Consider the following 120,038-nt stretch of genomic DNA (forward strand, 5'->3'; position numbering starts at 1 on the left):
TTCCTTAGTTGTTACCGAATATCCTTTTCCATTCTGGGAGGGCCTTGACAGTTATCTAAATTAGAGAAGTGTTGGTCTAGTGTTTTGTAGAATGTCTGTCAGAAGTAGGCTGTTTTTTTTTTTTCTTTCTCATGATTAGACTGAGGTTGTAAGTTTGGGAAAGAAGATACTTACAGATATTTTAATTACTAAGAGTTAAGGGATTGCCCAATGGCAATTCAGATATTTTTCTGGCATAAGGAAAAGCCTTTTGCTTGAAGCAACATGGTCTACAACACTAATCTCACAGTTGGGAAAGTGCTGCAAATCCAAAAAGAAAGTCTGTTTTCCCAATAAGCTTAAATAAGCTCAACATGCCCAGGCCACAGGCCTGGACACCAACTTTCTGAAGACATTATTATTATTATTGTTGTTATTATTATTATCTTTAGTTGTACAAAAGGATTCCAATTTGACATATTATCTTTCTGTAGACACAACTCCCGTGGACAAAAATATTTCTATTCTTACTGGGTGCCAGAGGATCATGGTTCAATGCTACTCAGGAGACTGAGATCTGAGGATCATGGTTCAAAGCTAGCCAGTTAAATCCATGAGACTATTCTCTCCAATTAACCACAAAAAAAAAGCTGGAGTGGAGCTGTGGTTCAAGTGGTATGCAATAAAGCTCAATGACAGTGCCCACGCCCTGAGTTCAAGCCCCAGGGCCAGCAAATAAACACATAAAAAGAAAAAGATAAAGAAAAAAAAACTGTACCTAGCATAATGCACATGTTTTATATACAGTTTTGTTTTTACACTTGAAGAAAATGTGTTGGTGTACATGTATTTAGTTACTCAATAACTCTATAATCCCATTGTTATCTTTGTAATGATTCAGTATATAGAAATATTATTTAAGACTTATCTGTTCATTATATATTTTATCACAGTTAATCTTGTTTATTGTGTCACTGTTCTCTTGTATTAATGAGGAAACCAAGGCTTAGGGAAGTTAAATAACTTGCCTAAGGAAACACAGATACAATCAGGACTTGAACTCAAGGCTAGGAATAGCTGGCTTTGAAGTCTTAGCTCTTGATCACTCAGTTAACTATCTTTGGGTTAAGTTTATTTCAAAGTGCCTTCTACGAGAGCAAGAACCATGTTCTTTACTTGTTAAGGTTTCACAATGAATTTCCATATAAGAAAATGTGCCGTGGAAATAAGAAAGAGGAGGATGTATGATTCTTGCTCACTACCATTATGAAAAGTAAAAGATCAAATAGCCTCATCAAAGTGACCCACAGTCCACAGTCCAATAATAAGACAAGGGCACACCAACTGCTTAGCAGCCCTGTTCCCTGGAGCTTCACTGACGGTGGCTTGGCTCTCCTCATTCTAAAATATAGAGTATTTTTGAAAATTAAGGTGTCATAAGGCCAACAAACTAACCAAGAGACATCGCCACCATCAAGATGGTTGTTTACTTACCATTCTCAAGAAAGAGGCCCTGCCACACTGTAGACTACTGACCCTCCTGGGTCAGTCAGGAGGTGGTGGGAAGGGAGGAGCTCTGTCAAGAGCTGAGACTGTGACACCAAGACAGTGCAGGAGACTAGCAGGACATGTTGAGTTAGGACTCTAAATTTGTTTTTGAAGGAGTTCAGCGACAAGAGCTTCCATCTGCCCAAGAGGGTGCATCCATCACATAGAAAGGTTAGTGTCCCTCAAACATTACAGAGCAGAGTTAGAACTCTTTTCCTCAAACCCATTTCATTAACACACAACATTTTACACTCTTGTGTTCATTTTGCACTGTGTATTTATATGTATATACACATACACACACATACACACATACAGTAATAGCATTAATGGGAGCTCAGCACCAGATAGCATTCATTATCTCCCTAAAACCCACCCCCAAGGCCCCTGATCACAAAAGTTGACTTTTAGTGGGTCCAAGGTGATGTGACCTTTTTGTTAGTTTTTCCCTCAAAAGTTAAAAATATACTAAGACAACATAACACCTAGAGCTGTTTATTTTGACCTCCCTCCCAGCTTCTAAATACCAGAAGCAAGATTTTCAAATCCACAAGAACTGTTAACTCCCAGAAATGTTTGCTTCAGAGTCATGGCAAAAATCAAACACCTCATTCATAAAAGTTCCAGCAAATACTTTATTCTCCTCATTCATGTCTAGAATGGTTAGAAGCCAAACCTTCAGCAATAAACGTTACTGTTTTTTACAGGAAAGACAAAGTTGAAAGAGGATATTATTGTCTGTTAACTGAATATCTGGACAGTTTTTCCTCTGGTAAACTCCACAAGCTTGAATAAATTAGGCACAGTGACGATAGAAATAAAAGAAGTAATCTGTGAAGAATATTCCGGCAAAGAAAGGATCTGTTGAGCAGTCCGCTAAGTCCTGGGAGAACAAGGAGAAAAGAGAGAAGAGGATAACAAAAATAATATTAACTATTATGAAAGTGTTTCATTTGGTTTATGTATTTAGTGGTCAGTTTTTTACTTACTGAAAGAAAAGAAAATAAAACAAGCTTACTGGTGCTGCTACACGGAAATGGAACACGCTATCAGAGAACGGGGCTACAGGGAGACTCCAAATGTGCTGGTATCCCTAAATAATGAATGAGAGAGATGCATCTCATAGCCACATTTTACACTCATTTGGAGGAACGAGAAGCTCAGGAAGCATTCCCTTGATGACTATAGAAAGGCAATCTGTGACAAGCGCCTTGATAGCTGTTGCTAGAACCATCTATCTGCAAGCTTCCAAAGGAAGATGCTGAGCCAAGTCCTGTAACCAGGGTCAGCAAGCCCAAGGAAACACTGACATCAGGCTCAACGCACCCCCCTCTCCCAGTAGGGAACAATCCTAAAATTAACTTTCACTAGATCAGGGACACAATGTGAAGAAGATAGAAAGCCTTACCTGGGTCATCTCCTGGGAGACTTCCCCATGGCTGTGGACCCTCTCTGTTTCCCGTTTACTATGGAAACATATATTCCCAAGGGTGAATTTGCACTGGAAGACTATCAATGGCTCTGTGGTGCTTCAAGAGACAAAGGAAAGAGAGGACAAATGGGAAAGCAGTTACCAGCTCCTATAAGGCTACATTGGATAAGAAGAGGGAAATCCTTCCAACATTCACAAATGGCATTTTATTAGCTAATGTTCAATGATGCCAATAGGCTAGGTCACATCTCGTTACTACAGAAAGAAACCTGCCTTCAGAAGACTCCTGAATAGCCTGTGACGATGGCAATCATCTTACATCAGATGTTTTATATTTTTATATATCTCTCTCCTTGTCACTCACTGGCAGCTGGATTTGTACTTATCTGAAGATTTGTAGATTCTGCAAACTCCTGGTTCATGTAGATAGCATTTGAAATACTAAGCACAGAAACATAAGTAGGGCTTTACAAATGAGTCCCATTAAATTATTAGTTTTTCAACTTATCAGAATGGAAGACTTGCAAGAAATGATTGTTCGTCTCTAAAGGTCAACTCATACATCATCACTAAAAGCATGAGATCCATCCTTCTATACAAATGTAGAATTTACAGTAGTCCTCTCTTATTCATGGAGATACAGCACATTCATATATATATATATATATATATATATATATTCATGCATATATGTATCTATACCTATATGTGCATATATACATATGTATATTTACTGGGGTCTCATATACATATATATATATATATATATATATATATATATGAATATACTCTTTTTCTTATACATATGTACCAGTATACATATGATGAAACTTAAACTTATAAACTAGGCTCAGTAGAAAAGTGATGATAATAACAATATAAAATATGACCATTATAGCAGCACATGGATAACACAGTCATGGATAGTGGAATTGAAGCAAATGACTCTGGGGGAAAGTGGAGTATTGTTACACATATGTTTTTTTGTCCGTCCTGGGGCTTGAACTCAGGGCCTGGACTCTGTCCCTGAGCTTCTTTTGCTCAAGGCTAGCACTATGCCACTTGAGCCACAGCGCCACTTCCACACATGTTATTTTTTAATCACTCTTTGAAAAGGGGCCCATCAACCAAGAGGCTTGAGTTAGTAACTGAATGTGGTCTTCTGTCTCTTCAAGGGATTTGGCATGTAATCTTATATCCTTCTACTGAAAGCTAGGAATGAAAAAGGAAATACCATCCCAAGTTACTCAGGGAATGCTAAAGAACAGTAAATTTGACTCTCCTGAATAGTACCTTTAGATTTCTCTCTGCTTTGAACTGTGGTTATTTCTGAGTCAGGAAACATTAGATGCTTGAAAGAAACCTTTCCAAGGCAAGCAGTTGGGTTGAATGTCATTACCTTCTTCTACAAAGTCAGTTGATGAGAGAAGAATATAAAGTCTGGGTGAAATGGAGGAGATGAGGGGGAGGGAATGATAGAAAAGTAGTGATAGATATTGATCTATTACTCTTGATCTCAGAGTAGGGGGAGAGTGACCAGGACAGGCGGGAAATAGAGGGGACCATGGAAGAGGAAAGAAGGGAAGGGGAAGAGTAGAGACTAGCCTCAAAAGACATGAAATAAACCCCTCTGTCTTCACAGTGAATAACTCATTGCATAGTTTTTTAGTAAAATGTTATGAAGTGCCATCATGATTTAAAATATGAGAAAATAAGCCAGGTGTGGTGGCATATACTCAGGAGGCAAAGGCAGGAAGATTAAGAGCCAGTCTGAGTTACATACTGAGACTCTATCTCAAAACACCAGGCCATGGAAATGTTGCTTGCTTAACTAGCACTTACCTCCTATACACAAATCCAATTCAATCCCCAACACCTCAAGTGGAAAAATATATGAGATAAGAATAGGTTGATGTTTTGTGATATGGAAGGAAAGGTAGATATAATGAAAGTTACCACTTATTTAGTGTCTACTATGGGTCAGGAAGAACTATGTCTTTACATCTATGGGAAGAGACAGAACAGCCATGGCTGGAAAGATGGACTGTATTTGAAGCCCAGCCCATCACTTACTAGCCATGAAATTTAAAACATCTCTTAATCTCCCTATAGCCAAGTATTACATCTGTAAAGCATAAACGAGGAAACAAGATCTTGGAAGTGTTGTTGTGAGGATAATATAGCCCAGTACTAGCATATCTGTCAAATTCTCTGTGTTCAGCAAGTGGTAGTCATTAATTTCACCAATCATTACAACAATTTACACAGTAGCTCAGAGAAAATAAGTGGCTTTTTCCAGGATCATACCGTTAGTGACAGAGACACAATTTGAACTTTGGTCTTTTTACTCTCAAACTCGGGCCCCTTTTTTACTTTGATTTGTTTGGTTATTTTCCCCCAGGGCAAATGGAAGATACTTACATTTACATTTGTTACCACCATGTCACCAAACTCGGCAGCCCTCACACCCAGGGGCTGGCTACATGTTGTGACTCACAAAGGAACTAGTCTAGGGAGTCTGTACCTTGTGATAAGTCATCCTCTTCACCAATGTGAGGGTGTAGTGGAGCCCTCCTGTTTCCTGGAGGAACCCAGTCCCCATTCTGAAAACATCTCCTGAGCTGGCCACCTCCCCACCCACCATTAGTGAACACAGATGAATAGATTCTTATCTCCTACCTTACTGACCAAATTGTGAGGTAGGGTCAGACTTGCTGTTCAACTAATGATAAAACCAGAGTTACTTCTTACAGTTATACACTTACTTGATTTCCAGAGAGAGTTTGACATTGGTGGGTGTGTTCTTATTAACTGGAATGTTATAATTATAATATCCAGGCCTAATTGGAGAAGAAAATAAAACCACAAATCAAAACATGCAGGAAAGGCTTCAAAAGGCTTTTTCCATTATGCATACATAAACTAGGAAATATTATATGAATAAATAATAGATACAAAGCATTGAGATTAGCCTTTTGTAGGTTTTTGTTAGTGGTGCTTTTCAGAAATAATGATGGAAAGTCAAGGCTGAGACCAAACATATAAAACTAAGCAGACAGGAAATGATTTCAGCTCTCCTTATAGATACACAGATTTCAGAATCTCACAACTCCTCTGATAAGACTGGAAATAATGCCAACTTTTCTATGATAATTTACTTCCTTTTCAACAACACTAACACGACTGCATACCTTTAGAACCTGAGTCTGCTATAATGACAATAGCCCTGGTTATCATCTAGTGATGGAAAAAAATTGTAAAGCAGACTTGCTTATCCTTCAGACCCCATTTTAAGAAAGAGAGTCAAGGAAAAAGAAGATTCCTATATTGATTCCTATAATGAAAATCGCCAGCAAAACGGCATGTCTGTATTGAATACAAGTTCTCTTATGACAGATCACCCCATAGATTGTATGGAAAAACAACTTAAAATCAAGTAAGTAGGAAAAGGGGCTGTTTTAGCTTCTCTTTAATTTTAAACTCAATTGTTAGAAATGTGAAAGCAAAAATACAAGAATTGAAAGAAATGACATTTCATAGTGTATAAAAATATCAAAACAAAACAACACATTGTATATCTGGAATGCATACATTTTTACTTGTCAAAAAAAAGAACTAGAAGAAAACAAACTAAAGAAAAAAGATTAGAGTGTGGACTTATGTACCAAGTTCAAAACTGTTATTGCATTGAATGGATATATTAAAAATACATATGTACAAAGATTTGCCTTGGGGTAGCATTGCTTTATTTGGCTGGGAAGCCTGGATAAGTAGAATTCATTTCCTATTATGTGCTTTCCAATATCTGCAGGCTTCACAGCCACCCAGCTCAGTTGATAGCACCCCATCTTATGAATCAGAAATGCATATGTGAGGAGAGTAATCATTTTGTCTGAGTCCCTCGAATTGAGCCTGAATCCTCTCATTACTTTTCACAATGACCTCCTACCATATTAATTTGTGTCTGTCTTTGATACTTACTAGATGAATAATCTTAAGCAAACTTTTTCAAGCTCACTAAACACTAAAAAAAGGAATAAAGAATACCAACCTCTTAGGGTGTTTATGAGAATTCAATGTGATAATATATAACATCATCATAAGCAAATCACAAAACACTATACAAGTTATTTGTATAACTCAGAACCATCAATTTTCCTAAGTTCTACCTGGAAAAGAAAGGAGGCTGGAAAGGCAATGGATTTGTGGCATCAGTTCAAAATACAGATGTTGCCTTTACCTATCAGCCAGCCAATGAACATTTATCAAATGCAAATGAATTCCTTGTTCATAATATCTACAACTTACATTGTGCTTCCTGGACCAATCTATCCCATGCTTCCAGACATAGCATTTCCTGAGACAGGTGGCTTCTGCACTATCTAGATTGTCTTTTCTCCTGAGAAAGCTTAGCTAAGCTGTGTTTTCAGCACTTAAATGATATCCCTGTTATTAAAATATTATAAATATCAGGTCACTCATAATGAGGGGCCCTCAGTACCTAGGTTTTTTCTCTATAAAATTCTGAACTTATGGTGAATGTTGCCTCAGAGAATCAGTCACAGAGCTCCTCCCCTGGCTTTACACTTTGCACTTAGCCATTAAACCAGGAGACTAGAATCACTGGGGTTGTGGTGTGTTGACATTTATTAATACCAACCATTTTATTATTCCCCACAGCCACTGCATAAGCAACATGTTTTCACTTCAGGAACAATGTCAGCACACATTGACTTCACCATGTGGCTTTAGTTTTTGTTCTAGTCTCTCTGAACCTAGAGTTCACAGTAAATTCCACTGGTATCACGGGGAAGCTTACCCACCCACACTGAAGCATTCTACTGCAATACCGACGGTCTATTATTTGCTGGATTTCCATAATCTGAATAGAACTGATGGTCGTATCAATCCCTGAATTAAGAAAAAAATAGAGAAAAGTAAATTCTTGTGAGAGGTAAACTCTTGTGAGAGGTAAGAGGGTAGAATTCCCAAATAGCCCCCATATAGCTGAGAGAAAAATATGTTTCCTACATGAATAGATTCCATTTTCAAATGGAAAAGGGAGTAGGGGTCAAGGATGTTTCGTTTTGTTTTTGTTATAGTAAAATTTAAGAATGCTAGTGAAAAAAAATCCAGGCTCCCAATAAATAGCCCCATAACATCCAAAAGAAGTTCTGCACCATGGAAGTCCTACTAAGTGAAAATTTACTGAAAATAACGAGGGCTCCACATGAAATGCACTCTACTTCAGAAAGTGGGAGAAAAATGAGGGAGGCAGTAACAAGTTCAGCAAGAAATGTACTCACTACCTTACTTATGCAACTGTAACCCCTCTGTCCATCACCTTAACAATAAAATTTTTAAAAATTAAAAAAAAGACAGGGATATCAAATAAATTATTAAAAATCCATGGAGCTCCACCACAACTCTTCTGGCATCAAGTGACAATTTCCAATGCTTCATTAATAGTCAGGCTGGCACTGTTTACGTAAAACATCACCCCGTGGATATGACATGGAGGTGGGGGGCAGCCTTTGCTCCTGTCTCCCACTCCAGTGATGCTTTTACAGCTGTGAGTCTGCTTGACCCCACAAAGGCAAAACGAATGTCACTGAATGTCAACTTACAGTCACTCTTCCAGTCAGGGCTGATGAGCATATCTCTTGTCAGAACGGATTTGCTTTTGTTTCCTGCGAGTAAAAACATCTGTCAGTCTTAAGAGCTTGTTCAGAATGAGGGAAATCCAGCCATCCTTTTTGTCTCTTCCCTTTCTCGCTCCTACCTTTCACCTGCCCAGTCCTGAAAATCTTAGAGATTTAATTTGTTCTTGCAAACCTCTAAGAAGCCGTCTATTGTAGGATGTATTGCCTGTCCTCAATTATACACTTAGTCCGAAAGCCCTGATTCTCAGGACGTGATTGTACTTGGAAATAGGGTCTTTAAAGAAGTTCTTAGCATGGTTGCTAACCCAATCTGACAACTGTCCTTATAAGCGCAGGAGACTGGCATGTGTAGGGAAATACCAGGGACCGCCAGGCACAGAGGAAAGTCATGTGAGAAGACAGCAAGGAGGTAGTCATGTGCAGACAAAGGAGAGAGGTCTCTGAAGAAACCAGATGTGCTGTCACCGAGAACATGGACTTCCTGCCTCCAGAACTGTGGGGAAGTGAACACACTTGGCACCCTGTCAGTGCTATTCTGTTACAGCACCAGAGAAGGTCCTGCAGCAAACAGCAATCTCTATGGTATATTACACAACAGCTAGGGTGGCCACCAGTCAGTGATCTGTCACTAGATTGCAGGATATATTACCTCTGGATTGTCACTTAAATTTGCATGAACTTTTGCCCTTTCTTGACCATTTCTGAATCCATTGTAACTCCTGACATATAAAATCCTGCTCATGTTATAAAAGCCATTTTTCTCCAATTAATGAAAAGCTAATGGTAGTTTTATTTCTCCTCTAACTTCTGAATAAGTAATGTTGCTAATTGCTAATTAGATTTATTTGATCTGGGTTCTTTATTATGCACTTTAGTGTTACTATCTGAGGAGCTTATGCTAATGTAAAATTTGAAAGTAGGTGATCAGAGAATCTGTGTGTGAATAGCTCCAGTTGCAGGGGATTTACAACTCCTGGGAGAGCCCATTCTTCTGCTTGGTGGCGCTACCTGACTCCCATTCACGGAGCCTTCCTCTTTACCCCTTTATCATAATTCCACATGGTTCAGAAGAACATAGTTTAAAGGCAACTGCTCTGCCTAACCCAATCCTGGTGTATACGTGGTTCATGATTTCATTTTTTCTTTTTCTTCCTCTCTCTCTCTTTTTTTTTTTGAGTGAAGGCAAAGATCATTACAAATTCAACATTCAGAAAACAGGAAGGGGAAAGAAACGGTATCATGCAGGTTGGAATTAGACTTGTGAAGTAGAAAAATGCTCATTTCTCTTCGCTTATTTTTACTGTCATCTTCCTCCCCAGGGAGGAAGCTCATACAGTAAAAGTGTTTGGGGCTTTATAAGCTGTTAGCTTATTACTCTGTATCCCACTGAGAGCTTTTCTAAGCTTTATTTTTTTTAATTTCCTTCATTTTCTTTTTTACTTTTATTTCTTCCTTTTTAATTGGTCTTTAATGCTTCAGAAGTATCTAGTTGAAAGTATCATTGTGTGGTTTTCTCTTCTTCCATGCTTAGAAGCCCCAGGGTTCTAGGGCCGTAGACAGAGGAAGGACATGGGAGCCATGGAGGAGAGAGACTGTAGGCTGTGAGAAATAGCCCAGCATGGGTGAGGGATATCCTCTAACTATAGGTTAGGAGGAGGATATGGGAGAAACTTTCTAGAACCACAGTAGACACAATCTGCATCTTCTAGATTTGTCCCAGATACATGTCCAAACAAAGAGTGGCAGGGTGGTAGGTGGGAAGAAACCTCAGATAGAGAAGAAGCATGGTATCCAGATTCCCATTTTAACTAACTAGCAACTCAACTGGGAAATTATCAGTTGCCTTTTGGGGGGTGGTATGTTTTTGCTTTTTGTTGGTTGTGGGACTTGAACTTGGGGCCTGGGCCCTGTCCTAAGCTCTTTTGCTCATGCTAGCACTCTATTACCTTGAGCCACAGTGTTACATAATTGGAGATAGCCTGGGCTGGCTTTGAACTGTGATCTTCAGATCCCAGCCTCCTGTGTAACTCAGATTACAGGCGTGAGTTTAACTGACACATATTGATTGTATATATTTACAGGGTGCAGTGTGATATTTCAATAGAGGTATACAATATATAATCATCTAATCAGGACAATTTGTAGATCCATAATCTTAAACATTTATCATTTCTTTGTGGTAGGAACAACTAAAATTCTCTCTAGCTATTTTGAAATAGACAAGTAAATACGGTCAACTACAGTTACCCTACTGTTATAAGACATTAGAAGTTAATCTATTTTTTGCTTTGCAGCCAGAACCAAGGTGATATAAAGTCCTGTGATATGATATAAAGAAGTTCTGTGAGTGTTCCAATGAGGCCCTTCACACAGTGAAAAACTGCAAATGGAGTTACCTAATCAGGAAGTTCAGTGCGAAGAAATGGAAGATGGGCTCTGATCACCAAGTCACTTTAGCATAAGAGAGAAGGTATGGTGTGTCACAGGATAAGCTGAACCTATTACTAACAGCCTCCCTGATTCAGAGTGGCTGTGGAAGAAGGTACTCTGGCTGTATAGAAGTTCACTGACTTGGCATATGGTTCGAAGGGGGACATGTGTTTGTGTAACCTCCTGAAAATACAGCTTTTGTTATGTTCCTGTTTGTAAGTTCATTAGAATGAAGTGGTTTTCTTCCAAAAACTTAAAAACAAAGAAAGAAAGAAGTTATCCCTTTTATACAACAGGACATTTGAAGTAGGATCCTGGCCAGGCTCATACCTGTAATCCTAGCTACTCAAGAGGCTGAGATCTGAGGATCACGATTCAAAGCCAGCCCAGGCAGGAAAATCTGTGAGACGCTTATCTTCAATTAACCGTCAGAAAACCTGAAGTGGCATTGTGGCTTTAAGTAGTAGAGTGCTAACCTTGAGAGAAAAAGCTCAGGGACAGTGCACAGGCCCTGAGTTCAAGCCCCACCACTGACAAAAAATAAAATAAAATAAAATAAAGAAATAAAAAAATAAAAAACAAAGTAGGATCCCGTACCTCTATTTTATAAGGTCAGCTGTTATAAATCAGGCTTTCCTGTTCTGAGGCCTTTGAAACCCTGGGAAGTTGCCTAAATGGTTAGTGACGTTGTCTGTGGACATAAAAAGTAAGACATCTCCCATAGATTTATGCAATTTTTCAAATACATAGATTAGTAAAAATAATTGGAGGTCAGGTATGGTGGCTCATGACTGTAATCTCAGCTACTTGGAAAGCAGAGATAGCAGGATCCCAGTCTGAACCCAGCTCAAGGAAAAAAAAAAAAAATCCAGGCATGGAGGTATACATCTGTCATCCTAGCTACACAGGAGTCATAGAAAGATCCCAGTGCTGAGGCCAGCCCAGGCCAAAAGCAAGAGGCCCTACCTGAAAAATAACGAAAGCCAAAAAAAAAGGGCTGGGCACATGAATCATATGGTAGAGTGCCTGCCTTCCTGAGTTCCAGTACTGTGAAAAAAATAAGTGCTATTAGTTAAAAGGGTAATAGCATTTCCAGTTAGTTTTCCTTTCTGTTTTGCTCAATCAAATCATCCTAAAAGTATGTGAATGATGAATTCTCAGGATGCCATGAGGGTAGTTGTCTTTGGACAGTGTACAACTCGAAATCCCAAAAGTGAATCAAACATGTAAATCCTTTCTATTTTTCTCCAGTTGAAAGAAGGAAGAACAGCTCCCCTTCCCCTCCCCCGCCCCACTCCCAACACATTGAGGAGACTAGAACAGAAAAGCTGCTGCTGGCTGTGTCTGGGGAGGATGAGCGATAGTTGGGCACCAGGGAAACAGGTATTCCTCCTTCAACAATTTCCATGGATATGGGCACACGCCGTGGACAAGAAGTGAGATGTTATACTGAGGTAAAGGCACTTCCACGGCTGATGTAGAAATGCGTTTTTGTATGGAATCTCCATCAGCTGGATGGCCCAGCACCTGTGTGTGTATGTATGCATGCGAGTGTATGTGTACATGTGTCTTCTGTGTGTCTGTATCTTGTATGTGTGCGCATGCACACACCAGTACTATCATTTGAACTTGGGACCCTGAACTCTGGCCCCAACTTTTGTACCCAGAGCTGGTGCCTTATCACTTGAGCCATGCTTTCAGCTCAGCTTTTTGCTGATTAACCAGAGATAGTCTTACAGACTTTTTTTTTTGCCCTTGCTGGCCCTCTTGGTCTCAGCCTCCTGAGTAGCTAAGATTACAGACGCAGCCTATAATTACAGGCCAGTCCCAGAGCCCTCTTTTGATCCATGTTTAATATGTATACAGTGAGTCAGAAATAAATCTTTGCCACATGAAGCCCTTGTTACTTGAGAGCTGTTGTTTCAACAACAGTGTCAATAAATAAAAAATATTAATATGTATTGCCAGTGTTAGCATAACCATTCATATGATTTTAGACATGGATTACTGTGTATATAACAGATTTCTAAAAACATGAACTCAGCATACACTTCGAGGAATTATATTTGACCTAGTGGGATAATTACACTTGTAACCCTTGATCAACTTTCTAAAATTTTCAAACATGAAAACTCTGCTATTTGAAAGACAACTGTGCATATGTGTGTGTGTGTGTGTGTGAGAGAGAGAGAGAGGGGGCGGGAGAGGAGAGAGAGAATGTGTAAGGAAAAGGAAGAGGGTTTTCTGAAAATAGAATGCCAACCTTGTATTTTTACTGACTTAAGCTTATCCTGAAATCTAGAGTTTCTAACGTCTCCAATATTTGCTCTAGTTGTTTGGGCAAAGGATCCAAATCCCACACTATTTTTTTTTTAGTTCTAAATAAGTCAAAAAAGCAACCCACAAGTGTGTAATTATTTCACTTGTGCTACGATTACCATCTTTGTTGGCCATCAACAATAAGAGTCTTTCACTTGGTCAAGAAAAAAAAAAATAAGGACTTGAATCATCCAACATTTCATTCCTATGCAGGGAACTGGATACTATAGTTTACTGCCAGTTTGTATACTTGTATTTTTATAGATTTTTGCCAGCCCAAATTAGAAGAATGGAACCGTTTTCTGGAGTCATTGACAAGACCATCCAAGTAGCTATAGACCAGGTGGATAGTTCCGTTTCCAAGTTCTGGCTGTTGATCTTTGAACAACACTCACCTGACCATTGCTTCGGATGGGTGTCCTTCTCCTCCTCAGGTTGTCTTTGCCTAGTCGTCAGAAAGCCTCTTGTCATGCCCCAGATGGGGCAGCAGTAAGTCTCCTGACAGGGCAGGATCTCACAGAAAGTTATTTCAGGCACTTGTAGTGAGGTCTGTGTGGTAGCCAAGGATGAGAGAGGTGCTGCAAGGCATGCGCAGAATAGAGGGAGGTTAAGGGGAAAGGCTGATTTCTTCTGTTGACACTTTCCCTAGGAGCACAGGCTAAGCTGTAAGGGTGCAGAATACCTTACCTGAGGGGGTGGTGGTGGGTGACAGGGTGGTCTCCTGAGAGCCTGTGATGTTACTGGAGGAGGAAAAGGAAATGGTTACTGAAAGAACCCCTCAAGGATCTTTCCCCCAAAAGGAATATGTGATCTGAACTCTCACCTTAGCGGGAGACTTGGGGCTTGTTGGTCTTGATCTTTTAAGCTAAGTATGTAAAGGGAGACTATTGTCAAGGCACTGTTAGAAGAGAGAAAGAAAGAAAACAAAACATATTATGTGGCAGATTTGTTTCCAGATTTAACTCACACCATCAGCTGGCTAAAGATGTATTCTCCCACAAGGGGCCACACAGATAGGAAGGGTGGGGGAGGGGAGGTTTGCTCACAGGGAAACCAGCAACACCATGGAAACCAGCACAGTTAGGCTTTTCTGCCCTAGTAAGAAGCAGCCCTGGGCTTCCTGCACTCAGGCTCCTGGGGTGCTCCACATGGATGGAGTTTTCCACAGAGAAGCCCCCTGGCCCTTGGCAGGCAAACACTAATGGAAGATTACAAGAGGAAGCATGTAAACAGCTGGAAGCAGCCCTCTGCTCCCCACAGGATAGAACCAGGGCAAAGCTCACATCCCCTTGGCACAGGTCGCCTGGACAGTCACACCAGGAGATGAAAGGAGGCAGAGGTTTAATCAGCTGTGGATGCCAAGCCCTTTGGTTACTCCTGACAGCTACCGGCTGACTGTCTTTTCAGAGGACAATTCACAACACTATACAGAGAAAGGAAACAAGTGCCATCACGTACTCATTTCCAGACTATCTGACTGCCAAATAATCTGTGTCTCCATCTCTAATTATCAGAATTTATACATCTGAATGGAAACTTTCCTTAAAGATTCGAGGATTGGGAGAGCTGATTGTAACAATGCATTCAAACACTTACTGCTGGCTTTTGGAGTGTCTTTAGAACTTTCCCTTAAGCCACACCAGAGAATCTTCTGATGATTTTACAGCCTCATTGAGTGCTTTGTTTGAAACATGGTCACCTGACAATTGCACCTTGGCTGCCTGGCTCCACACCTTATTCTCCCCACTGAAGGCCTCATTATTCTGTTCCCCATCAAGGTGAGGAATTTATTATGATATAATATACATGAAGGTACCACCCCTTTGAATTCCACTGATAATGCGTAAATTCCTAAAGTGTTCTTAGCAAATAGCTAGTGACTGCCCAGCAGGCTCAGCCCTGCCTGGGAAAAACCCTGCTGAGCCCCGAAGATGCACCAGTCAGAATCTGTAGTGTTGCCCTGGTAACTGTTTGCTGTGGTCCAGTCTCCCTTCCTTTGTTCTCTCAGATCCGTCAGTTTCCTTAGCCCTATTACTAAGCTCTAAGTCCTTTATCTGATTTGCCTTTGGCATCTGCCTCAGTGCACAGCCCAGAGGACTTCAAGGACCAAAGAATAAGATGAACATTTGCTTTCTGCCTGAGTAATAAACTCTCCTTTTGATTCCCCTCAGGTATGCCAGAGGCTAGCAAGAAGATAATAAGCCTAGTAGTTCCAATTTAGGGCCTTCACAGTCAACAATATTGATAGGATCTGGTAAAACATGTTTGGAAAACACTGTTGTCTTCACCTGAACAGATTTGTTATCAGCTCTCCATATTAGGCTAGGAATCTATGTCTCTGGAGAACGTGAAATATGACAGGTAAAGGTGGGTTCATCTTTCCTGTATTGGGAGTCCCAGCAGGGGAGGACAAGTACTCAGAACAGTGAATGAGAAAAGTACAAAAGCTCCTGATGGGAATACTCGGTGCAGCGGTCAAGTTTGTGCAGTAAGACTCAGGGTTCAATCTTTCCAGCACTAAAATAAATGGAGGAAATGCTAAGGGTGAGAGAAGGGTCCAGAGGGCCCTTCCTCATCCTCTGTAGCTGGAAAGTTGGTTGAGATCAAGGAGGAGGAAGCCCCTTGGCACCCTCACTGACTTTGCATGATTGTCTTCCCTAAGAAAAGGTCCTGCTGCCAATCCCACACTCACAAAGCATTTTCTTTCACCTTGTAAATAGACTAAACCTAAGAAAGGAGTATTCATAGGTCCAGAGGACACAGGCAAGATGATCAGGGGCCAAAGGGCAGGAAGGAGGCCATCACAGCAGCAGGATCCTGGAGGCCAGAGGCCTGAGCCCTGCATTCTAACAAAGGACCCCTCCCACTTCCCAGCAGAGGAACAGTGATCAAGAGCGGCACTGTTCGCTTAGCAAATACTGTCATCCTTGATTTAATGTCTCAGAAGATTTGACTGCAAAGTCACCATGTTAGATGCATTCTCCTACATTTGGTGTCCCTTTTGGTATGAAGTCTTCACTGCAGAATGCAGAGGAATCCTAATAAATATGAGTGGCCAAGAAGAGTGGATTATACTTGATTTCCTACTCACTCCTTCCCCCAAGTAGACAGGAAGGGCAAAAGAAGAGCTTGAGGAAATTATTTGCAAAGCCAAGAGAAACACACACACACACACACACACACACACACACACACACACACACACACACACCTATCTAAAACCTATCTAAAAATAATCAATACAAAAAAGGGTTGGTACCCTGGCTCAAGTGCTAGGCCCAGCAAGCACGAGACCCTGAGTCCAAACAAACAGAAGCTCTTTGAATGGGAACAGGGCTCCAGTGGCAGAGAGATTCTCTAGCATATAAGAGGCCCTGGGTTCAATCCCCAATCTTTAAACAAAAAAACAACTTTCTCCTGTCACAATGACAACAAAATGAGCTACCAAAGGTAAAAGCCTGGTTTAAAGAGCTGCTGTCTTCTAAATAAATGGAAGGTCAGTCCCCAGTTCATACACAAGAAAAAGAAAACGTGGAGAGGGTAGGGAAACTCGACATACGACACTGATAGCGTTCAAGTTTTTCTTACCAAAATGTCATCACAGCAATTAGACTTATGACCAAGGTCTGGAAAACCCAGTTAGGACACAGCAGTCTTTTTCCTGAAAAATAAACCTACAGAAAGGTTCATTAATGAACAATGATACATGGGCACATTAGATGTGCAAAGGAAGCCTAAAATCCTGCTCCCCGCAGGAGCCTCCCTATCTCCCTTGGGATGGCTCTTAGCTTGCCCCAATTTACATCTGTCTCCTCTCCCGCTTCTAAAAGCAAGGCTCCTCAGAAGCCTCCCCAAGTCTCTAGCTTTCCTTGATATTCCAGCCACTACAATCCTTCCTTTCCCTGACACACTGAAGGACAACTGCCATGCCATTGACTTGCCACTTGTTCTTAGTTTTCTGCGAGAAAACAACTTGTGAGATGAGACACTGTCAGAATCCAGGTGTCTGCCTTAATAGAAAATTACGGAAAATCAAAAGTTCTCCCAGAAGTAGAGGAGTAAAGTCCAATGGGAGAATCTGCATCATGACAAACCATGGGAAAGATTGTTGTGCATAAAATACTGTTAAGAACCCCTTTACAACCCCTTCTCTAATGCTTCCACCTGTTTATAAGGACAGCCCTGGACATCTTGTATTCTTACATACATCCAACAAATACTTACAGGATGCTACTAGGTAAAATGCTATAAGGGACATGGAAATTAATAATTCTGTCTCAGTTAATGTGACAAACCTTTAGGGCTAAAATATATTGGTGTAACACCAGTATATATCCAAGAAGTATAGAATAAGCAGCTGTGAAACTGGTAGGGAATCGAGCTAAGGTTCTCTGAATATCTAAATAAGGAGCTCTTGGTCCAGAACCAGTGGTTTACAGCTGTAATCCTAGCTACTCAGGAGGCTAAAACCTGAGGAATACAGTTCAACATCAGCCCAGGCAAATAAATCAGTTTGAAGTCAGCCTAGGCAGAAAATCTGAAGGACTCTTATCTCCAATTAACCAGCAAAAACCTGGAAGTAATGGCATGCCTCAAGAGATGGCCATGAATGGAAAAAGCCAAACAAGAATGCAGGGCCCTGAGTACCCAGTCCTAGCAAATTAAAAAAAAAGAAAAGAAAATCTAGTTTCCCACCATACAGTGGGGGTATTTTGTTTGCTTCCTTGTAGGGAGATTGAATAGAATCATTTTTTTTTTATTGGAAGGTATCAGAGAGTGGTAGTAATTAAGAAATAGCTTAAAATTGGTGTTTAGTTATAGTTTTTTAGGCTTGTTATCTGATTGAGGAATATATCTTCTATGTAAGATGGTAGATTGATCACATATAAGTCGTTAACAAGGACACAAAATCTGGGGGGCTGTTGTAACTGAGCCATGCATGTGAGCTGCTGATGAAGCCATTCTAAATACCAAGGGGTCAATGGTTTGTACCATTCCTGTTTCACTGGAACTGATGTGCTGAGAAGTATATTTTACAGGAAGGCACTCAGTGAAATTTGTTAGAGCACTTGGACTTAAATAGTGCTTTGCTTAGAATCAGTGCTTCCCCATCCAATCTGCTATTGAATTATTTAAAATTGCCATGGTTTTGTTCAAGAAGCCCTTGACCAAACTCATAAGGGGTCTGGAGTTGAACTTAAAACTGAGTTCTGAACAAATCATCTAAATGTTATTGTTCTTCCTTTTTCTCATCATTAAAATGGGAATAATAATATAATACCTGCTTACATTTCAGAGTTATTAGGTGAGTCCAGCTAATAGTACAATGGCTGTCCCATTCAGACATGCAAAAGGATTACTATGGAACCTATTAAAAACCTAACTGCTCCAAAAGATTGTTTCCATAGGTTTCACTTGACATAGAGTAAATGATCTCACCTCTGAGAGGAAGTAATGAAAAGTGTTTAGCCATGCCTACTCCTTCCCCTCTTCCCTTCTCCTCCATCTACCCTAAATTGTAGCTTTAACTTGAGGGCTTCCTACCTCATCCCATATATACAGAGCAGCAACCAGGAACCAACCATCTTCTTGGAGATGAAGAAAGAGAGGGAAAAACTGGGTGAACAGGACATCAAAAGACCTCAATCTTCCTCTAGACCCTGTCTTGGCCAGCATTGGGAGCAGCATAGAAATCAAAAGAGTTCCCAGGCCAGCTTCTTACCATCTGGGAAGGCTCATCAATTGCTCACAGCAGCCATTTTTCTCAGTAACACCCCTTACACACCTAGTCTGAGAGTACCACTCCCCACCCACACTTGAAGAACACAGGACACTCAGAGTTGGTGGCGGCAGGCAAGGGAAAGTCAGCTTCACAGAAAAATCTGAGCTATCCTTCCAAGACTGCATAGAGGGAAGAATACTACCATTGCTTATCAGACTCCCTGGACAATTTTACTACACACCAGAGTAGGAGACCCACTAAAATGATAGGTTTGAAAATATTAACAAAAATGAACATATATCCAGCACCTACTGTGCTCCCTACACTCTTTTGAGTTATTCATACACACTAGACTGTAAATCTTGACTCTCATCCTCAACAACCCATTTTCAAGAGAGTAAAATTAAGCCACAGGAAGGCTAACTTCGTTACCCAAGACCTATAGCTAATAAGTCACCAAGCCAAGATTGGAACTGAAAATTTTTTGTCTCCACAATCTGTGCTCTTAAACACAATGACATGCTGCCTCATTTTTTTTTTCTGTCTGGCAAAAAAAGTAGGATACACAGTGCAACTTAGATATTATTAATTATTTCTAGGATTAACATTAGCATTAACATTATTAACATTAGCGTTATTAGCATTATCCTAGAGGTCTTAATGGCTTATCAAATGTTTGGGCCATGTTTCCAGCCTTGTCTTCACCATCCTCCTTTACAAACACCAACCTAACTCTTCAATAAAGCCACTTCCAGCTCCCAGGCTTTTGTTTATGCCATTCCATCCAAAACCTCCTCCCCAGACCCATGGCTGTTTGACCATATGCACTGTGCCTTTAAGGCCAGGCTCCCAGAAATGCTGCAGCTCTCTGAGCCTTTGCAGTATTTAGCACATCATATCTAACTGTTTTTTGTATTCTGTGCCTTTCAACTTTCTTAGAAGAGATCACATCTGACTTAACTTTGCCGCCAAATAGCTTCTTACAAGCATTGAAGGGGTGTTCTTTAATGCCCCAACTCCAACTCCACACACACACACACACACACACACACACACACACACACACACACACACATACCCACACACACACAAGAAACTGTGCCATCTAATGTTTTCAATTTTCACTGTGAGCCTTCAGGAATATCTTCAGACAGGCTCTCCATTTCTGTATTCATCTTGCAAATATTTCTTGAGTGCCTACTATGTGCTATTCCCTAGGAAAACAGCATGGCCTGCTCTCGTGGACTATACATTCTATTTAATATTCTGAAATAACTACAAAATAAACAGACTAACTGGGTAAGGTTGCAGATGACTAAAATGCATTTATTTAGGCTGATGAGAATACAACTTCCATTCCCTCCAAACTATTTCAATTCGGTTAGTACAAAGAGCACCTTTCCCATTCTGTGATCTTAGTGTTTTGTGTTTATTGAACAATATGTTCTAGGCTCTGTGCATTATGGGAAGAAGAAGCATTTGAGGAGAAATCCAGGGCGTTGTGGGGAGAAGTGGCATGATGGACCACATGATGTCTTCCGTGTGTTATATCCACCACTTTTTATCACTATCTACCTAAGTGAGAAGGCCTACCTCTCCCTCATCACCCATCCCTGACATCCCTAAGGATAGCTTCAACTTCATAAATGATTAGGCTTCACATTTGATTGGAAATATCCTTCTTGACATAAATTATCTTTTTTCATGAATGAAACCATCAGATTTTTATCTTTGCAGGTAGGTGAATATTGAAACTTCCATTTGCATATTTAGGGATAAATATCAAAGGAAATAGAGCGATTAGAGGATTAACTGCAGCACAGTTGGTATCTTCTGAATGATAAGTAAGGCATCAGATCAGGTGAAACTTATTCGTGGAACTTGCCGCACAAGCCATCTGACTGTGAGCACTACTGGGTTTACCTGAAGGGACAATGCAATCATAAAAACACTAGGGTATTTCTGACATGAACATGTTCTGGATTCTTTTCTCTAAACATTTGCTATTTTAGAAACAGTTAATACTCCTTAAAGGACTAATGAAGTGCATTAGGATGGAAATTAGGGAAAACCTAATTATCAGTCAATAAATGGTAGGAAAATTGTTGATCAGTTTCTCTAAGGATTTTTTTGTTTTGTTTTGTATAGAAAGCACAACGTTGGTTCATTATAAATTTAAATCTATTTACCTTGTTGTTTTTTTTGGAAATGGCCCTTCTTGGAGAAGATGTGCTAACAGCTCTGCTAAATTTGCTTAAAAAGAGAGAAAAATTGATTAACTATTCAAATGACGCTGTAGGAATTATATGACAAAGGCCCAGGCTGTCATAAACACAGCAGCATGATTTTCTTTTATAAAACAGTGATAATTTGAAGAGGAAAAAAAATACTAAAGCAATTGTAAGTTCTTTTATTTTGGGGGGAAAAACATTTACTAACCATAAATGAATGCATTAAACATTACATTGCTCTTTTCCTCAGAAACTGACCAAAGAAATGTACATTTACTTTCTTAATAAAAACCAAAAAATAAAATTATTTTTCCCCAGAGGAATGAACTTGGCTTTCTAAACTTAGAAATGATCATTTTTCAAAGCCATTCTTTTGCTAAAATACAGCAGCTCTATAACACTGCTATTGGACAGATGGTTCATATTTTATTATGTTTTATTATATTTATTATCACCCAAGGGAATGTGTCCTAAAACATGCCAAGAGAAGAATAGGGACCTTAATCTCATACAGTAATGATTGCTGCTTGATGGAAAAGACCAGTTGGTTTGATCTGGTAATGAAACAAGCCCACTCTTTTCCCAGATACCTATATAATTGGTAGACATACCTGATTGAACTTGCTCCACTAGCTGAGGACTTCCAGCTACTGAGGCTCTTTAGCCTGGCCAACTTCTTGTTCCATATTTCTAACTCTTCTATTCTTTCTTCAAGGTTGTTGGTTAGTTTACAGAGCTGCTTTACTGCCCCTACATTTTCCATGAAGATCTGGTCCTAAAAAGGAAAGTAATATAAGCTGCATACTGACACAGTTTGAAGCGGCCAGGGAACTGTCCATTGTCCATTCAAAGATAGGGGAGTATACCATTCCTGAACATACACATAACTGACAATGGTTATATACCCACAACTTCAAGGTCACACAGGACAAATCTGGAAAAGTTCAGAACTTAAAGGATTGTTGTTAAACTGCTAGCTGTATGGTAAAACTGCTTCGGTTCAATTTGCAATAAAATGGAAATAAGTCCTTGTAATCCAAGAGAGAATAGAGTTGAAGGCAGTTCCATGTTCAGATTCCAAAGATTTATTTTCCATCAGCATTATGTTATATTTAGGCTCATAAAAAGGAAGTCAGAACAGATTTCTGAATGATGATTTGTGTGTACATCACTAAATTCCTGTTAAGAAGTAACTTCAGCTTTCCTTGATAAGATATGCATCAAATTGCTCAGGTGAAAGAGAAAGGAATGAAGACCCCAATTTAGCTGGAATGGTAGTGCACACATGTAATCCCACACTTGGGATGTTCAGGCAAGAGGGTCATGAGTCAAGAATAGTCTGTCCCAAAACAAACAGAGGAGCAAAAACCCAAAAGAAAAACAAAGAAACTATAAAGGCTTTTCTCTGCATAGAGAAAATGTGGAGCCTCTCGTAAAATGTTATAAGCTTCTTTGGTTTAAGTTTCTTCATTCACAAATAAGAAGATATAAGAAAACAATAATAATAAAATAAAGGGGAGAAAAATAAATAAATGAAATGGAGGATAATTGTTGAGATATTAAGTTCTGCTTTAACATACCATGAGCAATATATCATTTACAACTATATTTTAACCTAACTCCCAAGACAAATTTTAAAAACCAAAAGACAATCCCTTTCGTTCAAAGAAAGTCACTGACAGGTCAGAAAGAAAGAGAAAGGAACTCACCAGCCAGAGCCCCCAGGCCACGGCCTGCCTTCTTCACCTACACACTTCAGCTGTCATATGGACAGGGGCCTCCCTTTCTCTCTAAGCAATAACAACAATAACCACAACGACTGGGAAGCTCTTATGAGTTCACACCCTTACCCCATGACCTCTCCTACTTTTCTTCTCTCTTGTGGAAGTCCAAAATCCTACAGCACTCTCTGACTTTCACAGAGGTCAGTCCACTGGTGTGCACTCACGAGCCTGAGGCCAGTGACTCAAGAATGGGGTTGGATGGTCAAAAGCTGGGGGCTGTATGTCTTTGAGATAACTCACTGTGCAAACTGAAGCTGAAGGGTTTCAGGACCTGGAGAGCAATCACTCAAAAAGGAATCAGTCATACATACACATGTATGAAAATATCCTTATGAAAACCCATTGTTTTGGTACAATTAAGATTCTCCAATAGTAAGTGGAGGGTGAAAGGAATCAAAAGCTAAACATTAAGTTTAAAGTTCAGTTTATGCAATTAAAGGCGAATGTGTCCTGTGAACCACAAGAAGACTCTCAATTTCCCATAGAAGCCCCATAAGGGGAGTGGGAAGAAATGCCCACATCCCAGAGCCTGTGTCTGATAGAAATGCTTTCCTTGAGGTCAGTTCAATCCCCATCTACCCAGAGCCTTCCAAGAGACCACCAGTCAGTCAGTAGGCAATTTACTCTTTTTCATTGAACTCAAAATATGTTCAGTTTTGTCCCTGGGCCCTTTGCCAAGGGTTATATGGCCTGTCTCCCTACAACAATGGAAAATACGTGGAGTAAAGGCACTCTGTTGATTATCTGTGTATCTCATCAAGTTGAGGGACATGCCTTATCATGGGAAGTGAATTGAAGAAGACTGGATTCCCAGCGGAGAAAAGTAGAAAGCTTTATTTACTATTTGAGAGGGGAAAAGAATGGGGGGAGGGGCTGATCTCTCGTGCTTTAAGAAAACCTTTTAAAAGTGACATCCCTTATTTCCTTAAAAAGTCAAAATTTTTATATTTTTCCTGAAGCCTTACCAGATATTCTTCAAAAGCTATCCAAAAAACCCCAAACAAAACCAAAAACCATGAATTGACAGAAACCACTATGAGGTAGAATTTAGCACTACCTATCAAAACACATTTTTTTTTTAATTTTTTTGACTCAGTAACCAAACACATTTAAAAAATTTATCCCATGGATCCCATGAAAGGTAAGGGGGAAGAAAAAGACTGAAATCAACCCAAATGTCCATCAAGAATGGACTTTATGGGCTGGGAATGTGGCTTAGTTGTAGAATGCTTGCCTAGCATGCATGAAGCCCTGGGTTTGATTCTTCAGTACCACATACACAGAAAAAGCCAGAAGTGGCACTGTAGCTCAATTGGTAGAGTGCTAGTCTTGAGCAAAAGAAGCTCAGGGAGGGTACTCAGGCCCTGAGTTCAAGCCCCATAACCACCAAAAAAAAAAAAAAAAAAAAAGTTTTTTAAAAAAAGAATGGACTTGCCAATAAATCACCTTACACTCACATAGCAGCACACTATACAACATCTAAAGGCATGGAGCAAAGGTTACAGTACAGCATAAGAGCGTGTATATACCATGATCCCCTTAGTCTAAGAGAAGACTAAAAAATGCATAGAAAAATTTCAGCTAAATCAAAACTTACATTTTTACATATGCTGTAAGGAAGAATAAGAGAAAATGAGATAGATAAAAGCCAGGATCTCTGAATATATTTTGTTTTATAAATTTTCCTCTAAAATAATATGAGTATTTTAAATAATTATAAAACATAATTAAATCAAAAAATTTCCATAAATAAATAGCAAAAGCAAACAAATTACCCTAATTTAGTACTGAGTTTCTGGGTTTGGCCTTACAGAAAGAAACAGCAAAAAAAAAATCTTAACATTTTAATGACTATATTATCAGTAAGGATGATATACACATGATTTCTGTGACACACATTTATACTTGGATAAGACAAATAGTTGCTTTAGAAATCATGAATTTTTGTACTTAAGAAAAGAGCTATAGATATAAAAACATTAAGTAAAATCAAAAGAAAACTAAATTGAAACTAGAAATATTACTATAAATTTCTGGTGTATTTGACTTTTTAAAAGAAAAAAGTACTGTTATGCCCATTGAAAAGGATTAACAAGGTAATTTCTAACTTACTAACAATGAGCACCTTCACTGTATACTAAAAACTATTCCACTGAAAGGAACCAGGGCTCTTTGGAGAATTAGTAATTCCTGGAACAGTTTGAAGAGAGCCTGAAACACCTAACAACCTGAGAAACCAGAGAGCTATCATAGAGGACTGTGGTTATGTCAAAATAACTCTAGAGCCAACTGAAAGAGCTACCTTGGCCCAAAGATAGATCAAAGTAGTAATACTGCAATAGATCAAAGAAATGACTGTATTTTGAGAACATGCAGAGTTCTATTCAATTTTTAAAAAATATTTTAATGGGCTGGGGAACAGGGTGCATGCTGGTGGTCCCAGCTACTCAGGAGGCAAAAGTAAGATTGTGGTTTAAGGCCATCTTAGACAAAGTTGGCATATGATCCTATCTGAAAAAACAAAACTAAAGCCAAAAGGACTAGGGTTTGGCACAAGTTGTAGCATACAAAGCCATGAGTTCATCCTCCAAACAGTGTGTGTGTGTGTGTGTGTGTGTGTGTGTGTGTGTGTGTGTGTGTGTGTGTGTGTGGTATGTATTTGGAGGATATTAGAAATTTAGCTCATTTTGTGAAAATTTGTAAATAAAAGAACCAATGAAGCTTTACATTGCTTTTCCTTAATATCAGTTCATATTTGATGAAGGAAAATTGTTTATTTTAGAAGAACTCCAGAGAATAAAGAAGAAATGATGGAGGATCATGATTTTCTTCCCCTAATAAAACAATAAATGTAGGCAGTAATTCCCAATAGCTGTGAAAACCATATGCACCATTTTCCACAAGAGCCCTTTTAGCCCTGACTCATGAGAAGCAAGCCATGGTTGCAAATGTCCGGTTACTTATCAATAATGATGAAAAGCAGACTTTACTTTCTTCTACTCAAACTATCCAACACCGTATGTCTTTTCATAGGTCTAATAGACAAGGAGATAATTTCCCATGTAAGAGGAAATAAAGATGGGGAAGAAATTTACTGCTAACCTCCTGATTAAAATTTTGGCCTGCCATCACTTTACGGATCCAGTGGAAAATTACCAAAAACATAAATTTCCAGGACATATGATAGGGATTAACTCTTGATTTCTGTCCTCTACCATCATCAGGTCAATATGAATGTGCTCAAGAGTATAATCTAGAATTTTCTGAAAATGGCCTTTTCTACACCAGTAATAGAGAAGGGTTTGAATTATCATAAAATACCTGAGGAATTTTTTTCTCAACACTCACATCCAGGCCTCAGGGAAAGGGTTGGACTCATTAGAGCTGACATGAGAATACACTGTGTCCTAGGGTATTTTGAAAAGTATTTTCATTTGATGTTTATCTTTTCCTATGAACAATTTTGTAACCGAACTTCACTGAATTAATCAGCTCGGTGCAGATATTACCAGTTTTAACCAGCGCCCACTACCTCAACTGAAACAACATTCCTTTACAGTAGTGATGGGAAACAGAATGATTACACTGACATTCACCCTCAAAAGGGAAAGGAGCAACTGCTTCAAATCACACAAAAATCTTTTACGCACTGTGGGAAACACTTGTTTTTTATTCAGTGTATGTATTGACCACACGAGTGTTTTTTTTTTCTGAACAAACACGGTGGGGCCGTTTGGCAAGTGTGTATACATATGACAACTACACAGGCATTTGTGAAAGCAGAGCTATTAGCTGGTGTGCAGTGGGTTCTTCATCGAAAGCTTATCTTTCACCTTTGCCCCCTTCACACTCTATCCTCTAATCATATTGAACATTTGCTGAACATTGTATACATCCTCCAGTCTCTAGGATGCTGCTCCTCTACTACTTGTTCTCTCCTCCTCCAAACTGCCCTAAACGTGGTGTCATATTTACCTATGTAATAAACACCTAGAGAAGGGGATCGAAAGTCAGAGCCTACCTCTCACACAGACAATGCTTTAGCAGAACTCAGTACATAGTTGATGATCAAAAGAAAGAATATCCTCACTGTAGTGGTTTATGTCAGGAAGCACTGAGAAGCCAAAGTATTGCTCTCTAGTGAGATGAAGAAAGTGGCCAACTTCTGCTTCATTTTTTAGTCTGATGTTTCTTTCAGCGAAGCAAAAATTATAATAAATAAAATCCAGTTTTCCTTCCCATTAGGAAATACACATGAAAATGTGGGTGAATTAACAAACACTGGTGCTTATCATCTTCAGTATAATGGTTAGTGATTTGATTGTACCAGGCTATTGCACTCCATTCCAATTAGATCCCTTCCCTGTGGCAGGGTATTGGCTTGGGAGACAGATAAAAAACTCTTCAGTCTAAAGCTTTGCCTCGAGGAAATCCAGAGTCTGTTTCTGCTACTTTGGGACCTTGAAGGTCTTCAGATAACTGAGGCACAGCCAGGCAGGCAGTGGAGTTAATGTCTCTTCTTTTTGGAACTATAACTTTTCTACTTAAAAACAGTGGATGAGGGTAACTAACCCTCATCACAAAAGAAGTTGAAACAGGCCCCTTTTTTTTTTCTTTCCCAGTAAGAGTCACAGACTGGAAGTCCTCTCCTTATGGTAAATGATGCATTCAGTGTTACATGGACTGATTATTTATCATCAAATCATGGGAATAAAATAACCTGCAATTAGCTATGGTAAAAACAATTGCCAAAGGGAGAGAAACTGTTTAGCTAGTGGGTATGTGTGGCAATTGTTTAGGCTTTGCATAAACACAGCTTTAGATCCTCATCCAAGAGTTTGCTCACCAGACTGACATGGATTTAGAGAATAGAATCCAAACCAGGAAAACCAGGGCTATTGGGATGATGTGATAGCTCTGGCTGCCTGTGGAATTTTCAATAGGTCCCTGGAGGAGAGGCTCCCCTCATAGGCATCTCTCTCTTGCGAAGAGCACTTGTGTGCTCATTTCCGAGGATGCCACATTATCAGTCAACCTTAGCCTTATATGGCAAGAGCATGAACTGGGTACAACTGTTTAAAATTCCGTACATTATTGTGCCTTGATTTTGCCTTAAAAATCTTGTTGTTGTTTTTTTTTGTTACTTTTGTTTAAGTGCAATTTTCTGTGGAAAGTGCTTCAGTCCTTAGAAGCAAGGTTCCAGGTGAACTGACACATGCTCAGTATATTGTAATTCTTTGGTGTATTGGACTCTCAGAGTGACCAGTGAGCTCCTTTGCAGGCCAGTGAAGCTGCCTATTTAGTACCTGACACCTTCTTCCCCAAGATAACTTTTAACATTGCCTCATGAGAAATGAGCAATGGCTGCAAATGTCTAGTTACTCATGAATAAAGATGAAAAGCAGACTCTAACTTAATCTTCTCAAACTTCCACCACCATAAGTCTTTCACAAGGTCCAATAGACAAGGAGGTAATTAATTTCCCTCAATACCCACCAATACCTGGCATTATCAGACAGTAAAATTTGCAGTTCTTGCTGAGTTAAAGTAGGACTATATCATTTTAATTTTGCCTTTTCTTGATTCATAAAGTTGTGCATCTCTTTCTTATGTTAGCTACTTAGTTTCCTTTACTGTGAATTGTTTGTCTAATGCTCCATTGTTTTACCTTTTTCAGAATAATAATGAAAACTTTCACTTGGCTCTATTATTTTATTCTTTCCAAATGCACTCCAAAATAAAACTAATATGCTAAACATGTAGCAATAGCTGTAGATGGTGACATTATTTTCTATTCAGTTATTGGCTTCCTTCCTAGTGCTAATTACAACTTTAAGCTTTATTTGTGGTTTATAATTGTTACTATTGGTCAGTCCCCTATTAGGCAATCGTGGCAGAAGCAAATGTGTTTACTTTATTTGTTTTGTCTTCTCTTATTATTTAGGAGAATGTTTAGCACATCATAAGTGATTGACCAAAAAAATGGATTCCATTCCTTAATTTAACAAATCCATTTTTAAATAAAGGCAACAAATGTGAATGTTAAAGCTATAAAGAAGGAGAAGGAGAAGAAGTAAGGAAGAGGAGGAGGAGGAAGAGGAGGAGGAGGAAGAGGAGGAGGAAAAAGAGAAGAAGGAGAAGAAGCTGCTGCTGCTACCTTCTGGTCAGACTTGACTTGACCCATAGGCATTGTATCTGTGACCTCCATCCCATAATCTCTCTCTCAATATCTTCATCATGACTGCAGCTTCCTTTCTTCTCACAACACCTCTTTCAAGTTTCACACTCCGAGTCACTTCTTTTTGAACATGTTCATCGACTATTCAGTTGATACCACAAAGTCAACACTAAACTTATCTTTTCCCTAGAAAATCACTTTTCTTCCAACATCCTTATGTGAGTAGAACCAGATCGCTTCTCTTCACTGAGATTTGGAAACCCAGGTATTTCTGCTCAGCCCTGTCTAAATCATATCAGATGCTGTATAATCAGCACAAGGATTAAGCGAGTATATTCTCTAAACTCCAGAATCTCATATCTCATGGAGGAGACACAAATAGAAAAAAATGCAATAGGAGAAACACTCTAGAAGATGTATCTCCACAAGCCTAAGTACGGAGATAGGATCATCTTAGATCTCATTAATTCATCCTACCAATCTTTGCTGAATTCCTACAGTTCTCTAAGCCTTGAGGTAAAGGCCACAATAAAATGCAATTTTGAAAAACATAAATTTCTTCTCTCACACAACTACTTGGGGAGACTGGCAACAAACAAGTGGGTAAATAAACAGCTAATTATAGTCAAAAACAACTTTCCAAGCTGCTATGTATAGCACAGAGGCCCAGTTGAGAGGGTTGGGTGTTGTCTGCTGCAAAAAGACCAGATTTTTGTATCAGTGCGAAGGACCTTGGCTCCTAGCAGTAATCCTAAACTTTATAAACAGCATGAGCCTTAGTGTCACAGGGATTATTTCAGATTGGTGGTTGGGAAGGCCTTGCATTGAGATTTTAGGGCAGAAGATATTCAAAGGCACAGCTCTGAGATAAGAATAAAAGAGAGAGAAGGGCTGGTGTGGGAAAGGCTTGCAAACAAGAAGTGCCTGGTGCTGGGGTAAGGGAGGCCACAGAAGCCTGGGAGGGAAGAAGGTCAGCTATTGGGAAACAGAAACACCTGTCTTTTGAAAGAAAATAAAGGAATGCTCAGTGCAGAGTGATGAGAAGTGGCAAAGGCCAAGTTAAAGACACAGCATGTACAGACACATGGCATTCTGGAAAGGTCCAGCTTCTTTAAGAAAAAAAAGAAAAGGAAAGAAAAGGTCATTGTTCAATGTGGCTTTGCCTGAAAGTGTTACGGGCTTGAGGGGACAGGGGTAAGTGTCTGGAATGAAGTTAGGAAGACCAGATGCAATCTATGGCATGGAGGTTCATAATGGAGCCAATGAAGATCCAAAATGAGAAAAAGACATCATATGATCAGAGATGTTTTTTCTCTAAGTTCTGTGTGTTCAGTTGATTAGCTTATTTGGCTTTGTTTTATGTTGGGGGGGGGGGTGTCAGTATGGGGGTTTGAACTCAAGGCTTTGACCTTGCTAGGTGGTGCTCTTTACTTGAATCACACTCTAGTTCAGGGCCATGACCAGTGTGGAATAATTGATACCAAATGTCTCAACAGCTCAGTGAAGAATTCTGTTTAATGTCACATTTCCTGGAAAGGTTTCAGCCTGTGATGATACCACAGGAGAAGCTAGCAGGAGACACCTATACAGTGATGAATTACCTTATCAACCATGAGGAAGTTCTCCACCTTCTCTCCATTTTCACAGGTGACTTCACCCATCTCTCTTACGGCTCTGGGTAGGATTTCTTGTACTTCCTGGGCAATCATTCCTATACACAAAACACCCCAACAGGTTTAATCAGGAAAAGGCCTCCAAAGAGAAAATTCTCACAGGAATTCCTCCTCCAGAATGAAACGTTGACTGCCACAGGACAGACATCTTTGGAAATAGATGCTCTTTCTTTATATATGTAGTTTTTTTTTAATTTTTTATTGTAAAGATACTATACAGAGGGTTACAGTTACATGAGTACAGTAATGAGTACACTTCCTATTGAGCATTGTTACCCCCTCCATTGTTTTCCCCCTACTATCCCTTCCCCGAGGTTCTTTTTTTTTTTTTTTAATTGTGATCAAGTGATTACATAATTTCCCGAATTTCACAGTATTGTGGAATAATGATGCTCATTTAAAGTCACAAGCTCATTCTAACTTTCCTGGAGCAAATTGTCTATCACAGTCTATAACATATAACAGTATACACATATACACCATACATGTGATCAGCAGCATGGGGATATTTAGTAGTGGTTCGACCAGATGAGTGGAAGTTCTTTGTTTCTTAAGTCCTGTTAATTTTGTCGTATCACCTAACATTTTGGATTTAACATCCACTTATCAGGGAGACCATGTACCATTTGTCTCTTTGCTCTTGGCTTACCTCGCTCAACATGATTTCTTCTAACTCCATCCATTTCCCTGCAATTGCCATTATTTTGTCATTTCTAATGGCTGCATAATATTCCATTGTGTATAGATACCACAATTTTTGGATCCATTCATCTGTGGTGGGGCATCTAGGTTGTTTCCATATCCTGGCTATTGTGAACAGTGCTGCAATAAACATGGAGGTGCACGTGTCCTTGTATATTGGTTCCTGTTGTTCAGGGTAGATGCCTAGAAGTGGTATGACTGGGTCGTAAGGGAGGTCAATCTTTAGCTTTCTAAGGACCCTCCAGACTGCTTTCCAAAGTGGTTGTATAAGTGTACATTCCCACCAGCAGTGTAATAGGGTTCCTCTTTCTCCACATCCCCTCCAGCATTTGTCGTTGGCTGATTTGTGGATGTGGGACATTCTGACTGGGGTGAGGTGGTATCTCAGGGTTGTCTTTATTTGCATTTCCTTCACCACCAGGGATGATGAACATTTCCTCATGTGTTTCTTTGCCATTTTTATTTCTTCATCTGAGAAGTCCCTCTTTAGTTCCCTTGCCTATTTAGTAATTGGTTTGTTAGGTTTGGGAGGGATTAGTTTCTTGAGTTCCCTGTATATACTGGATGTTAACCCCTTGTCTGATACATGGCTGGTAAATATTTTTTCCCAATAAGTTGGTTGTCTTTCTGGCTTGGTTGCGATAGATTTAGCTGTGCAGAAGCTTTTTATTTTAAGGTAGTCCCATTTGTCGAGTCTCTCCCCAATTTGTTGTGACCCTGGGACTCTATTCGGAAAGTTCCTTCCTGTGCCTATTAGTTCAAGTGTCTCTCCTACTCTGTCCTGCAGTAGTTTCAGAGATTCAGGTTTAATGTTAAGGTCTTTAATCCATTTTGAGTTGATGTTGGTGCATGGTGATAGGCTGGGGTCCACTTTTAGTTTTCTGCATGTGGCCGCCCAGTTTTCCCAGCACCAGTGGTTGAAGAGGCTGTGTTTCTTCCACTGTATGTCTTTGGCTCCTTTGTCGAATATCAGCTGGTTGTAGGCCTGTGGATTTATTTCTGGATCTTCTATTCTATTCCATTGGTCTTTGGGTCTGTTTTTGTGCCAGTACCATGCTGTCTTTGTTATTATAGCTCTGTAGTAGAGTTTGAAGTTCGGCATGGATATCCCTCCCATGTTGTCTTTATTCCCTAGAATTGTTTTGGCTATTCTAGGTCTTTTGTTGTTCTATATGAATTTTTGGACTGTTTTCTGTATTTCAGTGATGTACGTCATTGGGATTTTAATAGGAATTGCATTGAATTTGTATATTAATTTTGGCAGTATTACCAAATAGATGCTCTTTTTTTAAAAAATCTACAATGCATTTGAAGAAAAAGCTTTTGAACCAAAAAACACTACAGGATTAAAAGCAGAAACACTGTGTTCTAGAGGAGAAAGAGGGGAGAATACATTGGAGAATTCAATGTATATCCTACAAAACTATGAAAGGTGTGGGTTGGGAGTGATGGGTGAGAATGTCAAAAGAGTTGACATTGCTCAAGATACACTGTATTCATATACTGTTTTGTCAAATAGCAACTCCTTTGTAAAACTAGTTTAAAAAGCCCGATATCAGTGGGTCATGCTTGTAATCCTAGCTACTCAGGAGGCTGAGATGTGAGGCTCATGGTCTGAAGCCAGCCTGGGAAGAAAATTCTCATGAGATAGTTACCTCCAATTAATCACACAAAAACCAGAAGTAGTGCTACAGCTCTAGGTGTAGAACACTAGCTTCGAGCATAAAGAGATTCAGGGACAGCACCCAAGCCCTGAGTTCAAGCCCCACAACCAAACCAAAACAAACCAACCAAAAAAACCTACTTAAAGATAATAAAAATAAAAAAGTAAAAAAGACTCTACCAAATGTCAAAAAAAATAGTAAAAACCTTAACTTGATTTTCTTTATTTTCCTATAGAAGGCTATTGACCCTAAAACTTCCTTCCTTTTAGGATTCCCTGTACTGGAGAACAAGCATCATTCTGCTGGTTCTATTTCTCTTACCTAGACCCACCTACCCTTCCACCTCTGTTTCCATCCTGCCATCCTGTCCAGTGCTGCCATCACACAGGTAAAGCTGCCACTGGCCCCCCAAAACTGATCTCAAATGGCAAGAGGATGCTCAGTAAAAGAAAGCATACATTAACAGACTCCCAAGATTTGGAGGGCAGGGGTGAGGGTCTTAAGTAAAGAGGGTCTAGAAATTCTTAAACCTGTCCAGTTCTAGTAACTATGGGTTTCATTGAGGATGCATTAGAGCAACACAGTTTTCTTAAATGCTAGAGCACACAACTTCAAAATAAATAAGGAAGTCAAACTTTAGTAGCTGACAATAGAAAATCAAAAAGGGAATTTATGTGTTACCTGTTTGATGGGCAGTGTTTATTCCCACTGCAGATGCAAATTCAGGTTTGTAATCATATTCAACAATCCTCATCTGGGCTATTCTTCTCAATTGTTCATTTGTGTCAACCTAGTTTAATTTAAAAAGAGAGATTTCACCCATCTAGATATTTGCTGTTCAAAGCAATGTTCAGAGAGACCCTAAGAGATTAGGACACTGACAATAAAACTGCTCCTTCTTTTTTCCTTTTTGCTTTTCTTTTCTCTTCGCTTCTTTTCTTTACATTTTTTTTTTTTTTTTGGTCAGTCATAGGGCTAGAACTCTGGGCCTGGGTGCTGTCTCCCTGAGCTCTTCAGCTGAAGGCAAACACTCTACCACTTGAACCACAGCACCACTTCTGGTTTTCTGGTAATTAATTGGAGATAAGAGTCTCACAGACCTTCCTGCCCAGGCTGGCTTTGAACCGTGATCCTCAGATCTCAGCCTCTGAGTAGCATGAGCTACCACCAGTGCTCGGCTTTTACTTTCTTTTTTAATGTACTGGGGTTTAAACTCAGGGCTGCACACTTTCTAGAAAGATGCTCTACAATTTGAGTCACATCTCCAACCCTTTATGACTCTAATTTCTTTTTTTACATAGGATCTCACTTTTTCCCCCAGGAAAACTGGACAGTGATCTTCTTATTTGCCCTTCCCACAGTAACTAGAATGACTGGTGGGCCCAGAGATGGAACTTCAGGAGCTTTTTTGCATAGGCTAGCTCCAAAGTGAGATCCTTCCAATCTCAGTCACCTAAGTAAAAGGATTACAGGCATGAGCTGCTGGCACCCAGCAGTTCAGGTTTTTTTTCTAGCTAAAGAGAGAATTGTTTTATTTTTTAGAGGACCCAAAGTTTCATGGTTAGGGACCTCTATCCACTGACTAATAAATGGTCTCAGAGTTTCTGTGTCTAAATTACATGGCCAAAGCTCTGGCAACCACCATAAATTTGCTTCCTGAGAAACAAAGTTCCTCACTTTAGAGAGAAACAATAGCTGTTCAGGAACCCACAGCATCATTTTCAAATGAGTCTACAGGTTCAGGGCAAAGTTTGTATTTATGCATTTAAAAATGCAGTGCTAAGCTGGGCACCAGAAGTGGCACTGTGATTCAAAGTTATGGAATGCTAGCTTTGAGGGATAAAGCTCAGAGTCAAAGCCCCATGAAAAAAGTGGGCGGGGGGGGGGGAAGGAAGGAAGGAAGGAAGGAAGGAAGGAAGGAAGGAAGGAAGGAAGGAAGGAAGGAAGGAAGGAAGGAAGGAAGGGAGGGAGGAAGGAAGGGAGGGAGGGAGGAAGGGAGGAAGGGAGGGAGGGAGGGAGGGAGGGAGGGAGGGAGGGAGGGAGGGAAGAAGGAAGAATGATGCTTAGTTCAAGGACCAGTCTTTAAGTGTCAATGAGTCTTTTATTTTTAAAGTGCTTGTGGACATATTGCTGGAGAAATTTTCTTGGAATAGATTGTAAGCTTAATTATCTAACTACTAATCTCTTAGGACCTAGACCTCTGTCTTTGCTAGAAAGCTACCTCCCTGCAGGTCTAGTTGATGGAGGCATCTTTCTCTGAGATCCCTGCTCTTGTGCCTAGCATTGTCCCCAACTGTCACTATAAAGCTCTCAACAAGAACAAAAATCCACCTACTCTTCCCAGGAAAATGATAACAATCAAAACAATAGACTGAATTTTCCCTAAACCTAAATTTGTTTGAACTACAGCTTTTCCAGAGGCTGAGATTGAGAATATTGTGGTTTAAGCCCAGCCCAGGCAAAAAAGTTAGTGAGATTCCAATAAAACACTGGGCTCAGTGGCATATGTGTCTGTCCACTCTGCCAATGCAGGAAGCGTATGTAGGAGGATCTCTGTATAATTTGGTCCAAGCAAGAAGTGACACCTATGTGAAAATAGGAAAAGCAACAAGAGCTGAGGATGCAACTCAGAGAGTATAGTAAATCCAAGATCTGGGAGTCAAACCCAGTACCACATAAATGAATGAATGAATGAATGAATGGCTCATTCCTGAGGCTAACATTTGTGTCCTTTTCATTGCTGGGTCTGCATAGTGTCTACCAGACTGTGACAAGGGAATGAAAGAATGCAGGTTGTGAAATGGCAGAACAACTCCTCAAGGAACTAAGCAAGACTCAGTCAGCAGCCAAGACTAGCCTGGCACTACCCAGGGTCCTATCCAGTTTCTCACCCTGAGACTTCTGAAGTTGTTCTTCCTCCCCTTTATCTCCCTGGTTTCTGCACAACCTACATGAGCCCCAACCAGAAGACCAAATGGATGCAGATTCAGGTCCTGCCCTCCAAGTGGAGAGAAGAGGAGTTGTGTTTCCTGCAGGCTACCCATGCCTTAAAGAGAGAAAATGCCCCTGTGTTTCTAAGTGGATTCTTGACTGCATTTTCTCCCCAAACACTGTTAAATATAGTAAGTACATTCTCTAGTTCTATTACCACAGTACTTATTGTGGTTTGGACACAATTCTCCAAAGGCTCAAGTATCAGGGCTTGGTCCAGCTGGTGGATGCAACCATTGAGAAGGGATAGATCATGAGAAGACCAACCTCATCAATGGACTTATCCTCAGAGATTAGTAGTTTAGTGCCATTGCTGGGAGTTAGTGGATGATCTGCCTGGTTGAAGGACATAGATCACTTGGGGGTATGCCTTTGAAGGGCAACTTTCCCTGGCCCCTTCCTTTCTGTTTCCAGGGTGTCATGAAGTAAGCAGTTCTGTACCACCATGATGTCTGCCATGATGTTTCTGCTATGTCTCAGGCCTAAAAGCAGTGGAGCCAGCAGACCATGGACTGAAACTGGGATCCAAAATAAATTTTTCCACCAGGTGTTCATGGCTCACACCTGTAGTCCTAAGCACCTATGGGGTTGAAATCTGGAGGATTGTGATTTGAGACTAGTCTCCACATTAAAGCCTGAGGATTTTATCTCCAAAGTAATCACCAAAAATCCCTTGACGGGGTGAAATGAATATAAAAATTTCCCTATTCACAGGCAGCAAAACAGAAGGAAGCATCAAGCATCTCTACCATCGTAGCTACTGGACTCAGGATAAACCACCAGCCTTCTAACTCTAGTCAGATTCTCTTTATTCCATAAGGCTGCTATAAAGCGGAAGGGGATAAAAGAATTTCACATTAAGAGCCTGATTGGGGTGACATTTTATTTCTATGGAGAAGGTCTCCTAGAAGGAAACAGAGAAGTTCCAGGGGAAGCTTATTTACGAGAATTTATTTCTTCAAAGTAAGGCAAAATTCAGAAGACCTGGAGCAGTAGCAGGCAAGGCTGAGAGAGTGGGCTCTGCTTGCTCTAGCCTCCTGACATCAGGGAGACTTGGCAGGGTGGGGTGGGATCCTTTTCAAGGGTATCTTTGAACTGGTGTGCTCTGAAATGCAGACGGATTCTCTCTCAGAAAGTCAAAGGCTCAGTATCTAGGGCTAATATTTGGAAATGGATGTGAGAACTTTCAAGTCCCGAATTCCCATTCTGCTAGTGGAGGAGCTACTTAGCTCCTCCAAGGCAAGCTGTGGCTTTGCAAGCACTAGAAAACTCGACAGTTACAACGGTCCTTTGGAATCCTCTCAGCAGAGAAGGACATTCCTTGGCTGGTTCAGAAAAGCCAGTGGAGATTTGCACTGAGAAAGGAATGCAGGCTGGAGGAAGGGCCAATGATTAACAGATTAGGTCTCCTGTTAGCTAAAAGAATAAAGGAAGAAGAGGAGGCAGTGATGGATGGTTAAACACACAATGGCCTCAAAAATGCTTCCTGGAGAAAGAGGGGAAGTGGTGGAAGAGCATTGAAGAGCTGGAACCAGGAAGTGAGCTGGCCATGGGACCAGAATCCTCACCCCTAATCAGATCTGAATGCATAGCAGCTGTGGCTTTCCCGGATGATTTGGTACTGTTGTCCCAACTGGTTAAAAAACCAAAATGACACAGGAGGGTCAGGCAGACAGGCACATTTCCATCTTAGAGATGAAGATCTAGACTTCAGCCAGAGTAAGCATTTTGTATAGGGTCACTGTGCACAGAGGAGCCCCAAATAAAGAAGTGGTTTCCTGATAGCTAGGCCTGATTTTGATTTCAACCTGGTAACTGTCTCTCCACAAAGGGTAAGGTCTTTGACCAGAACCTAGAAGGCCAGAGGACTGGTGGAGTAATGCTGAGTCGCAAAGATTATTCATGAAGAAGACAATGGGCCAGCTGGTCCAGGGCCAAGGTCCCTGGGAGAAGAGGCTGGAGAGTTCCCAGGAGAAATACAATGAGCAGCTGGATAAGTAGAGGAATGCAGAGGAAGAAGCAGGCTTGGGCAGCCTGGCTGCAAGCACCTATGGGAAATCACCCTGAGACTTTGCTATGAGTGAAGCTGCCACCACCCACTGTGCTTAACAGGTAAATCCCTTCTCTGAGGGTAGAAAATGCTTTGCAGAGATGCCCAACAGCTCCAACGGTCATCATTTGTAAGTAGGGTGTCTGTCATATACCAACAAGAGACATAGAAAGCAGCCCAATCTAAACCATGTCAGAGGCCAGGAGCCCCCAGGCGACCCCCAAGCTCACCTCCTGGATATTCTGCTTCACCCGGCTGTCAGAGGGATGCATGATTGTCCCCATCACTTTCATGTTGCCACAGACAACCAATGCTTCATCCGGTGCATCTGTGTTTATCCCTACTCGACCATGACAGACAACAGATTCTGGAACTTGTCCTCGCTGCCATAATGCATCACTGTCATTTTCAAACTGCCCTGGGTTAGAGGCCTGGAAGAATACATAAACATATTGCAATTAAAGTTACAGTAGCAGGAATAGGTGATCGGCAGGGTTCAGAGCAAAGGAAAACAGACTGTTTTCTCACACCGGATTCCAGTGCTGGGTAGGATATCCTACCATGTCTGAATAATTCTACTGCTGCCAATAAAAGGTGCTCTCTCTGCTGTGGTTTAAGACGCCCAATCGTTGTTGTATTGCTCTGGTATTGAGAATGTGTTTGATTCTACCAGGTGGATGATACAGAAGCGAAAGAAACTAAAAATAATTCTCTTCTCAGGATGATGATAATAACAACAACAATGATAATCATGATAATTTAATTCAAAACAGTGCATCAGGAAATGTTCTTTTTTAAAGCTCTGATAAATAACATCTTGCCTTAATTTACAGTTTAAAGTCCCTTATAGTTTCAGAGCCCTCATTTTTATGATTTCAAATGCAGTTGGTAAACAAATGAAAATAGAAATATATTTAATATACCCTCAATGATTTCCCTAAACACAGACAACACTAAAGGAATACTAACAATAGCCATGTTTTGTGTGCTAATTCACACCATAATTCTATGATGTAGGTTATCTGCTATCTTCATTTTATTGACATGACATTCTGAAATGATAAAGAAATTCCCCAGAACACATGGCTAGTACATTCTAGAGGTAGAACTGTATTTTCTCTGAGAGTTAAGTAATGACTCTAACTTTGCCTGCTTAATGGTGTTGCCTAGCCCAGGCAGAGCAGTCTTCAAAAACTACTAAGCTGGTTGAAGTTCTGAAAGTTATTCTCTTCAATATGATTCTTTGCCAAAGAACTTCCCACTGTTCTACCTTCCTTCCTCCCTGCTTCCCTTGTATCTGCTAAAGATCTTTACATTGAGAAGTCTAAATCTCTGAGTCCTCACCGCAAAGTTAATATGCTTTTAAAATGAGGGCATATTCTTCTAAATGTGATTTTTGTATTTGTGTCACAAATCCAGACACAGCTGAGATTCTTTGCTTAATAGTCAGCATGAAGCCAGGACCTTAGTGGCTCACGCCTGTAATCCTAGCTACTCAGGAGGCTGAGATCTGAGGATCATGGTTTGAAGCCAGCCAGGGCAAAAAAGTCTGAGAGACTCTTATCTCCAATTAACTACTTAGAAAAGCCAGAAGTGGCACTGTGGCTCAAGTGGTAGAGTGCTAATCTTGAGCACAAAGAGGCTTAGGGAAAGTGCCTACCACTCTTGAGTTCAAGCCCTAGGACAGGCAAAAAAAAAAAAAAAGGCACTAATACAGTGACTTCACTTTTTGCCTTCCAACTGGTTTATGAGAAAGATGCTGTGTGCTCAACATCGGGTCCCTCTGAAGACCAGTCACAAAGGAAGGGCTTGGGAGTCCCAGGCACTGGGTAGAGGGATAATCACTGCTGTCTGTATCCTCTCTTGGTATTGTTTGAATGTTTGGTCATACTCTATATACATATTGCACATTTAAAGATAATTAAAAGAAGTTATAAAGCTCAGTTCTGACCCTAGTTTCAGTTAAGGAATTTTCCAGATGGGCCCGGTAGCACACATCTATAATCTCAGCTTCCCAAGAAGTGTGAACTGGGAGGATAGTATTTCAAGGCTAGACCCGAAAAAGTTAGTAAGAGTCCAACCTCACCCCCACCTCTGCCTCCATTTCCACAAATAAGCTGAAGCTAGGCATTGTGGTACCTGTTATGGTCCTATATATGCAGAGGGTAATAGGTAGGAGGATCTCAGTCTAAGGATGGACCTGTGTGGAGTGGAGGAAGATCCTATCTTAAAAAACAACTAAAGCAAAAATAAATAAATACATTCACATGTTTAACTTCCTATTTTATTCCTACCTGTCTGAACTCCAAGACACTTAAAGAGTAAACCAGCTCAACCACCGACAAAAGCAGTGTAAGAATTTCACCTGAACAAAGACCTGTGTGCAAGATTCCTCAAGCACACTAGGAAGAAATGGCAAATTGGCTTTGACTCAAGTTCTTTTATGGTGAGCAATCAACAAAATGCAAAAGTATGGCATAGAAAACATTTATATATTTTTCTCTATGCCAAAACATAATGAGCCACTTCAGGAACACAAAATCAGACAGTGATGGATTCTTTCCGTTAATACGCTTTGGGATAATTATATGTTGGTAACTTGATACTGGAAAAGCAGATATAAGACTTATTTTTTTTAACAGTTGCAACATTTTCACTTGACTTGTAGCAGACAAAAATCTCAAATCCCTAAAATATGTTTCAAATTGTTCTAAAAATAGATAGTGGCCCCTTAGTGAGGGGCTCTCATCAGGAATAGGAGATATTATTGTAAGATCTAGAAACATATTTTCCCTTCCCTAGAACCCACAACCTTTCTAAGTCAAAGTAGATGGCAGTGGACCTTTTTCCAGAATTATGAATTTGTACTCACGTGTTGCCCAACGGTGGTTGATGGATTTCAAATGCCAAATTATTTTTTACATAGTCTCTGATGCACTTTTATTACTTGTCTCATAGCCTCAAACATATATGGAAGAACTGAACATCCTAGTCTTGTCTATGACACCCACCGAGTGACTGTGTGGCCTTAGAGAAGCCATTAGCCTCTCTGTGCCAGTATCCTTCTCTGAAGAATAAAGACAAACACATCTTCTTTATCTATCGTTAAGGGTTATTGTGGGATCAATTGTATATGTATGTCTTGGAAAACATTCATGCTCTCCTGGCTCCCGTAGTGACTGCTTAACCTGTAGTAATTTAACCTGCTCTCCAGCAACACACCTGCAGGAGTTCACAACTCCTGGAGGCTCTGTTCAGCAATGCAAACAGCGCCCCCTGCAGGGCACTTGGAATAGGACACAGCATCAATAGTCATTTGAGACCTACTCTACACCAACCATTTGTTTGCTTTGCTATTGCTTGTGGTTTTACAGCACAGCCAAAGAGCGGGTAGGAAAGCTTCAAGTCAGGAAGGCACCTCTTGGGAAATTAATTTCTGCTTCTTTTGAAAGAGTTACTAAAAATGAGGGGAGTCTGGAGATGCTGTCCGTGAGTGCTATTCAAAGTGTGGTCCGCAGATTGGTGCATGAGCATATGCCAGGAACTTGCTAGAAATGAAAATTTTCCACATAGTTGACCTATTACATCGAAAACTCTGAATGTGTACTAGGTATCTGTTTATGCAGGTTCTCCAGGGTGCTCTGATGATAATACTTGAGACCTACTTGCTCTTTCAACTATGGCAGGGGTAACTCATCACCTGCTCTGTCGGGCTCTAACTATTAGCTGAAATCAACAATCAAATTATTTTAGGTAAATAAAAATTCATCTGACTTCCAGAAAGAGAGGTGGGGGGGGTTATTGATCTAAAATAGGCAAGAGCCAATGAAAATGAACTGGTACCTAGAACAACCCCACTCTCTCCCCACCTTTGACATCTTTCTGTTGTTGTTGTTGTTTGTTTTGCTTTGTTTTGGGTCCGGTTGTGGGGCCAGAACTCTGGGCCTGGGCGCTGTCCCTCAGCTCTTCAGCTCAAGGCTAGCACTCTACCACTTGAGCCACAGCACCACTTCTGGCTTTTTTCTTTTTGCTTATGTGGTGCCGAGGAATGGAACCCAGGGCCTCATGCATGCAAGGCAAGCGCTCTACCACTGAGCCACCTTCCCAGCCCACACACCTTTGACATCTTTACAGATACTATAAAGACTGTGACTGTTGTCTTCCCTCCACCAGGTGTTGGATTCCTACCACAGTGTGGGTTGCAGAGGGGTAAATGAGGAAATTAGTGGATGTGCCATTTCTATTCTTCTGAGAAAGAAACCAGAATAATGTATTTATATTGACAATAAGGAAATCCCACAGTGTCTTAGAAAAAGGTAGACAAAGGTATAATCATCCCACTTGTGTTCAACACAGTCCTCCAAACCAGGTTTAATGAAATGTTTCAGATGGAAGTTGCAGCCCAGCCATTCCAAGGAGAATCCACTGGAAAAGTCCACTGGGGAACATTCTCCAAAACAGAGACCTGGGAAATAAATCTGTTCTTTGGTATAAGTCTTAATTTTCATGAAATTGGTCAATTCCCACCACAGGAGCATACAGGATACATACAGGAACATACTATATTTCCAATGTGGTTTGGATTGACAGCCTACATGACAATTACTAGCTCTGCCCACCATTCTCTTCCTGGAGAATTCTGACACACTTGGGGTCTTGCCCAGAAGACCTGGATGTCATCTAAGTGCAACTTTCAAGCAATCACTCAGACCAAATACTAATGTGTTTCTCAGCACCAATTAGAGAATTGGTTCTCAGTCCACAAAATAAATTTGGAATGCCGAGTGCCATTTGCAGCTCTGTATTTAATGTAGTCGGGACTTGCTGTGTCTTTAATTATTCAATTTTTCTTCCTGCCTTTTACTCTAGAGCTCAAACTAAGGGGATGAGGATACGCCTGAAGAGACCACAATCGGCTGGTGGTAGAATGTAGGCTTATCTGCCCTCTCCCTAACCCTATGTGTACCCTGCACCTGAACAGCCTCCAGAATATCAGGGATAGGAAATACATGCTGTGATCACAGCTTAAGATCAGCTTTTTTTTTCTTTCTTGGTTGGCATGTTAGCTACACAGAAAAGTCTTTCACCTCTGTGTTTCTGTTGGAGGCTGAAAGGTTTCTGTTAGTATCCTCATTATTTTCATCATTGTGTCTAGGGAAACCATGGTTCCCAGTACATTTACAGAACAAGTATTCCCTTGACTAAAAAATAATAGCTAGGAGAAACCCAGCCATTCTGTAATATAAGTGTGTGCATGCATGCATCCTCATGCCAGCACTGGGGTTTGAACTTAGGGTCTAGATGGTGTCCCTGGGAATTTTTTGCTCAAGGCCAGCACTCTACCACTTGAGTCCAGCTCAATTTCTGGCTTTTTGCTGATTGGAGATAAGAGTCATGCCCCTGGCCCCTCTCCAGTGGCCCCTCTCACCCTATAACCCTAGCTACTTGGGAGGCTGAGATCTGAGGACAGCAGTTCAAAGCTAGCTGGGGTGGGAAAGTTTGTGAGACTCAAACACCAAAAAGACCAGAGGTATAGGTGTGGTTCAAGTGGTAGAGTGCCAGCCTTGAGCAAAAGAAGCTCATGGACAAGGCCTAAGCTCCAAGGACCCACACCAAAATAAATAAATAAATAAAATAAAACAAACAACAACAAAAACCCACTAAGAGATTCACAGACTTTCCTTCTAGGGGTGGAATTGAGGAGGCTAGAATTACAGGCATAAGCCAGCTACACCTGGCTATAAGCTTTAAAAAAAATGTTGTGACCAATAGGTCATCCAATCTATACCAAGTGTATTTAAGATTTTTCCTATTCAGACTGAATGTGAATCACAGAAACTTTTGCCTTCTTAAAAATTATGATCATACTTTGAATGCGAGATGGCACCAATTAACAGTGAGTTTTTAGTTACCAGCCACTGGAGAGCCCAGCTCCCTCCACCTGGTTGCTGTTCTGTGGACATGAGCAGCAGACCCAGCAGGCTATGCTGACTGCCTGCTGCAGATGGAGGAACCTTGTAGCACACAATGAGTCACGCACAAGCTACTCAGCTCAAGACAGCTCTGTCAGGAGATCTAGTCTATGCTAACTTAGACAAGAAACATACTATCCTTATGCCCTCCGGAAGAGAAGTCAGAAACAATAAAGTCCCTGTGAGGGATGAACAGGCACCTCTGTAGTTGCCTTGTAGCCGAGAGACAGGACCCTGCTTGCCTCTGCCTCAGAGGGGCCTCAATTTCCTGGATATGGGTGAGTGTGACTGGTCCTCACCTGGGATATTCGAACACATACATATTTTACCTCATTTCTATCACTGCTTCATCTCAAGTAAAATTGGGCGAGGTAACTGAGGGGCTTTCACCAATAGGTGCCTTATTATTTTTAATTGACTACAAGAATTACAGAGGACCCTTTGTTTCAAAACAGCTTGAGACAGGCAAGGAGAGACATCACTTCCTCGAAGTAATCAGGCCTTACAGTTAGCAGCTGCCAAGGTGGGTCTGCCCATGGCGAATGACTTTCCCCGATTGAAGTATGCACATCCTCTCTTCAAAGCCCTGTGGCACCATAGCCCCTCCCATTGCTGCCAGGCTGGTATTACCTCATGCCTCTGGCATTCCCAAGGGTGCCCAGATTCAAACAGCTGCAACTGCAGCTGCCAAAGTTTTATGTTCTTGTGGCTGCCAAGGCTCCTGTCCACAGCTGCAACCATTCTGCCATTTGCTGAGCCATTGCTAGGTGCTAGGCATTAGCCCAGATGCCCTGGGGTCATGACCAGGCACTTTGAGGTGTGGAAAAGCCTTCTTGGCACTTTCTTTGATCTGGGGCTTTTAGGTCAGAGAGAACTGAGTTGTCATCCAGCCTCTATTGTTTACCAGCTGTGTGATCACTAAAGAGTAACTTAAGCTCTTGGGCCTTCATTCCTCTGCCCATAAGGAATAGAATGAATAAATGATGTTCTGTAGATTGTCTAGCTCAGTGCCTAGAACATAGAGCAAAACGCTCAGTCATTTTGAGAGGACTATTCCTTTGTGTGGGGTTGTCTTGGGCATTGTAAGGTGTTGAACAGTATCCTGGGCACCTGCTGGATACTCATCATGATCACCAAAATTGTCTCCAGATTATTGCTAAGTGAGTCGTGAGGTACAAAATGGCCCCTGGTTGAGAGCCACTCTGTTAAAAACTAAAAATGATAGTTGCTGCTATTACCACCAATATCATCGATTAAAAACCAGCATAGTTCAAGTATGTCACTGGATATTTAAAGTCTTCCTACAGAGAGAAAAGCATGTGGGAAATCTAGGAAAATCAGAGAGGTGAGCTTACCCTTACAATGATCCTTTCAGAGATGTGGGCAGACAACAGATAGAACTGGTCTTGGTTAGCAGCATACAGTCCAATCACCAGCATGAAGTATCTAATGCAGAAACAGCAGACCAATGACAACATCAGGAAACACAGACGTGATTTGTGCAGTCAAGGGTCACCCAGAAACTAATCAACAGTGAATCAATCTAGACAAGCTGGCTTACATAAAAGAAATGCAAATCAAAACAACATTGAAATACCACTTCACCCCAGTTAGAATGGCTAGAATCAAGAAGTCTAATAACAACAGATGCTGGAGGGGATGTGGACAGAAGGGAACCTTACTGCATTGTTGGTGGGAGTGTAAACTTGTTCAACCACTTTGGAAAGCAGTATGGAGGTTCCTCAAAAGACTCCACATAGAGCTCCCCTATGACCCAGCAATCCCACTTTTGGGCATTTACCCAAATGATCACAGACAAGGCCACACTAAAGCTACCAGCACAACTATGTTTATTGCAGCATTATTTACCATAGCTAAGATATGGAACCAACCCAGATGCCCCTCAGTAGATGAATGGATCAAGAAAATGTGGTATATATACACAATGGAATTCTATGCCTCCATCAGAAAGAATGACATTGCCCCATTTGTTAGGAAATGGAAGGACTTGGAAAAAATTATATTAAGTGAAGTAAGCCAGGCCCAAAGAAACATAGGTCCCATGGTTTCCCTTATTTGCAACAACTAGTATATGTCTGAGTCAAGCAGAAAAGGTCAGATAAGTTGATGTTAGGGAAATGAACCCTAAGATATGTATTCAAATGTTTTTTTCTTTCATGGGATTGTTTCTAACATATTTATAAGATGATTTCTTTGTTGCTTTGTATGTCCCTCCCCCATGGTATAACCCCTGCTTTCACTGTATTTGATGTTGGTATAATTTGTGGAGGGGAAGGGAAAAACAAATCGTTAAAACAGGGATACAGGTAGACCCATTGCAACAATGAGATGTACAAGTCGTTATGTGGAAAAACGAAAGTTACAACTTTGGGGGGGGGGGGGAAGTGGGGAGGAGGATTCAGGGAAGGGGCGGGGGGTGGGGGAGGAAGGATGGGAAGGAATGGGAAGGGGAAACGAAGGAGGAGGCTACAATGCTTGATAAGAAATGTACTCATTATCTTGCCCATGTAATTGTAACCCCTCTGTACAGAATTTTCACAATAAAAAAAAAAAAGCTGGCTTATTTAAACAGTGCCTTTTCCCTTTCTGTTCTCGGTTGAATTTCCAGAGAAAAAGGAGAGCAATGGATTGATTCCACATTGTCCTGGTTACCCTTTTTGCCCAGTTGGAGGTGTTTGTGAACTATTTTGTAGCCCCAAAGCAGCAGGAAAGAAGCCTCCTTACAGATAGTAGGGAGGGGGGAGGGGGAGCTTAGGTTCAGCCCACCTGTGCATACAGAGTCAGGTTTCACCCCACTGCATTCCTGGGTACCAGTCCAACAGGAAGCCACCAGAGATCCCTAGTTCCAGAGCCACCCAAGCCCTGGGGTGCCCTGGGCATTTACAAGGGCACCCAGCAGGTACTGCCTTATTCTCACCCTACCTTGCTCTGGTTCATGTATCCTGCATCCTTGACATCCTCAGACCTTAGCTTTGGGCCCCAAACTGAATTACCTCCTTCTTGCTATATTTCAGTTGCTTCTTCATGTACCAGCCACGAGACTATTTTTAAGATATAAATTTGTCCTATCAGAGAGACTTTTGTTTTTTGTTTTTTAAAAACTACATGACAAGTACTTTACCAATTTTCTTGGTACTATTATAAGGCCTGGCCCGGGGTCCAAACACTTGTCCTCATTAAGAGAAAATAACATCAAATATATGTTATTTATGAATTTATTTATAGTTATGGCTAAAGCTAGAGAGAGAGAAATTCTGTCTTCCCTTTGCCCACAGGAAGCAGGCATGTGAAGGTTTAGCTGCAGGTCTCCACTATGGTAACAAGGAGACAATCTTTCTTTTGATCAGTAAGGCTTTCTCCTGGCCCAAGGCTCTTGTACTAAGCCATGCTAACTCCCAAATGATATCTCCCATAGGGGATAATAATTCCTATCCCACCTCCCACTGCCATTACTTTAGGAATCTAGGTTTTCCAGTTCCTCAAATAAATCAGTAATAGGAATAATTGCTATTATTCTTGTTATAACCACCGAGGACTCAAAATGAGTCATGTGCTGAGCTAAGCTCTTTTCCTACACTATTAAGTTCCCAAAACAACCTTGGATAGAATATTGTTATTTCTCCCATTTTACAGGTTAGAAAATTAGTCTCAGGCCTAAAGGTAAGTTAGAAGCCTAAGTTCACCTAGCCTGAAAACAGCAGTATCACACCCCGCCCAACCCCTAAATCTGCATCCAGGGGTTCTCAAACAAACATGCAGAGGAATTAGCCAAAAAGCTTGTTAAAATACTAATTACTAAGCTCTACTTCCTGGGGTTTTAATTCACTAGGTCTTTGGTGCAGCCTGAGAATTTACATTTCTAATACACATCCAGGTCCTGCTGGTCCCAGAACCAGCAGCTTTCTCGTGGGAGAGCTCAGGTATAAATTATAAAGGCACATTTCTTTTAATTTCCTTTTTAATCAGAAACATTATGGCCCTGCTTCAGGACCAGCACATAGGTTTACGAAATGCAATCAGTCCTCAACCCAGGATGGCAATGAGACATGAATTTATCGGAATCATGAAGGGAATGGAGGCTGAGGAAGAGACTAGGTATGCCAAGAAGGAAGAACAAAGGAGAAAGACACCTGCTGATAAGTGAAGCACATAATTTCACTGAAAGAATCAGAGATGGGAGGAAAGTCCAGGAGGCCCCGTTTGCCAGCTGGAGGACAGGAGGATCAGGGGCATTGCAGAGGCCACTTTCCAGTCAGACAGAGCATCTGACTACCCTGTCTTCACATTGACACCAATACCTCTGGTCAGGATTTGGTTTCCCTTTCTTTCTCATGTTGTTTGCTGTGGTTTCGCTGAAGTGTAACCGGCCCAGCGTTACTTTGTTGACTTGGTCAGCCACTAGGTCAATTCTAAAACAAACAGCAGAAATAGCAAGATTGTCAGAGAACACAGGGTCCTTGATCGTATCTATTCCATGCTTAGACTCTCAAGTATGTTTAGTCCTCATTTCTTGTCTTACTGTGGAGAACAGTTTATTCCAGGTGGTGGTTATTAATCAACAATCCCCAGCATGGGCAGGAGTTGGCCACCAGGGAAGGCTATGGAGTAATGCTCAGGCACAAGAAATCCATACTGAGCAGAAGCTCCTCCCTGAGTGTCTGACTCATAAGGGCCTCATGTTCAGCGGGCCACCTTCTGGTTCTATTACCTCCACAGTGGGAGTAAAAGATACCTCCCTCTGAGCTGCTGCCACCATCACTATAGCACTCACCAACCCAACTAGCAAAATTCTCTAGGTTCTTCAAAGGCACCTAGGCTTCTCCTACATGCATATGTCCTCTCTTGCCTACTGATGCCGGGCAGCCTCTCCAAAGGAAAGGTATGTCCAACCTGCCAGGGCAAGAGAGGACCAGATGCAAGTGAGTACTGTTCATTCAAGTGCCTGGCTGCACCATCAGTCTGTGTAAGCCAGTCTGTCCAACCTGTAGATCCATCTTCTTCCCAGTCCAAATGGGGTTGATTGAGGGTCAAACACAGAGATGTCTCAACTGCATCCCAAGCCAAATGAACCAAAGAATAAACCCCACTTCAAGGCATTCAAAAGAAAGGACTTTCTACTGCAACACTGCTGTGTGTACTACCATCTATGCAAAATTTCCATCAACATAATCTTTAAAACTAGGGAAAAATAGAACACAAACAAGGCTACACTAAAGCAACCAGCACAGTCATGGTCTTTGCAGCTTTGTTTACCATAGCCAAGATATGAAATCAACACAGATGACCCTCAGTGGACAAATGAACCAAGAAAATGTGGTATATATATATGTGTATATATATATATATGTATATATATATATACACACACACAATGAAATTCTACTCATCTATCAGAAAGAATATTATACCAATTGTAAGGAAATGGAATGACTTAGAAACTATTATATTAAGTGAAGTAAGTCAGAACCAAAAATATATAGGTTACATGGTTTCCCTCATTTGTGACAATTAGAATGTGCCTATAAACCTACAAATAAACACAATAGTTAAAAAACAAAACCAAAGCAAAACAAACAAACAAAAAAATCACTGGCACATGATGAATTATACAGGTCTCTAGGCATTCACACAGAGTGAGACCAAAGGAGGACATTCTTAGGAGAGGATCACAAAGCACAAGATCTATGTACATCTGATTATATAAAATAATATTTATTAAAATGAACTCCAAGAAGTGGAAACAAGAGATTTTTTTCCTTTGTTGCTGTTTTTATTTTTTTCTTTTGTCTTATTTGTTCATTTATTTGTTTTCGAGAGGGGTAAGGGGGAATCACAGAAATGGTGAGACAAAGGGTGAACAAATGCAGCAGTAATACTCACTAGATACTATGTTTAAAATGAACTATACAATTTGTGAGTAGGGAAGGGAGGGAAAAACTGGGAGAGAGAAAGGGAAGGAATGAAAAAAGAAATGTACTCTAGCTGACTTATGTAATTGTAACCCGTTTGTCCATCACCTTTACAGTAACAATAAAAATATTAAAAAGGGAAAAAATAAGTTATGTGCAGTATGAACCTGTGCACATACATTTTCAACCTCAAAATTTATTCGATCAAAAATGTATTAGCCTCAAAATTAATTCAATTAATTATATGCTAATTTAAATTAAACAACTAAAGGAAGGATCTAACTAAAATCTATATTAAGAAATCCAAGTAGTTAGTGTGTTCTTTTTGTCTGTTTGTATTTTTGTGCCAGTACTGGGGCTTGAACTCAAGTTCTCACATTCTTACTTGGCTTTTTTTCTGTTGATCATGGAGTTTGAATTCAGTGCCTGGGCACTGTCTCTGAGCTCTTTTGCTCAGTGCTCTACCATAGCTCCACTTCTGGCTTTCTGGTGGTTATTGGAAATAAGAGTCTCACAGACTTTTCTGCCTGTCTGGCTTGAAGCCTCCATTTTCAGATCTTAGCCTCCTATAACTAGAATTAAAGCATGAGCCATCGGCACTCAGCTTCCAAAGTTAATAGCTTATTAGCAGGTTGTTTGTAATAAAGGATTATCAAGGATGGTCATTTTTTCCAATGAGTCTTTCCATTGTGTTAAAATGAGTTCAATGAATTTTCTCAGTGTTACTTTTGTTGATAAATATGTGTTCACCATAGTTCATAATACTAACATACTACTACTAATTTAGATTCTACAGTGGTTATTTTGTTTTATTTTGTTTTGCTAGTACTGGGGTTTGAACTCAGGGCCTCACACTTACTAGGCTGGCATTCTTATCACTGAGTCATGCTTTCAATCCTGGATTTTACTATAAGTTAGATAATAGATCTTCCCAAAATATTCACCAATGAATTCAGAAAAGAAATTCTTACTTAACAGGATTAAAGATCTTTTTGCTTCTATCTGCTTGGGACTGTTCAATTGCAACTATTTGATTGGTGGCTTCTGCCTGTATGAAACAACAAAAAGCAAATTAACTAATATGTTAATTAATCTATTGATAAAAGTGTTCATTAGTAGAGAATAGTCAGGTCCTTGACAATTTTCCAAGACAAAATTCCAGGCTCTGAGTAAAACGAATGCCTGAAAAGACAAATAGGAAAGTGGCTCAGTCCAAAAGCAGCATGGTATAGATTAAAAGAGAGGTAAGTACCTGGCACACTAACCAATGAATACATGAGACAGCAATGAAAAGAGTGGGCTACTAGAAATTGAACCATCAGGAGCAAAAACAGAAGCAGGACAGCTCAGAGGTTATATGCATTCGATCTGGAAGTGATGCTGTAGCTCAACTGGTATAGGACTAACCTTGAGCAAAAAGAAGCTCCAAGATAGTGCCCAGGACCTGAGTTCAAGCCCCAGGACTGGCAAAAATATAAAGAATTTAATGGATCTTCCCAGGCTGGTTTCAAATCTCTCCCATCTCAGCCTCTTGAATAGCTAAGAGTATCAGCATGAGCTGCTGGCACATAGCTGAAACATTCACTAAATCTATCTGCCATGCTGTGCAGAAGCACAAGCCATCCCACAGAGAAGTCTACCTGGACTCACATTTGAGGTCCAGTGGATAGCCCAAGATGGGCATGGATATAGCCCCACTGAGCTGCCCCAGCTGATGACTGCAGAGAGAAGTGAGTTGTCATAGCCAAGCCTGGAACGAGTTGGCAGATTCTGTGACCCAAATAAGTTACTATTATGTTAAATCACCACGTTTTGAGAATGGTATTATACAATAGACAACTAGAACACTTAATAACTTCTGACTAAATTAAATTGAACTAAGTAAATGATTTACCTTAATTCCAAAAGCTTTCAAGTAAAACATTTCTATTGGCTTTAGGCCCATTTGGGTTTTAACAAATTTGGGACTTCCCCAAACTTGAATGTGGATAGTTATCTGAAAATGATTCTTCTTTTGGCAAACAAAAGCTTCATCGGCTGGAGAGAAATTAAATCCTTTGTCTGTGATAACTCGAAAGCCCACATCAGATCTAGGAAGAGAAGAGGCAGAAAAACAGTTTCACACATTTTCTTTCATTGACAGTTTCAATTACACAAACACCTCAAGAAACTATTGTAAAGCATATTTAATCAATTGGCTTCTTAAATTTGTACTGAGGGAATAAAAATGATATTTCAAAACATAGCTGGCTATTCTCCTGGCTTTGTATCTTCTCACCTAGAAGTATATTTTCTTTGCTAAATGGAAGCATTGTTTCCTTGGACTACTCTTTCTCCTGTTTGTAAACTTTTCATGTGACTTTAGAATACAACAGAGAGACATGGCTGGAAGTTGAAGTTCCCGCATTGCTAAAAATTAACTAAGATTGAATTAATCTCTTCCCTTCTTTAAAAAAAAAGTCTCCAAGTTCATCAATGCCACCACTATACTCAAATAGTCACTCAGACAAATGAGTCAGCCCATTTGATTGTCATATTACAAAATAGCCCAGTGCAGATAGCTCAGGCCTGTAACCTTGGCTACTCAGGAGACTGAGACCTGAAGACTGAAGTTTGTATCCGGCCTAGGCAGTGAAGTTGGTGACATTCTTATCTCTAATAACCAGGAAAAAGCCAGAAGTGAAGCTGCAACTTAAGTGGCAGAATACCAGCCTCAAGTGAAAAAGTCAAGCAAGAGCTTTTAGGCCCTGAGTTCAAGCCTCTAGCACCAGCACACACACACACACACACACACACACACACACACACACACACACACACACACTGAGTTCAAGCCTCTAGCACCAGCACACACACACACACACACACACACACACACACACACACACACACACACACACACACACAGTGGACTGATAAGAATTACCAAAGAACAACTTTAATCCAAAGCTGGTCATTACACTGACTGGAAATCTGCTTTCCCTAGAGAATTGCCATTTCCTTTTTATCCTGCCAATTTGGTGATAGCACTGAAAACCTACTATGCAGCTTTCTTCCACATGCAGAAATGGGATGGGGGTGAGTGGCTAATTAGATTTTTGTTTTATTTGTTTTAGCATTGCTGTCCAATAGCAATGCATTGTGTGTAATATACTTTAAAAAACTTTAAATGTTAATGCTTTTTTAAATGTTTCATTTTTACTAAGACAGCATATAAATGTCTAACATCATCAGTAGAGAAGAAAATCTAAAAGTTGGAAAATTATTTGGTGAGTGATAGTTATGGGACATGATTTTTAATCCCTCGGAGTTCCTAAATATGGACTGTTTCCTTCAGAGAATTAGCTCTTTGTCAGAAGCACCAGTAGAGGAGAGCTATTCTTACTGTACTAGTAGTGCCACATGCACCTTTGCCCCCTTGATTTCAATGTAGATGGCCATCATTATCATAAACAACACAGAATTTCTTTTCTTTTTTGGGGGTGGGGGGTCCAGTCGTGGGGGCTGAAATCTGGGCCTGGGTGCTGTCCCTCAGCTCTTCACCTCAAGGCTAGTGCTCTACCACTTGAGCCATAGCGCCACTTCTGGCTTTTTTTTTTTGCTTATGTGGTGCTGAGGAATCGAACCCAGAGCCTCAGGCATGCAAGGCAAGCACTCTACCACTGAGCCACCTTCCCAGCCCAAACACAGAGTTTCTTAATGTGGCTCTACTTCCAGAAATAGAAAGTATTAATGGGTCTCTTGGGAAAGAGTGTCCATGTTCTTTGCAAGGTAAGCACTCCTCCAATTGATCAAAACATTGAACCATTGATTACCTTCAAGTGGCTGATCAATCAAAGGCAATCACCATCAGTGTGCTCACCAGCAGCAAAAGAAAAATTCATTGAGCAGGGAATTTGGTAAAGACTACATGTCGTATGCCATCTGGAAACGTGTACATTGACTTAGATTTCTACAATTAACCTGCCAACTGGCTAGAGATGAATAGAATTGTATCCATGAGGAGTGATAAGAAATGTCCTGATTGAGAAAAGTAAAAAGGATATTTTCTGCCATGTTTGATGCTTCATCATCAGTACTCAAAAGTAAATGAAGATGTAAGGCTTACAGTTCAGATATGAGCTCTCGCCTGAAACTGAGCAACAGCTAGATGCCAAAGCTGAATCAATCAACAAAAATTATACGGAAGATTATGCTGAGCTTTAAATGCCAATCTCTGATCACAGAAACCTGTTTATTCAAGAAAGTCACTTCTACTCTGAACATAAAAAATTAAGCTTAAAGTAAACTAAATTGGCTTTTAGGAGTTCTTTTGAAACACAAATTTAAGCATCATTCCCAAAGATATTTAATAAAATTGTAATCCCTAACTTCATCGCTTTTAGGTAATCCAGGTAAACAACCTTTTGAACAAATTAAAGGTAATTATCTATGAAGAAGTAAGTGATTTTTCTATCTCAGTGACATGAATAATGAAATCAGGAGTCCCTGATTTCTCATCTGGGTGAATATTGCCATCCTTTTTAGCTTAGGAAAAGCAAATTATAGCTAAATATTCTAAATAAGTCTGCTTCTATAACCTGTGTTCTCGCCCCTTTTTTTCTAGATCAATGGAGCAAAGATAGACTATTAAAGTAAGTTTAAAAAAAAAAAATCTCCTCAGCTGGGCACTGGTGGCTCATGCCTGTAATCCTAACTACTCAGGAGGCTGAGGATCATGGTTCAAAGCCAGCTTGAGCAAGAAATTCCATGAGACTCTTAGCTCCAATAAACCACTAGAAAAACGCAAGTGGCACTGTGGCTCAAGTGGTAGAGCACTAGCCTTGAGTTTAATTGCTCAGGGAGAGTGCCCAGGCCCAGAGTTTAAGCCACAGACTGACAAAAAAAAAAAAAAGAAAAGAAAAGAAAAAAAAAAATCTCTTCAAATTAGAAGAGAGATGACTCTTACTTCAAAATAAAAAACGACTAAGTCAGAAACATAGTGACAGAAAAGCATTAAAGGTTTAACTAAAACATAAGACTGGTTGTAACATTTTCATATCTTGGTAATCAAGAAATTCATCCCTGAAAGACAATCAAATGAAAGCCATGACTAAAACTAAGACCCAGGACTTTCACATTTTATTTTCTCTTTCTTATTCAATTGATTTTTACCAAATTTTTGTTGTTGTTGTTGTTGGTCATGGGGCTTAAACTCTGGGCCTGAGCATTGTCCCTCAGCTCTTCAGCTTAAGGCGAGTGCTCTACCACTTGAGCTACAGCGCCACTTCCTTCAATTGATTTTTATGATCGTTAATTAGCTGTTTAAAAAAGGTTTTCTGGCTGCAAAAAATGGTAATTTTATATTGTGCCTCCTACATCAACTCACTAGACTCTAAGGAACCTATTTCTTCCTTCTAGCCCACCTAACGTAAGTCCTAGGGATAAGCTTATTATTTACTAATATTTTGTGATAACTCAAGAAAGCATTTTCAACCTAGCAAAACTGTAGAAGCCTTAGGAAAGTAAATCAAAAGCTAAAGAATAAATAGATGACTTAAGGTTAATAATTCATGAATCCACATGTGTGTGTGTGTGTGTGTGTGCACGCGCACACGGCAATATTAGGACATAAAATCAGGGCCTGTGCACCTTAGCTATTTCAGTCAAGACTGGTGCTCTACCACTCAAGCCATACCTCCACTTCTAGCTTTTTGGTGGTTAATTGGAGATGAGAGTCTCACAGACTTTCTTACTTGGACTGGCTTCAAACTATGATTCTTAGATCTTAGCCTCCTGAGTAGCTAGCACCACATCTATTTTTTTTATAACTATAATGTCCTAAAATAGGGTGAAACTTTCCCAGCATTAGGATAATTTCTATCATTTTATTTTATATAGTCTGTATGATTTAATATAATGAAACCACCCACTATGACTGAGGCTAAATAATCAACATTTGCAGAATATGTTGACAATGAACTTGATAGTACTGATTTGTAGCACAAATGTTAAGGATGGTCAATGGCTAACAAGGTATCATGGTTCTCCAAAAATGTTCTGTGATAAAGTAAATTAATAGCAAGATTAAATATTAGTGATTTGGGCAAGCTCTCTTTTCCAAGCTTTACTTTAAACTAGGCATGTGATCCCAGGAAGATTTCTCCCTCTTCTAGCATTTGGTAGGTAAATTATAGTGAGTTAGATTAATGTCAGGTTGGGAACAGCCAGAAATTCATATCCTGATCATTTATTTATTAGTATATAACACATAAGGTGTAAGACAGACTTTCCCCTTGATCATCTCATCTGATCTGTTGTGACAAATACCAGAATTTGGTTCTGAGATTCGGTGCTTCTCCCCAGTCTCCACCTTAATGCCCACGGCCCACCCCAAAGCACATTGCTAAAGCCTCTTACAGTTTTTCATAATGACTGTCAAATAAGCTATGCCAAGGAACACTTTGGTATGGCCACCACTTCAGAGCAGGAAAGCACTGGTCCACACGCACCCCGTTCTGTCCCTCGCTGTCATGGGTCTGTACATCACTGCTGTGGTTCCTACTTGTCACTGGAAAGAAACAGGTAGGTTAGAATCCCCCTACCATACTGTCTTCCTAGACTCACAGACAGATATGCAGAGCTACTAAGCAGGCTAGGGGTGAGGTGGGAGCTGCTGAGCACTGAGAGAAAGAAGTATAGCTGGTTTATGACAGCATCTGTAAGAACAGCTTGGGGCTCAGGGAATCTCTAAGAGGGAGATGGTAGACACTTGCGGGGGTGGGGGTGGGGAGGGGGATTTCATCCTCGAGATTTCCTGAAGAATTTCTCTTCATTTCCAGTCTGTGTGGTTCCAGGGAAGTCTCTGTCTGACCTAAGGAGGGTAGGTGGCCCACGGTACATTGAATCAAAGAATAGTATCCAGTATTTGCATCAGGAATGGCCCAAGTGGCTTCATTCAATAAGCAGAGTCGATCTATCATTTCAGGGAATGTAGGTTCCAAGAAGATCCCTCTTTTTCATGAGATTTGAACCTGGGAAACAAATTCCCAAGAGCTGCTGGCACCATTTTGGTACAGTGGGAACAGCCCATCTAGGAATGAAGCCAGTACAACAACAACAACAACAACAAAAAATTAACAAAGGGACTTCCAGGTCCTGATAAGATTTGAATTATAGGCCTAATCTTAAACCCTTGGATTATAAGAGTCAATAGCTTTTCTGAGTTTTTATATACCAGAGTACCGGTATTTTGTTTTATTAGTTTAGTTAGGTTTTCTTTCTTTTTTTTTTTTTTTAAGAATCTATGCATTTTTGGGCTGGGAAGGTGGCTCAGTGGTAGAATGGTTGCCTTGCCCTGGGTTCGATTCCAGTACCACATAAGCAGAAAAAAAAAGCCGGAAGTGGTGTTGTGGCTCAAGTGGTATAGTGATAGCCTTAAGGTGAAGAGCTGAGGGACAGCGCCCAGGCCCAGAGTTCAGGCCCATGACCAGACCCAAAAACAAAAAGAATCTATGCATTTTTGTTTTAGTAATGTAGCCAATATATCCTAATTCTTGGTACCACAGATCTTTGTGGTACCAAGAATCTGTTGCTCCCACTTAGGTTTCTGATTTCAGATGCATTATATACAATCTTACAAAGCTCAGGTACAAACTAGAAATAAAAACATGTCCTCAGTCTGCCTTGCAACATGTCACAGCAGAGAATAAGATAGAAGTGAAAGCACTTTCCAAACTTAAAACCAAGACAAAGTAACACAGAGAAGCTCTTGTTGGTCTGTAATATCAACTATATGAAACTGCCACTTCCACATGCCAAAAATAATCCAGTAACAGCAACTTCACAGGGACAATCATTATCTTTGCATAAACCCAGTTAAGCTGTCAATCTCAATTTGAGTATGCCTCCCAAGCCATTCATAATTTACGTAATGTTATGTAAAATGCTATTGTGGTCATTGTTGTTCCCCTTTCTTCTAACTCCTTACCATCACTCATGGCTGGGGTGAAAGTGAGAAGGAAATGGTGGGTGGTGGTAAGACCAGGTGCAGGCTGCCATCAATAACACCACAGTCAGCCCCAATATATGTTACCAAGCTACATAAGGGAAATGGGAGCAAAGGGATGGGTTTTCTTTTACTATTTCAACTCTTGTTTCTTTCTACTCTCACTGTGTGTTTCATAGTATAAATGAACAGGGATGCTTCAAGTTGCTTTCAATGATGAATGTCACAGAAAACATGTATCTTTTTTTGAATATAGGAATTAAATATCACATAAGCAAAAATGTATTTTTTTGTTTCTTTGTGTAGATATAAACTCCTGAAAGGCTTCTTCCTGTGTAAAAACACAAAAGATGGACAATAAAAGCTCCCTAGTGTAAAAATCTTCTCAAAAGCAAAAACAAGAACAATACCTGGTCATGGCTCTGCTTCCATCAAATTCTCAGAAAGGAAGAGACTCATTCTTCTTTTTTTTCCCTCTCTCATACTATTGAGAGAAGGTCTAGGAAGACCTCTTCCTAGGTATAGGCTCATTAGGTAGTACGATATGCTCAGTGATGCTTCTCAACCTTCTTAACGTAGTTAGGAGATAGGGGTTCTCTGTGTGTATGCTGTGGGGGAGAGGGTTATCGGGACTTGAATTCAGGGCCTTGTGCTTTTTTTACTAAAAGCTGGTGCTCTACCACTTTAGACATACCACTTTTTGTTAGTAAATTAAAGATAAGAGTCTTAAGAGACTTTTCTGCCAGGGGTGGCTTCCAAACATGATCATCAGATCTCAGTCTCCTGACTAGCTAGGATTACTTGTGTGAGCCAACAGCACTTGGATAGAAGCAAAGATTTTAAATGTCATTAACAAATGTGGAATCTCCCATAAGAAATTGGCAATCCTATTTCTGTCTGGGAGACTGATGTGAGCCCCTCTATCTTCCTCCAATTGTAGTCTTTCTCCTGGTCTCTGAAACATTAAATAAGAGATCTCCACCAGAAAACGTGTGCTAAAACTATTATGAAAATGTGGCATTTGGATTCACTCTTTGCTATTGTTTTTGTTTTTGTTTGGTTTTAGGGGGTTTTATTGCTGTTTTTGTTTAATTTTTCTGTTTATGCCCTGAGAATGTGATAGTTTTCATTCTTAAGAATTGTCTGGAACCAAATATCTTCAGTTTTTCAGTGACCTTTAAATAGAACTTAAACAAGGTTTCTTTGAGTTCCTATCTGTTAGGGCATCTCGGTCATTCTACCAGAACTTTCTTTAAAGGTGGTGGAAGAAAAATCAATAACCTGTCTGGAACAAGCAACAGAAATCTATCATAGATGCAGCTTAACTCTGGAAAAGTTAGGCAACAATCTGATCCATTGAGAAAATGCTTGGAAGGTTTGAGTGCCTTGGCCCTGTATCCCCTAAGCGGGTAGGGCATCTGTGGGAGGAAAGAGCAGATGGTTCCCACAGCTGGCTAGGAATTAGTTCAGCCTTTATGTTTTAACCACAGGCTGGATGCAAAGATACCTAGAGAAACTAGGGTAAGGTGGATGACAAGCTTCATGTTATCCCCCACAAAAAGTGTTTGGATAGCATTGCTTTGGACAGCCCAGTAATGCTTTAATTAATATTGTGTGTATTTAGCTTTGGAAGAAGAAAGAAAGTGGACTTGTGGTCATCATGAATCTGTGAGAAAGGAAAGGAGGAAGTAGAGACTGCTTATGTAAGGCTGGGGGCCCAACACAATTCTAACATAGCTCTCCCAGGAGATGGTGCCATGGGCAACTTGGCTGTGAGGGGGACTTTGTTGTCTATCCAGCCCTGGATGGAGCTGAAGCCTGATCTCCCAGAATGTGACATCCCACAGGGCTGTTAAAGGTAAAGACAGCAATTGTGTTGGTGAGAAAGTCCTGTGCATCTCCTCAAGAGCTGTGTAACCCTCTAGAGCTTGGGAATGGGACTGGGAGGGAGAAGCCCCAGAGGAAATCCTTGTGTTCTTGCCCAGCTGACTGAGGGAGACAGGAGAGATGGGACTTGATGCCCTATTTGTGAGCATTGTTCACACTGTCTAAATGAATATTTCCAGGCTGGTTGAACCAGCCTCCAGTATTATCTTTTTCCCAGGAAAGGCTATGGCATTTGGGCTATGGAAAATTTGAAAGTTCATATCTTCAGATTCCAAAAGAACAATTGGTTCCCAAATTGATCAGATCATTAAATTCAAAAGATATACTGAATGAGACTACAGAAGAATTTCAATAATGAAAATATAAAAGTTGGTGGGAAGGTGTTAAGGTGTAGCCCTTCCAGAATAAAGGCTTGCAGTTCATTGGTTGGGGCAGGGGTAGGGTTGGGGTTGGGGTGCAGGGAGATGATGCATTGCACGTTATATAAGACAGAAAACTAGGTAGGCCATTCACTTGGGTATCAGATGTTTCTGAAAAAGACTTCTAAAATGATTTTATAAAATTTCAAAGGTCTACTGGAATCCTGCCAATTGGCAATGAATTGAGGAATAGCTCAACTTTCCACCTTCTTTCCTCTGGAAAAAATCCTCTAAAGTCTTGCTTCTCAAAGCATCTTTCATGCATCAGGCCTCACCTGGGAGCTTGTTTAAAATACCAGTTCACATTTATGAAGTCAGACTCTACTCTTCACCAAGACCACTTTAATTAATCGTGCATTAAGGTTAAGGAGGATTGGGTGGGGAGGGAAAGAGAGAAAATGAGGGGGAAATACTATTCAAAAAGAATGGTACTCTTGACTTATGTACCTAGCCCCTCTGCACATCACCTATACAATAACAATTGTAAAAAATGTACTCTTTATCTAACTTATGTAACTGCCATCCCTTCCCTCTGTATATCACGTCAACAATAACAATAAAGAAAAATGCATTAAAAAAAAAAAAGGTTAAGGGGGCTGGGAAGGTGGCTTAGTGGTAAAGTGCTTGCCTTGCATGATGCCCTGGGTTCAATTCCTCAGCACCACATAAGCAAAAAGAAAAAAGCCGGAAGTGGCGCTGTGGCTCAAGTGGTAGAGCACTAGCCTTGAGCTGAAGAGCTGAGGGACAGTGCCCAGGCCCAGAGTTCAGCCCCCACGATCGGAACAAAAAAAAAAAAAAGGTTAAGAAGGATTGCAGTGACCAAAGAAAGCAGCGAGTACTGAAAGCTCTTGAGAGCACTGGACCACTTGCATCCTCTGGGACATACTGCTCCTGAAGTGAAAGCTTGGCACTTCATCTGTACCACTAAGGCAGAAGTGCATCCTCTCCCTAGAGCACCTATGTGTCCCACCTGTGTGACTCACCTGTATGCTAGACATGTCAAAAGGGAAAATAAACTTCCCAAACCTACCGTTGCTCTTCTGTGACAGAGAATACAGTTTTGTAGTGCTGCTCAAAAGCCAATGAATGGCCAAGGTCTCAAGGACCCTGGCTTTGCCATAGCCCAGGTTTGCTCACTTGATCTAGAGTGGTGGGCCCACACTTGGCAGTCCTCAGATTCCTCCAGGGTCTGCGTGTGCTTCCTCTTCTTTGATGGAGGCAATGAGGCTCTACAGTCAAGAAATCAAAAGGAGCATTAGGGATCCTTTCTCTCCAGTCCATTAAATCCAGTTTAATTTTCCAGATGTCTGTTCTCAATTTCCCTGAGTCTAACCTCAAATAGTTAAGGTTCCTTGAGCCCTAAAATTCTGGAATACAGTATTCTTTTTCCAATGAATATGAGATTTACCTTCCTGAAAAATACACTGGTAATCTTTTAAAGGCAGAGGGTTTATTGAAACAAAGATATAAATGTAAAATACAGGTTTTACTCTGTGTCTCTGTGTGCATTCCCATATTGAGACTGGAACTCACGGCCTTTCACTCCTGTTTGTCTTTTTCACTCAAAGCTGGAATTCTATCATTTGAGTCACACCTCCACTTCTGGCTTTTTGCTGGCTAACTGAAGATAAGAATCTCATGAACTTTTCTATACAGAGTTAGCCTTGATCCTTGATCCTCAGATCTCAGCCTACTGAATAGCTAGGATTACAGGAGTGAACTACCAGTGTTTGACCACATCGTTTTAGTGGTCTTTATTTTCTAATCCTGAGGAGGAAGAAAAAGAGGAAAGAAGAAAAGACAATCTCTCCTTAATTAATTCACAAATTAATTCCCTCAGTAGTTTGGTAAGGCTCCTCATCAAACACTGCTCTTCCATTGCTGGAAGTTCCTATGTATTCCTGACATTTTAGCTTTTGGTTGAATGGGGACCTTGAAATGAGTGGATTTTTAATTAATATTGTTTAAACCTAGACTATGTGTCCCATATACGTCTCAACACCGCCATCTCCTGGACAGGCTTAGTCCGTCTCATTGGCTCTGAGGCTTTTTTGCTCAGGTCTTTTATAACTAAATATCTTGCCCTTTACCCAGGAATGTGGCACAGAGGCTGCGGGTGGAAAGAACAACTTATCCCCAGATGGGAAGGCACAGTTTGGTGCAGAGGATGACTGGTATCTGGGTAGCAGTCGTGAAAACTGCTGTGGGTTTGGCCAGAGTCGCTCATTAAAGACATGCTCTGCAGTGGATGGGCTGGCAGTGGCCCCGGCATGGCCTTGGAGTGGAGAAAGGCAGCTGGAGACTTCCCAGCAATCGGCTTCAGGGTCTGGCAGCATGCACCTGGGAAAGACACAAGTGAGAAGTGCCACTATCTCACCTTGCAGGGGCCAAGGAGAATGATAGTGCAGGATATCCAGAGGGTAGAAGACACTCACCTTTGGCCTGGGGAGGAGAGCATGGGTCTGATGAAGAATAGGGTGGAGTGTCTGGGAGCTTGCGTTGCCTGAGGATTAGAGACATGGATTACTTTTTTTGTTTTACTCTATTCCACCATACTTTTGTCACAAGCAGGAAACAGCCCTCAGACTACAGCCCACGATGGTGGCTCCAGGTGCTAGGGGTGAAGACAAAGCCCATCAGACTAGGTCGGGTGCCATGGCATGGCTAAGTGACTGGGCTTTGAAGACCAGCTCCCCCACTTCCTAACTGTGAACAAGTACTAAACATCTCCAGACTTTTGTTTCCCCACCTACAAAATGGAAACAATGATTAGATGTACTTCAAGTATTGTGAGAATTGAGATCATGCCTATGCAGCCCATCACACAATCTGCAAACACAGTGAATGCTCAATGCAGTTTAATGAACATTGCCATCGCTCTTAACATCCCTCCCCTCGAGAGACAGCTGTATAGACAGTTTGAGCCAAAAGACTAACAAGTTCCTCACTATCAGAGATCCTGATTCTACTTCATACAGAAGACCTACCACCCTTCACTTGCTCAGAAGATTAGTATTCCAAAATAACACAAAGAAGAGATAGGTTTGGGTTTGCTTTTCTAAAATGACTTAGAAGAGTTATATTGACTCCTCAAAGTTATTCATTTCCTATTAATAAGGGAAGAAAGGATTAACATTTGCCTTCCTCTAAAAACTCAATCTAGACAAATACAAAGCAACAAAGAAAAGTATACACAAAAAAGGATATAGAACATAACCAGAGGCCACATGACATATGATAATAAGACAGGGCAGGCAGAACTAGGGCAGACAGGACTGAATAAACAAGATGGGAAAGGCAACAAAACTACCTGGAGATGGAACACAGGAGTCAGCAAGTTATACAATCAAATGCACTCTAAGACACTGCTGTCACTTCTGATTTTAGGAGTGGGGGAGGAGTAGGGGAAGGCTGCAGGGTTTGGGCTTGATTAAGAAACAAATAAGTCCTTAGATCAGCTTCCTCAAACCACGCAAAAAGAAGTAGGAAAGGTTTAATCTATGGAGAAAGGGAACCAGGAAAGCTATGGTATAAGGTATGAGGTAGAGTTAAGGCCATGTGTGAGCTCTGAACTCAACATAGAAAGATGAATTAAAAATATAAATGTTGCTGGGCACTGGTGGCTCACACCTGTAATCCTAGCTACTCATGAGGCTGAGATCTGAGGACTGAGATTTGAAGCCAGCCAGGAAGGTTCCCTGGGACTCTTATCTCCATTTAACCACCAGAAAACTGGAAGTGAAGCTGTGGCTCAAATGGTAAAGTGCAAAATAGCTCAAGGACAGCATGCAGGCCCTGGGATCAAGCTCCATGACTGACTGAAATAGTGCATATATGTGTGTGTGTGTGTGTATGTGTGTGTGTGTGTGTGTGTACACTAAGCTCTTCCTCAACTCTGATTTACATGCATTTAAACAGATTTCCCACAAATAAGGAATTGGAATATGTGCCTAAGAAATATTGAATGTTTAAAAAATCATATGATTTAAAAAGTTAACACAGTGGCTCAAACTTGTAGTCCTAGGTACTTGGGAGGCAGAGATCATGGGTTCATTTTTTTTTTCTATTTTGTTGCTGTTTTAATTAAAACAGTGATATCATGTCTTCCATTAAAAATATCTCACAGTATGGGGCTGGTGGTAGAGCGCTTGCCTTGCATGCATGAGGCCCTGGGTTCGATTCCCCAGCACCACATAAGCAAAAAGAAAAAGCCGGAAGTGGCGCTGTGGCTCAAGTGGTAGAGCACTAGCCTTGAGCTGAAGAGCTGAGGGACAGCGCCCAGGCCCAGAGTTCAGGCCCCACAACCGGACCAAAAAAAAAAAAAATCTCACAGTAGATATAGCTTCCCTCCTGTATTTCCATAAATTATTTTTCTCACTAAAATTGCTTTTTTATTTTTAATAAGCTTTTTATTGTGAAAATACTGTACAGAGGGGTTACAATTACATGAGCAAGGTAATAAGTTCATTTCTTATCAAGCATTGTTGCTTCCTCCTTTGTTTTCCCCTATCATTCCTGCCCTCCCATCTTCACGACTACACTCTCCCCTGCTCCCCGCCCCCCGCCCCCCGCCCCCCGCCAAAGTTGTAAAGTTCGTTTTCAACATAGCATTTTGTACATCTCGTTGCAATGGGTCCACCTGTATCCCTATTTAAACAATTTGTTTTTTCTTTCTCCTCCCCAAATTATACCAACATCAAATACAGTGAAAACAGGGGTTATACCGTGGGGAAGGGACATAAAAAACAACAAAACAATCACCTTATAAATATGTTAGAAACAATAGCAAGAAAGAAAAAACCACTTGTGTCCTTATCTTGAGGTTCATTTTGCCTAACATCATCTTATCTGACCTTTAGTAATCAAAACAGCTTGGTACTGGCACAAGAACAGACCTCAAGACCAATGGAATAGAATTGAAAACCCAGAAATGAACCCACAGACCTATAGCCATCTAATCTTCGATAAGCAAGCTAAAAAAATAGAATGGAAGAAAGACAGCCTCTTCAGTAAATGGTGCTGGCAAAATTGGTTAATCACTTGTAGAAAACTAAAGTTAGATTCCCATATCTCACCCTGCACTAGAATCAACTCCAAATGGATCAAAGACCTCAAAATCAAAGCAGACACCTTGAAAACATTACAGGATGGAATAGGAAAAACCCTAGGTCTCCTTGGCACAGGCAGAAATTTTCTTAATAGAGACCCAGAAACACAACAAATCAAAGAATGGTTGGACAAATGGGATTGCATGAAGTTGCAGAGCTTCTGCATGGCAAAGGACATAGGTAGCAAGATCAACAGAAAGCCCACGGATTGGGAGAAGATCTTCACTAGCCACACAATGGACAAGGGTCTCATATCTAAAATATACCTGGAACTCAAAAAATTAAATCCCCCAACAACAAATCCTCAAAGAAACAACTGCCCAATAAATAAGTGGGCTAAAGACTTAAAGAAAAATTTCTCTGAAAAGGAAAGAAGGATGGCCAACAGACACATGCAGAAATGCTCGACCTCCCTAGCCATAAAAGAAATGCAAGTCAAAACAACATTGAGATACCACCTCACCCAGTTAGAATGGCTATAATCAAGAAGTCTAATAACAACAGATGCTGGAGGGGATGTGGACAGAAGGGAACCCAACTGCATTGTTGGTAGGAGTGTAAACTTGTTCAACCACTTTGGAAAGTAGTATGGAGGTTCCTCAAAAGACTCCACATAGAGCTCCCTTATGACCCAGCAATCCCACTTTTGGGCATTTACCTGAATGATAACAAACAAGACCATAGTAAAGCTACCAGCCCAACTGTGTTTATTGCAGCATTATTTACCATAGCTAAGATATGGAACCAACCCAGATGTCCCTCAGTAGATGAATGGATCCAGAAAATGTTGTATATATACACAATGGAATTCTATGCCTCCATCAGAAAGAATGACATTGCCCCATTTGTTAGGAAATGGAAAGACTTGGAAAAAATTATATTAAGTGAAGTAAGCCAGGCCCAAAGAAACATAGGTCCCATGGTTTCTCTAATTTGCAATAACTAGTATATGTCTGAGACAAGCAGAAAAGGTCAGATAAGTTGATGTTAGGTGAAATGAACCCCAAGATAAGTATTCAAATGTTTTTTCTTTCTTGCAATTGTTTCAGATTTATAAGATGATTTCTTTGTTGCTTTGTATGTCCCTCCCCCATGGTATAACCCCTGCTTTCATTGTATTTGAAGTTGGTATAATTTGTGGAGGGGAAGGGCAAAAACAAATCTTTAAATAGGGATACAGGTGGACCCATTGCAACAATGAGATATACAACTCATTGAAAAATGAACTTTACAACTTTGGTGGGGGGTGGGGGTGGGGTGGGGTGGGGGGGGGAGGGGGCGAAGAGGGGGGGAAGGGTGGGAGTTGGGAAGGGAAGGGAAGGGGAAACAAAGGAGGAGGCTACAATGCTTGATAAGAAATGTACTCATTATCTTGCCCATGTAATTGTAACCCCTCTGTATGGTATTTTCACAATTAAAAAAAAAAAGAAAGACAGAAACATAGGTCCCATGGTTTCCCTTATTTGCAAGCAGAAAAGGGGATCATATTTCAAGGCCAGGCTAGGCAAATCAGAAATTCTTAAGAGTCCCTCCCAACCAATGGCTGATTACAGTAAATCATGCCTGTCATTCCAGCAACACAGAGACCCATAAGTAAGAAGACTGCAGCCTAGGATTGTCCAGGGCAAAAAGTGAGACCCTACCTTGAAAGTAACCCAAATAACAAGATCCAGAGGTGTGGCTCAAGTAGTAGAACACCTGTCTTATAAGTCTAAAGCCTTGAGTTTCAACCCTCAGTGCCCTCAAAAAGAACTTATATAAAGAAAATAATACAGGTGGACCCATTGCAACAATGAGATGTACAAGTCGTTATGTCGAAAAACAACTTTACAACTTTGGGGGGGGGGAGCGGGGGGTGGAGATGGGAAGGGATGGGAAGGGGAAACAAAGGAGGAGGCAACAATGCTTGATAAGAAATGTACTCATTATCTTGCTCATGTAATTGTAACCCCTCTATACAGTATTTTCACAATAAAAAAAAAAAAGAAAGGAAATGAGAGAAAGATACATGCAGAGTCAGACTTTTTTGTTAAACAAAATGCATAGTTGAACACAATCAGCATGAGATTAGGAAAGTGTGTTAATGTCCCTCTCTCCCAAATGCTTGGACACCCATGTAATTAATGAAGGATTTAGAAACAAAATGGTCCTGGCCTTGGGTGACTCTGATTTCAATATCCTTCTAAAAGAAGACACAGAGAGGCAAAGGCAAAGAAGCAGAGGCAGAGGCACATATATGCTGCCATAAACAAAGCAATCCCAAGGACTACAGGCAGCCACCCGGATGGACGGCTAGGATAGAGACACAGACATATTTTCCCTTACAGTCTCTAGAAGGAACTAATCCTGCTGACAACTTCATTACAAGCATCTGTTATTGAAAGACTCAACTATTGCTTTTTGTTTTTTTGGGGGGTCCGGTCGTGGGCCTGAACTCTGGGCCTGGGCGCTGTCCCTCAGCTCTTCATCTCAAGGCTAGCAATCTACCACTTGAGCCACAGTGCCACTTCCAGCTTTTTTCTTTTTTGCTTATGTGGTACTCATGCATGCAAGGGCCTCATGCATGCAAGGCAAGCACTCTACCACTGAGCCACCTTCCCAGCCCTTCTATTGTTTTTAAACTATCTGGTTTGTGATATTTTCACATGGCAACCTCAGGAAACTAACCTAATGAGGAACTGCAGAAGTTTACCTGCCTTCCTCCTCCTCTCACCTACTCACCCAGACACATATGTTTTCTACCTTTGAGTCTTTGAAAGTATCAGGATGCAAATTCTACTAAAGCATATTCTTTATAGGTTGCTATGAAAATAAAAATGTTACCCAAGACAAATAAGTGATTAACTTATATTTTATGATGTAGGTAGGGATATTTGATGATGGTTTTTGCTAATATATCATTACAGATATAGCTGTTTATTACTAATATATCGATACAGATATGTCATTACTGATCTGGATAGCATTTTAACTAGATTCAAATGAAAATATTTGAAGGAAAAAGCCAAATGCTCCTGGCTATTAGTTTCTGAGAGTAGCAATTATTATAAATAACAAATTTATCTTTAAAACATATTTAACATCATCTTAATGCACTAACACATAGCGATATAGAATACTTGATTATGGTTTGCAGCCCACAGGAAAGTATTTTTAAAGCAGTAGGCTTAAATATGAATGTGTTCTCTATTTTTCTAGTACAGCAGGACTCTAAATTCTTTTTGTGGCTGAAAATCTGAGGAGATAATTACATCTATATTTCCTACCACTTTAGGCGACTTAGAAGTGTAACAATGGGTATGTTTTCTGTCTATTTTCTTTTTAGGTACTTGCACATAGGTTTTATTAAGCATAAAGAAATAAGCCCTGTCTACGTTTATTAGTCTTTTTTATTTATAATAGGAAAAAAGCATAATTTTTACTTCCTCTGCCAAAAAGAAAAGAAAGCAATTGAACATACTCAGAGGTAAGGAGATGGTATTTTGAAGTTACCAAGGTTATCAGATCTCTGTCTGACCAGTACAGAATTCATCCTAGAATGAAATTCATCCTTTGAGCATAGTGGTTTATACACAGAACTTCTTCAACAGGAACAACAGAAGGCCACATATTTTCAGATAGCTTTTGAGATTAAAAGTAGAAAACCAATGACCAAAAAGGAACATAGAACAATAACCAATAGCTCTTTTGCCTTTTGAATGACTGGTAAACTCCTAGCAGAACTTATCTCCTCACAGATTAAAACTCTTAACTTCTCAGTTAAAAATGGTGAGAGAATGAGAGGAAGCTATCCAAAGAAAGTCCACTAGAAAGTGAACAAAAGCAAGCTGGGCGCCGGTGGTTCATGCTTATAGTCCTAGCTACCTAGGAGGCTGAGATCTGAGGATCACGGTTCAAAGCCAGCCTGGGCGGAAAGTCCGTGGGACTCTTATCTCCAATAAACCACTAGAAAACCAGAAGTGGTGCTGTGGCTCAAGTGGTAGAGCACTAGCTTTGAGCTGAAGAGCTGAGGGATAGGGACCAAGCCCAGAGCTCAAGCCCCATGACCGACAAAAAAAAAAGAAAAGAAAAAAAAAGAAAGTGGACAAAAGCAAGACCATTGCAGAGGAGCACTGAATCTTAGAGGAAGAGGTAATGGCAGTGGATGTTATCTGTTTTCAGCTTTCGTGTGTGTGTGTGTGTGTGTGTGTGTGCACGTGCACACGTGCACGCACACATACACACACACACAAACACACTGCCAGTACTGGGGACTTGAACTCAGGGCCTAGGTGCTGTCCCTTTCGCTCAAGTATGGTACTTTAGGCAATACATGGACTTTTGGCTTGGTAGTTAATCACAGACTTTCCTACCTGGGCTAGGTTGGTACTACAATCCTCAGATCTGGGCCTCTTGAGCAGTTAGGAGTATAAACCTGAGCCACCAACACCTGGCTATTTATAACTTTTAGCCTGAAGACTGGTCAAACTCTGAACACATAGCTGCTAAAACTATAAGACAAATGTACAGCTTTTCTGGCCTGAAGAACCAGAAAATAGAGTTTAAGATAAACATGGCTATTGAAAAGTGAAAGGCAAATTTTCGGGGGAGGGGGGAAAGTGCTGAAGAGGGGACACTAGCTTCTTTATATAACTGCCCAAGTTGCCTGCTGATCCCTGAGCCATCAATGTGTATGGCAGGAACTGAAACTATAAGCCAATTCCCAAGAGGTGGAGTTTACAGTTTGAGTCTAAGCAAAGCAATTGTCTGCTAAAGCAAAAGTATATTTACGCTACAAAGAAATACAAAAGGATCTCTGTGTTCGATCACAGCAGTATGCGCTTATGATTTTCAAATGTTTTAAAATGTTACATTTCCCTTACAGTTTACTCTCCTTCCCAAAATATAACTACTTCTTTATTTCATTGTTGTTTTATCCCCTGCCATGTTTAATTCATTTAGAGACATTTAGCACTTCTTTCTGCAGAATTTGAAGAAAGAACTGCCTTCAAAATGAGGGGAATTGTTAAGCAAAGGTAATTGAAGAACTTGAAGAAAAATAGGATCAACCTGCACCTCAAAACTCCTTCCTACCCATGATCCTCGTGTCAATAATCTCAGCAGCATACAGTAGACTGTGCTGGGCCTTTGTGCTCTGAATCTATCTTACATGAAAGGGATTTCTGTAACACAGACAGACGATAGAGAGTGACAGACACCAGAAGTCACTTTTTGCATGTTCAACACAGTGTCAAGCTTCTAAAGGACACAGTTGTAGTAATCAAGAGATTCTTACTAGCTGACAAAAAGTATAATGATTTGCCTTCTAAACTCTACCTTCCTGGTCATACAACTTGCTTTTGTTTTTGTGGAGGATGAATAGAGAAACACAGTTCTCTGGGGATGAGTACTTATACAAACCTAAAGAGATTCCATCAGCTGGCTGAGATGACCTGTGCACGCACAACATCCATGTGCTGTCCACAAAGCAGCCAGTATTTCTTTCAGATGGCAACCTTGCTGTACATTCTGTACTGAGCTGACCAAGTGTCTACTATGTACATGCTTCTATGACACCATGCAAGAACCCCCGACAGAATTAAGAGCTTGTCATCCTCGTGGGATAACTCACAGTCCAATTCCCAGTTTTCTCAGTGGCTCCCTTCACTCAACACCAACTGCCCACTCTGCAAAGCTCCATTGCACTCCACAATGTGCTCCTCTCAGCACAGGCCCGGTCTGGAATCGATGCTCAATAGATACAAACAGCTTTTAAAGTTTTTCCAGCAGCAACAAATATGCTGGGTATATACATTTATGTGTGCAGAAGGACTCTGATGAACACCCGGTCAGAAATGGTACCCTTCCCCATCCCTCTCTCCACTCCCTTGCCTATTCTTAATGTCTTTGTCCTACTGAATGACTTTAGACCATCTGTCCTTGTCTTTCTCTTCCCAGTGAAGTAGTAGGACAGGAGTGGAAAGCCAAGGGCAAAAGGAATGGCCCATCTCCAGGCGCAGGCAACAGGAAAATGCAGTCTGTTGAGAATTTAAAACAATATTGACTCCAATGAGGAGTCAATCTGCTTTTTCTTATTACCATGCATCACCAGTTCTGGAAAGATGTCTGGGTGTCCTGCCAGGGCAGATGGAACCCAACGCATTGTGACTTTTATCAGCTCTTAACAAGGGTCCATTTGTTTTGTTCACTCTTATACTTCATCTGTAACCAGAAAAAAATAGTTGCTGTGCAAGATATTTTCTCTAGTTTTTCATGTACATAGCGTGGTGTGTGTGTGTGTGTGTGTGTGTGTGTGTGTGTGTGTGTGTGTGTGTGTGTGTGTGTGTGTGTGTTCTCTAGTGCCTTAGAAGTTAGTGCCCTAGAACTGAGTGTGTGGAAGGCACTCAATAAATACTTGTTCAAGCATGGTTGGGGTTTTGTGCCCACTATCCCAAGGTTGGTATAAAGGGCTCTGATCCTTGATAATTAGTAGCTAAAGAAGGCCACAAAAGTTATTTTAGGACATGATAGGAAAAAAAAAAACATGACAAGGAAGGCCTATCCCGTTCCCCACGTCTGTGTGCAGGGACCCCGCCTCTCCTACTGCCACTCTGCCGCACAGATCATATTTTTGTTTTTGAGAATCTTGCCTGAGCCAGGCACCATGTGAACCCTAGCACACATTGTCTCATCTAATCTCGACTCTCCCCATTATAAAGAGGTGCCTTTATTGTCCTTACTCCATAGACAATAAAACCAACGTTGATGTTGGTTAAGCAAGTCATTTGAGACCATTCATCGGAAAAGAAGTCCAGCTGAAGTCAGATGGTCTACCTCATGAGTAAAAAAAAAAAGCAGTTTCTTAATCTGATTAATTATAGATAATTTCATTTCACATAGGATAGAGAAATACAGGGTAATGTTTTAGCATAGTCTTCCACTTTAAGCTTTCTATTACTACAGCATTTTGAACCCAAGGATAAAACGTGTCAATGAATTCAAACATCAAGCTTGTCTCACAGAACTGCATGTGCCTTGCTCCCTTTACAGCAAAGGGACCATAGCCACTCCACTCTGGAAAAACTGAAATAGGCAGCTGGTAATCGACTCCTGACTTCTTTTCTATCTGGTACCATAAGCCAAATTCAAGATAAAACCCAGAATATTGGCTGCTTAAGTTCAACCATTAGAATGAAATAAGAGTTGATTCTTTCATGACAGAACCAGTCCCTAAGTCCTCCGTTCTGTAAAGTCACCTATTTAAACATTCTTGCAGACCACTTCAGAGCACTCAGCCTAGCCCCTTATGCAGGGTCTCAACATTGTTCTAAAATTTACTATGATCCAGAGCCCCATCAAACCCACCCACACAAAACAAACCATATACATTATACATGGGCCATCTAACAGCATTCCAGTCTGTTGTTGGTGATTTCACAAGATTATACTCTAATATTGTATGTGTGAGATTTGATTTTTTTCAGTATGTGTTCCAATAAAACTTTATTCACAAAAACAGGCAATATGTGTATGGTTTCTGAACATAACAAAATAATTGCCCACAATGCAATTCTTACAATGTATCTCCATCATGAAATGATCTATTATTAAGTAGCTAATAAAGGAGTTGGGAGATGGTGAGCAAGGAACTACATGTCTGTGACATAATTCAGGGTTTCTCAGGTTTTACTATGGCTGTGAATCCTACTGGAATTCTGCAGAGCTACATTTCCACCTCCCAGATGAGATCTGTACTTCTGCTCCCTGCTCTTTAGCCCCACTTCATGCTCAGTGAAGAAGTAGGTAAAGGCCTGGGCAATTGTTCAAAGAAAGAAAACTTAACTGAGGATTCACTAGTCTCTTTCTCAGAATCTTTCTTTCACACAAACACAACACACACATACACACACACACACACACACACACACACACACATTGTCCTTTTTCACTGCAATCTCAGGTTTTACACTACTCCCTGAATCTCTCATTCCAAGCAGCACTCCACACCTGGACATTTCCCGGGATACCCCCACACACTCACCTGTGTTTCTAGTAGGTACCTGTCTGGCTAACCTAGGACTCAGAGAGGACCTCATCCTGTTCCTCCTAGGCAATTAGCTGCCCCTGGATATGTCACAGAAGGAAATATAGGGTTAAAGGCAATTTTCGGACACCTTCCCTTACTGATTTGACTACCCTCAGCTTGCATACTAACTAGATTTTCACAGAAAGATTGGAAAGGTCTAAGGATCAAATCCGAAAGCTCATATATGAATACATGTCTCCCCAAAGGGGTGCATGTCTAAAGAAGTCTGAGAAACACAATATAGGATTTCTACTCTCCAGTTTCACATTAACACATCAAAGACTAACAGCTCTACAATAAAGATGTTCATTTAATGTGGTTTAATCCAGTAAGTCAAAAGCTGATTTACTGATGGTGAAACTTTTATTATTTCTTCATTTCAGCATCTCATGGGACAAATTTTCTATGGGAATCTTTCTTAATGGCCCATAGCTCCCTTTAAAATACATTTACTATCTCAAGCCAGGTGTGAAGATGCTTGTCTATAATCCCAGCACTAGGGAAGCACAGGTAGGTGTGAAGATGCTTGTCTATAATCCCAGCTCCAGTGAAACAGAGGTAGGAGGATCAAGAAATGGAGGCCAGTGGACTACATAGTGAGACCTTGTCTCAAAAAAATAAAATCTGAAAATCTATCTAGGAGATTCAAACTGACTCAGCAATTTTATGATCTAGTGGTCCCTGTGGCCATTTACATAGAGTTCACATTAATATTTTTTAAAGGTATTACTCATAGTCAAGTTAGTAGTTAAGAGGTAACTCAAAGTTTGAAGTAAGTATAGGTAAGAGACTCAGCTCTGCTCCACCAGGGAAAACAAAAAACAAAACAGAACTTACATACCAGGGTTATTGGAAGAAATGCGTAAAGAACCTGGTACTTAGCAAATCTCAAAGCTTGGAGTATTTGTACAGATTGTACCAATGTAATGATCATTGAACCACAGCCCATTGTCCCTGCGGTCATGGACTGGACCTGTTTCTGCTTGTTCTTACTCAGATTTATTGTGCCACACTTAACTGCCTGCACCTGATCATTTTTTTTTTATCAAGTAATGACAGGTTATCTGATCATAGGACTTTAGTGAACGTGAACTCTAACAATCTTTACAAAACCCTGACTGAGATCTATTCTGAGTCACACCTTTCAACAGATAATTTGAGATACTTTTAAAACATATTTCCCAGACTTCACAATCATTCAAAACATGCTCTAAAATATCAATTCATGTTTATGCTGCATGTAGAGGACATTCTATTCTAGATATGAATCCCAGCTTTGCTAATTGTTGACTTATGGAGCACTAGTACACTGCTCTGTACCTCAGCTTCCTCCTCTGCAAAATATAGGTAATATCGTACCAATTTGCAGGGTCGTTAAGAGAAGGAAATATACACCACCAAACATGCAATCAAGTAGTGAATATGTAAAGTGTAAATAATACTGTCCAATGCTTAGGATATGCTCAATGATAGAAACTTCCTTCTCTACCTCACTTATACCCTGCTTCTTCAACCTGGACCCAAACATAGACACTTCTATTGGACCAATCAGGCTAGAATCTCACTCCTTCAACCTGGACCCAAACATAGACAATTCTATTGGACCAATCAGGCCAGAATTTTAGCAACTGGGAAGTCTATGGCTAGATATCTGTGATCTTAGAAGAAAGATCATTATTAACGTGGACACAAAGACTCTGTGGCAGATTTCAGACCTCTCAGATAAGAACATGACCCTTTGATTAAGACTTATTTACTTTTTCCACCACAATCAGATAGTCTTTCTGCTCAGTACAAACTGGTCTTAAGTAGAACTCAGAAAAAATAAGCTGTACCTTCTCTTAGAGTGAAGACTAAAAATTAGGGGAAACATTAGACAAACTCTGGCAGAGTACTTTCAGGTAAAAGAAAATAAGAAAATATATTCATGCCCAGCCTTCCCACCTGAACTCATGCCAGCTGTTGGATGGACAAGGAGTGTGAATGTAGGCAAAGAGGCAATTAGTGTCTGAGGTCAGCCTATGCTATGCTGATAGCAGAACAGCCAGATCACAGTATAGGCTCAGACACTTGGTGACACACCATTTTTTTCTGTGTGTTTATGTATGTTTAACTTGCTTATAAAATGCTGAGAGGGGGCTGGGAAGATGGTTCAGTGGTAGAGCGCATGCCTTGCATGCCAGAGGCCCTGGGTTCGATTCCTCTGCACCACATAAGCAAAAAGAAAAAAGCCGGAAGTGGTGCTGTGGCTCAAGTGGTAGAGCGCTAGCCTTGAGCGGAAGAGCTGAGGGACAGCAACCAGGCCCAGAGTTCAGGCCCCATGACCGGACCCAAAAAAACAAACAAACAAACAAACAAAAAAAAAAAACCTTTAAAATGCTGAGACTCCTTTTTTCCCACAGAGCACTGACAAGGATGTCAGAGTCAGGTATTAGAAATATCCATGAATAGGTTTCCTCATAACTATTAAAATTCTGGCCTGGTTTCACTCTGTGTCTTGGCAGAAGCAGGGACATTATCAGGCATGCCAAAGTAGATTTAATAAGAGAATATTGATGATAATGACAGAGAAGGATCAGTGAACTTGAAGATAGATCAACCATTATGGAACAAAAGACAAAGAATTGGAAAAATTAGGAGTCTTAGAAACCTGTGTACAATATCAAAAGATATAAAATGTTTGAATTGTTGGAGTCCTGAGAAGGAAAAAGAAAGACATTGGTACATAAAAATATACATGAAAATTATAGCTGAAAACTTTCAAGATATGGTTTTTAAAAGCACAAGTTTTTATAGTTTAAAAAGGTTCAGCAAATGCTGAGCACTGGTGGCTTACACCTATAATCCTAGCTACAAAGAAGGCATGGTTCAAAGCCAGGCTGGGTAGGTAAGTGTGAGAGGCTCTTATCTCCAATTAACCAGAAAAGAGCCAGAAGTAGAAGTACAGCTTAAGTAGAGGCCATCCATGAGCAGAAAAAGCTAAGAGCAAGTGCCAGGCTCTGAGTTCAAGCACCAGTATTGGCGCACACACGCACACACACACACACACACACACACACACACATATAATTTAGTAAATCTTAACCAATATAATCTTGAACTGTTTGTTCCAGTCCTGGGAATTGAACTCAGGGCTTGGGCTGCTGTCCCTGAGTTTCTTTTCCTCAAAGCTAGCACTCTACCACTTGAGACACAGCACCACTTCAGGTTTTTTCTCAGCGGTTTATTGGAGATAAAATTCTCACAGACTTTCCTGCCCAAACTGGCTTCAAACCATGATCTTCACATCTCAGCCTCCTAAGTAGCTAGGATTATAGACGAAAGCTACCAGCATCTGGCCAAGCAATACAACACAATCTTAAAACAGCATTTATACCCAAATATATAATAATAAAATAGGTCCAAACCAAAGAGAAAGAAAATATCTTCAAGTTGGAAGAAATATTATGTACAAGGAAACAATGACAAACGCATATTTCATATCAAAAATCATGGAGAAGACAAGCTAGTGGTTTAATTTTTCTATTGCTGGAGTGCCTGAAGCTCTCTATTACCATACATACACACACGCACACAAAGCCAAAGTGTTCAAACAGATAGAGAAACTTTTATAGGATTGCATGCTTAAATGAACAAAAATTAGGAAGTAAGCTTTCATCTAAAACACTAGAAAACTAATCTTAAAACATGCAGAAGGAAGGAAATAATTAGCCTACATTAGAAGGAAACTGAGACCACAGGAACTGCTAAAGTGATCATGACTCACAGTGTCCTGAAGTCAGGCAGGCTCTGAGTTCCCAGCCACATCATTCAGGTAGAGGAATCCTGCCAGGAGTGGGTCACCAAGGGCACAAACAGGAGAAGGAGTCTAGGCCACAAATGGCACATAAAGAAGGACCTAGCCAAATACCAGTTCTAGCTACTCAGAAGGCTTGAAATCCAAGGATCATAGTTCAAATTCAGCCCAGGAAGACAAATCAAAGACTTATCTTCAATTAACCAGCAAATGGCTGGTGAACAAAAAAGCCAAGCAAGGGTATGAAGCTCTGGGCTAAAGCCAAATTTACAGATCATTAAAAATTCCAACCAGCTGGGCACCATTGGCTCACACCTGTAATCCTAACTACTCATGGGGACTGAGAACAGAGGATTGCAGTTTGGAGCTAGCCTGGGCTGGAAAGTCTGTGAGACTATTATCTCCAATTAAGCACCCCCAAAGAAGCCAGAAGTGGAGCTGTGGACTCAAGTGGTAGAGTTCTAGCCTTGAGTAAGAAAAGTTTAGGGACAGCACCTAGGTTCTGAGTTCAAGCCTCAGGTTGTACAAACACACACACACACACAATCCAACCAATGAATTGGCCTCAGATGCATAAAGGTCATGGTAAAAAACTAAGAAATACTAAAAACAAAGCAACATGACACCTGCTAAGGTCCAAAGGTCAACAACCATACTGTAAGAAACATTAAAATACCAAAAGAAGAAAGCCCAAAGATCTTAAAAACATGATTTTAAGAATGAACAGCAATGGGCTTGCCTTGCATGCATGAGGCCCTGGGTTCGATTCCCCAGCACCACATAAGCAAAAAAGAAAAAAGCTGGAAGTGGTGCTGTGGCTCAAGTGGTAGAGTGCTAGCCTTGAGCTGAAGAGCTGAGGGACATGTCCAGGCCCAGAGTTCAGGCCCCATGACTGGACCCCCCCCCAAAAAAAAGAATGAACAGCAAATAAAAGAGGACATATATTACAAAATGAATGGTGCTAGAAACTAAAGTAGTAAGTGTCTACACAGAAGACAGAGGTGAATGAATTCAAAGAAGATAAAATTATTTTTAAAAACATAGGTAGAAGAACTCTCTCTAACAGATGCAAACAAAAAACTTAATGAAATAAAGCAGACAACAAAATGAGGACATGAAAAAGTAATACAATAGATACATAATTCTGAAAAATAACCAAACTGAAATTCTGAAAGTTAAATATTCAATAAGTCAAAGGAAAAAACTCAGTGGAAAGACTTTTTAATAGAGTAGACCAAATTGAAGACATAGTATTAGAGCTAAAGGACAAGGTACCTTAGAATACTTGAAAAAAGAAATTGGGCAATGCGGGGAAGGACAGGCAGGAAATGTGGAAGGAGCATACAAGTCCTCTGGGAGAAACTGTTAAAAAAAAACAAATATATGAGGCCTTGAGTTCGATTCCTTGGCACTACATAAGCAGAAAAAAGCTGGAAGTGGTGCTGTGTCTAAAGTGGTAGGGTGCTAGCCTTGAGCTGAAGCGCTGAGTGACAGACCCAGAGTTCAGCCCCCATGACCGACCAAAGAAAAAAAAAAAGACCAAATAACAGATAACAATAGACAAAGGAGAATGTTAGATGAAGGAGAAGAGGTTCAAGCTAAAAGATCAATAAAATAATAGGAGAAAATGCTCCACATCTTGGAAAAAAGAAATATTCATCCAAGAACAGGAGGCTTTTAGGACACCCAACAGAATATAACAGAAAAAAAAAAATCACTCAGGAAGCTGAAATCTGAGGATCATGGTTTGAAGCCAGCCCAGGGAGACAAATCCATAAGACAAATCCTCCAAATAACAGGCAAAAAGCCAGAAGTGGGACAGTGGCTCAAGTGGTAAAGTACTAGCTAGCCTTGAGCAAAAATTAAAAGCTAAGGATCAGGCCCTGAGCTCAAGCCTCAATACTGGCACACATACGTACAAATTGCACTCCAGGACACAACATAGCTAAAACATTAAGTATGCAGAATGAGCAAAGAATACTGAAAGCTGTAAGAGATAAATACTAAAGTCACATATCATAGCATAAAATAGTAAGTTCATCATGACAGCAGATTTCTTACCAGAAACCTTGAACGCAAAGAGGTCATGGAATGGTATGTTTCAAGCACTGAAAGCAAGCAACTACCAAAGTAAATTAATCAATCCAACAAACTATCATTCAGAACTAAAAGATAAATAAATAAAAATCTTCCCTGGTAAACAAAAACAAAAGCAATTTTTTACTACTTCATCAGCACTATGTAAAATAGCAAGAAAAGGAAGATAAATATAACTATATTATTAGGGGAGAAAACAAATCCCACCAGATGAGCAGATGAGCAAATGAAAAATAGGAAAGAATTAAATGCTATAAAAACAACAAATGGAAGGAATTACTACATACTTTTCGATAATAGCTGAAAATTATATGCATGCTGAACTATCACATTCTACCTCCTAAACATATATGTATATATATATATATAATGATCATATATTTTTTAAAAAGAATGCTAATATATTTGATATGATAAAAATTGGCCATATTTAAAACATTTTTAAAACAGGAGATTGAAAGGGTAACAATTATTATGGAATTACCTATGTGGATCCATTTATTCCCTGATGATATAAAGTAAACATGATTCTAGCAGCTAATGGCAAAAAAAAAGTAACAGTTCACTATTTGATGCCTACAAGAAACACATCTTACTAACAAAAGCAAACACTGACCTAGGATGAAAAATTGGAAAGGGTTCTATTCAGCAAATAGACGGCCAGAACAGTAATCCACCTTATAAATATGGAAGATTTCAAACCAAAAATCAGTCAAAAGAGACAAAGAAGGTCATTTCATATCAAAAAAACAAAACCATCAAGAAGAAATAACAATTGCTATGATCTATGTGCCAAATGTCAGGGCATATAACTTCATTAAATACTACTGTACTTAAAAGCACAGATAGTCTACAACATAATTATTTTAGAAGACTTCAGTACTCAATAAAGAAACCTTACAATTGAGTAATAAAATAGACCAAAGATATCTGCAAAGTGTTTCATCAAGCAGCTATATAATATACATGTGCCCCATACAACTTTTTCCAAAATAGATTATATTTTAAGATGCTAAGCAAGTCTTAGGAAATAAAAGAAAATTGATAAATTCCTATAGTCTATCTGACTGCATGGAATATAACTAGAACTCAACAGCAAAAGAAACTATAGAATGTAACCAAACACATAAAAACTAAACAATATTGTATTGAATTACTAGTGGGTCACTGAAGAAATAAGACCAAAAATTAATAAAACTAGAGATGAAAATAGGAATATTGTAAGTACCAAGAAAATCCAGATGATCATGAAGAAATACTTTGAAACCTATATTCAAATACAAATTTAATAGAAAAAGACATATTTATAGATATATTTGAACTACCAAAATTGAATCATGAAAATATAAACCACTTAAATAGATCTATAATAAGAAAATATATTGAATCAAAAGTAGAAATCTCCCAACAAAGAAAAGCCCAGGACATAATGGATTCACTGTCAAATCCTACCAGATATTTAAGGAACTAACACCAAAACTCCTCAATTTTTTCCATGAAATAAAAAGCGAAGGACCACTCACTGAAAAACCAGACAAGGACACAAAGAAAAAGAATGATACACCAATACCTTTAATCAGAAGCTGAGATCATCCTCAGGCAAAAATACAAAGCTCTATTCTCCAAAAATAAAGTGTAAAGGATTAGAGCATGGCTCAAATAGTGTAGCACCTGCCTAGCATTCATGAAGGTCTGAATTCAAGTCCCAGTACTCCCAAAGAAGGAAGGAAGGAGCTAATGATGTCAAGAAAAAAAGACTCACTACAAATCCTACAGACAACAACACTTAAGTAAATAGAAAGAACTTTATGCCAGTGAACTGGACAACCTATACGAAATAAATTCATTTAAAGACACAAATATCCTAAGCCCATAGCCATCAATAGATAACCTGAATACCCTCATGTCTATAAAAAGATATTAGATTTGTTCCAAGAATGGGGGTGGGGGTGAGGAGAACAGGATGAATAACCCACAAAGAAAATTACAGATTCAAGTGGCCTCACTAATGAAATCTGCCAGATATTTTTGGGAGAAATAGTACCAATTCTATTCAGGTTCTTTATGAAAATAGAAGAGGAGAGAATACTTCCCAACTGATTTATGTTACATGTTCTTATTACTTACAAGGCTCCCAAATCAAAGTCATTGCCTAAGAACTCTTCCAGCAGACTGGTATCCAGAGCTGTGTTCTCCAGAGTGTCATTAGCTCCCTGAGCTGCAAAAGAAAATTGAAGATCTTGAGAACCATGATGATTTTAGAATTGCTGCTAACATTTTTGACAAGCTTATATCCAAGAACTGTGAGGCAATTAAATAACTCAATGCATTTATAGAAAATGTAGTTTTTCTTCTATGTACCTATGTCCTTCAGAAATCTTAGATGTCTATCAAACCTTCCTGACTGTCCAAGGCTGATTCAAGTACCCCTTTTTATGCTTTGTGTGTGTGTGTGTGTGTGTGTGTGTGTGTGTGTGATCTTCATAGCAAGGACTATGTCTTTCTTAATTTTTTCCAAAAGGATTCATGGCATGAACTATAAGCAATAATCATTTATTGGGTAAACAGGTGGGTCGATAAGTGGATGGATGGATGGATGGATGGATGGATGGATGGATGGATGGATGGATGAATAGTATATTGCTCGTATGTTCACTGGTTTTCTTAACAAAATGTTCAATATTTTTCTTCATATATTTGTTAGAGTTCCTAAAATCTAATAGTCTGCCATTCTCTTGAGACAATATAACCTGTACATTTTTTAAGAACATAAAACTGAATGTAACAATATATATACATCATAAAGAAGACAAAAGCAGCAGGCAGTCAAAAGTCCTTTATTGTACATGTGAGGCCCTGAGCTCAAACCCTAGTACCATAAAAAAAAAAAAAAAAGCCATCTTTATTTGCAGATAAAATGACTATACCTGGGCTGGGAAGGTGGCTCAGTGGTAGAGTGCTTGCTTTGCATGCATGAGGTCCTGAGTTCCATTCCTCAGCACCACATAAGCAGAAAAAGATGGAAGTGGTGCTATGGCTTAAGTGGTAGAGCTCTAGCCTTGAGCTGAAGAGCTGAGGGCAGCGCCCAGGTCCAGAGTTCAGGCCCCACGACAGACCCCGCCCCCCAAAAACAAACAAACAAACAAACTCCAATGCCATCACAAAAAGATAAAAATCAGGAAACTAAATATGTTGGTTAGTTAAAATCAACTGTGTGTAAGGTCCGCTCCTGGATGGTGAGCAGACTCCACCCTCCTTGCAGCAAAGTCTCCACCCAGTACCTGCGTTACCTAGGCAACTGGGACACCTGGAAGAGGTCACATCTGCATCCGCTGAGGTCACATCTGAATTTGATGTGGCCACACCTTTCTCCGCCCATACCCTACATAAGGCCTAGCCCAGGCCCAGACTCTCTCTCTTTATCTCTCTGTTCGTTTCTAGCTCTTCCTCTTGCTCTTCTTTTCTAGCTCTGTCTGCTCTCTCTCTGCTCTAGCTCTTTCCTCTCTCTCTTTCCCAGCCACGTGGAGTGCCAACCTTGCCTGGTCCCAGCAGGTCTACTGAATAAACCTACCCCTTACCTGAATACCACGTGCGTGCTGGTGCAGTTTTTACTCAGCTACCTCTTTTTAAAAACCTAACACTGTGAAAATAAATTGCTTTATATAACCAATGAACCATTCAGATAAATAAAATGGGGGAAATTCCATTTAAAATAATAAAAGTATAAAGCATTTAAATATATAGAGTCAAAACTTTTAACTAAAAACTTCACAGAAAGCCTTAATAAATTTAAATAAATGAAGAGACATTCATCTTTGGATTAAAACAATTTCACTATTGCAAAAACCAGGTATTATTAAATATTGACAGACTCACCTTGTCATCTCTTGAGGACTGGCCCCTTATACAGATGATTACCAGTGGCTTTATTTGTAACACATAATATCTACAGAAACTTTGAATTGGGTGATCCAATCCATTGGTTAATTAGTTAAAATCAACTGTGAAAATGTGACCAATTATTTCTCCAAAGTTTAAAATTTAGTATTTAAGGTTAATTCATCCAATAGCCAAGGCAGAAGACTGGGATAATGATCTAATATTTCTACCATATTTACCCAACTTCTACTTACTTTTTACACTTACTAAATCCTAGTTGCTTCATTTTTATTCCAATTATATGTTAAACTGTTTCTGTACCCAATAAACCCTTCGTTTGAGTGCCACCTAAATCAAATAATCCCATTACAATGTTTTGAGTAAGATGGCTCATCCCTATAATCCTAGCTACTTGAAAGGAAGAGATAAAAATTCATGGTTCTAAGCCAGCCTGGGCCTGAAAGTTAATGAGACTTATTCTCAACAAATGACTAGATGTAATAGCATGTGCCTGTTATCCTATAGGAGACTGATTGGTGAATTCCTCTTTCCCAGTACCACAATCACAAATAAGATAAAATGAAGCTAAGGCTGGACTGGGCATAAAGTGAGACCTTACTTCAAAAGTAGCCAAGGCACACTGGGCATTGTTGGCTCCTGCCTTTAATCCTAGTTAGCAGAAGAGGTTGAGATGAGGAGGATTGTGCTTTGAAGCCCGCCCAGGCAGAAAAGCCCACAAGACTCCAGCTTCAAAATAACAAACAAGCTGGAGATGTGGCTCAAGTATCAGAACATGCCGCCCTAGCAAGTGTGAGGCTATAAATTCAATCCTTAGGGTCAAAAAAAAAAAGCTTGAAATAATTCTTTGAGGTAATGTATTCTCTGGAAGAATAGAGGAAAAAAGGAATAAGCAGAAAAGTGACAAAAGACAGAATAAATGTATAGCATGGAAAACAAATAGACACATCAAAATTATACAAACAAGACCAGAATCTTTAAAACAAGGTTATATACATGTATAATAAGCAGAATTTTACTACACAATAAATATGCTTTGACACTGGTAAGGAAATACTGGTTATTCTATAAACATGGGAGAAGGTGGCTAAATGCCTGAGAGAATTCACAGAACATTTCTCAGTAGATCAAATTCTAGATAGATTTCAATACAGAACGAAAACATGAGCCAGAAGCCAGTGACTTACGCATGTAATCCTAGCTACTCAGAAGGCTGAGATCTGAGGATGGCAGATCTGAGGATCTGAGCCAGCCTGGGCAGAAAAATCTGTGAGACTCTTATCTCCAAAACCAGAAAACTGGAAATGGTACTGTGGCTCAAAGTGGTAGAGTAATAGTCTTAAATAAAAGAGCTGAGGGACAGTGCCCAGGCCATGAGTTCAAGATCCATGACCAACAAACTAAAAAACAAAAACAAAACATGAATGAATATTTTTATGAAACTGAGATAAACAGGTTTTTCTAATCATGCGTGAAAATGAAAAATAATAATGAAGAAGATTGTTGAATTTCCCCTTATATATTTTTGGAGGAGGATAAAAATCTGAAATATTTTGTTTTTAAATTATTTCATATATTGAAGAGCTATAAGAAAGCAAAGGAACTTGCCTATGTTCATGTGCCAGATTCCCCAATATTAACATTGTATTTCCCTTATTCTCTCTTTCAAACCTATACATACATATCCGCACATACACATGAACATATACATATATACTACACATACACATACACACACACATACACACACGCACACACACACCTTCTTTCATACCTCAAACACTTGTGAATATGTTGCCTTTATCTTTGAATGTTTCAATGGAATAAACAGGTATAAAAAGACAACTTCCATAACAACCCTTCTATTATAATAATCAGAAAACTTACTATTGATATAGTTGTGTTACATAACTTATATTCCATATTCAGAGTCTGCCTGTTGTCCCAATAATGTTATCTAGAAAAAAATTTTTCTGGTCCAGAATCTAATTCAGAATAATCTAATATATTTAATTCTAATGACTTTTTAGGCTTTTTTTTTGAAGCATACAAAAGAGTCTGTTTATATACATATAAGAAATGTCCCTCAGTTTTTATTTTCATATTTTTCTCAAGGTTAAATTGCAAGATTATCACATGAGAGATAATGTGTTTTTTGAGTGCCTTACACTGTAAGAATCATAATGCTTCAATATTATTGATTCTAATGTTGAGCTGCAGACAGGATTGGAGTTGTAGAGTGCTTGCCTAACAAGAACAAAGGAAAAAACAACTAGAAAAAAAAGTGCCAAGTCAACACCTCTAATGTTTGTTTATATGGTGCTCAATAGAAACGGCTGGTATCTGTAGAAATTATAGCTGTCTTTATTCATCACTATAACCTTATCACCTGGCCCTTTTCCCTGGCTTTCAGTTGAATGAGTAAATGTCTTCACTTGAAAGGCCTAGGCCCATAATCATCAAGTAAAAAGGTGACACAAATGGAGGCTAAGCTCTCTATTCTCGATGCCCTCCTCTGCCCCATTATCTGCCATTCATAGATGGGAAAACACATTTGCATTCCAACAACACAGGAACTTGAAATCTGAGTTTCCTTCAGAGCCCTGAGACTAAGTTTGAGTGCCCGGAGGACCTCTGGTTCAGCCCTACAATTCTAAATAATTGGATGGGTTTCTCAGTTCACTGTGCTGCCCCCTCCACAAGTCAGTTTGAAGCTGCATCCAAAGGTAAAGCTAAAGGCAGCAGTTTACTGGTGCTAAATGCAGAGGAAGCCAGTTTTGCTGCAATCAGCTGCTTTCTAGGTGGCCAGAAATAAACAAACGCCTTCAAACCTAGTATTTCCAAGGTCGTGAAGGACACTGAAAGGTGGGAACATTATCTTTTCACACTTTCAATCTCCATTCTTTGTTGTCTAAAATATTTCTTTTCCTGGAGAATTAAAGTATTCACACCTATAAAAATCTGAAACAACTGTTATTCTTTTGGCTTTTGCTAACAGTGGGAAGCAAAGAGGTTTTTCTTCCATCTTATTAAAATCTAAAATAGATGACAAACATTGTACATATAAAGTGACACAAAATCCCATTGTACAATTATTTGAAGATAGTAAAAAAATTAAATAATAAAAATAGAAAAACAAATCGATTTAATAAAGACAATACTGGTTTTTTTTTCCAGGTGTGAATATTCAGTACTTCAATTCCCTACCACTTACACCCATATCTGTCATATTCTATGTTGCTTTCTGAAAAAAATCTGGACACACCCTTCTTTCTCTGTGTTCTAAAATTGTGGACATAGTAGAGAAGAGGCCATCACTAACTCTATTCAGGGACATGTGCTAAGAGGGAAATGGGTAGAAAATAGCCCAGGTTTCCTCCAGATTCGTAAAAGTGTTTAAAACTGTCAGAAATGGTCTCACGGGAGAGTTTAGTCTTGAGCTAGCCTTTGAAGAAAGGATAGGTTGCAAATGGCAAGAAAGACACATTATTCTTTCATCAATTCAACTAATATTAACTAAGCAACTGCCAGGAGCTAGGTGCTATGCAAGTTTCTGGGTACATAGCAGTGAAAAAATTATTAAGGGCTGGGAAGGTGGCTCAGTGGTAGAGTGCTTGCCTTGCATACATGAGCCCCTGGGTTCGATTCCTCAGTACTACATAAACAGGAAAAGCCAGAAGTGGCACTGTAGCTCAAGTGGTAGAGTACTAGCGTTGAGTTGAAGAGCTCAGGGACAGCATCCAAGTCCAAAGTTCACACAACCAACAAAAATAAATAAATAAATAAAAATAAAAAGCAAGAACCTTCTACAGGACTCACACTGGAACCAGGTTAGATATCCATAACATATGAGAAACAACCAAGACATTCAAGACAACAATGAAAATAAAAGAGTGGTATGACAGAGGAGGCCTTTCCATTCACAAGCCTCTCCAGCTAAGCAAACATCAAGAGCACAGCACTCCACGCAGAGAGAGGGGCAAGCACAGGAGTCTGGGGATTGAACTGTGCTTAGCTTGTCTGAAAAACAAATCCTTCCACGGGGCATAGCTCAGGTGCAGAAGAGGAGGAGAGGAGGTCAGTGGCAAGCCTTTGGAAAAGGACATGATACATTTCCCATTTTAAAATGGTCCTTCTTCTGGTTTTGTGGCAAAGGATCTTAAGAGAACAAGAACAAAAGACAGATCAATGTGAACATTGCTGCAGTTGTCTAGGGGTACTCTTAGTTTGGATTTCTTGCTCTGGAATAAGCAAAGAGATAATTGCTCTGCCTACATTTCATTTCATAACAGCCCAAAGAAGTGAGTATCAGTATTAATCCAAGTGTACAGGTAAGGCCAAGTGATTGTATGGGTTACTGCACTTGCACAGCTTAGGTAGCTTATAAGTGATGTACTGAGAAGCCAACCCAGACCTGCCTTAATTCTTGAGCTTTCTCTCACTACTGTCCTCATCACTCCCACCTCCATCCCACGCTCCTTCACTTTTGGCAGCAATGCCAGCCAGCAACAGAGAGGACTGACTTACTTCTACTGCTTCACTGGGCTTTGGACAAGCCAATTGCTAAGCATAGCAGATGGAGCAAGGAATCTGTTCAGCTTCTCTCTGAAGCCCCTGCTGGTATTCCATCTGTTTTACACAATAACACACACACACACACACACACACTTCCTAAGGTGGAAATAAGTAGTTCATACATTTCAAAGACCTGGCCAATGTATCACTTGCTTTACATTAACCTGCCTGTTCCACAGGTAGAAATAGGAGGTGTGCCCCAACTCCCAGAACCTGCCTGACATGACTTATCACACACCTTGATGAACAAGCCCTCTAGTAGCAGCTTCCTCTCCAAAATCACATCTGGGCTTTCCAGACCCAAAAGAAATTGCTCAAGAAGATAAATCCAGAGTGTCAGATAAGCTGTTTTCAGGGAAGTTTTGCACACAGAGAGCAACTCTCAAATGGCTGTTAAAATAAATCTTATGCTTTAAAAAAATCATTTCACTCTAAATGTCTTAAATACTTATTTATAAGACCTAAGTCTGCAAAAAGGACATCTTTGGGCATCCCATCTCCTGTCAAGAGACTTCACAAATCATTTGTGGCTGAAAAGGGCTGCCACAGTCCTGCTCACAGGAGAAGAAACTGTCTAGGACCCCTGTACAGAAAAGCTATTCATTGATTATACTTGAGAACTACACTAGCTCTGCTTCCTGTTCCAGGCACAGAGACAGTTGCAGGGTATAGTTTAACCTGTCCTTCAGCTTTGGTCTTAGGTAGATAAGGAAAAAGTGCTTGGTTATGAGGGTAAGTTCATCAAGGTATACACAAACAATCCGAAGTTGCATACATAGGATCTACTACTCAATATGCATATACCATTGAAGCCTCTCCAAGGTGTGAGGTGGATAGGCACAGCAAACACCTTCCTTGATTGGCTGCTTCCGGTCGCCTCTACTCACTTTCTCATCTGCCCCACCCACTCCTATTTAAGATCTCTTCTTTTCATGGGTTGACTCCTCCTTTAAAAAAAAAATCACGATTCACAACCCTGATGCATGTCTGTTCTTCTCTGCTTCTACTCTTTTACCTTTTGTGCCACATAATGATTCCCAGAGGATTCAGTCAGCAGGCAAGGTGGGTTTGTTACAATAACTTTACTAAACTTTAGAATTCCGAAAAGTAGTCCCCCAAATAATTATCCTTTGGATTCAAACACAATTTACCTCCTATATGCCAGTAGTCAGGAGGAACCAGAGGAGAAATAATATATTGTTGCCAGGATGAGAGGTGGTGATGGAGAAGGAAGAGGAAGAAGAGGAAAAAAAGGAGGAGAAGGAGAAAAAGAGGAGGAAGAGGAGAGAAAAGGAGGGGAAGGAAGAAAAGGAGGAAGAGGAGAATCTAAATAATCTCTTTCTCTTATTTGTTAAGGTATCTTTGGTCTTGAAAATCCAGGGAAAGTAGAACTTGATCTAAAACACTGGTGTCCAGTCACATCACTTCAAATTAGATAGTAAGCATGACATTTTCCTAAAGATATTCCAAATTATTTACCACTTGTTTCATTTACTTACTTTTATATTTACTTAGTGTCTACTCTGTGTACAGGAATAAACCCAGAGACAAGCTTGCAGTTTTTGAGAAGTGAGTAAAATGAGCTACAGCAAGGCAAAGTGGCATTAGAACCAGCATATGCTGGTTCAACCTCCAGCCAATGGTGAGGATGAGGACTTCCTGCAGGTATCATTTAAGAGTGAAGCAGGTTGGACAAATGAGACAAAGAAATTAAATTATTTTTTTAACAGACACCAAAAGGCCAAACTCAGAAATCAGAACCAGAAAGGAAACTGAAAAAGTACAGTTAGCTCTCTTCTACTACTTCCTTTAGAAGTTGAATTACAAGAATAGAGAGATATAAATGGGTTATCTACATTTGTCCTCTCCTTTGAAATGTTAATAAGCTGCCAGACAGCACCATGAAGAAAAAGACAAAGAATAAAAGGCATTCATGGCTAAAAGAAGTCTACCTGCATTTTGGATAGGACTCACTCATCTTTATTCATTCCCAACCATTGTCTAAGAATGAAGAGTTGCTAGCTGAGGTGACTACATGTATTCTCCTAACTAGAAAGTATAAAGGCCACAGATAAGAACCACCATTCTGAGTCATTAACTCTCATTTCCTGTGTATGGAGGAGGAAATATGCTTCTCTTTTTTTCCCATCTCTCTCTACCTTATTCTGTTAAACTAAAATAAATCTTAACCAAATTTCTCCTTGTCATGATACTCCTCAAAAATGTTTTTCATGAGTGGATTTCAAGGGCATGTAATTTTGTGTGGAAATTGGGAATTTTGGAGGGAACCCCCCCTATCTGTCATCAAGTGACAAGAGGACTGAGGTGGGCAGAAGGTAGTCAAGAACATCCCGGACACAAAAAAGACGGTGTAAAAAATAAGTAGTTTTTCACTCCTGTGAGAATATACCAAGTCTGCCAGAGCCAAGAGGTGTGAGAATATAGCAGAGACTGAGGGCAATTCCCTTCAAGGATCTCATCACCCCATTACCCAACTATATATATATGATGTATGTCTGTTTCTCTCTAATAAAGTCTAAGCCCTGGTATAATGTCTTTTACTATACAGATCTAAACATCTATAACAGGGTAGTTATTCAATACATATCAAATTTGTTGCATGAACAGATAAAACTTTGAATGAACAAACATAATTATGAATAGTGAAATGCATGTAAAAGAATGGCAGATATCAAATTTCAAGCAGTTGTTGTTCATGGGGCCTGAACTCTGGGCCCAGACGCTGTCCCTCAGCTCTTCAGCTCAAGGCTAGTGCTCTACCACTTGAGCCACAGCGCCACTTTCAGCAATTTCAGCTTATGAGGAATCAAACCCAGGGCCTCATACATACAAGGCAAGCACTCTACCACTGAGCCACTTTCCCAGCCCATGATTACATAATTTTAACTATATTTTTTGTCTTTTCTTTTAACACTATTTTTGGCAGGGTGCTGGAGATCCAACCCAGGATGTTGCCCTTGCACTTTGCCACTGAGCTACATCCCAACCCACTTTCATAATCTTAAAAGAGAGTTTATACTGAAGTTAAACAAGACTACAAAATCAGTCAAGAATATTGCCAACAATGGAGATGTGGCTCAAGTGGTAGACTGCCAGCTGTAGAGGAAAGAAGAATTATCAGCCTCCCCTCATTCTATCACTGAATACACATTGGGCACCTGTTATGGGCCAGGCACAGCACCAAGCAGTAGAGACACAAAGACAGGGGAGCATTAGTAATCAAAGATTCTGGTTCTACAGTCAGGCTTGGACTCAACTTTTTGAGAAATTTCTCAGCTATACATCCTTAACAAATTCCTTAGCCTTTCAGTTCAACTATGAGGCTAATAAGAGCATCTACTTCATAAGAAAGTTATTATGAGAACTAAATGAAATAATACACACAACATGCTTAGCATAGATTCCAGCTTCATAAATGCCATCCTATGTCTTTATAATCAGTTATAGAACAATAAAAAATTCATAGAACAATAAAAAACTTATATAAAGACTTACATCATAACTTGATGCAACAGTGAAGATGCATACAGAGCATTGTGGGACAATAAAATGATTCCACAGGAGCAAAAGGATGTCAAGAAAAGCCTACAGGGACCAGGGTTAATGAAACTGGGACTTTTCACAGGAGTAGCACCTGTGCCATTGAATGCCATGAGACTCTGACCTGATACAGTAGAGATACATTCATGGAAGTGAAAGAAGTTTCAAAACTGTACCAGAGCTACCTTGCATAAATTTGTGCATCTCATCCTAACTTCATATTCAGTGACCTCATCATGAAATTAGCCATCATGCGCGAGTGTTTAAAGGATGGAACTTAACAAGCATTACAAGTCAGGCTGATGGCATCCTGCCCCAGAGTTGGTTATTAAACATATACTAGCACATTACTGTATGTGAGTAATATTTAGGAGGACTGGATTTTGTAACTCGTTGGAGGAAATCTAGATTATTCCTCAGTTCTTGTCATGCTGGTGCCTTGAGATTAGGAATGAGATATGGGTAAGGAGCTTGGGAAGGAACATAGGACTTGATCTGCTCAAGACCATGCCATGCTGGGTAGTGCCCTCCCCACAAGTAAACTTCACTTGATGACCAAGAGTCCAAGAAATCTCCAGTCTTCTTGGATATATGGTGTTATATACATCTAGGAAGAATTTAATCAGTTCTTCCCAACAGAGATAACATGAGCACTGTTGGACATAGTGACCGAGTTGATAGACTCTCTGGACTTTAATATGATATGAATCACCTGGAATTTATGTGCTGGTAATTGAGAGATAAAATTAACTTTTATTCAACTTGAGTAAGTAAGGAGTTCAAGCACATTTTATAATGGTAAACCACATACATGGGTTTTTCATAGCTGTCAAAGATGCAGAATTCTATAAAAGACTACTACAAACTTGATTTCTGAGATACCCAGAAAACAAGAACAAGAAGTGACAAATGGGACTATGTCAAATTTAAAGCTTTCTATAGAGCAGAAGAGACAATTACCAGAACCAAGAGACAACCTACAGAATGGAGATAATCTTTGCCAGCTATTCAATAAATAAAAGATTGATATCCAAAATGTACAAAGAACCCAGAAACCTAAACAGCAAAAGAACAAATAATCTAATTAATAAATAGGCAAGCAAATTGAACAGCTCTCAGAAGAAACATAAATGGCTAATAAATCCATGAAAAAATGTTCAACATTTTTATCCATAAAGGAAATATAAATTACAACTACACTAAGATTTCATCTTATTCCAATCGTCTTACACATAGATTCTTGCCAATCATCAAGAAAACCAATAACAACAAAGGTTTTTTTTTTCTTATCATAATGCTGGTGAGGATGTAAACTAGTACAACCACTATGGAAATAAGTCTGGAGTCCCTCAAAAACATAAAAATAAACCTACATTATGACCTTTGCCATACCACTGTCAAACATACTTTCAAAAGAGTATAAATCAATATACAAGAAAGAAGCCATGTTTATTACAGTGGTATTCACAATAGCCAAGTAAAGAAAATAAGAACTAGCCAAGATGCCTAACAAGAGATAAATGGATAAAGAACACATTAATATTTGTGTGTGTGTGTGTGTGTGTATATACATATATATACATACACATGTACCATTGAACATATGTATCATATAAACTATAACAGCCATAAATTGATAGAATTGGAGTAAAATAAGCCAAACTCAAAAGCCAAAATTGCTATGGGAATTAGACCTAAAAGGCCTATATATATCAGGATCATGTACATATGTAGATATACTTATCTACAATTTTTATATACATATGTCCATACATATAGAACACAATTATAACTATGTAACTACTTAGCAGGGTCAAGGGAGGACGGACGAAAAAGAAAAATGGGAGGTAAAGAACTTCAAAATAATTTAAAAAAGAAAGATGGATAGCACATATGGTACTTATGAAGATGACATAAGGAATCTCAATGAAAGCTGTTAGTCAATAAGGAATGTGGGTACAGGGAAAGAAAGAGCCCTAGTGAAACCTCTTGGTCCAATTAATGAAGTGAAAATAAATGAAGGAAGGTTAAACAAGCTGTGCTGGGAGAAGGGCATAGGTACCCGCAGGAGGGAGGGGAACTAATGAAAAGAGTGAATGAGGAAGTAGTCAAAGTTTATTTGAATATACGAAAACAAAACAAGGAGCCCCATTGAAATTGTTTTGAAAAGGGTAAGTAAGATAAGGGAGCAAGGTTGGTATACTTTTGTACACATGGGAAACAATGTTACAATGAAACTGCCTTTGTATAACTAATGTGTCATAATATAAAACAAACAAACAAAAAACCCTTGGCTTCAGGACTTTTTCATTTCAAAAAGTGTCACCTCTTCCCTCCTTTTCTCCCAGTTTTCCCCTCCCAAACCAGCTCCCAAAGTTGTAGAGTTCATTTTTAACACAGTATCCAGTGAGTGTCACTGCTGCATTTGTTCACCTTTTGTCCCACCATTTCTGTGCTCCCCCTCACCCTTCCTAAAACAAACTTACACATGAGACAAAAGGTACAGATATCAAAAGCAGCAACCAAGGAGAGAAAATAGGCAAGAAAAAAGAAAAATAACAGGAGAGGATCCCAAAGGCTCAATAGCTATGTGCATATGATCATATAAAATGATGTTTATCGAAATGAACTCCTAGAAATAGAAAGAGGTTTTTTTGTTATTTTGCTTCAGGGGTTTGAGAATGGGAGGTGATATTAGGGAGCCTAGAGGCTGTACAGACAGACTTCCTTTCCTGGCTGTTTCTGTTTAGCTGCCTTGATGGCAGCTAAGGGACATGTATATCTTGATTTAACTAGATACTTAACAAAATTGCTCATTTATTCACTCATTTGTTCATTCAACATCTAATAAATATTTCACCAAGGGTTGTATGCCAAGAACTAGGGACACAATAGTGAGTAACCTCAGTCTCACCTTCAAAGTGGGGGAGAGGAGCACAGGCAAGAAATGGGGCAGAAACAAGGAGTACAACAATCAGACCCAAGGACATATCTAGGAAGGACTTCTAATCCAACAGAGGTGGGGAAGATGGGCAAAAGTGGATGGTGATAGTTGTAGCAGGAAATACATTAGACTTAAACCAAATTTAAGTGGATTTGTTCCTAGGAGAATATTTGTCTACCAGAATACTAATCTGGAGAATGCATTAAAATTTAGCATAAAATAACTCTGAACTTCTTTCTCAATAATGTTCATATCTCAAAATGATTATAAACATCCTCAACAAGACAGTATGGCTAACAAAATTGATGACTGTCTCTGACAAGATGTAATTTACTAGGCTAAAGCCAGGCATGGTACAATGTAGATAATCTAAGGATTTAGAAGAGTGAGACAGGATGATAATCAACTTCAAGACCAGCTTGGGATACACAGTGAAATCAAGTCTCAAAAAGAAAAAAAAAAAAGTAGGGGCTGGGAAGGTGGCTCAGTGGTAGAGCGCTTGCCTTGCATGCCTGAGGCCCTGGGTTCAATTCCTCAGCACCACATAAGCAAAAAGAAAAAAGCCAGAAGTGGTGCTGTGGCTCAAGTGGTAGAGCGCTAGCCTTGAGCTGAAGAGCTGAGGGACAGTGTCCAGGCCCAGAGTTCAGGCCCCACGACCGGGACACCCTCCCCCCACCCCCCAAATAAAAAAAAAAAGAAAAAGAAAAAAAAAGTAGATGCAAGCATATAGTTTTGCTTTGCATTTACTTTTCTAATTATCACGTACAGAGTCTTGGCTAATGAGTGAATAGATGATAAAGTTATATGTCTTTTAGTTGTTTCTTTATAAGAAAATATTAGACAAAGAAACTTATATTAGTTATAATAAAATAATTGAGTACAAACTAGGATGAGTTTCTAGTTCTTCCATGAACAGGTCAAATCTTGATGACATGAGACTTACGTAGGGTATGGGAGAGGAATTCAGACAATACCCATAGGTATTTTACTGTTCTACAAGTCAGGCCAACTGAGAAATGGTTAATGAAGATGAAGAAAATTTCTTAGTAAGTTTAAGGAACACATTGTGTACTCATACTGTGTGAAGAATTGTACATTTATTTTCCCTAATCTTCATATCAATCTTGTTCTACCAGACAGTACTGTTTATTATCTCCATTATTCAGAAACAAACGGCCTTAATGAGCTTACAAATTAGCTGAGTTGCACTAACCCAGTTGTCATTTCATGCACTCAGGTATTTTCTTCAATATTGCATATGCCTTATTTCTCACAGAATCATCCAAACTAATAAGAGAACGTCAGAAAAGAAACCACTGAAAGCTAATGAAAATTTAAACATTACTAATGGAAGTTTAAACATGTCAAATGATTATTAATATTGTCAAATATCTCCACAAAAAGGGAATTTGGTTGCAAAGTAGACTTGGTCTTGCTGAATTACAAAGACAAGAGAAAAGGAACTTGAAGTTAGGAGACCTGGTTTACGTTCATTATGACCTATCCTTCTGGATTCAAGGGCTGTCTTCTAAGTTAGGTTCTATGAGCAGGAAAGAGTGTCTGCTGATGACATTTGCCACAAAAAGTTGTGAGTCGAATTTTCTTCAACACTGATATTATTTAAATTCCAATGAATGTGTCTTTTATTGCCTTTTTATAAACTCAGGAGTCACTTGAGATAGATAATAAATGATTGCTGATTGGCTCAATGTCTTTGGAGATCTGCTTTTATACCTGCACAGTCTCTCAATGAATAATTAAAAGTTCACATGGGGATTAAAAATAGGAAGGGAGAATGATCTGTCCACTGTATCACATAGCCTCTATTATGAGAAAAGTATTTCAGTGTCTCTGCTTGAAGACTTATTAAGTATGTACACCCTCCTCCTTTTAAATTAGTGATCTACAAAACAAATTAAGCAAGATCCTCTGGACTTTTGGAGAGTCTGTAAATCAAGTTTCCTATCAGTTTTAGATCCTCCCAGCTAAGCTTCTTTCCACCCCTATAATGTGAGGATTAAACTTTCGTGCTTCATTCATTTTCTTGTTAATGACATGCCTTAGTGTTCATATATACAGAAATAAGTAATGCTCCTGAAGAGTAAACACAAGTGGCTGCATATTAACCAACATTATCTTTAACTATAGAGGATACATTTGGAAAACAGAAGCTGGTACATTTTCCTTAAGTGGCATAAGAACATGTTAACTAATCTCATAGACTTTATAGTGCAAGGTGTTGAAGAGTATTATGGTATAGTAGAAAGTCTAATACTGCCAAAAAGCTGAAAGAAGAGGAAAAAGAAGTAGAAAGAGAGTAAGGAGTTGGGTACTGGTGGCTCATGCCTGTAATTCTAACTACTCAGGAGACTGAAAACTGAGAATTGAGCAGTAAAGTCTGTGAGACGCTTATTTCCAGTTAACCAGCAAAAATCTAGAAGTGGTGCTGTGGCTCAAGTGGTAAAGCACCAGCCTTGAGCAAAAAAGCTAAGGGACGGCACCACGGCCATCTTCAGCCAGCTGCAGGCCTCTGTTCCACTTAGGTGCAAAGAATAAAGGAGGGAAACTCCAAAGACTTGGAACCCTGAGAAGGAGCTCTGCATGGAATTTTTAATTAATTGACTCAACAAGTATTTGAGTGGTGGTTTTGTGTCACTCTTCAAGCACTGAAATGATCAGAATGATGGATATGTACATACTTCCTTCCAACTGTCCATAAAAGACAAATAGACACACACACCAAAAGGCAACTACATGTTTTGAAAGATGAAGTACAAAGTACTTTGAAATACACAGGAGATTCCTGAGAGAATGACATCAAAGCCCAGACATTGAGGGACAACAAGGAAGGAGGCTGAGGTCACCTGGAAGTTAAGAAGAATATGCATTTAGGAAACTACAAGTCAGGAAGATCTGAGTTAAATTCTAGATTTACTTAATTCCTCTGGGCCTCCATCTGGAAAAGGAGATGGGTCCTACCATCTTAGATGGTTACTTGCAAACTAAATATGGTAACACTTATAACATCACTATAGATGCATTACAGATGTGCATCCCTTTCTTCAACATTCTCTGCTCCCAGCTTCCATTCCACCATCACCACACCCAAATAATCAGGGCTCTGAACAATTGTTGGACATGAGGCAGTTCAGTTTCATCAAAGATAAAGACTAAGAAATGGAAATGTGCAGTTGGTGTTAAAGGAAAATGAGAAAGATGGTATGAAGTGGAGGCTTGTCTAAAGATTGTTTACTTAAGTACTTTTATTTTTCTCACAGCAAGCTCTAGAATATGGAAAACACTTGAGTCAATGCTGTCAATCTGCTGTTTCTTTTGGGTAGGCAGTGTGGGCTGTGTGGAAATAATTCTGTATTGGGAATGGAAAGACAAAGCTTTACCCCAACCTCAGAAATTTATAAACATGATCCTGGACACATGTGGCAACTTTCTGAGGCTCAATTTTTTAAATCTGTAAATGCCTTTCTCTCCGAGTCATTTGAGGAACCAAATGGTGGAAGTAGAAGTTTGTGTAATATCAAACAAGCATAATGCAAGTGGGAACGTGAGAAGGAAACAGTAAAGAAGGGTTTCCTAACTCATCTGGGGACAAAAAGTAATAGACTGGTAGTGGCATATGGATTTTGAGGCTTCCCAAGTTTTCCTTGAGAAGTCAGCAGAAAGGCAGGTTCTGAGCCTTATTCACGGGCTGTCCTCTTTACCACCACATAAGGTTCATTCAGAAGCCTGATCTTTTCTCCACGGAAGTGAAATTCTGGACAGTAAGAGAAAATGGTTATATGCATGCTTCTTAAGATCTAAGGAGAAGCGATTTTAAAATCCCCCTCCTCTACCCACTCAGCCTATTCATACCAAAAGCTAGATCTTACTCTATTGTTTACACACACACACACACACACACACACATACACAATTGTTCCAAAGGACATTTGCTCTTAGCAGAAGAGCCTTGACAAGTTGTTACCTCATGGAATTATAATAGTTTGTCAATTTCCATTCTGCCTCTTCCTGCATGTAGAACATTTTATATGACTTTTCAATAGATCTGTTTCAAAGCAACGTTTCCCTTACTCAACAAGGAAAGAAAATAGTGGATCATTATCTCCACTTCGCATTTATAAACTCCCATAAGTATATAAAATGATCTGAGAACGAAGGGCAGTAAAATTTCACACAAAATATTCTAATCTGCTTTGGTACTGCTTTACTACAGATAAATAGAGACATTGCCATGCAAATCTTAAAACTGTTTTCCATATGTGCTTTTATGAGCTTTTAGAAATATGAGTTATATTGGAGTCCTTTAGAAATTCTTAAGTTGTAATCTATTCTTTTTGGACTTCCAAACTTTTATCTACTGATTATCAGTGAATCAAAACCATAGAAGTAATTAAAAGATTTGATCTCATTTAAGGAAGTCAAAGATTCAGTTTAGTTATGAGCCTTGAAATGCCAGCTTTGCAGAATCCTGTCTATGCATGGTTGAACAGCCTAACTGAAGTCAGTGGTTACCAAGGTTAGCAGGTTACGTATTTTCATATGAATTTAACCCCACCTCAGCATTTTCTTGGTACTCCAGATAAAAGGACTGGTCCTTACGGTAACTAAAGGGATATGATCAAAGTACATACATGTAAGTGAATATCATAATGTAACCCCTTCACCATACACAATTAAGGTGTGATAATAAAAGAGAGAGAGAGAGAGAGAGAGAGAGAGAGAGAGAGAGAGAGAGAGAGAGAGAACTAGTTCTTTGAGAGTAAGAGCATCACAGAATTTGGCTAACATGAAAAAATTATTGAAAACAAACTTGCAGTCTCTGCTGCAAAACTTCTTATATGTTTATTGTATAATTATCACCAGATGTTTTAGAGGTTCCAAGAATACGACAGTAACAACAATGTATTCCTTTCAACTTTGATTCTATAAGGAATTCCAAGTAAGCCTTTGAAACAGGGTTATTAAGTTTCACTGTTCTGTCTTTTCTGGAAAATGTTGATTTCAAGACCCACATGGAGAAGTTGAACCTTTTGCAATAAAAGGAAATACTCAGAACTTTGTCCTTTGTTGCTTGGCAACTAAGGGCTATAAATGGATTTTATGATTATAAAGTCTCTGGAATTAATGTGAGCATGCAAAAGTTATAATAAATCTCTGGAGACAAGAGTATTTCCTTGAAAAATATGGATGTAGCTTATATTATTTGTTCAAAAGAAAGGAAGTAAACAATTTAGGTTTTTTACGTTTGCAATATAATTAAACTCAATAACTACCACTTATTTAATCACTAATCCTCACTACCCTAAGAAGTAGGTGTTATCTCCATTTTACAGATGGAAAAAAAATCCTAAAACTCAGAAGCTAAGTATTTAGCCCAAGATTACACAATTTGAGAAGCAAAAATACCAGGATTCAAAGCCAGATCAGCTTGAAAATTTGTACCCTGAACCAGCATGTCATAGAGATTCCTAGCCAGTATTTTTCTCAGTCTCCAACTTTTAAAGCTGTTGATAGCTTTACCCCTATGAAAATTATAATTATTAAGTCAGATGATATTCTCCTTAGAACAGTAAGGTACCAACTACTCACAGTCCAAAACAGAAAGAAAGAGGGGGAGAGAGAGACTTGATTAAACAGGATCTGTATGTTCCACAGGTTGTGAGGTACTTCCTCACAACCAAATTAGAACACGGCCGAACACCATGTGTCATAGCTAGGAACATAGCATTTAGAGTCAAACAGCTTTCTGTGCAACTCCTATATTTCTGTGCAAACCTGATACACTAATGGTGTTGCCCTGGGTAATGCACATAACTTCTCTGACTCTGTTTCATTGTTTGTAAATGATGATGACAGTATTTTCATTGTAGTGTGTATATTAAGTATTATAAGGGCTGAATGTAAGCTCAGTGGTAGAGTGCTTGCTTACCATGCATGAGGCCTTGGGTTTAAAAAGAATATAAGAAATAAAAAGAAATTAATAGAGCTAAATGTCTTACATAACATCAAGTATTGTCTAAAAGATAGTGGTTTTCTCACACAGGCTGCTTCAGGGAGTTCCTTTATAAGAGTGAACATTTTTCTTATTATTAATACTACTTCACTGGACAATCATTATACATTAGGCATGATGCCAACAACTTCACATATTTCATCTTACTTAATTCTCACATATCTCCTATGAAGTGAATATTATCCCCATTTATAGACGAGGAAACAGGCAGGCCCAACAATTTGACAAGGTAGCAAAGTATTTGCCAAATATGCCACAGAATAAGAATATGAAACCAGATACAAGTCTATGCTGTAACTGCCCAGTCACCCATTACCACATACACAACCTGGATTCAAAAGCTTAAAGGTATGACTTATAAAGATGTCTGGTTTCTAGAACTGATGAGAATAGCCTGCTAGCCAGGCATCAGTGGCTCATGCTATAATCCTAGCTACTCAGGAGGCTGAGATCTGAAGATTGCAGTTTGAAGCCAACTCAAGCAGGAAAGTCTGTGAGCCTCTTCTCTCCAACAAACTATTCAGAAAATGCCCGAGTGTGCTATGGCTCAAGTGGTAGAGCACTAGCCTTGAGCACAAAGAAGCTCAAAGAAACTCAGAGACAATGTCCAAACCCTGAGCTCAAGATCCAGGATCAGCAAAAACACTAAAAAATTTTAATTCCTGATAAATGTAGCTTCAGATGTGGAAGATACTGTAATTAGACAATTCCCAACATCTACCATTTCACTCCTCAGTTTGACCACCAATATTTCCTAATGACTTCCAAGTATTGATCCTGCTTCTCAGCTCAGTTCATGACCCTGTTTGATTTTTAACCTGAACATTTCCCCTTGGACTTTAGTTTCTAACCCTCTCTATCCCAGGTAGCCTCTCTGCCATGTTTTCTACTGAATATCATATCACCTCCATTTCCTACCACTAATAAAGAATTCCTTTGAAGGAGAAATAAAGGCTCCCTACCAGAGGACCAATCACCACTATAAATAACAGGCCCAAGAGGAATCCACATGAAATTCATTCAGAGGAGCTGAGAATATTCTCTCCAGAGTTGATTCTGATATTAAAATAGCTGTAAAGGAAAGGAGTCCAAGCCAGATTGCATGTACAGTATGGTAAAGGCCTCTGCTTTTCCACAAGAAATATCGGACACATCTAATCATTTAACACATTTAAATTTAATACCAGCAATTTTTAGTAGTCTATAAGACACTGCGCCTGCAAAGATGAATACAACAAAGCCAGGATCTCACCTGGAAGTACTCACTGTCTTCTGAAGAGACAGGCATGGAACAGGGACATTAACAACTCCCAATCATCAGTGTAAAGAGTACTTCGCATAAATAGAGTGTAACTAACTGTCTTTTCCAGAACTTATTAAGTGAAGAACCATCAAAAAGTATTCTGGGGAGAAAGCACAGTCAAAACCTTCATATCATAAAAGCAAAGTGCATTTAAGAAACCATGAAAAGCTCAGTTCAATTGATGCTTAGATAACAATAACAGTATTGTTGGTGCTGCTGCTGCTGCTACCAACAAATAGTGGTAATCTAGGTACTCATTTGAGCCTCATGCCTGTCAAATCTTTTAACATTTATAATAACCCTGTGGGTATAGTCATATTTCAGTTTTACAAATACAGACCTAAGGCACAAAGAGAGTAAATAACTCTCTCTATATTACACAGCTAGCAAAGGGTGGTGTCAAAATTAAAACTCTGAACTCACTTCTCATTGCTAGATTGTGTTCGAGCCTTCAGCCCTCTTCCTCCCCTGGGCTTTGTCACTGTCCTCTCCTATTTACTCTTGGAAACTCTTTCCTATTTACTTACAGGGAATCCTTCTTCCTTCTCATCCACTCTTTTTTCCCTTTTTCCTCTTTCAGTCATCTCCTGTGTACGTGTGTGTAAAATGCTTCTGCCTCTGGCAGAATCCAGAGAAAAGTGTGTTGAAAAGTGAAGCAGAAGAAAGGATGGAAGAGAATAGGTATTTATGAGAATTGAATGATAAGAGGACAGAAAGAGAGATAGGAGAGTTTTTGGTGGAAGAAATAGAGTTGTAGAGAGAGATTATGAACCTTCTTGCTGACCTGTTGATACTTCAATTTCACTATTATCTTTCAAGGAGGTTCTAACTCTCTCTTTCTCTTTGTTTTGACTTCAGTAGCAATTTTGAAGGTTTCCTTTCATGTCAACTATTCCCAGGAACTCTTAAAAGCAGACATTTGAGGCACAAATAGCCAGTGCATGTTGGCCCACTGTCAGGGAATTCCTCCTATCAGACTCAGTACCAGCTCATACCCTGGAAACACCTCTTCAAGTGTCTCTGGCATAGGATTTTCAGCAATAGTTCCAGGGGACAGACAAAAGACCAGCACAAAAGAACTATTCACTTTCCCAGTCCTAGCATCTTAAGGAGAAGTCTTCTGTTTTTGTTTTTGTTTTATTCTAGCCAATAAAACTAGTTGGACCAGGAGCTGGTGACTCATGACTATAATCCTAACTACTCAGGGATCAGGATTCGAAGCTAGCCCAAGCAGGAAAGTTCATAAGACTCTTATCTCCACTTAGCAATCCAAAAAGCTGGAAATGGAGTTGTGGCTCAAGTAGTAGAACACTAGCCTTGAGAAAAACAACTCAAGGACAGCTCCCAGTCCCTAAATTCAAGCCTAGGACCAGCACACACACACACACACACACACACACACACACACACACACACACACACACACACACACACACACACACACACACACACACACACACACACACACACACGTAGGAAGACTTCCTTGTATTTTTATTTGTTGTTGCAATATTGCTTTGATATAAGCATTGACAGATGCTCTTATATCTCAGAATATAAAGAGGAAACAGCAACTTTTATTAGTCTTTAATCACTGTTAAATTACTTTTTCTCATCCCTTAACATCCCTTAACATTTTTTTAGACTCTGTTGAAATATTCTACCCCAGAATGAACTTCCCTCCAGAGCAACTCCATGCTTTGGCCTTTGCAGGAGAGGAGAGGTAAAAGAAGCAGCCAACAGTCTAGGACAACTGTGTACTTTCTAATCTCTTCTTGGTATGGACCTCACTGAATATCTGGTGAAAGATATGACACCTTTCCTATAACTCCCATTCATAAATACATATTTCACATGCTCAATTTCACATGGCTCTATTCCCCTTACCTCCACCCCAGAAATGTTATCCTGTCAAGAACTTGAGGCATAGAGAAACTTGTCTTAGGGGAAAGAGGTAGTACGAGTTGAACTCAGGACCTTCCACTTGCTAGACACTTTGCCATTTGAGCCACAATGAAAGAGTAAATTAGTTAGGACTCAGGCACCCAGGACAGCATTTTGGCCTAGCAAGCCAAAATCAAATGCAAAAGAGACAATGTTTCAAAATATCTTGCCTCTGACCTTCCCTAAACCCTTCTAGTTTCAATAACTTGTTCATGACCCTGAATAAATTTGCAGAAGGAACTTGATTAAGCCAAACAGAATGTTGTGAGACCATACTAATAAAGTGTTGCCTTCCAAAAATATCTAATTCTAACAGGGGCAACTAATAAGAGCACAGCTCAGGGTTTAAGAACCCCTACACTCAGAACCACCAAAATACAGTGTTGCAGATACCCAGAGACAGAAAGAGCCACCTAAAGAAGAGAAACTGGATGACTGACAAAATTCAGGATGGACAGACAGAGCAGTTGCTGCCACAATCTTCAAACTAGATACCTCTCCACTGAACTGGACTTCATTGAATTCCTGAAACCATACCCTGAGGAGACTCAGCAGTACTAGCAGTGCAACTGCAACATGGATAAGCATTGCCTATCACTGAGCTGTAACATTGGCAGGCATTTAAATCACACCTCTAGCCTGACACTTTCTGTCCATTATTATGGACACAGCGTCTCAGACTTCTTTGCCCATCCAGCTGGATTCCAAACATGATCCTCAGCCTTGTGATAGGATTATAGGAGTGAGTCACCAGCACCCAGCTCACATCATTTTTTTATTGGCTGACTGAATAAATGAAGGAAGGAATCAATGATGAATCTGCAAGCACTAACTATCCAAATTACTCCTAAGCAAGCTATTTAACTTTTTTATTCTCCCAAGTTTCTCAAAGAAAATAAAAACTTGGCCCAGAACTGTTTTGATAGTAAGTGGAGAAAATGGCAATTAACAACAACAACACCTATTTACAGATCTCTCTACCTAAGCCATATTTAATAACCCAATTTTTTAGATGATTTCCACTTTATAAATTTTAAAAAAGTTACACAAGGTGAACACTGGTGGCTCACACCTGTAATCCTTTCTGAGATCTGAGGATTGTGGTTCAAAGCCAGCCTGGGCAAGAAGCCTGTGAGAGTCTCATCTCCAATTAATCCCAGAAAAACCCAGAAGTGGAGCTGTGGCTCAAGTGGTAGAATGCTAGAAGCCTGTGAGAGTCTCATCTCCAATTAATCCCAGAATAACCCAGAAGTGGAGCTGTGGCTCAAGTGGTAGAATGCTAGCCTTGAGCAAAAGGAGCAGGGACAGTGCTCAGGCCCAGAGTTCAAGCCCCAGTATTAGCAAAAAAAAAAAAAAAGCAAAGGTTCACTAGTCCCTAGTCTCAGCGGTAGTAAATGACAGAGCCAGGATTCATACTCAGCATGATTGAGAAACTGTTTTCCTAGGACTACATATCCAGTGCATAATAAATGCTCAATGAAGTGTTAATTAGATTGTGGATGAGATTGGAAATATTTTCTAAAAGAACCCTAATAAGTTGTTTAGTTTTTTAGGCCATCTGGTCTCTGTTGAAGTCACTCAACTATGCCACGATAGCACTAAATGTATTCATATAAACTTCACTAGCCAAAACAGGCTACTAGCCAGATTTGACCTATACATCATAATTTGTGAACCTTGGTTGCAGATCAGCATGGATAACTAATGCTAAGAGATGTTCACCCTACGTTGCATAAAAAGTTCATTACTAAAGAGGAAATAAGTAGAGCTATGGCTAAAGAAGTACATTACTAAAGAGGAAATAAGTAGAGCCATGGCTAAAGTAGTAGAGTACCACCTTTGAGTAAAAATGCTAAAGGACATCATGAAGGCCTTAAATTCAAACCCCAGTAGTAGCAAACAAAAAACCCTACATTAAATAGTAAATAATACCCCATTTTTAAACATACACAAGCACACAAATAAAACTAGATATGTTCGTGTACACCTGAATTTCCAGCACTCTGGAGGTTGAAGCAGGAGGATTCAAGTTCAAGGACACTCTGGACTATTAGTGAGACCAGTCTTAAAACATAAAACAAGCAAAAAACACACATGCGCATGAGCGTGCTTGCACATGCGCACACCCCCCCCCCCGAATATCAAACTAAACAAATGACTAGTGATGATTTACTAATGACTACTTGTAATCATTACTGGTAATGGCTACCTTTTCTTCTGGGTTAGCTACATTTTCCATGCCCACATACTAAATGTTTAGTTTCCAAGATACCACAGAGTCTTGCAGAAACTCCAAAGTGACTCCAATGGTGACAATATCAATAATACCAAAGATGATGGTATGTCTTCTGCAGAGGGTTATCTTGATGATTTCATTGCAGGGTTCCAAAGATGGTGATAAACCTGGTGGATTTTAACTGCAGTGTTCAGGTCAACTTTGAGCTTATTATAGCACATTTAAAATTATAATTAAATCTCTCTTACCTTGGGATTCCCCAGGATGAAAGAATAAAGGGGATTTGTTCTGGATGCTTCATGCCAAGATAACATTGTCTCTAACCACTTGCCCACACCAGAAAGAAATATACAAACTGGGCACCAGGTCTCAGGCCCCTAATACTAGCTATTCAAGAGGCTGAGATCTGAGGATTATGGTTCAAAGCCCTGGCAAGAAAGTGTCTAAGATTCTTATCTCCAAATAATCACCAAAAAGCTGAAAGTGGATCTGTGGCTCAAGGGGTAGAATGCTGGCCTTGAGCAAAAAAGCTCAGAAACAGTGCCCAGACCCTGTGTTCAAATGCCAGGACTGGTACGTGTGCACGTACATGCACACAGAGTACAAATAATCCTAAATCACTTACATGATTAGCTGGCCCTACTTGTTTTCAGTATGTTCATGTTCCCAGTCTCTTGGGAAAGTTATACTGTTTCCACAGAGGAATAGAAGCTGCTTTACTGATAAACAAAATCCTGCCTCTCTGGAGTAATTTCAGACACACTGGACATGAGATGGGGTCTAAAATTCCAGACTGGGCTATCAATCAAATTTACCCTGGGAGCCGTTTAAATGTTCTTTGATACCACTTTTTAGTTCCCTTTTACAACACAGACTTAATGTTTTTTTCATAGACTTTATAATGCTTACTATAGGTATAATGCACTTATGTCAATTAGGGAAAGTGATCTGTAATGAGTTAACTTTAAAATTATCTTCTATATATTTCACCTCTACTCTGTTTCCCCACCAACAAATCCATTGTCTGAGAGCACATGGAACATTAGAATCAACAGATGTATAGTGTTTCTACTATCTGGCAATGCTTTGTCTTAGCTTCCATTGTTCTATTCATTGGACCTTCTATGAATGGACAAAGTTTCCTTCTTCCTACATTAAACATGCTAGGTGTCCCAAACCTAGTTACAATTACATTTTGAACAGTATGTTTTGCCTTGTGCATTTATCCATTCATTAAATATTATTGAGACTGCTAGACACTGATGCAGTACAAGCACCTTCCAAGCCACAACTCTGTCCCACTCAACAAATTTGCCTCAGTTCCTTGAAGACTTTCATTGACTAATTTTATCTGAGCTGGGCTCTTCTGTCACTGCTTTTCTGCTCCAGAGCCTTCAGCATTTGACCCATTTTCCTAAACATTAGGACCACCATAGTGTTCCTATACAGATATAGAGAGATAGTTTGCCTCCCTGAATCCCTGGAGAATAACATCTTAAGAAGAAAGACAAAGAAATGTTCAAAGTTTACTTGATAGCAGCTTCCTGGAGAAGCTGTTATACCTCAGAGATCCCAAAAGCTTCCTGGTGATTCCTGCCTTGAACAGCTTTTAGTTCTAAGAACTACTCCCCACATACTTGTACAAGGAGCTGGAGTTTTAGTGTGATTGTTCAAAACAAAAATTAACCTTGACATGAGTTCTGCCAAGACATTTCTTTAATTGAAGATGAAACTGTCAACACAAGTATTCTTTAAAACAAAAGTTCTTATAAGGAAAAATGCATTGTTTAGGGCTTTTCTTCTTTCAAGATTCAAAGGTATTTTACTCATATTATTACAATCCTCTTTTTAAAAAAAAATTCAATAAGAAAATCATTTTAACTGTCAAAGTCAATAAAAAGATGAACTGTCCAACTGTTTTTCAACTGATTTCTTAATATGATTTTGCGAAGGAAAGTCACAATGAAATATGTACCCCACATAAACCCACTGAGGATACAAACTCTAAACTCAATTAGCTCAGAGACTGGAAAGTTTTAGAAAGAGTCTAAGCTTCTCTTGAAATTCTAGGCTGGTTGAAATTCTACGCGGCAGGAATGAAATAGTGAAGAGAGACATTTTCATGAACCACCACAAGATGAAGCGCGTTGCTCAAAATATTGCAGAGGATGCTTGTGGGATGGATCTGCTGTCCCTCGAAAAACTGCAGCAGCTTCCTACTATCTACCCGCACTTGCACCATGCGCTCTGCGTCTTCGTCTCCTCGAGGTGTATCCGGGGCAGGCTTGGAAGGATTTTCAAGATGGTTAAAATGACTTTGCACACACACGGTATCCGTCTCCACACTCAAGTTCATGCTGCCGTGCCAATTTGCTTCCACCAGCACGTGACTGCTCATGTGTGCCATCTTTTCCACGATGTTCTTCAGGGTCTTGGAGGCAGGCAGACACACGCTCATCTCCGGAGCACGAAGGACGGGCTCGGGACACTCTGCCCACCATCGTATGGGAAGCACGCGGACCGGGACATCGTGGACGGCCTTGCGGACGCTGCCGGACACCGACAACAGCTCCACCGACAGCGTGAGGCAGGGGCAGTGCTTGTTGGTCAGCTGGAGCTTCAGCGAGGTGGCTTTCACCGCGCTCCGCGCCGCGCGGGACCACAGGTCGGCCTTCAGCTCCAAATAGATCTCGCGGAGCTCCTGGGACACGCCCTGCATGTGGAACTGGCCGAAGACGCCCCGCCGCACCTCGCACCACAGCTGGGCCTCGCCGGTGGCCATGGGGCCTGCGGGGCTGAAGCACAGCTTGTCTTCCGACACGCGGAGCACGCAGACCTTCGCCAGCCTCCCCACGGTGACACTCACCTGGATGAACAGCTCAATAAAGTCCTTGCTGGTGATCTTGGCACGAAACCGCATGGTGACGCAATGGCGGTGGCTGCGGCAGCGCTCTCTGAGGAGCCACGCCAAGCACCCAGCGCTCCTCAGCGTGCACTTCCGGCCCCCTCAGCCTGCCTTCCTGGGCTCCTTGGTACACACTTCCGGTCCCCCCAGTATGTCTTTCCGGTCCCCACCATGCTTCCCTCTCGCCTTGTTTCCTGCCGCTGGCACGGCCTGCACCTGGCGTCATCTGCCTTCAGGTCTGCTTTTGCCTGAAGCCATCCTGTCTGTCAGCCCTCAACTCCCCCACCAGAGCTGCCTTACAAAAGGTCTTACAGCTACTTGAGTTATGAACAGGAGAGCCCTGCACGGACTTCTAAATATTCTATACAGCGTGGAGATAAAAGTATCTCTCCCGTAACTAGTGCCTTTTAATTTGTGTGGGGTGACGTAAGGTATTTAAGGTAATATACTATATAAGATTAAGATCTATAGATATATAATATATCCAGCATTGCAACAAGCTACAAATCTGTATCAACAGTCATCTCTGAAAACATGAGAGAGAAATAGTATAAGAACCAAACCATTTAACTTTAAGCTCTTCCAGAAAATGCAGATTAACGTTTCAGACCTTCCTCAGGGAGAAATGAGACACATTTATAAAAATGAATTGAGTTTCTCTTTTTAAAAGCGTTAAGATACAATTATGGATTGAAGCTTGTTACATACTGTTCAAATGACAGTTACATATGAGCTAAATAAAATCAAGCAAACTTGAATGTGGCTAGCATGTGCCAAACATGTCCCAGGTAGGCAATGTTCACTTGGCCAATGTTTCAGGCAGAACTTGAAGGAACATATTATGAAGCACTACTGTGTGTTATATTGTTCCAAGTTTGGGCATCTTGAGCCAAAAACTGAGTAAAACATGCATAGGTAATGAGAGTTTTCTGAAGTTTTCTGAAGTAAAGAGTAAAGTGGGAATACACTCCATAGAGTGGGAAGATGCCTGAGTAAGAGAGCTGTAAGGTCCCAAAGGAATAGTGTCTTGGACAATTTAAAAGTGGTATGAGTTGAACCAAACAAATTTATTTCAATAAAGCTATGCTGTTCTCATACTCATGTACATTTTGCTCAATTTTTGCTCAAGACAGTGACTCTGAGACCACACTTGAGACCACCAACCAATAACAGATTTTAGGAAATATGACAACTCCCTAAGTCATATGCTCCTGTTTGCCACTACAAAATCTAGACCACAAAACAACAGCAACAACACTGCATAGTACTGATTCCTTCTGATTTTGAATTTCTTTGCTATGACTTGTCATCCTTTAGTGTTTGGTATTATTCAGTGTTTGATAAATTCCATTCAATTTTTATTTTTATTTTTTTTTTGGTCCGGTCGTGAGGCCTGAACTCTGGGCCTGGGCGCTGTCCCTCAGCTCTTCAGCTCAAGGCTAGCGCTCTACCACTTGAGCCACAGCGCCACTTCCGGCTTTTTTCTTATGTGGTGCTGAGGAATTGAACCCAGGGCCTCAGGCATGCAAGGCAAGCGCTCTACCACTGGGCCACCTTCCCAGCCTCTCCATTCAATTTTTAAACATTGGTTATTTGTCAAGTACTTTTACTAAGCATAGGAAATTTCCTTTATGTGCTGCTGACTGTGCCCTAAAGCACCCTCAGCATGTCTTCTTGCTCCTGGAAAACACCTGGGGAACTATAGTCACATTGTCCCCCACATGCAAGGTTCAGCTGGGGCATAAAGACCACACTGGTGTGGGGTCTCTCAGTGGCACATTTCAAAGGTTGCCTCAGAGATCAAATTCCTGCTAACATTTTCAACACAGCACCATTAGAATATGAGTCCAGCAGAATATGAGCAGCTACAATGCCATTTTAGGCTCTTAAAAAAAAAAAAAAAAAAAAAAAAAGGAAGTGGCTTAGTGGTAGAGTGCTTGCCTAGCATGCATGAAGCCTTCCGTACCATATGAACAGAAAAAGCCAGAAGTAGCACTGTGGCTCAAGTGCTATCCTTGAGCAAAAGAAGCTCATGGACTCATGGACAGTGCCCAAGCCCTGAGTTAAAGCGCCAGGACTGGCAAAAAAAAAAAAAAAAAAAAGGAAGTAAACCGATGTAGCCATGCCCTAGAGTGCCTTGCCCTTGCGGGAAAATTTATGTATGTATGTATGTATATATGTATATATTTATTAAACTTCCAAAGCAAATTATTACTCTGTTACACATTTTTTTTTTTTTTGTCTGTCGTGGGGCTTGAACTCTGGGCCTAGGCATTGTTCCTCAGCTCTTCAGCTCAAGGCTAGTGCTCTACCACTTGAGCCACAGAGCCATTTCCAGATTTTTGGTGCTTTATTGAGATAAGAGTCTCACAGACTTTCCTGCCCAGGTTGGCTTTGAACTGCGATCCTCAGATTCAGCCTTCTGAGTAGCTAGGATTACAGGTGTGAACCACCAGCGCCCAGCCAGTTACACATTTTTTAAGTGTTTTTTTTTTTTTTTTTTTAATCAGAAAGACAGGCACAGGGCATAGAAGGAGGTGTTTCTTTGCAGTTTTAGGCTGCTTTGTATTTAATTATACTATAAAAATGTTTTAAGTAAAAGTCTCGTGTTTTTCTTATGCCATACTCAATAACTTTAGAGATAAGACAAATCTGACTTCTTTAAAAAAAAAAACAACATAGGAGACTAGAAGGAACAAAATTTTACAGGAATACAATCTATTATTACCAACAAGTATTCTTAACAAATACCTGGGCTTCTTAATTACTTATCAACTGAGCTACACTTTTTTAAATGTGCACTCACACCAGCATTTTTGCTACCAACAAAGAACCAAAGTGACACTTCCAGTTTCATGAGAGTTATCTAACCATGATAGCCTTTCTTTTGATAGAGTTTAGGTAAATGCTGAAAGGTGAAACCATGATAGTACGCAGTAATATGTCCCAGAAGTAGGAATTTCATGTGGGAAGCTGGTCTCTTACCTTCAAAGAACTGCTGCAGGGCCTCATTTTCACCCACAACATCCATGGTTCTTTGTCCCTATAAAATGTGCTCTTAAAGCAAGGATTATCAAACCTCAGGAAGTAAAGTGCTGTCCTCTGAACTCAAAGCCTATGAATGCTCTTGAAAAATCTTCATCATCTTGGTATTGGAGAGGAATACATTTTCAGCCATCGGCATGCCTCCAGATAGATGGTTACGTTCTCAAATGTGATTATAAAACCAAAAGGATATGCAGCCCTATTTTAAAAAATCCACGAAGAGGGAAGTTGTAGCAGATCAATCTGTCTTAATGTGGGGAACTGTTTCTACTTTGTCTTTGTTTTAAGGACCTTTGTCCTTGGTGACACACGTAATTACATAAATGGGTAATAAATGTATAGTCTTATCTCTTATTTGTCCTTTACACCAATCTATTTCTATCTCTACCTTTATCAACTAGATCCATTTAGCCACCAGCAAGAAAAGATAGTTCTTTTTTAACCTAAAAAAGGGACACATGAATATAATCACTTTTCTAGATAAAAGAACAGGCAGTTTAAAAAGTCTCTGATAATGAAAAGTTAGTGAAAACTTAACCTCAATACATACTTGTTCTGCCTCCTCTAGAGTTTATTTTCCTTAAAAGTGGAACGAAGCATGAAAAGTCTCTCTTATAAGCAACAAAGACTGCATTATCAATTTAATAATTTTTACAACAGAACATATGGCTCACTAGTTGTTTTCACTTCAAAATATGAAGCTAGACCCAAATAAATGGGCTTTCATCACTTAGCTGTAATTTATTGAACAACACTAAGAATGCAATTTAAAAAATTAAATGATCCTCCTAGTCACTTTTTTCCCAACCTAATATTTTGAAAAAAATATGAACCTGCAAAACATAATAAATACTCATAACTTCATCTAATCATTATAATTTTCTTAATACTCTTGCTTTTTTTCCTCTTAAAATATCAACTGTTTTTGCTGAGCCACTTGAAAATAAATTACTGATTGTTCATCACGCTAAACAATTCAGTATATATCCCACAGCCACAAGATCATTCTCACTGTTATGCCAAAGAAATCCAGTATTAATATTATTATCTTACATGTAATTTCCACCATTCTTAAAAACATCTTTTTTTTGGTCTTCTAGCCAAGAATCCTATGAATGCCCATAAGCTGCTTTTTCAAATATGGAATGTACCCTTGTTGCTTCAGTTACTGGGATGTTCATAATTTAGACTTTTTAAAAAGTCTAGACCCATTTTCATACAGAATTACCTTCTTCCTGAATTTGTCTATGGTTTCAATATTAAAAATGAGCACATTAAGCTGAAAAGCTCAAAGCTATGTACCTATGTCCATATAAGATGATGCTAAGTGAAATGAACCCCAAGATATGGACACAAAAGGTCTGTCTTTATTGTTATTAAATGTACTATGTGATCTCTTTTTTGTTTTCTTTGTATGTTCTTCCCCTTATGGCATATCCCCTGTTGTCTCTGTACTTGATTTTGATACCCTGAATCTTGCATATACATTTGTCTAATCTGGGGAGGGGAAGGGGAATAACAAACGCTGAAACAAGGACACATTAAAATGATACCCACAGGACTGTATACTGGAAATGAACTTTACAACTTTAGGCGGGGTGGTGGGAAGAAATGGGGGTTGGGGGGGGATAGGATAGTGGGACAACAAGGGAAGGGGTAACAATGATCAACAAGTAATGTAATCATTATCTTACTCATGTAACTGTAACCCATCTATACAGCATCATTACAATAAAATTTTTAAAAATTAGTACATTAAAACTGGTACATAAAACTATGTAGTACACCTCCAAACATGTACTTAACTTTTTTAATACAAATACATTGATCCTTGAAAATGACCAAACTAAATTTATTTGGGTGGGGGAGGCTTTGAAGCCTCTTTTGAGGGCTACACTGGCCCCAGATCCATTAGGACATGTCACTGAGTTGTTTAATGGAATGAATTTTCTGTTTGTTTCAACTTGTATGAAGCTGTCTCCTAGCTACAGGAAATAAAAAATAGATGAGAAAATAATGGTTCTTGCCTTCCATAAGCAAAAATAAGCTCAAATCCAGGTATAAGGAAAAACACAGTAACTATCTCAAGGCAGACAGATAAGATCTCAGGAAAATATTCCAACAAGAACTCAGGAAGGTAAGATTAATCTGGGAGGATCTGGCAAAGTGCCAAAAAGAACGGGCATCAGACATCTTAGTGAGTATGTCTTTAAAAGTATGAGCGATCGTTTGAAGGGGAATGAACACAGGTATGGAGATCATGCTTAATCCAGTGAAACAGAAAATAGGAAAATGGCTGAAGGAGAAAGTATAGACACTAAATGTAACTTGATTCCATGAATATTCATCCTAAGTATATCTATTGACAGTTTCTGTTTGGGTGGATGCTGGGCATGGTACAATAACAAGCATGTATTAGAATATGTTGCTGGTACTGGTTAGACCAGTTAAGAAGCTATTGGCGGAATCTAGGTAGGCAGTAGCAAAGTCTGAAATAATACAATGTATAATCAAGAACTGCCTACTGACTGTACATGGGGTGCAAAAACCAAAGACAAGTTGAGAGTTTTTGATTTACTCCTTAAGATAAAATAGCAATAAGCCGGAAACCTTTAGCTTCTAGCTAAATGGTTCCATCAAGCATACAGTTAGAATTGTAGTTTCAACTCATGCTTTTGGAACCAGGGTACAATAAGTCAATAAACAGAAGTTAACCATGCAAGCAATTTAATAACTTGACAGATGAACCTGGAAGTGGGTATCAAGGACACACTGAGATGATGGGGCACAACACAAGCCAACAACATAGGTGTCATAACCAGACTCATTCAAGTGTTGTCTTGTAATTCAGGCTCAGTGTTGTCAAAAATAGCCAATTTTACAAGAGAACTTTGAAATGTAGACTAATTTTAGTCTTTTATAAAAGTTGAAAACTTGTTTCATAACAAGATGAAAATCAGAAAACTAAACCAAAACTTCATGTGGAAACAACAGCACACAAGTGAAAATTTAGGTGGGACTGCAGATCTTCAGGATGCTGCTCTGGGGAAGAAACAAACATACAACTACCTGTTGTTGTATGTGGAGTCCCAAGAAAGCAAGGGGTATTTCACAGGAAGTTGATAGGATGGAAAAATATGCCTGTGTTAGTGTCCAGGACAACCATCTAAGGATATGAAATATGATCAGTGGGATTTAAGTGGAGATACTTCCTCTCCATGAATCACAAATGCTACCAATAATTTCTTGACTGTGCTGTTCACATTATTAACATATTTCTTATTCTCTTTACATTTCCATTATGCACACCTTCAGTGGGGATGCATTCTCTTGAATAGTAATCTAGCTCTGGTTTGGGTTTGTTTTGGGACTGGCATTTCCTAGAGAACTCTAAGTAAGTGAAAGCTGAGCAGCTGTGGCAGTGTTAAAGTTGGGGAGGTGGTGACAGGAGTCTTGCCTTCCAATGGAGACTGTCACTGAGATGTGTAACTGTAGAGTCAAGCACTCAAAAAGTCCTTCCTCTTGAAGCAGGTTGTGTCCTATCTACCTTGTTCTGGCAAGTTTATTCTCCTCATTTCTTTTTTAATATTCATGATCTGTTTCTTAAAGGTGATTTTATAGTTATTTCTGTTAACCATTGCCATTGTGAAAATGATTGAAATTTTGTTTTGTTATACTAAGTGTGACAGGAAGCAATGGAAGGTTATAATCATATTAAGTGACATTATGTGACTTGTTTTGTAAGGCTCACATCTGTAGGCAAAAGGAAGGGTACAAGGACATGAGAAAATCGATTGTTGCAGGAATCCAAGGGAAAAGTTATAATGTATCACAGCGGTAGTAATGGTGGAAATGAGTTAGATGTTTTGAGAGTTGGTGGAATTTGCTAATGCCTAGGGGTGATGATGCAATGGAGGATCCAAAAATACCCTTTAAATTCTGCTCAAGCAAAGAGTTGAGAATTCAACCATGTTAGGTTGTGATGCCCATGTGGAGAGGCTGAATAAGCAAACAGAAAACTCTGCACTTGGAAGGAATGATATCACTGTTGGAGGTGAGAGTGATGAATAAGTTTTAGTTTTTAAAGCTACTGACCTAGATGGAATGATCTAAAGTATATTTAGATCTCCAGGCAAAGCTTTGGAGATACTAGTATTTAAAGGCTAAGAGCCAGCAAAAGTAGAGACTTGCACAGAAAACTCCATCTTCCCAGTGATATCTTATGAAGATCTACCTGCCTTCCTCTCCAACTTTCTCTGACTACTCTTCCTACCACCTGTACCTTGTCTTGTCATTTTTAAAATATGAATATGCAAAGGGACTACACAAGAGGCATAGATAGGCATCACAGTCTGAGGCTGGCCCTGGGCAAAAAGCAGGATACTTCACCTGAAAAATAGCTAAAGCAGAAAAAGACTGAAGGCAAGGCTAAAGTGGCAGATTACCTACCTAGCAATCATGAGATGCTGGGTTCAAATCCCAGCGTTCTAAAATTTAACATTTAAGGTATTTTTTTTTGTTGTGTAAGAAATCCAATTTTTATACCTATTACATCTATTATTACGTTTTCTTCATGAATCTAATTTGTAGCATTATCGAATGACTACACTTAACAGCGCTTTTTTGTGTGTGTGCATGTGTACATGCACATGCACCAGTCCTGGTGCTTAACTTCACAGCCTGGGCACTGTCCCAAGCTAGCACTCTATCACATGAGCCACAGATCCATTTCTGGTATGTGTGTATTGGTGGTGGGGTAGGGGGGTTCGTGATTGAAGGTAAGACTCTCAAGACTTTCCTGCCTGCCTGGCTGGCTTCTGAATAGCTAGGATTATAGACTTGAGCCACCAGGACCCAGCTACTAGTCTAAGAATGTAATCACACCAGTTTACTTCTGATATTTCCTTTATATCTTTTTTCTACTCTTAATTCCAACCTTTCCATAACCTTTTGTTTTGTGGATAAGCACATTTTAACCCAGTCTAAATATCTTTTTACAAGACAAACTAGCAAATTTATCGCTTTTATCCTAATTTCTCTACTTGGTCACTCACATTATCTCTATCTCACTTTTGATTTCTCCAAATGTGTCTTGACATTTTTGTAGAAATTTTTCTAAAGCCCTGACAGTATTTTTTTTATGCCCTAATATTAGAACTACTATCTACCTGGACATAAAATTCTAAGTTCAAAATTCTTTTCATGTTCCATTTCAGATCCGGAGCTGGTTATAATAATGACGATTTCTACTGTACCATCCACAAAGATCCTTTTTGATGTGGGTTCCCATCAAATCTGGTGATGAACTTCTACAGCTATAGTTAATCAAACATGAACAGGTCTGAAAAAAAAATCAACTTTAGAAGACTAGTTCCCTCACATACTGCTGCTGTGAATATAAACTGGTTCAATAAACTGGTTCAAATTGTCTGGAGTCATCTAGCCAATATCTTGACCTATATTTTACTTCTAGCCATGTATAAGGAGATAAACCAGTAACATTTAAACAAGTACATACATATAACAGCATTGTGACAGGAAAACAACCTAAAACAACCTTATCTCCTTTATAATTTAATAATCTATAATCAACATACAGTGATTAAGATGACAGGGAAAAATACTTGAAACAAAAAGCAAGAAGGTCTTTTTTATTTCAGAAATATGCATATGTAGGTAGGAAACATCTGAAAGTTGAAAAAATTAGACATTACCGAGTCTGTCTACATATCAAAAAGAGACTTGTCTGTTGAAATAGAAAATTGTACTATTTTTTTTTTCTGTACTGGGGATTGAACTCTGGGACTCATATCTGCAAAGCAGATGCTCTACTACTTGAGTCATACTTCTAGTACTTTTCTGCCTTATTTCCAAGGTAGGGTTTCAATTTATGTAATCCTCCTACTTCTGTTCCTGTGTTGCAGGAAATGACAGGTGGGCATCACTATGCACTGTAACTGTGCTTTCCCTGTAGCTGGGATAATAGATCCATGCTACCACACCTAGCCACTGGTTGAGATGGAGTCTAACAAACTTTTATGTCCAGGTTGGTCTGGCTCTGTAACAGCTATTTTGGCCTCCCAAGTAGTTGGGATTATAGGCTTAAGCCATCCCACCCAGCTGTTAATTGTACTGCATTTATAAAGAAAACAATTTTATAGCACAATGTTAAACATACAAATTCATACTGCTTTTTTTTTTTGGTCAGTCGTGGGGCTTGAACTCTGGGCCTGGGCGCTGTCCCTCAGCTCTTCAGCTCAAGGCGAGCGCTCTACCACTTGAGCTACAGCACCACTTCCGGTTTTCTGGTGGTTTATTGGAGATAGGAGTCTCATGGTCTCTCCTTCCCTGGGCTGGCTTTGAACCGAGATCCTCAGATCTCAGCCTCCTGAGTAGCTAGGATTACAGGCGTGAGCCACCAGCGCCCGGCCTCATACTGCTTTTTGACTTAAACATTGTGGCTTAAAAAAAAACTAGAGAAAAATATCATGTTATTTGTAGTTTTCTGAGAGGTGCTTTGTATACTCCATCTATGCAGAGTTACTGTGTTGCAAGCAGCTGATGTTTACACCATTTGTTGCCCTGCAATTAGGCATTAATATAAGCACACTCCTAAAGATGGACATATGGGGGACTGAGAAGGTGGCTCAGTGGTAGAGCACTTGCCTTGCATGCCTGAGGCCCTGGGTTCATTTCCTCAGCACCACATAAGCAAAAAGAAAAAAAAGCCAGAAGTGGCGCTGTGGCTCAAGTGGTAGAGTGGTAGCCTTGAGCTGAAGAGCTGAGGGACAGCGCCCACGCCCAGAGTTCAGGCCCCACGACTGGACTCAAAAAAAAAAAAAAAAAAAAAAAGATGGACATATGGATTTTCCCCCACAATAGACAGCTGTTAAGTGGAAAATGTCTGAGAGATAAGAGCTATTATTCAAAAATATTTACAGTAGCTTTCTCTAGATGGATGTTTTTCTCTTTTCTTCCTTTCACTACCCTGAACTTACTGTGACGCTGTGAACCTCTTTACCTTTATAATTTGACAATTTCTCCACACAGGTCAGTTTTACAGTAAATAAGTGTTTAGTCAGTATGCCAGCCATTCAGACCACAGCCCTATAAACCTCCTTGAGCACACAATCTCATTTATTTTATTTACTTAGTACTAGGGTTTGAACTCAGGGCTTCACACTTGCTAGGTAGGTGCTTTACTGCCTGAGCCACATGTTTAGCCTGTTTTGCTCTGGTTATTATGGAGATAAACTCATACTTTTTGTCTGGGTGGATCTAGACCATGATCCTCTTACTCAAACTTCACACTAGTGGAATAACCACACACCACTACAGCTTTCTGTTGAGATGGGGTGTTGTGGTAAATTTTGTTTGAGCTAGTTTAAACCAGAGATCCTCCCAATCATGTCCTCTCAAGTACTGAGATGACAGAGCATGAGTAGCTATGGATTGAGATGGATCTCCTGAACATTTTGCTTACTCTGGCCTCAAATCACTTATCCAATACCAGTATCCCCTATCCCAATCTCAGCTTCCCAAGTCTAGGATTACAGATAAGATTACAGCCACCAGTACCTGGCTGATACTTACCATTTGTTTATTTATTTACTTATTTTTGTCCAACAGGGATTAATTCAGGGCTTCTCACTCTAGCTCAGCTTTCTTGCTTATGGTCACCATTTGACCACTCGGACCACCTGGTCCTGTATGAAATTTTGATGATTAATTGGAGATGTTGTCTCTCAGACTTTACTGCCTAGGCTAGATTCAAACAGTAGTCCTCTAGTCTCAGCCTCCTGAGTGGCTAGGAGTACAGGTGTAAGGCACCAGCTCAGCTCCTCATTTATCTTAAGTTACCTTCAATTCCATGAGAGTGCCCAAGATCTATACAGTATAAGCTTATTTCAAGATGCTCAATACTGTACCTCTGAGATAAAATGTGACTGGTATTAAATAAACAAAATAAA

General features: G+C 39.8%; 2 protein-coding genes across 2 annotated transcripts; both read right to left on the bottom strand.

Annotated features, from left to right (window-relative positions):
* Positions 1-2,006: 2,006 nt before the first annotated feature.
* Positions 2,007-102,522, bottom strand: Myrfl (myelin regulatory factor like). The gene is made up of 27 exons (XM_042699024.1): positions 102,466-102,522; positions 87,967-88,087; positions 86,275-86,382; positions 81,755-81,866; positions 62,997-63,064; positions 62,652-62,901; positions 61,699-61,790; positions 56,668-56,818; positions 52,163-52,358; positions 51,240-51,316; positions 48,658-48,768; positions 45,694-45,784; positions 38,597-38,797; positions 34,007-34,115; positions 30,888-30,997; positions 21,936-22,099; positions 21,283-21,346; positions 16,960-17,045; positions 14,195-14,269; positions 14,059-14,111; positions 13,767-13,949; positions 8,587-8,649; positions 7,783-7,870; positions 5,725-5,799; positions 2,936-3,056; positions 2,546-2,620; positions 2,007-2,410 (listed from the first exon to the last, which is right to left on the bottom strand). The coding sequence occupies exons 1-27, from the start codon at positions 102,520-102,522 to the stop codon at positions 2,324-2,326; spliced, it is 2,988 nt and encodes a 995-aa protein (XP_042554958.1). The 3' UTR covers positions 2,007-2,323.
* A 5,679-nt stretch (positions 102,523-108,201) lies between these two features.
* On the bottom strand, positions 108,202-109,038 carry Hus1b (HUS1 checkpoint clamp component B). The gene has a single exon (XM_042698602.1). It carries the CDS (start codon positions 109,036-109,038, stop codon positions 108,202-108,204), a length of 837 nt encoding a protein of 278 aa, XP_042554536.1.
* Between the last annotated feature and the right edge of the window lie 11,000 nt (positions 109,039-120,038).

This window comes from Dipodomys spectabilis, unplaced genomic scaffold, assembly GCF_019054845.1.
Source record: "Dipodomys spectabilis isolate Male_0828 unplaced genomic scaffold, ASM1905484v1 ptg000234l, whole genome shotgun sequence".
In the NCBI taxonomy this organism is placed as follows: domain Eukaryota; kingdom Metazoa; phylum Chordata; class Mammalia; order Rodentia; family Heteromyidae; genus Dipodomys; species Dipodomys spectabilis.

Excerpts from the sequence above, each read along its gene's own strand:
- Myrfl (XM_042699024.1), bottom strand. The coding sequence starts at position 102,522 with ATGACTGAAAGAGGAAAAAGGGAAAAAAGAGTGGATGAGAAGGAAGAA. Across the intron at positions 62,902-62,996 it reads CTCTCCTCCCCAGGCCAAAG|GTGCATGCTGCCAGACCCTG; the intron begins GTGAGTGTCTTC and ends TGTCTTTCCCAG. Across the intron at positions 7,871-8,586 it reads CCCTGACTGGAAGAGTGACT|GGATTGATACGACCATCAGT; the intron begins GTAAGTTGACAT and ends TTCTTAATTCAG.
- Hus1b (XM_042698602.1), bottom strand. The coding sequence starts at position 109,038 with ATGCGGTTTCGTGCCAAGATCACCAGCAAGGACTTTATTGAGCTGTTC.